Genomic DNA, 144,179 nt, shown 5'->3' on the forward strand with positions numbered 1-144,179 from the left:
AGAAGAAATAGTACCATTACAGAGATGATTCAAGCATGTCAGAATGTGGTATCAGGCACTTTTCAAGCAAATTTACTCGCTGCTGCGGTAACAGGTAGAAGTAAGAGGTGTTATAAGTGTGGAAAAACAGGACATTTCCAAAAGGAATGTAGGCAACCGAGAAGGACACAAGGTAACACTCTAGGAAGAGGCGTGAACACTCCACCTCAAGATTTAAGCATTTCTCGGTGTCCTAGATGTCAGAAAGGGAACCACCGGGCCAGTTCTTGTAAATCAAAATTTCATAGAAATGGGCAGCTGCTAGATCCAGATAGATGGCATGGTCTGTTGCCGGGAAATGGCCAAAGGGGTACCCCCAGCCCCCTCATCAATAGGGGAAATCTGCTCTCCAAGGCCCACAGTGGATTCTCTCATCCGAGCAACTCCAGGAAGCACAGGCCTGGATCTTAACAGCACTATAGCAAGCACTTTGATCCCCGATATGGCTCTGCAAGCTGTTCCTACAGGAATTTGAGGACCTTGCGCCTGGAACCACACCATGCAGCTGCTCCTTTGTGTGTGAAAATTAAATAGAGGTTTCTGGCTTGCACCAAAGTAGAGGAATATCACTACTTGCTCCTGGGAGAGGTGCAGAGAATGTACAGTTTGAATTTGAATTGCCATTGGCTTAGAGCAAAGAATATCCTTACATGGTATTTTTCCTGGTTTGTATGCTTAAAGAATGTGGTTTCTTGTTCAAATTAAAATCTTAGTTTGTATTTGGAATTTAAAATCTGTAATAAGAAATGAAACTCCACTCATGAAACAGCCTCTGGTGTGGAGAAATTCAATGGTGACAGGAGAGGGCAAAGCTATCTGCTCTCCTGCAATGAGATTACTTAAAGTTTTCTTTAAAAATTATAAAAGAATTTGCAGGGAAATTCTGATCTTGGCCAAATTGGATGCTAGCTATTACTTCAGAAAGCAAAAAAGAGAAAAAATTTGAGATCTGTCTTTATCTATTAAGCATGAAAAAATGTGTGGCCAGATCTGTTGCGGAAACTTCCCCTAAAGTAAGCAGGATGTGGGGGAAGGGAGAGACACTTGGCGATCCAATATGGACACCACTCCCCAAGAAAGCCACCATAAGAGGCCTCATATTCGCCATCTTTCCTTTTTCCAGCTAATGACTTAAAGCTTTTACAAATTCATGATGCATCGGGGATTTCTGTGCTCATATAAAGTGAAAAGGCCAGTTTAAAAATGAGTGCGCATAGTTTTTGAGCTGGGCTTGACACTTTTCTGTGTGCAGAATAAAAACCCTAGAGATGTTTAGCTTTAAAGATGACAAAGATGAACCAGGAGACAAATGAAAGCTAGTTTCCAAGGCATTTTAAGCAGCCCCTTTTTGAAATTCCCGCCCTAAGGCAAATAACCAGCAGGAAGTAGATAACAAGTTTGCATATGAATGGCCGATGTAAATCATTTATGGATATAAATATTTGTTTGATGGCTGTTAAAATTTCAAGGCCTTAACAGAGATGATTCTTGTAAAACTCTAAGGGCCCAGAGTAATACAAGAAAATTATTCTCTCTTCTTAAAGGAAATCCTTTTAAAACAGATCTAATATACTTGAAATTGCATGGTATTATTCTACAATGTCATTATAATTTTTGATATTTTACAACAGCATATTGTACAATTAATCCAAACAAACTTAAAAATCTAATTTTTTTTTTTATGTTTGGCAGCAATTTAAAAGGACATGAAAGGATTTAGTCCCTTCCACTGTGTGGAAAGCCTCACTGGGAAGGCACTTGAGCATCCTATATTGGCCTTTCTTGCCTTATTTGCAAAGAGGGACCCTCTCCTCACAATCCAATTGCCCATAGCTGTTGCTTGAGTTTTCTGTTCATGCTGAAGTTGAAGCCTCATGGTGGCTGGCACCATGGATCTGTCTCTCGCACCATGGCGTGAGCTGGGCCTTCCCTGGAGAAAAAACCTGGGTTCCCCAAGATATGTGATCTATGCCAGGGCCCCGCCAGTAGGCGAGGGTATCCCAAGGCAGGTGCTGGGCATGGAGGCCATAGGGGCATAGGCTACCAAGGAGACAGAACTGAACCTCACATCACCCTGCTCAGCCCCGGAGGATGACTGGTTAGTCAATGACGGGTAAGATTCCTCAAGGGAGGGGCAAACTAAGACAGGCACAGTCGTAGGGGGGCCATCAAGAGAGAACTTGGGGGTCAACAGAGGTGGGACCCAGATCCCCAACCCCCCAACGTTGCAGGGGCTTGAACACTTGCCCCTTCTGAAGGAGGTCTCCTGCCCCATGGCTGCTTCACACTTCCCATGCCCAGCTCAGATTGAGATCCAGCTACAAACAAGAGACTTGGCCCAACTCATATTGAGACCCAAGCAACAGAGAAGTGGCTGATGGTGATTGCCCTATATCTAAATCTAACCTAAATCTAGGCGTGCTCAGGGCTTTCTCAAGGATGCATATAATCCTTTCCATTAATTTTTACAGAGTAAACTAAAATTGTTGTTAAAGTATTAAATTTGACAGTAAAATAGTCAAGTTATCAGATTAATTTAAATTGGCTAAATGAAATAAGTTAATAATGAAGAAAATTTAATTGTACAAGAGGCTGTTCCTAAAGTATTAACCAAAATTTCTATTGGTAATTCAAAAAATTAAAATTTAAAAGCTATCAAAACTGCATTATAAAAAATTTTCCAAAAGCCTCCTAATAATTAAATAAGAAAAAGGGGGATAGTGGAAAAAAACCATGTAAGAAAAAATGTCCTGTAAGTAAATTATACCTAGAAAAAATTTTTTCTTTTGAAAACCAATTTTCATTTGTAATGCTCCAGCCATGAAGACAAGAGGAGAAACAGTCCAGACATGGAAGACTCTGACGATGTCTTGCCATGCCAGCAGTCAGCAGCTGTGTGTCGCTGCAGGTTGCCCAGGACCAAACCAGAGACGTTCGGACCTGCATCGCCACCATTTGTCCACCATCCAGATATCATTGCCAACATGAACACATGAAGAACTTTTGGACTCAGAACTTTTGGACATTGAAACTTAGACTTAGAACTCTTGGACTTTGAAATTGGGTGTTTATTTCTGATCTGCAGATGCAAGATTTTTTAGAAGAAAGAAACAGGGGAGATGCCAGAAACCAATCATTATCTCACTAATAGAAAGAGGCTGGTCAACCTTGAAGCTCTGAGAGGTCAGAGCCAACCACTCCCTATCTAATTGAGACAATGGTAACTGAGGCAACTTCCCCATCTTGTAATCATGTAAATCCTCACTGATATGATAATCCGCTTATTACCTGCTTAAGGGCTATGGGTGTTTCCCAAAGCTGCTTAAGGGTAATGGGTGTATCCCATAGCCTCAATAAAAGGGATAGCAAGGCCAGAGCCTAGCGGTACTCTTCCCACTAGAGGTTGACTCCCACCTGGCCCCCCATTTTCCCAAATTAACTCTTTTCTAGTCTCTCTCTCTTCATTTTAGTGTGCGGCCTCCTCCAGAAACCGGACCCTGAGTGGGCCCTGAACCACGCGGGTCGTGTTAAGGGATCCCACAGGCAAATTCTCAGTACAGCAAATGTCAGTAAATAGTTACAGACTTCTGGGAAGCCATGAAAGGTTGCTCTTATTCTGCTGACAACTGGAAATCGCCATCCAAATGCGTCAGGGAACACTGTGTGGGCAGGGGACTGAATCTTATCAGTCCCTTTAGGTGCAAGGACTCTGTCAGCTTACACCCGGTCTCCAACAGCCTGTGGACTGAAGGGTCCCGGGTTCGATTTCGGTCAAGGCCACATGCACAGGTTGTGAGCTCGATCCCCAGTAGGAGGCATGCAGGAGGCAGCCGATCGATAATTCCCTCTCATCATTGATGTTCTATCTCTCTCTCCCTCTCCCTTCCTCTCTGAAAATATATTTTAAAAAAACCCCAAAAGCAAAACACAAAAAGGCTATCTCTCAGTTCCCCTTGCTCTGGTTGTCTGGGACCAAACTCAGTGTTCCCTGTTATAGCCCTGAGTGGCATGGAACACCCCCTCCCGGAAGCTGTGTGTAATAAAGTATTTTTAAAATGACAATCCTGATCTGTTGGCCTCACTTTATCTGAATAAAAATAAAATCTAGATTTTAAAACATATCGAAAGAAAGAAATAAAGTTGAAGGACTGACAGTAGCTGAGTTCAAGACACTATAATGCTACAGTATCAAGATAGCATAGTATTGGTAAAACAATAAAGATATAGAAAAAAAAAGCTTTCCTGACCTAAAAGGACATTGAGAAACCTTATATCATATTGCTAAGTGAAAGAAGCCAGTTGAAAAGGGCTATATATTATACTAGAGGCCCGGTGCACAAGATTCAGGCACTCTTGGGGGGTGGGGGGGACCCTCAGCCCAGCCTGCACCCTCTCACAGTCCGGGAGCCCTCGGGAGATGTCCGACTGATGGCTTTCGCTCACTCCCTATGGGCAGTCGGACATCCTTAGCCAGCCGTGAGCCTGGCTCAGGGCTTCTCGCTGAGTGGTGCTCCCCCTGTGGGAGTGCACTGACTACCAGGGGGCAGCTCCTGCGTTGAGCATCTGCCCTCTGGTGGTCAGTGCACGTCATAGCGACCGGTTGTTCTGCTGTTCGGTCGATTTGCATATTAGCCTTTTATTATACAGGATGATTCCAACTACATGGCATTCTGGAAAAAGCAAAACTATAGAGACAGTAAAAAGATCAGTGGTTGCCAGTGGTTTATGGGAGGAAGAGGAAGGTGAGCAGGTAAATCTGAGGACATTTTTAGGGTGCTGAAACTTTTTGGTATGATATAATAGTGGATCTATGACATTACACATTTGTGAAAAACCATAGCACTGTATAATACAAAGAGTGAAGCCCAATGTAAACTATGGATTTTGGTTAATATTAGTGTATCAATATTGGTTTAATTGTGGCACAGCAATTCAAGATAGGGGATACTGTGGGAGGATACATATGGGAACACTGTATTTTCTGTGCAATTTTTCCATAAACCAAAAAAATGTCCTAAAATACAAAAGTTCTAAATAGCAAATTAAGAAACACCATCCAATTCTCATAGACATGATATGTCTAGAAACAAGACGGAACAACACGATTTTATTTGTATAATGACCAAAAATAAAAAGGTCAGAACTGTGGTAATAGAACTTTAATGAACTAAGACTTTTTTTCTCAATAATCTCTGACGTTCTTAATATTACATACTTAACCCAGCAGAGAAATAGAATCATTTTGTATATAGAACCTGAAATGCTGTCACAAGTACTTGGGTGGGGAGAGGTATTTTTGTACCTGACATTCCTAGAGTTAGTAGTCCTTAAACTTATTGTATAAACTTTCAGACAATGTGTCTGACCTGTAAAATATGTGCAGTATAAATGTTAGCCATCTCTTAAAAGTGAACCTATAAACAGTGTGTAACACTTTTTAGTCAGAAACATTTGAACAAAGTAGTGCCACTTGGGTCAGAATTTTTTTTAGTTCCCCTTAGCAAACCACTGTCTTTAGTCTTTGCAATTAGCAAAACTGTGTGTAATGCAACAGAATACAGCTGTCACACTTTAAATGTCAAATGAGGGGTTACTCACTACTATTCTGGAATCCAGTCTAGCAAAACTAGAATAACAGGAGATTTATTTCTATTAAGAGGAATAACTCCCCCACCCCCACACTTGCCCCCAAGGCCCCCCTTTCTTTGACTTTTCGGTGAGCCTAGGTTCTCCTCTTGGGTCTTCTATGCTAAACAACTCCTCCTTCCTCTGCCCCCAGCTTTCGTAAACATACCCTCACATTCACCTGGACTCATGGTCTGAACTGTTTCCTGCATGTAGTCAAGAAGCCATACACTACTGGCTGGTCCTAGGCGGACCCACTCAGGGCTAGGCCCCCGCCCAGCTACAGTTGGATAAGGTTGGACAGCTAAAATGTTCAGTCCCGTGTGCCTCCTAAATAAAAAGAGCGAGTTTGAAATTACTTACAGACACAAAGTAGCAAGCATCCTGCATGGTTTTTGTTTTCCTCTTTTGTAAATGGGAGGGATTTCCCATGCAGGCACTTTCCATTCAGTTTTCTGGTGTTGAGTCCACGTGGTATAAAGCAGCAAAACGGAAGCAGGGCTTGATGGTTGCATACCCTTTGAATTGCTTTGCATGCTCTCATTGGAGATCATTGGTGTAAGGATCTTTACTTTTTATTTTTTATTTTTATTTTTTAATATATTTTATTGATTTTTTGCAGAGAGGAAGGGAGAGGGAGAGAGAGTTAGAAACATCCATGAGAGAGAAACATCAATCAGCTGCCTCCTGCACGCCCCCTACTGGGGATGTGCCCACAACTAAGGTACATGCCCTTGACCAGAATCGAACCCCAGACCATTCAGTCCACAGGCCAACGCTCTACCCCTGAGCCAAACCGGTTAGGGCAGAATCTTTACTTTTTAAATATTTGGAAACATCGAAAAAAATTGAAATGAAAAAAAACAACAACAACCTAAGGTGATAGAAGTCAGGATAGAGGTTATGTTTTAGAAAATAATACCTGGGAAGAGACAAAATGGAATCTTATGGTATTCTCATAATATTCAATTTATCTGGTATGTTCAATTTGTAAAAATTTATTATGCTATACGCTTTTATTTGTGTACTTTTCATTATGTATATTATCCATAAATTGAAACATTTAATTTTATCTTTTGGGAATGGTGGATTAGAAAATTTGGATCAACTCACTCACCAGGTACAACTGGCAAACCTACTTTACAGTATTGGAAAAAAATGGTTTGAAGACATCAGGATCCTAACAAAGGATTAGGGTCCAGGAATAACAAAAATCATGGAGAGGTTGGTCTGGTATTTGAGGAGCACTTACCTCCCTAGGCAAATCTGGCGATCTGGAAGAGAACACGGAAAAGTCAAAGGCTGAGACGCATGCAGCTAGAGGGCAAAATTACAGTTCTTGGACCATCAGAGACATGTGGGCTAGTGAACTTTGAGTTGAGACCCCAAAAGAAATGTAATAAAAATAACATTAAAGAAGACATTGGCCAACCAGACTATACAGGGACTGAGTTCAGTTTCAAATAACCTCAAACCCCGGGAGGCTTGAGATAAGACTCCATCTACTATCTGACCTCTATAGGTCCCTACTTTGATCAGTAAGTCATTTTGGATCTCATTAGGTCGGCATAAGTTTATAGACCGTACCTAATACTTCCCAAGAAGTTTAGATATTTTGTTTATGCAGTGCGCAGGGACTTAGGTAAATGCCAATGGTCCTTCTGGGGAAATATTGAATCAAGATTCTCAGGATATACTATTGGCCATGTTGCAATGTCTTTCCTCAAAATTATGCATCTTCTTCCACAGTAGAGGAATTTCAGGTTTGGGAACTGGTCCAGGTCTGAAAATTGGGTAAGAGGCGTTGTATTGCCACACTGGTAACTCACATAGCTATTCATCAGACATAAACTACATTAGTTGGCTTCTCATCTCTTCCATTGCTAGAAACATCTTGACCAATTAGCCATTTCCACAGATCTCTGCAGCTTAAAACACTGATCGTTACCCCAAACTTCAATTTATATTAATTATTGCCCCCATCTTATCTCTGATCATTTTGTGTGAACTCCTGGCCTCTATCCTACATTATACTATTACTCTAATGTGTGTCAGTGAACTAAATTCCTCTGTAGTGTTCACACTCTCATCTCTGGTCTGCTGATGGTGATTATCATAGAACTCTTTAAGGGTGTTTCTATTCCTATCACCAATATATTTTACAAATGCATCAGGTCCCCTGGGCAATGATGGCTAGGGGCTGAGGAGGTTGTCTATAGTTTTTTTCATTCCAACACATTCATTTCCCAGAGTCTTTGGGTTAATTTCTTTATGGTGTGTTTCAAAAACTGTGGCATTTCCAAATTATTGACCATGGGTCAATGTTAATTTAAGTTTAGTCTTTAATTACTCACTCTAGCAGACTATCAATCCCATTTCTGGACACATGAGCCAATATATTAAATTCTGAATCCCAGGGGAATACTCCTACATCAATGAATTTTACTAGATTGAGATCTATGTGTCTTCACTCTTGGCCTAAGATCTTTATAATTCTCTCACATATATAGCCCCCAACTCCCAATGATAAAAATTGTCAGGGTTTTGGGTGGTGTGTGTGTGTGTGTGTGTGTGTGTGTGTGTGTGTGTGTGTGTGTGTGTGTGTTTAAGCTGTCTCAGAACACCCCTTGTACCTCTTTATCCAGGGTACATTGCCATCTATTTCCTGTTGTAGGCCTAGAAATAAAGTCAGGTGATGGAAAAATTGCCCCAGGTGTAACCACTGAGCCTTTTATGCAGAAGACGGTTGATTTCCTTAGATGTATAAATGCAGGAGGGGTGGTATCTTCTTCAACAAAAACAGGTGGTTTAAGGGAATTGGAGAATCAAACTCAACTTCAGTTAGATCAGTTAAAATGCATCATTCTATTGTCTCAAGAGTTCATTTCTTATTTAACATGAGTGCTCTGGGAAGGGACATGTTACTTAGCCTCCATGTGTTGGTCTGTTTTTCAATTATTTCATTGAATTGATTCCTAGTTTCATATTATTGTGTTTGGAGAAGATGCTTGATGTAATTTCAGTCTTCTTGAATTTATTGAGACGTGAGTCATGTCTTAAACTGTGGTCTAGTCTAGAGAATGTTCCTTGTGCTCCTGAAAAAATGTGTATGCTGTTTTGGGAAAAAATGCTTAAAAACTATCAATTAAGCCTGACCAGCATGGCTCAGTGATTGAGCATCTACTTATGAACCAGGAGGTCATGGTTTGATTCCTGGTTGGGACGCATGCCCAGGTTGTGGGCTCCATCCCCACTGGGGCGTGTGCTGGAGGCATTTGATCAATGATTCTCTCTCATCATTGATGTTCCTCTATCTCTCTCCCCTTCTCCCTTCTTCTCTGAAATCAATAAAAAATATATTTAAAAATATATCAATGAATTCCATCTGGTCTCTGTGTGTTGTTTAAGGCCACTTTGTTGTTGTTTTTCTGAAAGATTTATCCATTGATGTCAACGGAGTGTTAAATTCCCCTACTGTGACAGTGTTATACTCTGATAACTATTTTTAATGTCCAGCATAAGGCCCTGAGATTTGACACTGCCTGTCAGCTCCTCCGTGCATGTGAAGAGGACCCTGTGCACTGAGGCTGGCTTTTACTAGCCCCGTGTCTTGGTGCAGGTCAGCAAAAATCTCCAAGTACCCAGAGATCTGCCTCTCCATGCAGCCTGTTAGGCTTAGTCACTGAAAGAGCCTCCAGCAGTACTCCTCAGCAAGGTGTAAGCTCTTCAGGGTGGAGTGAGAGGGATTCCTGTGGAGGGGCTATTACTTCCCTTCAGGCAGATGCCACTTGGAGGGACGTGCTCTGCCCTAGAAAGATGGCTTCTGCAGTATGGGGGAATGACTCAGCACAGGGATCCTGGTGGCTGACCATCCTGCTCTTTCTTTCCCCAGAACCACCCACCCCAGACTCTCCTTACACAGCTCTAGTCCGCTCTGTCCTCCCTCTGCCAGAGCCCAGGGTGAATTGTTGCACACAAAATTTTGAGCATTGGCCCTTTAAGAGGTGCTTGCATCTCTGGCTGTCTCACACTGGTGGACAGAGACCCTGCAGCTTTCCACAGCTGGATGTGATGTGGATGCCTTTCCTGGTTTTCCAGTCTCAATGTGGCTCCTTCTGTAAGCCCTTGGTTAGAAGGCTTCTCTCCAGCGAGCCTTCAGTTGGTTATTCAGGATGATTTTTCTACAATTTAGTTCAAATTACAGTTTTTTTCCTGGGAGGACATTAGTGTAGCTTCCACCTAATTCCCACCATCTTGGATTATATGTTTTTGGTTGTGTTGTTTTTAATTTTTAAAAAATTTAAACTTACCATTGACATGCAATATTACATATTTTAGTCCCGACCCACAGGTTGAGAACCGCTGCTGTAGAGCCTAAGACCATCAGAAAACATATATATTTACATTACAATTCATTAACAGTAGCAAAATTAGTTATGAAGTAGCAACAAAAATAATTTTATGGTTGGGGGTCACCACAACATGAGGAACTGTATTAAAGGGTCGCGGCATTAGAAAGGTTGAGAACCACTGCTCTAGGTCCATCCATGTTGCCACAAATGGCAACATTTCATTCTTTTTTAAGTCTGAGTAATATTCCATTATATATATGTACCACATCTTTATCCACTCACCTATTATAGACACTTAAGTTGTTTCTATATCTTGCATATTACAAATGATGCTACAATGAACATATGGGTGCATATATTCTTTCGAATTAGTGTTTTGGGTTTCTTGAGATATACTGTATATCCAGAAGTGGAATTACTGGGTCATAAGGCAGTTCCATTTTTAATATTTTGAGGACCCTCCATACTGTTTTTCATAGTGGCTGCACCAATCTGCATTCCCACCAACAGTGCACAAGGGTTCCCTTTTCTCCACATCCTTGCTAACACTTGCTACTTGTTTATTTATTGACTAGAGGCCTGGTGCATGAAATTCATACACTCGGGCGGGGGGGGGGGGTTCCCTAGCCTGGCCTGTGCCCTCTCACAGTGCAGGAGCCCCACAATTGATCTCCCCAAAGAGGTAGGCCCCTCCCACCCATCCGGGGCTCCTCGATGGATTGCCCCAAAGAGCTAGGTCAGAGCCGTGGGACCTGCCTCCATGCAGCACATGTAGCGTCAAGTCCCCGCCCACCCGTGTGCACCTCCCCACACACGCAGCCCTGCCCACCCGCGGGTGCCCACTGCCCACGCAGCCTCCTGGGATGGATTGTTACTACATGAGGGCATCCCGGCGTGAGGGCATGATGACCACATAGGCTTTTATTAGTATAGATAATAGCTATTCTGACAGGTGTGAGGTAAAATCTCATTGTGATTTCAATTGCATTTTTCTGACAATTAATGATGAGCATCTTTTTATATGTCTATTGACCATTTCCTCTTTGGAGAAGTGTCTATTTAGGTTTTTCTGCCTGTTTTTTTTTTTAACCAAACTGTTTGTTTTGGGGGCAAGTTGTATGAGATCCTTATATATGTTGGATATTAAACCCCTATCAGATATATGACTGGTAAATATCTTCTATTTAATATATGCACCCCTATGTTCATAGCAGCACAATTTACAATAGCTAAGATTTGGAAACAGCCTAAGTGCCCATCAGCAGATGAGTGGATTAAAAAACTGTGGAACATCTACACAATGGAATACTACACTGCTGTAAAAAGGAAGGAACTCCTATCATTCACAACAGCATGGATGGAGCTGGAGAGCATTATGCTAAGTGAAATAAGTCAGTCGAAGAAAGATAAATATCACATGATCTCACTCATTTGTGGAATATAATGGACAACATAAACTGATGAACAAAAACAGACCCAGAGAGAGAGAGAAGCATCGTTCAGATGCTCAAACCTCAGAGGGAATGTAGGGGAGGGTGGGGGTAAGGGAGAGATCAACCAAAGGACATGTATGCATGCATATAAGCATAACCAATGGACGCAGACAACAGGGGGTGAGGGTGAGGGTATGATTGGGGGGGTGGGGGGCAATGAGGGGATAAGGACACATATGTAATACCTTAATCAATAAAGAAAAAATATCTTCTATTCAGTAGGTTGTTCAAGAAAATACTTTATTTTTCGATCAAGCCGTTCTGTACTTGTTCTCGGTGACACCTGCTGATTGTGACCTCCCACTGCATACGATGGGAGAACCAGCCCAGATGTGTACCAACAGTGTGGCGAATCGCGCATCCATTCTCTTTTTGAAGTGGCGCACTTTTGTGGTTAGAGTCATGTTGTTTTTATTGGCAGCAATGGCTCCTATGATGTTTCTAAGTAGGTGGAGAACAAATGCTTTTGAGGCTTTAAAAATCAGTCATCCATCTTTTTCACCCAGCCCTACAACCCCTCCCCTCTGACAGCAGTCAGTCTGTTCTCTATGAGTCTGTTTCTATTTTGTTTGTTAGTTTAATTTGTTCATTAGATTCCACACATAAATGAAATCATATGGTACTTGTCTCTCTCTGACTGGCTTATTTTACTTAGCATAATACTCCCCAGGTCCATCCATGCTGTTTTAGAGGTGAAGTGATTAAGCAAAAAAACAAGGAAAAACAAACAAATAAATTGCATCTCATAGATACAGACAACAGTATGGTAATTACCAGAGGGAAGGGAGAGGTGGGGGGAAGTAAAAGAGGTTTTGGGGGTATAAATGGTGATGAAAGGAGACTTGAACTGGGGTGGTGAATACATAATACAATCCACAGATGATGTGTATAGAATTTTATTAACCAATGTCACCCCAATACATTCAATAAAAATTTTTTAAAACTCAATCATTCAGAAATTCCAAAACATATGCTGATCCATGGATTTTCTATCAAAACGGAAAAGATTGATAAAGATTGATAGAGAGGAAGATATTTCTTTAGAAAGCAACATGCAATTTTATGCCTTTGAGTGCCCTTTAGAAAAACCAATTTGCAAGGCTGGTATTTACTCTTTCATGTGAATTAGCTGTGGCATTTACATAGTAATGATTTCCGTTTAACTTGGGAATGTTATTTTAAATCCTATATCTGCTGCATATAAAGTGTTTAAACGAATTATCTTAGGTGTTTTCTGTTTCTCAGTGTTTGTGTGCCTGTGAAACTATGTTTGCCAATCACAGCCTTTATTCCAATACACTGTCAGCTGGGTTCCCTAACAGATATTTGTTTCTCAGGGAACGCTAGGAACAAATTCCCATATTTCAAGGTTACACCAAATTCCATACTAACCCAAGCTATTTCTTTTAGCAAGTATCCAGGTTAGTGGTTTTCACATATGGGGTCTTAGTTTCCTGGTCTTAGAAACGGCACACGGCACTTGGTAGGCCTGAGGGGATGTGTCATACATGTGAAGGTCATTTGTCATTTGTGTAGGAGCAGAAAAGACATGGGATATGTCTGATTTTGTGACAACAGATGTAGTGCATAAGTATTTTGTAATTTACCCAGATGTACAAACCAGAACAGTTTTGCTATAATAACTTAATTTCCAACTTCATGAGATGTAATAGAAAAACGGTTGAAAATTTATTCTTTTGCCCTCTGAACTTAACTTCAACTGATGCAATTAGTCTTCTTCAGTCATCATTTCTTTGTCATACATTTGTTACCCTACAAGAAATTTAGCTATTGCTTTAATAAGACTCATAATCAGAACATATGCTGATTTAACTAAAAAATTTTAAACCTCAGTTACTCAAACCTCAGGGCTGATGCAGAAATATGCATTTAATTTACAAATAAGAATGTTATAAAATTCCCCAGAGATCATTTTTCTGTAAATAAGCCATTTACATTTATTTAGTGGTTTATGCCTGAATATCTTAAGCTGTATAAGTTAGAGATGAGTTTCTATCAATAACAACAATAAAATATCACCTTAAAATAGCTTTCTTATGAAAGCACACTCTGTCCTCTACTTTTTAAAAAACCAACCAATCAACAGAATAACATATTGCTCTCTCTGTTTTTTTCTCAGTTATTGCTCCATTTCTCTGCTTCCGTTCGCGACAACATTTTTCAAATCAACTGTGTGTTTTTTTCCTGCGTCTATTTCTTCATTTTCATTGGCTCCCAAACCAATTTCAATTTATCTTCCATTCTCACTGCTGACTAATCTCGTCAAGTGCATGAGACCCTCCTTGCTGCAAATCTGATGGTCACCAAGCATCTTACTCAACTATCAGCAGACTGGTACCCTCTCTGTAATACAGTCCCCTCTTCGCTTTTCTAGTTTTCCCTGCCTCATAGCCACTCTACCTCAGTCCTTATTACTGTTCTCTTTTCTTTCCTGGATTACATTCACGTTGGAGTATCCAAGTCAGACCTAAGTTCTCATCTCTTCACCAACTCCATTTTCTCCCTAGAATATATGCCTCACCATGCCCCATGCCCGTAACTACCATCTACATGTCAATGCCACCTTAAGTTTTATCTCTATATTTGACCTCACCAGTAAGCTCCAGATCCATTTATCTAACATGCTCTATGGATTTCTAATGGTTATCATAAACCCAGCATGGCCGAAACACAAATCTTGCTTCCCTTTTAAACCTTTCCCTATTCCAGTCTCACCTATGTCAAACACTCACATCAAATTGCAGCCAGTGCTTAAGCCACATATCAAGAAGTAATGTTTTTTCTTTTATTCCAAACTCATTTTTTAAAACAAATATTTAATTACAGTGTATTTAATATTATATTAGTTTCAGGTGTGCAACATAGTGGTTAGACATTTACAGAAATTATGGAGTAATCCCCCTGATGGCCTAGTACCCCCTGATACCACACATATTTATTAAAAACTTTATTCCCTATGCTGCACTACATCCTCAGGATTATTTTCTAACTCCCAATTTGTACTTCCTAACTGTTCACCCTTTCACCCATGCCCCCAAGCCCTCGCCCACCTAGCAACCATACATTTGTTCTCTGTGTTTATGTGTCTGTTTCCACGAATAAGTAAACTCATATGGTATTTGTCTTTCTCTGTCTGACTTCTTTCACTAAGCCTAGTACCGTCTAGATCAGCCGTGGGCAAACTATGGCCCGCGGGCCGGATCCGGCCCGTTCGGCTGCTCTATCCAGCCCGCGGAGCCGAAAGAGCGGAGGGTTCTCTTGCTCTCCCCTCCGCTCCTTTACTTTGAATTTATATTAGTTCACACAAACACTCCATCCGTGCTTTTGTTCCGGCCCTCTGGTCCAGTTTAAGAATACATTGTGGCCCTCGAGTCAAAAAGTTTGCCCACCCCTGTCCTAGATCCATTCATGGAGTCACAAGTGGCAAGAATGTAATCTTTTTTATGGCTGAGAAATATCTCACTGTATATATGTACAACAACTCTTTTATCCATTTGCCAATCAATGAACACTTAGGTTGCTTCCATATATTGGCTACCTATATATATAAAAGCCTAAGCAACTGGCTGACTGGCTGGTCAGTAGCTATGATGCGCAATGACCACCAGGGGGCAGACGCTCAACACAGGAGCTGCTGAGCGACAGCAACTTTGCAGAGCGCCCTCTTGCATTCCAGGACCCCTCGGGGGATGTTGGACTGCAGGTTTCTGCCTGATCCCTGAGGCCAGGCAGAGGGACCCCACCTGCCAGAGGGACCTCACTCACTCCCGCAGATGCCCTTTGAGTCCCGGCACCGCCCCAGGTGCAGCCGGCCGGGGAGGGACTGTGGGAGGTTGGGTCCAGGGTGTGCCCAGCCCCCCTTGCCCAGTCCTGCTCTTACTGGCCACCTTCTAATTAATTTCTTTTTAATGTGCATGAATCTGTGCACCAGGCCTCTAGTTGTAAATAATACTGCAATGAACATAGGGAAGTATATGTCTTTTTAAATTCATATTTTGAATTTTTTGAATAAATACCCATAAGTGGAATTGTTGGGTCATATGATAGCTCTATTTTGGATCTGTGAGTAGTTTTTATACTGTTTTCTACAGTGGCTGTGCCAAGTTGCCATACTACCGACAATGCACGAGGGTTCCCATTGCCACATCCTTACCAACACTGTGTTTGTTAATTTATTGATGACACCCATTCTGATTGCTATGAGTTATTATCTCATTGTGGTTTTAATTTGCACTTCTCTGATGATTGGTGATGACACTAAGCATATTTCCACATGTTTATTGGTCAACTCTATGTCCTCTTTGGAGATATGTCTACTAAGATCCACTGACCATTTTGGATGGTTTCATTTATTCCAAGATGTTTATTTATTGATGCAATTGTAAGTTGGATTGTTTTTTTAATTTCTCTTACTGATAGTTTGTTATTCATTAATAAAAATGTAACCAGTTTCTGAATATTATTTTTGTACCTTGTTACTTTACTGAACTTATCTGTTAAATTAGTTTTTTGATGAAATCTTTAGGATTCTCTATATGTAGTATTATGTCATTTGAAAATAATGATAGTTTTATTTCTTCCTTTCCAATTTGGATGTATTTTACTTGTTTTTTTCTTGTCTGATTGCTGTGGCTAGAGCTACCAATACTATGTTGAACAAAAGTGAAGAAGGTGGACATCCTTGTCTTGTTCCTTCCTGATGTTAAAGGAAATATTGTTAGTTTTCCATCACTGAGTATTTTAGCTATAGGTTTGTCATATATTGTCTTTATTATGTTTAGCTAGGTTCCTTCTATTACCACTTTGCTAAGAGTTTTCATTACAAATAGATTATGTCAAATGCTTTTTCTGAATGTAGTGATATGCTCATATACATTTTATCTTTGTGTACATGGTGTATCACATTAATTGATTTCCAAATGCTGAAGCAATCTTGCACCCAGGAATAAATTACGCTTTGTCATGATGGATTATCTTTTCTTATATAGTGGTGAATCCAGTTTGTTTTGCTGAGGATTTTTGTGTCTATGTTCATCAGAAATGTTCGCCTATAATTTTCTTTTTGTGTCATGTCTTCGTCTGGTTTTGGAATCAGGGGAATGCAGGTTTCATACAGTAAGCCTGGGAGCCTCCCTTCCTCTTAGATTTTTGGACTAGTTTAAAAAGGATGGGTGTCAGTTCTTCCTGAACGTTTAGTAAAATGTACCTATGAAGCCATCTGGGAGAGGACTTTTGTTTGTTGAAGGTGTTTTCATTACTGATTCAATATTATTATCAGTTATTGATTTGTTAATATTTTCTGTTTCTTCTTGATTCATTCTTAGAAGACGTATATTTATAAAAATGTATCTTTTTTCTTTTAGGTTTACCAATTTGTTGGCATATATTGCTCATAGTATTTTCTTATAATCATTTGTGTTTCTGTAGTGTCAGTTGTCACACTCTCTCATTTCTAATTTTATTTATTTGGGTCTTCTCTTTTTTTTTTTGATGTGTCTAATTAAATGTTTATCAATGTGGGGGATTTTTGCAAAGAACCAACTCTTGGTTGCATTAATCTTTTGCATTTTTTATGGGCAACGGACCTAAATAGATACTTTTTGAAAGAATACAGAAGGAAGACCAAGAGACATATGAAAACATGCTCAAAGTCACTAATTATCTGAGAGATGCATATCAAAATGACAATGCAGTACCATCTCACACCTGTCAGAATGGCAATCATCAACAAATCAACAAACGACAAGTGCTGGTGAGGACTTGGAGAAAAAGGAACCCTCATGCACTGCTGGTGGGAATGCAGACTGGTGCAGCCACTGTAGAGAACAGTATGGAGTTTCCTCAAAAAACTAAAAATGGAATTCCCATTTGACCCAGTAATACCACCTCTAGGAATATATCCCAAGAAACTAGAAACACCAATCAGAAAGGATATATGCACCCCTATGTTCGCAGCAGCACAATTTACAATAGCTAAGATTTGGAAACAGCCTAAGTGCCCATCAGCAGATGAGTGGATTAGAAAACTATGGTACATCTACACAATGGAATACTACGCTGCCATAAAAAGAAGGAATTCCTATCATTTGCAGCAGCATGGATGGAACTGGAAAGCATTATGCTAAGTGAAATAAGCCAGGCAATGAAAGAAAAATACTGCATGATCTCACTCATTTATGGAAAATAAAGAACATTATAACCTGATAAACAAAAAGATAGATACAGAGGCAGTAAAGCATCAAACAGACTGTCAAATTACAGCGGGAAGGCTGGGGAGTGTTGGGGAGGGAGGGCAATAGATCAACCAAAGGACTTGTATGCATGCATATAAGCACACCAATGGACACAAGACACTGGGCGGGGGGTGGGATGAGAGCATGCGACAGGGGGTTGGGGAGGCTGGGTGAAGGTCAATGGGGAAAAAAATGGAGATATATGTACTACTATATGTAATACTTTAAACAATAAAATTAAAAAAAAGAAAAATACCACATGATCTCACTCACTTATGGAAAATAAAGAACATTATAACCTGATGAACAAAAAGATAGATACAGAGGCAGTAAAGCACCGAACAGACTGTCAAATTACAGCAGGAAGGCTGGGGAGTGTTGGGGTGGGGCGGAAGAAAAAAATTTTTTTTGCATTTTTTAGATTATTTTGTTTGTTTCTGCTCTAATATTTAACATTTACTTAATTTTACTCACTTTACATAGCATGTGTTCTTTTTTAGATCTTGTAGGTGTAAGCTTAGATTGTTGATGTGAGATTTTTCTTGTTTCTTGACGTAGGCCTGTATGTCAATGAATTTTCTCCTTAGCACTGCTTTGGATGTGTTAAGTAGAATTTGGATTATTATGTTTTCATTTTTACTTGTTTCAAGATATATTTTGATTTTTTTAATGTCATTGTTAATCTATTTATTTTTTAGCAGCAGGTTATTTAGCCACTGCATATTTGTGTGTTTTTCAGTTTTCTGTTTGTAATTGATTTCTAGTTTCACAGTGTGATCAGAAAATATGATTGATATGATCTTAAACTTCATAAATTTATTGGGACTTGTTTTGTGGCCCAACATGTTGTCTATCCTGGAAAATGATCCATGTGCACTTGTGTAAAAGGAATATTCTGCTGCTTTTGGTTGAAATGTTCTAAAAATATCAATTAAATTCATATATTTTAATGTGATTTTTAAGGCTGCTATTTGCTTGTTGATTTTCTGTCTGAATGAACTACACATTGAGGTCAATAGGATGTTAAAGTCTCTTACAATTATTCAACTACTGTAAATATCTCCCTTTATGTCCATCAATATTTGTTTTATATACTGAGGTTCTCCTAGGTTGGGTGCATAAATTTTTACAAGTGTTATATTCTCTTATTGGATCAATCCTTTCATTATTATGAAATGACCTTTCTCTCTTGCTATAGTATTTTTACCACAGCTTTTCTTTGTTTTGTTTCCACTTGCATGAAATAATTGTCCATCTCTTTCCTTTCAATCTCTGTGTGTTTTTTATCAGAGTGCAACTCTTATAGGCAGCATTTGTGTCTTGTTTTCTTATCCAGTTTGCCACATTTTACCCTTTGTTTGGAGTATTTAATCCATTAACATTGAAAGTAATTATTGATCGGTATGTAGTTATTACCATTTTATTATTCATATTTTTCTTCTTTTTTTCTCCTTTAGCATTTCTTGTCTTGTCTGGGAAGCTTAAAATATGGCTATTTTAATCTTAAAATACGGTGATCTTAAGATATGGCTATTTTAGCACAGTAGGTAAGAATTGTGACTTTGAAACATTTTTGCTTAGGAGCAGATCCCAGTACACCCCTTTTCCAATTATTTCAAGAAGGTGTATTCTAAAGTTTAGAGGAGAACAAATATTAGAAGTTTAAGGAAGGCATTTTGTAAATGAAACTGCTACAGAAGAGCAGAAGTTCTGAATCAGCGTCTTATCTCTTCCAAAGCCCTGACTGATTACAAGGTTTCAGCGAAAGAAAACACATGCACAAATGAAAGCAAAACTTACTCTGGGAGACTGGATGGCTCACGGTAAGATCTGTAAGTTTCATGTGCTTTTCAATGACTATATTCTCCCTGGCTATTGCAGTGATTTGTGAGCTAAAGTTGGACTCCTTACTGCCCCGAGTTGTCAGATAGCAGTAATCCGGAATGGCAAAGCAAGCAGAATTTTGGAGAAGAGTCTCAAGATCCAAAAGTAAATGCTGCACAAATATTTGCTGACAGCTAAGCTATGTATGCAAAGTGCTTAGGAACCGACTTTTAAAAAACAGCAGCATCTGGAAGCCAAACACAGTCTGAGCAGAAACATCAACTGCTACAAAAAAATAGGTGAGAAATACTTTGAATTTTTAGTTCAGAGAAGTTAACTGCCTGCTAGAAATAAAAGCACATATTTCAAAAAACAAAAAACCAAACCCCACAATAAAACAAAAACAAAATTTACAGAGTTACTGCTGTGTCTTACCTAAAATGTGTTTTTTCAAAGAAAATGATTATTTTAACAAAAAATTAGTAAAGTGTAATGCACACACAAAAAATAACCCAGCTAATAGAAATTGATTCCAAGTGAATCCACAATTTGGATTTTTCAACATTCATGTTAGGTATTATAATTGTGTTCAAGAGATTTTTAAAAAGCATTAAAAAGTGAACAGATGAGAAGTATTAGCAGACAAATGGAAGTTATAAAAAGCAACTGGAAATCTAGCAATTAAAGTTATAATAGCTAAGATAAAATTTATGAAATGGGCTCAGTAGTATTTTGGAGATGATCAAAGAAAGGATCAGTAAATTTGAAGATAAATACATAGAAATTATCTGCTCTGAATAGGAAAAGATAGAGAGAAGTGAACAAATTCTTTGAGATTTTGAGACAATATCAAGTGGTCCAACATATGTGTAATTGGAATATCCAAAGGAAATTAAAAGATAAAGAAGAAACTATTTAAAGAAATAATAGCTAAAACTTTCCAAACTGATGGAAGACTTACAAATTCGGGATGTTCAATAAAACCAAAAGTAAAAAAAAAATAAAATAAAAAAAGCACATGTAAGCACATTATAATAAAATTGCTGATAGCTGAGGGTAAAAAGAAAATATTGAAGCAGCAAATGAAATTTGACATACTACATACAGTAGAGTGGTGAAGCAATTAATGGTAGCATTCTCATCACAAACTATAGAGAATAAAGACATTAAAAATGGCATATTAAAAAATGAAAAAATACCCTGTCAATCAGGAATTTTATGTCCAGAAAAAAATACACCCTACATAAAATGACATTTTCAGATAAACAAAAATTAAGATCGTTTGTTGCTAGCAAAAGTTCACTATTAGAAATACTACAGGAAGTTTTTCAGGCTAATAAAAAAGGAAACCCATGGTAACTTGGATCTGCAGGAAAGAATGAAGAACACTGAAAATGGAAAATGTATTAAATATAAAAGATTCTATACACACATATAATTTTTCTATTAATTTCTTTTAAAAAGTGTATGCCTGTCTAAAAGTTTTAACAATAATTATTGGATTTCAGTTAATGGAACTATGCCACTGTAAATTTTCTATTTTTAATGGAAGTAACTTAATATTAAGTTTAAGTACATTGTATTAAAACACATACTTCACTCTAGACCAACAAATAAAACAATGCTACAAGGAAAATAGCTATAAAGTCAACAGTTATGCTGGTCTCCACATCTTATTCATCTTTTGGATCCTCCTAATTGGCGCAGAATACCAGGAATAGTATGGTAGTTAAGAGAATGAGTTCTTGATCCCATTTGCCACTGTGTGTATTTTGATTAAGTTGGCTCTATCTTGAATAAATTATTTAATTTTTCCATGCCTCAGTTTTCCCATCTAAAATCATGAGGGCAATACTAATAATCATGTCAAAAACCAAACTCTGAATACTGAATAAAATCAGCAAATTTATTACAAGGGTTTTCACTTGCGAGCTGGGAAACTCAAGGCTACAGAAAGCGTGGGTGCTGAGTTGCTTACAGACTAAGGAGTTCTTAGGGGACAAACACAGAAGTTTATATATCTCAGCTTATTGGTTGCCTAGTGTTCTTTTTTCTTATTTGGATCAGGGTAGCTGAGTCAAGGGAGCAAGGAAGTTTAGCGATGTAAATATACTGGCTGGTGTCTTCTGCTGATTCCTGAGAAGAGCTGTACATTCCTGTAAGGTTAGGTTAAGTTTTCTTTAAAGCACATTCATTGAACTATCTTATTTGATTCCTGACATAAGTGATTCCATTTTAGTTGGATTCTGCAATCCTTCAATATTGTAATTCTAAATTCATATAATAATACCACCAAAATGTCAGGTATTGAACACATGTTAATAATTATCATTATTTCCATTGAATCAGTGAATGGGCAAAACTGTATATTGGAGATGCAAATATTCACACCACTTGTGTATTAGAGAAAAAATACATGTTGAGAGTAAAGAGATAAATGATTAACCTTGATGAGCTTTCTGAACATTTTCAGGTTTTAGGACAATCTGAGTGATCAAAAGTAGGTTAGAAATGTGGGTGCAGACATTATCCTATTGTAGGAAGAAGAAAAAAGATAAAAAATAAGGTAAAGTTTCTTTTAAAGTAAAGATGTGTTTGAGAGAAGTGGAGTAGATAGACCAGGCCACAGGAAGAAATTGAATCTATGAGAAATCAGCATACTTTTCAATATGTGAATATGGACATGTATGTGACTTTGAAACTGGAAACAAATCACTGCAAGCTCTTAAAACAACAGCATGGAAACAGTGAATTCTATGCATCTTACAGTGTCAACTTAGAAGTATAAATCTTGAATTCTGTTATTTTGGACTGGTCACTTAAACTCTATCAGGCTCAGTTTTCCCCTATATAAAATGCAATTATTAATTTATTGCTAAATAATTATAAGTTTTAAAAGAGATTTAACATGTGAAATTATTAATATAATATTTAGCATTATATATGCATGCTAGAGGCCGGTGCATGAAATTCGTGCACTGGGGGTGGGGTGGTGTCCCTCAGCCCAGACTGCACCCTCTCCAATCTGGGACCCCTCGGGGATGTCCAACTGCCGGTTTAGGCCCGATCCCACAGGGACTGCTGGCTCCCAACCGCTTGCCTGCCTGCCAGCCTGATCACTCCCCTGCCAGCCTGATCGATGCTTAACTGCTCCCCTGCCGGCCTGATTGCCCCAACTGCCCTCCCTTGCTGGCGTGATTGCCCACAACTACCCTCCCTTGTGGGCCATCTTGTGGTGGCCGTCTTTGACCACATGTGGGCAGCCATCTTGTGTGAGGGTGTAAGGGTCAATTAGCATATTCCCTCTTTATTAGATAGGATATGTATGTATGTATGTATTATGGTTTGAATCATGATCCTAGCATGTTTTTGTTCATGTTCTTTTCTGATTTCCCCCCAAAGCATTCCCAGCTAATGACAAACACAATTAGATGTGCTTCCTGAAACAGCACCCATTGGGACTGGGGAACCCTCAGAGAGAGAAGTTGTTTTGACAGAAATAGATATGATTCACCACCTGGGGGTAGGGGTGTAAAAGGAGATTTCCTAGTATTACTTGGGAACATCACGCTTTGTTCAGAATAAGAGCTTCTGAGATGGATTTCAGGTTCCCTCTGCTGCAGGCAGGCCTAATGGGGGGCAGTTGGTGATCGCAGCTGAAAAGCAGGACTGTCTCACTGCGAGCCTCTGCAGGTGAGTGGAGACTCTTTCCTTGCTCAGTCTTTCCCATGCCTTGGTTCACAGAAGGTTTTCTGAGTCAGTGGAGCCTTGTGGCTGATCTTTGGGCTGAGGGTACACAACTTGCCCTGAGCCCTGATTCTTCCTTCGGTGATTAGCACAGACTCCCATGTGAAAGGCTTGGGGTAGGGAAGGTATAGAGACAAGAGATTATTGTGGAGCAAGATGCTTCTTATGCTGTATTCATGTTAGTGAGCATCCCCTAGTGTCTGAGAAGAGTCATCAAGTTTGAGGAAAATAATGTTAGATGAGAACAAAAGACACGTTTCCTCCAGTCTTGCCTCTGTGTGAATTTGAGAAAGTCACTTCACTGTATTGGCTTTGTTGCCTGATCTCTAAAATTACATTTATCAAGCCACCCCACCTTAAATTCTAACAGGCGATGTGGAAGCGTCCATATGTGTATTCTTATGTGGCAGCTAATGCCTGATGTTGGTATGAATAAATGTGTGGTGCATCTGTATATATATATATATGTATATGCTATCTGAATATATATGCATTTGCATGACTGACATATTTGTGGATATTGTCATGAATGGTACATGTGCAATGCATAGTTTTGAATGTGTGGTGTGTGCATAATAATGTGTGAGTGTTTTGTATGTGGTATGCATGTATATTTGTGCCAGCATATGTGTAGTGATGTATGTGTTTGCATGCATGTGTGTGCATATTGTGCATCTTTGTATGTCTGTATGCACAGATGTGCCTGTGAGAATGGATCCATAAATCTGTGTATCTAACGTAACAAATACCTTTCTGAAGTTAGTTGCTGTCTAAATCAGTACTTCATTTTCAAGTTACAACAGGCACAGGAAAATAACAATCCAAGTCACCCTCCTTCAAAAGAAACTGGGCATCAACTGGCAAGGTGAAACGAATCAGCACAGCTATCCAGGATGTCACTCAGCATGGGGCAGCCCAATGCCACCTCCTGGAGGGGCTTTGTCTTCCTAGGCTTCTCCAGCTTCGGGGAGCTGCAACTCTTGCTCTTTGTGCTATTCCTCTGCCTGTATCTTGTCACTCTAACCAGCAATGTCTTCATTATCATAGTCATCAGGCTGGACAGCCATCTTCACACTCCCATGTACCTATTCCTTTCTTTCCTGTCTTTTTCTGAGACCTGCTACACCTTGGGCATCGTCCCCAGAATGCTCTCCGGCCTGGTCATGGGAGACCAACACATCTCTTATGTGGGCTGCGCTGCCCAGATGTTCTTCTCCGCCTCGTGGGCTTGTACCAATTGCTTCCTTCTGGCTGTCATGGGCTTTGACAGATACGCGGCCATCTGCGCCCCACTGCACTATGACAGCCGCATGAATCCCACCCTCTGTGCCCAGCTGATTGGCATTTCCTTCCTCAATGGTTACCTCTTTGGGCTGGGAATGACAGTGGTCATTTTCCACCTCCCATTTTGCAGCTCCCATGAGATCCAGCACTTTTTCTGTGACACGCCACCAGTGCTAAGCCTGGCCTGCGGGAATACACGCCTGAGTGAGCTGGGGATCCTCATCCTCAGCTTGCTGGTCCTCCTGGTGTCCTTTCTCCTCATCACCATCTCCTACATCTTCATCCTGGCCGCAATACTAAGGATCCCCTCGGTTCAGGGGCGGAAGAAGGCCTTCTCCACCTGTGCCTCACACCTCACAGTGGTCATAGTTCACTATGGCTGTGCCTCCTTCATGTACTTGAGGCCCAAAGCCAGTTACTCTCTTGAGCGGGATCAGCTTATTGCTGTCACCTATACTGTGGTGACTCCTCTCCTCAACCCCATTGTTTATAGTCTGAGGAATCGGGCTGTGCAGACAGCTCTGAAAAATGTTTTCCAACGTAGATTGCTGGGGAAAGGATGAAGACTACAGCAATGGGACCATCTCCCCTGCATAGGCTGGCGTATACCGGGACCCGAGGCCTATGGGCCAGGTATTCAGGACCTCATGCCAAAGCTGCCCTACGGGAGAGCTCCCCCTGCCTCCTGAACTTGCCCCAGGCCTGCAGGACCATGAGCTCAGAATCTGAATTTTCACTTTCAGCCTCAGAGATCCCACCTTTAGTTACGGAAACCCAGTGCTGTGCACCTGAAACCAGTTCAAAATATTATTCAATGTGAAGTGTAAATAAAAAATTTGAAAGATAGAGATGTAAAAGTAAAACCACACACGAGAAAGCATTTTATACCTGATCTGAGCAAGATGAGGGAAGTTTGGAGTGCTCAAGTTCACAGCGGAGCTGGCTGGAGCCCTATCGGCGATTCTGAAGCGAGTCCTAACATAATTACACGATTAGTCTATTAGATCTTCAATGGTCTTCCAAGACCTGAAACTCAGTGAATATCAGTGTGAATGCTTGGCTAAATGAAAAGGGAGGTTGTTTTCTCTTCCTGTCATTGGGAGTCCTTCATCTTTGTATAGTGTGCCCTCTCTGTCCTTGGCTCATATTACTTTACCTTCTTTCTTTTAACTGGCTCTTCTACTTGGGTAGATTCTATTTCAGGAACATATATTTATCTCCTATTTCTCTTGATAACTGCTGTTGCTCTGTAATGACCTCATAATTGTGGGTGACAAAGACCCCCTTATTTGGGTCGCTCTCTAGCATGTATACTGTCCTTTGGAATCTGTGGTGGAACCCTATATTGTGTCTGTTTCCCTTCCACCTACCACATGTCATGCATAGCGCCAGACATTCTTAGGGACAGGTAAAGGTGTAATTAATTCGCGCTGCTATCAGGTAAGAGTTTGCATACAGGTTCTGCAACTTACTGTGTGACCCTGGATAAAGGATTTAACTTTTCTCAGCTTCAGTCTCCTCGTATGTAAAATGGTTACAACTTAATAGTCTTGCTTTGCTGACTAAACAGGATCACACGTGTAAAGAATTTAGCATAAAACCTGGATAATAATAATTCCCCAATAAATGTCAGCTGCTGCAATTGATAATGTGCTAAGCAAAGGTAATAGTGGCTTTTAGTTTAGAAAGAGGTTATTCTCAGTGGAGAATCAGAGACTTTATGACTAAGGTAGTACTTAAATGCACTCCTAAAGGATGGGTACATGTTGAATGCAGTGAGTGAGAAAAAAGTATATGCTTAGAAGAGAGAACAGAGCAACTAAAGTGTCAGTGGCAAGATAATATAGGCCTGTCTCAGAGAGTCCAGGAACTAAAAATGTCTCACAGATGGTGCTGAGAAGTTGGCTTGGGTTAAGATTCCTTTGCAGACAGCAGTCTGAATATGTTGTTTCAGACTTGATCCTCTTGGCAGTGGGTGATAGGACACAGTAACACTGTGAGCAAAGGATAGAATGGCCTCTGGAGGATGATTTAGGATGTTTAATTCAGCAGCAGAGTAGATCACAGACCTCAGTAGGGAGAAAATGAAGGAGATCAGTAAGAAATTTATTGACATCATCCTAAAGAAAGGCAAAAAGACCTGAACATTGAGAATGGTGTTGGAAACTGAAGAAAATTACAGATGTAAGGGATTTGAAAATGATATCAACATGATTCATGTTGGAAACAGAGTAATACTTGAGAGATAGGGAAGGACATATTGGGAAGACATTTTTCAGATAGAAATTCATAATTTTCCTTGCTCTCAGGGAGGAAATACTTCCCCAGGTGAGAATTGGTGTAAACCAAATTTGGAAAGAAAAAAGATAGGTCCCAGAGAAGAGAACAGTCTGCAGAGAAGTAGAAAAGTTAGTCAGATGGCACAAAGGGCCATGGTCAGGGGAGAAAGGTCATGCACTCTAGGGTCTTTCCACTATAAGCTGGCAGAAATCCTAATTGCCCTGAGGCTATCTGAGCACGTTTATTTCCGAAATCTATCCAGTTATCTAGCATAACATCCACTAAATGCACACTGAGCAAGGGTGAGTAAAGATATTCCAAGATTGCTAAGTAATACTCAAAGGTCCATCTAACTTTCAAAAGCAATGGTCTTAAGGATGAAAGGGTATAAAAATCACATGGGGGTATTTTTCAGAAAAGATGTTTCTAGGAGTTATCTCTATAGACTTTGTCACAATTGATCTGGGGTGGAGACAGGCAAAAATAGTTTACAAAATTTCTGTGGGTGCTTAAAACTCCCTCCCCTGATTAAGAATGTGACAATGTGGCCTGGCCAGTGTGGCTCAGTTGTTGAGCATCAACCTACGAACCAGGAGGTCATAGGTCAGGGCACATGCCCTGGTCAGGCCACATGCCCTGGTTGCGGGCCCGATCCCCAATGTGGGACGTGCAGGAGGCAGCCGATGAATGATTCTCTCTCCTCATTGATGTTTCTATCTCTCTCTCCCCCTCCCTTCCTCTCTGATATCAATAAAAATATATCTTAAAAAATAATGTGACAATGTGCTTAAAAAGGACAAATCCTTCTTTCATGCACATGCACACACATGCATACACAGCAAAAGAGAAATTCCTTTGATGTGAACATGGCCACATACACCCAACTCATAGCTCTTTAAAGAGCCAATTAAGACCAGAGGCTCTGTAGTCAGGTTTCTGTGATTAGAGTCTAATTTTGCCACTTTTTAGATGTATGACCTAGATTCTAGAACAACTTTCTTCACATTACCGTGCCTCCATTTTCTCAACTAAAAAATATGAAATGATAGCAGCAGCTATTTATAGGGCTTTTTTTTAGTGAAGATTAATATAAAGTCTTTAGATGCGAGCCTGCCATACGTGAGGCACTCATTTAACCATATATTATTATTTAGAGTTCCTAGACAGCATCACTGTAGGCTGCCATATTTGTTGCCTCGCTGATGTTGGCAGAAGCCAGAGCCAGCGGTGTCCAGACACATATATGTTATAATACAACCACACAAAGAAGAGTCACGTGTGGTTCCCTGGCACAGTGTCTGACTACAGAAGATAGCGATATGGACCTAGAGTCAGTGACTTGAGAGGATTAAGTACTGGGGAATGGTCAATTTCCAGGAAACAAAAATAAGATGGTTCCCAGGCAAATGTTTTACATCAAACAGGTTCATACCAAGCAAAAGGCATTGTTCCGTTAAAAGTGGACGAGTTTTGAAGTCCCAACCAAGCGATAGGAATCATGAAAGAAAAGCACAGATATAGCCATATGGCTGGGGCCCAGAGGCCGGCTCCAAACTATGGGCTGCACAGAAGATAATTAGTAAGAATAGTCAGAGATTCCATCTTACGGTAAGTAAGTAGAAGGTCAAGAAAGATGAGTATAAATTATAAGGAACCTAACACTAAAGTGAAGAGGTAATTTGATCCAAGTTCCAATTGTTATAATATTATGTTAGATATTTATAAATTATGTATGCTGATTCCAATATTACCATTTTTTTTTTTTTTTTTTTTTTTTGCTTGGGTGCACAAGTGGCCAAAATTGACTTCAGAAGAAGCTGTATTAACTCTGACAATGCCATCTTCTTATGGCATTTTGTTGATTCTTCGGATAAATATTAACTTCTCTAGCCTTTATATTACCCACTCTCTTTTGTAAGATGGTGCTAATGGTCCCTGTCTAAAAGAACATTTCTTGACCCATCATTTTCCTAATAATCTGATTTGGGCCTTGGCAGCTGTTGGGAGGGGAATGGGACCTGCTCACCTTTGGCTTTGGTTATTACAAGCACACCTTTTAAAAAATATTCTCCATACTTGGTAAGGGTGACAATAAATAATACTGATTTTGATGGCCTGTTGGGTTCTGCTTCTTTTTAACTGTAACTATTTTTGGTAACTAATAATTAGGCAATTTAGACATTTAAGAACAGTTTTGCCATATACTGTACTTTTTCATTGTTATATTCTACTAGAGGCCCAGTGCACAAAATTCGTGCATGGGGCGGGGGTCCCTCAGCCCAGCCTGCACCCTCTCTAATCTGGGATCCCCAGTGGGATCAGGCCTAAATAGGCAGTCGGACATCCCTCTCACAATCCAGGACTGCTGGCTCCCAACTGCTCGCCTGCTTGCCTTCCTGATTGCCCCTAACCACTTCTGCCTGCCAGCCTGATCACCCCCTAACCACCCCCCTGCCAGCCTGATTGATGCCTAACTGCTCCCCTGCCAGCCTGTTTGCCCCTAACTGCCTTCCCCTGCAGGCCTGGTACCCCCCAACTGCTCTCCCCTACAGGCCTGGGTCCCCCCCAACTGCCCTTCCCTGCAGACCCAGTCACCCCCATCTTTCCTCCTCTGTTGGCCGGGTCACCCCTAACTGCCCTCCCCATCAGGCTTGATCGCCCCCAACTGCCCTCCCTTGCAGGCCTGGTTCCTCCCAATGGCCATCTTGTGGTGGCCATCTTGTGTCCACATGGGGGCAGGATCTTTGACCAGTGGGGGCAGCCATCTTGTGTGTTGGAGTGATGGTCAATCTGCATATTACTCTTTTATTAGATAGGATAGAGGCCTGGTGCATGGGTGGGGGCCAGCTGGTTTGCCCTGAAGGGTGTCTCAGATCAGGGTGGGGGTTCCCTAGGGGTGTGGGGCAGCCTGGGTGAGGGGCCTGTGGTGGTTTGCAGGCCGGCCACGCCCCCTGGCAACCCAAGCAGAGGCCCTGGTATCTGGGATCTATTTATCTTCTACAATTGAAACTTTGTAGCCTGGAGTGGAGCCAAGCTTTCTGCTTGCTCCATGGTGGCAGCCATTTCTGTTGGGATTTATGTATCTTCTATAATTGAAACTTTGTAGCCTTAAGCGGAGGCCAAAGCAGGCCAGGGCTGTAGAAGCTTGGCTTCATCCATCGCCATGGGCAACCCTAGCCTCCTGCTCTCTCCAGCTCTGTGGCTGCCGCCATTTCTGTTGGGATTTATCTTCTATAATTGAAACTTTGTAGCATTGAGTGGAGGCCTGGGCCTGCAAGGGCAGGTGGAAAGCTTGGCTTCTTCCATTGCCAGGGAAACCCAAGCCTCCCTCCTGCTCTCTGTGGCTGCAGCCATCTTGGTTGTGTTTATTTGCATATTCCCTCCTGATTGGCTGGTGGGCGTGGCTGGTTGGCATGGCTTGTGGGTGTAGCGGAGGTACGGTCAATTTGCATATTACTCTTTTATTAGATAGGATGATTCCAAATGTTTAAACAAAGGTCAGTAACACTTTTCCTAAAAAGATGTACAAATGGCCAACATATGTATGAAAAGATGCTCAACTTCACTAGCTATTATGAGAATGCAAATGAAAATGGCAATTAGATACCATCTCACACCTGTTATCAACAAGGCAAATAATAACAAATGTTGGAGAGGTTGTGAAGAAAAGAAAAATACACTCATTCACTACAGATGGGAATGTAAATTGGTACAGCCAATAACAGTACGGAGGCTCCTCAAAATATTAAGAATATAGTTATCATATGATCCAACAATCCCTTTTCTGGGTATCTATCTGAAAAATTTGAGAACATTTATTCACAAAGATATATGTACCCCTGTGTTCACTGCAGCATGCTTCATGGTGGCCAAGACATAGAAACCACTGCAGTGTCCTTTGCTAGATGATTGAATAAAGAAGAGGTGGTACATCTATACAGTGGAATACAACTCAGCCATAAGGAAAGATGCAATACTGCCATTTGCAACAACATGCCTGGATCTTGAGAATATTATGCTAAGAGAAAAAAGTCAGACAGAAAAGGCCAAGAACCATATGATTTCACTCATATCTATATATACAAAAGCCTAAGTGACCACACGACCAGTCACTATGATGTGCACTGACCACCAGGGGGCAGACACTCAATGCACAGGTTCAGGCTTCCTCCTGTCTGGATTGGGCCTGCAGGGATCAGGCTCCCTACTGTCTGGATTGGGCCTGCAGGAATCGGGCAGAAACCCACTCTTCGACATCCCCTGAGGGGTCCCCCATTGCGAAAGGGCACAGGCCAGGCTCAGGGACCCCACCAGTGCATAAATCCATGCACCGGGTCTCTAGTGTGAAATAAAACTGAAAGCAACAAATAAACAAACAAAAAAAGCAAACAAAAACTTGTAGACACAGACAACAGTATGGTGGTTATCAGAGGGAAGTGGGTAGGGTAAAGGGGGTCCAATATATGGTGATGGAAGAAGACTTGATTTTTGGTGGTGGGCACACAATGATTATGTATCATAGAACTGTGCCCTTGAAACCTATGTAATCTTATTAACCTTGTCACCTCAATACATTAATTTAAATAAATAAAATAATAACATGGTATTTTACAAGTCAGTAAAAACATTTAAACATTATCAGCAAAGATAGCTTTTAAGTTTTAACCAAAATTCATTTCAACAGTCTCCACGAGAGGATTTATTCCTAAGGAAATATTAATTTTTATAGAGAGGGCGAAATTGAGACTTTAAGATGGTTTCAAGTGGCAATGTACATAGTGAGGCAGCTGGAGACGGTGCATGCAGGATGCTGGAAGTTTCACACAAGACAAAAAAATAATAAAAAAAAAAGACCTAAGAATTCTCACCAGCAAATGATACCATCAACTTTTACAAGTCAGTATAGAATATCATCATTTGAGCCTGTTCAGACCAAAACTGGCTGATAATTCTTGGATGTATTACCACCTCTCTTGTTTTTTAAATTATTAATTTTATAAACAATCTACTGACTCTTGCACTGATAGGAAATGGAAATAAACAAAAACAAATATTCTTTTCATCACATTAAAATTGAAGAGGAAATTTGGGTCCACGGAGGACCAAGGGAATTCCTTTTATGCTGGAATTTTGCCATTCTGGGAGGAATAACATGCATTCTAATGCAGAGTATGAAAAAAAAGGGAAAATTAAAAAAAATAGGTGCAATGCTGGTCTTCCCTGTGCAGTTCCATTTTATGGACTAAACCATTGGGGTTCCTCAGTCTATCAGATATCTTCATTGTAAGAATTTAAACACATTCCTAAATTCAAGAGAAACCATCTGTATGTCACCTTGGGTTTTATTTACTTACTCTAGCATGGTCCTTATTTACAGTGTAATTAGCTATCCTAAGTACAATTCTCAGTAATACAGAAACCCAGATGAGTCAGTAACATTTACTTCACATTGCTCTAATAAAATACCTAAAAATTTTTATTTTATTTATTTTTTAAAAAAATATATTTTATTTATTTTTTACAGAGAGGAAGAGAGAGGGATAGAGAGTTAGAAACATCGATGAGAGAGAAACATCGATCAGCTGCCTCCTGCACACTCCCTAGTGGGTATGTGCCCGCAACCAAGGTACATGCCCTTGACTGGAATCGAACCTGGGACCCTTGAGTATGCAGGCCGACACTCTATCCACTGAGCCAAACCAGTTAGGGCAAAATACCTAAAATTTTTTTAATAGAAATAGTTTATTTTATAATCAGGACAAAACAAAATAATAAAGATATATGTGGGTGTGGATCCAGAGGGTGGCAGAGTAGATGGATGCTACACTCACCTGCTCCCAGGACCAAACTGGAATTAAAATATAGAAAAATCCATCTAAGTAACCAACTGAAGACTAGCTGAACAGAAGTCTTTCAACCAAAGATTCACAAAGGAAGCCACAATGAGATTTTAGGAAGGGCTGAGGTGTGAAAGGGCTTGTCCTGCTCCCGCGGGTGGCAGCTGAGATTCCAGAGAGATATCTCAGCCGCAAAGGTTTCCTCTGAGGAGCGTGAGGTCTCAACCCCATGCTGGCCGCCCACGCCCAGAGCAACAGAGCCAGCGAGAGACACCTGTATACCACCTGTTTGGAAGGTCAGCACAGATTCTGTCCACCAGAGAGAGAAGAAGATCTGCCAGAGACATAGCTGCCCCTTTAAAGGGCCACACATAAAACCTCATTCATAGCCACTCACCCTGGGCTCTGGAGGAGGGAGGGCAGAGTGGAGTAGAATCAGGTGAGGAGAGACTAGGGTTTGTGGCTCTGGGGAAAAAGATGAAGAGATAGCCATCAGGATCCCTGTACTTCTTTCTCCTAGGGCCAGGGAAACAAGGAGAAAACAAACCAATGGGACTACATCAAAAGAAAAAGCTTCTGCACAGCAAAAGAAACCATCAACAAAATGAAAAGAGAGCCCACTGCATGGGAGAACATATTTGCCAATGATACATCTGATAAGGGGTTTATTTCCATAATATATAAGGAACTCATACAACTTAACAAAAGGAAGACAAACAATCCAATTTAAAAATGGGCAAAGGATCTAAATAGACACTTCTCCAAGGGTGGCCAAGAGACATATGAAATGATGTCCAAAGTCACTAATCATCCAAGAGATGCAAATTAATATGACAATGAGGTGTCACCTCACACCTGTCAAAATGGCTACCATCAACAAATCAACAAATGACAAGTGCTGACAAAGATGTGGAGAAAGGGAACCCTAGTGCACTGCTGGTGGGAATGCAGACTGGTGGGTGCAGCCACTAGGGAAAACATTATGGAATTTCCTCCAAAAATAAAAAATGGAACTGCCTTTTGACCCAGTGATCCCACTTCTAGGAATATTTACTAAGAAATCAGAAACACCAATCAGAAAGAATATATGCCCTCTGTTTATAGTGGCACACTTTAAATAGCTAAGACCTGGAAACAACCCTAGTACCCATCAGTAGATGAGTGGATGAAAAAGCTGTGGTACATTTACACCAGGGAATACTACACAGCTGTGAAAAAGAAGGATCTCTTATCCTTTTGCACCAACATGGAGGGACCTGGAGATTATTATGCTAAGTGAAATAAGTCAGAGAAAAGATAAATGCCACATGATCTCACTTATATGTGGAATCTAATGAGCAAAATAAACTGATGAACAAAATAGATCCAGACACATAGAAGCATGGAACAAACTGAAGAGTCTCAGAAGGAAGATGGGGGTAAGAGGGTAGGTGGAGAGAAATTAACCTGGGAACTTATGTGAATACTAGAGGCCCGTTGCAGGAAGATTCCTGCAATAGGGCTTCCTGAAGTGGTCTGCTTCCCTCCCTTCTCCCCCGCCCTGCCTGCTTCCCTCCCTTCTCCCCCACCCTGCTTGCTTGCTTCTCTGTAGCTTCGCTCCCTTCTGCAGCGCTTGGCTTCCTTCTACGCTGTCTTCAGTCTTTGCTCTGCACCTGGATATGCAAGTTAACCTCCATCTTGGTTGGGTTAATTTGCATACTCACTCCTGATTGGCTGGTGGGCATGGTTTGTGGGCATAGTGGAGGTATGGTCAATTTGCATGTTTCTCTTTTATTAGATAGGATATGCTTAGCCCATGGACACAGACAATAGTGTGGTGAAGGCCTGGGAGGGGCGAGTGCAGGGTGGAGGGGGTCAATGGGGGGAATAAAGAACACATCTGTAATGCTTTAAATAATGAAGATGCATTTTAAAAAGGTACAGAAAGAAAGAAATGAACAAACATGAAAATGAAACAAAAATTCATAGATACAGACAACAGTATTGTGGTTACCAGAAGGAAGTGGGAGGGAATTTGTAAACGGTAAAAGGGGTTCATGTTTGGTGATGCAAGATTTTACTTTGGGTAGTGGGCTTACAATGCAATATACAAATGATGTCTCATAGAATTGTATACTTGAAATTTATATGATTTTATTAACCAATGTCCAATTTTATTAACCAATTTAATTTATTTTCTTTTAGAAAAGAGAGAACTTGGTACCCATCAGTTGGTTTAATTAGTTTCATGCAAAATAAGTCCCTGGTCTCCTCTTCTCCAACTCTACTAATGCCTTATATCTCCCAAGGTTATTTCTCTTTCAGGTCCTGCAATAAATGTAATACACACACACTACTATCTTTCTTCCTTCTGCATTCGCCTCTTTCATTCCCCAATAATTCCACAACCAAGATTTTATATGATCTAGTAAGAGTCGCTTATCAGTTGCCAAAGAAGGAATTGGTGAAGCCAACATAGTCATAGCCAGCAGGGTGGCTTCGGCCGCGTGGGTCCACGTATTGCTGCATATGTGAGGCACAGAAGGACACTTGTTCTGGTGTGAGAGCCTGAAACATAAGAGGAAAAAGATGCAGTAATAAGAATTCAAAATAGCTGGTTCCTTGGGATGCCAATATTCCCTAAACTCAGGGAGAGGAGGAACTTTAGAAGAAAAAACCAGCACTGTTCATAGCACATACCTTTCACAGTAATTCATATTTTCTAATGAATAAAATGAACAATCTCTTCAAGTCAACTGTTACTTGAAGAGTTCCATGTCACTTTGACTATGCTTCTTATCCCATTCTCTAAATTTGGCTTGTTAAATAAATTGGATAAAAAGCATTCTTGAAAACGAGTTTCAGGTTTGGGATTGACCCTGATAGTCATTAGAGGTTGACTCTGCATTTTGATCACAACATAAAATGGTGATCAAAGCAGATGATATCTACAGAAAAACAAAGAGGTGGGGGATAGTAGGCAAGTAGGCCTGAGATGAGCAAAATCTAGATTGTTATGAGAGCACAATGAGGGTAGATGCAATTGGAATTGTACCTGCTTCATGTCCTCTTTGGTAATATAGGTCTTGCCCTCTGCCAAGGCTTGGAAAGCATTCTCTATTTCATCGCTGGTCTTGATGTTCTCTGATTCCTTGTCAATCAGGAATGAGGTATATTCTTCCAGTGAGACATAGCCCTTCCTGTCAGATAAATGGATCAGCAACTGTGCCCCCTCAACACAGAGAAGAAACAGGACCCGTTCTCATTCTACTTGGTGTCACAGAGACAGAGGGAAACTGGATTTTCCAAGTGCCTTTCCAACTCAGCTCTCTAAGACTATGACCTATGTGACCCTCGTTCTCATCCACTTACAGCCAAATAAGCCGTTTCCCAAGTTCCAGCCTCTGTTTCTATATGGGCCTAACACACTATATAGAATTTCAGAATTTCCCATCAGCACCAGTACTCTGTATCCAGTACCTCAAGCTCTTCACTTTGATTTGAGGACCTCTATTTCTGGTCTTCTTTGGTTTTGGTATTAGAAAGAATTAGTCCCTAACAATAATGTGGTACCTCTATGATTCTATGTCACCCTCACAAGCATACAACAACCCCACTCCCACATGTTAGTGACTTCTCCTAAGACATTATACACATGAAGGGACTCTTCTGTCAAGTTCCATGCTCAGAACTAACTGAAATTCATGTCAAACATAAGACAGGGATTAATCAAATTGCAGGACTGGTGCCTGAGTTGCAGTTAGTGCCATGAACTTCTGAGCTAGTCCTGGAAGGGCACCAAAAGCTGTTCATTTATTGTGGTCTGCATGTTCCTATTCTCAAGGTGAGTTAATGCCTATGGATTACTTTACTCTTTGTGCTTATCCTGCAAAGCCCCATTCCCTGGTATGGTCTGGCCTTGGTCTTCCTCCTACCTCCCTGGATCGACGACATCCAGGAATTTCTCGAACTTGGGCTCAGGTTCACCCTCCTCCACCATGGGCAAGTAGTAATTGAGTCCTCTCAGGCAGGACCGGAAATCTTTGTGACTCAAGCGCCCTGTCAAATTCTCATCAAAGTGTCTATAGAATAAAAACATTTTATCAAGGTCACTAGAGAAGCATATTAACAATGGAAAAGAACAGTTTTGTTGCACCAGCTGGGGCTTTATTAACATGGCATAATATTTTTTAAAATATATATTGATTGATTTCAGAGAGGAAGGGGGGGGAGAGAGAGAGAGAGAGAAAGAGAGAGAGAGAGAGAGAGAGAGAGAGAGAGAGAGGAAGAGAAACATCAATGATGAGAGAGAATCATTGGTTGGCTGCCTCCTGCATGCCCCACACTGGGGATCAAGCCTACAACCCGGGCATGTGTCCCGCCCAGGAATCAAACTGTGACCTCCTGGTTCATAGGTCATTACGCTCAACCACTGAGCCACACCAGCTAGGCAGCATAGCATAATCTTATCAAAGAAATGAATGGACAGTTGCCTGTGTTTCTACACTTTTTTTTAACCTAATGGTTGGAGGAAAAAGGATAAAATGTTGAACATAAAATAGGTATTTCTAAAATCTAGGAATTTCAAGGACATATTACAAACTACAACTTAAAGCTAAATAACATATCTAAATCGCCATTTAAAATCCTAATAAGCCACATTGAAGGGAAAAAATGTATTTGAGATTTATTTTGAATGGTCTGAAAAACAAAGAACCAATCAATTATAAAGTTACTAGAGGCTCGGTGCATGAAAATTGTGTACTCGGGAGGGGGGTGAGAGAGAGGAGATCAGCCTGGATTGCAAGAGGGCACAGGCCAGGCCGAGGGACCCCACTGGTGCACAGTCAGGGATTGGGGCAAGGAAGGGATGCGGGAGGTTGGCCAGTCGGGGAAGGACCAAGGGAGGGCTCCAGGGCGTATCTGCTCTGTTTCACTCAGTCCCCATCTGCCAGACCCCAGCAGCAAGCTAACCTACTGGTCAGAGCATCTGCCCCCTGGTGGTCAGTGCATGTCATAGCAAGCAGTTGAGAGGCCTTAGCATATCATTAGCATATTATGCTTTGATTGGTTGAATGACCAACTAAACAACCGGACACTTACCATATTAGCCTTTTATTATATAGGATACTCACTTATAGGTTGTGCTAAACTCCTTCAGTGTCTCCTCACTCACACCTATAGTATCTCTGAAAGGAAAAAAAGACTTAATTACCTCATGAGACAAAAACAGAGAAAAGCAGAAGCTAAGTCACATGCAATAGAAACTTTAGTGACTGTTTCACTATTTGAGTCATCTACTTTAGGGCCAAATCCAGTCTGGATTTGCTTTTGTACAGTCAATGAGCTAAGAATGTTTTTTATATTTTTAAATTGAAATTGGTTAATAAGTTTATATAGGTTTCAAGTGTACAATTCTATGATACATCATCTGTGTATTGCATTGTGTGAAACTGTGTTCATTGCATCATTATTCATGGTTTTTATATTTTTACATGGTTGAAATAATAAAAAAGAAGAATGCTTTATTAAGCATACATAAAATTTAAATTTAAATGTCCATAAATAATACTTTATTATATTAGGTTCATGCTCATTCATTTATGGATTATCAATAGCTGGTTTCTCTCCACAACAGCAGAGTTGAGTAGTTACAACTGAGACTATATGACTCACAAAATTTAATTTTTAAAATTGATTTGAGAGAGAAAGAGAGAGAGACTTATGCATTCATTGGTTGATACTTGTAAGTGTCCCTGGCTGGGGATCAAAACCCATAAACTTGGTGTATCAGGACAGTGCTCAAACCAAATAAGCTACCCAGCCAGGGTCTGGCTCACAGAGTTTAAAATGTTTATTCTGAAACTCTTTACAGAAATCTATGATTGAGATAATAACACTGCCAAGAAAGCTATGGAGACCAAAATCTTCTTTAAGACAATTAATTTGTTTAGGGAAAAAATGAATTCTGCTCTTCTCCATATCTTGATTATTTCTTGCATTTTAGACATTTTAGAGAAAAATTTACAAAAGGGAATGCTCTCTGAAGAGATTACATAAGATGATGAAGGAATTCGAGAATTGGCGGATGAGTATTTTCAGGACAATGAGAGCACTGTCTCCTATTGCATAATAGAATAAAGAGAAACCGTCGTTCAGTGGGCAGTAAAGAGAATATTGTTTCTGAGTACAGTGAGTGTACTAGCTCTTAAGGAGTATTTTTAACCAGTACCCCCAATTCTAGCCCTTGGAGTTAACTACCTAAAACTAGTATCATCCACACCCTTCCCTAGCCCTGCCCATAGGTTCCCAGTACTTGGCTTGGATCTGTTGTTCCAGGTTGTGTTGCATTCGCATCCCAAGCTGATAGAGCTGGTCCCACTGCTGTGCCAACCCAATGGTGCTGTATTTGATGTCCAGAACCAGAGCCTCTTCTAGGTTGTCTCCCAGATCCTCAATCTTGGTCAGCTGGCGCTTCATCAGCTGGATCTCCTTCTGCTTCCTCTGGAAATTGAGAAGACAGAGAGTCACCCAGGGCACCACTCCAAACCTAGGGAGGGGAGTGAAAATAAGAAATAGATGAGTTGGGGTTTTCTCTAACTGCTTCCATTCAATTATTTTCAGGAATTTTCCTGTCCTCCATGATAAATAAACTACTCAGAAAAACTATTGGTATCTTGATAGGAATTGCATTGAATCTGTAGATTGCTTTGGGTAGTATGGACGTTTTAATGATGGTCTTTCTTCCAATCCATGAACATGGTAGATGCTGGGATTCCCTTTGCTCCTCAGTGGGGACTTCTGAAGCTGAGATATCCCTCCAGATTCTTAACTGGAACACATGGGTGTGGATCCAGCCTGCTTTAATTCTTCCCCTCTTCCTATCAGTCTGGATGGTGGCTTCTTCTTTGTATCCTTAGTAATAACACTTCTGTTCAGCTAGTATTCAAATGGTTCTGCAGGTTGATCATGCTATAATTTAATTGCAATTTTGATGTGGTCATGGCAAAGGGCCAGCACACCAATTACCTACTCATCTTCTTGATGAGAACGAGAACTCCCTATCTGACAATGTCTTATTCTTTAGTATTTAACTTCTCTCATTAGGAAGAAATAAAATATAATTAGTTAACATTTTCTCCCATTGCTAAGAGATCATCTAGATTCAATTGCATTATCAAATAATTGTCATTATCAAATTACAAAATTGTCAATGTTTCTAGTTGTAAGCTTGCAGCCTTGCATTTTTTCTCTTAATCAATAACAGTAACTCAATAATATAAATATCATTAACATTATTACATAGATACAGAAATTGCAGATTAGAGAGTTCAGCAAACTGATGTCCATAAAGCAGTGGCCAATGATTAGAATAACATTTTGGCAAAGTTGGCACAAGAGCCATAGACTCTTCACTTTCAGGCCAGAGAATTTGCATAAAAGTGTTTATTTAAGAGTTTCCTTTAAGTAGTTTTTCTTGCACTCCTTGTAATGCTGGCAACATCTTGACCTAATGAATAAACATTACTTACTTTATTTGCTTCCAATTGGGATTCCAGAGTTCCTGTTTCTTTGAGCAAAGATCTAGTTAAGATCCAGATTAAAAAAGTTACTTATAATATCAGAGGTCCATATTTCACAAAGACAGACAAACTCAGAGCTTCTACATTTCTCTACTGCTACTTCTTCCAAGTCACTTGGTCTCCCTAAAATAAATTTACACAACACCAGATTTTCATGAAACCAACCCTTCTGCCTATTGGCAACCTTGCCAGACATATGAGAAGGAACTCAGGCCCCTTCTAGTTCTTCTCTGCCTATGAGAGGGATTCCAGGTCTTTCTCCTAGTTCTTATTCTCAAACACTCTCTTACCTTAATGTAAGCAAGACTCCACCTAATGGGGTATTGAGCCAGAATAGTATACACTATGCTTCTCCTTCTCACCCCACATTTTTATTTGGGCATCATCAGATTGAGATGAGACGAGATGCCCCAGTACTAAGGTCTCCTTGTTTAATCATTCCTGAATGCTAGAACAAAACAAACAAGGTAACATAAAATACTGACCCATCCAGAAAATAAGCCCTGGACGTGAAGGTCCGGAACAGGAATCAGAAGAAAGAAAGGGAAATCATATGTTAATATGGTTTACTTTAACGATCTTTTTTACTTCAGATTTATGAAACATCCTAAATTCTTTTGTAGCCAAAAACGTATGAACATGTTCCATCCACTGTTTCCAAAGTTTCTTTCACACTGAGAAGCTAACAGCCTTCCTTGCAGCTACTTGCTGTAGCAGAGAGCACAGGTGGTCAGGTGATATGCTCAGTGTGGGGCACATGAGGCCAGAGGAGGAGGGACCAAAACCAGAGGAAGAGAAAGAAGAGCTATGTTGCTTATGCCTTCTCTCAGGGTTTTCTGGCCACGAGACTGATTTTCCTTTTGTTAATTGTGTGATTTATCCTGGTCAGTGGTGTGTAGAAACATGGATTGTCTAAACCAGTGGTTCTCAACCTTTCTAATGTCGTGACCCTTTAATACAGTTCCTCGTGTTGTGGTGACCCCAACCATAAAATTATTTTCGTTGCTACTTCATAACTGTAATTTTGCTACTGTTAATGAATCGTAATGTAAATATCTGTGTTTTCCTATGGTCTTAGGCTCTACAGCAGCGGTTCTCAACCTGTGGGTCACGACCTGTGGGTTGAGAACCGCTAGCAGGGTTGCTTAAGACCATCGGAAAACATAGATATTTACATTACAATTCATAACAGTAGCAAAATTACAGTTATGAAGTAGCAATGAAAATAATTTTATGGTTGGGGGTCACCACAACACGAGGCACTGTATTAAAGGGTAGTGGTGTTAGGAAGGTTGAGAACCACTGGACTCTAAACCAATTCTTTAACTCTCAAAATTCCACAGATCTGACCTAATTACTGAATACAGTCTACCAACTTAGAGCATTTATTCTAATGTGTATTACACCTTCTAAGTCTCCTCCTTTTCAAGGTCATTTGCCCAGAAGATGTGACAAATGTTATTTTCACGTACAGAACACTTTGGATTCAATAAAAGCAATTAGCATATACTGTCTCACTTGATTCCCATCACAGCTTTAGTCAGGCAACATATCAACTTCATACTAGATGTTTACAATATGCTCTATTTCTGCTGTGTCAATAAATACACATGTGGCCCTGAGCCCATCAATGTATCTATTAAACTTCTTTCCACTCAGAGGTAATAAGGTCTCTGTATACTTTTCCAGGGTGCTCTAAAAGTTAAGTGAGTTAATGGACAGAGAAATACTTTGTAAAATGCAAAGATAATTTCAACATTAAACATTTTAAATAAAAAGAACTGTTATTATTTTTGAACTGTAATTATAGGCAACAGAAAAAAATTGAGAGTATCAAGAAGAGAATATTGAAGGGTCCACAATGGGTAGAAGGCTGAAACTCTCACTTCTCGGTTTTGCAAGGATTGATTCAGAAAGTAACCAATTACCAATAGAAAGCACATGGTAAATTAGGACAGCATAAATGCTGTAGGAGTCCCTCCCCTTCCCCTCCTTTATGAACTTTATCCTCCCCTTCCCCTCCTTTATGAACTTTATCCTCATGGGAAATGGAGTGTGTGGCATAGGGATCATAACTTTTGAGGTAACATAGCACACCTGGTTTCCAGGATCCACTGAAGGAAGGCACTGGCATTCTGTTCAAACTCCTGGCACATCTCAAAGTTCTTGACCTGTCTTTCCTCTTCCTTTTGCAGCTCTTGCTCCCGTTCCTAGAAACCCAAATCACAGACAGTGAATTGCACATTGAAAACCTTTCTTTGCAGGAAAATAATTGGTTCCCAGGCTCAGCCATACCTCAGCTCTCCCAAACTTACATTCCGGAGGCATGTGCTTATGTGCTCATATTGCTTCCAGCCTACCTCTTCTCACCTCGGAAAGGTGAGGAAAACTCATGTCACTTCCCATAAGTATTTGCAGATGTTTCAAAGGCAAAACTCAGTAAAAATAATAAGATAATGAAGGCAAATCTTTCTGCTTATTTTTTTCCAGATGAAATTTCATTTAAATGAACATAAAAACAGCCTTAAAGGGAAAGGTAGTTATAAGAGTTGCCATCTAAAATTGGTGATTTTATGGTAAAATTTTTCTTTGTTAAACTTTTAAGTATTTTCCATAGCTTCTATAATGAACATCATTAGCGACAGACAAAAGTTAAATGCAAACACATTTAAAAGGCACTTTTGGAGGTGTGTATAAAATAGAGAATGCTTTGGATGAAGGCATATATAGACTTTAAAGATATCTGTAAGCCTCATGAACTTTCTATAACTCATTTTCAGAGTCATGTCCTGGAGCTTGTGTTTGCTGCCTTACATCACTGCTCAACACCCTGAAGCACAAAACTGTTCAAACTATGTTACCCAGGGCTATCCTTATTGTGAACATATTTTCAAATATTTCTTAGACTATCCAATTTAAGACTGCTTTCCCAATTAAAAATGTTCCGTTCTTTCTCAAAAGTCCCCCAACTTGGATACGTGTCATGATCACTATAGCCAAAGGAAGTCCCTGCTGTGCCTCAGTCTACCTTGATGATGTCAGGTAGGTGCTTCCACGTCCTTTCTAGCACCTCTATGGTTAACCAGGTGTAAGGGCTGGAGGGCACATTTAAGGACTTAATCTGCTGGTCTAGCTCTCGCAAATAGTTCAAATCTTCCTGGGCCTTGGCCAAGGAGGCCAAGAAAGCCTCGTGGTCCTTCTGTAGCTGGCGAATCTCATTCAGGGAGACACAGTGCACATTTTCTGACAGGTCCTCCTCAGCATTCTCACACCAGTGGTTGAAAGCTGAAGCCTTGTGTGCAAATTCCATGAATAGCTCTTCAGCCTACAGAGAGAGAAAAAAAAGACACCTCATCTTTCCCAATAGAAAGAGAAGAGAAAAGGAGGAGAGAAGAGAAGACTCAGAATAAAAAATAAAAAAGTAATTGTCTTCAATATTTTCAGGGCAAACCCTTTAAAAGAACAGAACTAAAACCAATGGGAACCACACAATCAGATGGATAGACAAGTGAGTTAGAAATATAAGTCCTGATCCTGGCATCTCATTGTGAAATTGGTCAAGTTTTCTATCATCTGCAAATGAGCAAGTTGAATGATTTCTAGAGACATTTTAGCTCTAAGATTCCAAAAGTGACGAAGGTTGTTTTCAATGAGAAGATTTTATGATTTCTTATTCTGAAATCTGTTTCAATTCTATTTGGCACATAGTAGACATGCAAAAATAGATGTTAAATGAATGATTAAATGAACGAATCATTCATGAAATAGGCAAATCTATCCTATCCTTTATCCACTTCCTCTTTCTTCTGATCGTCTACAGACCACACCTCTCTAATGTCTTTTTGAAGACTGAGTTCTTTTCCTATCATCCTTCTAAAACTTGTTCAGGGCTCATCTCATGCTTGCAGTTCCTCTTTAAATCCCTTTCCTACACTCTAACCTTTATCCTTATTCCTGCAATACTCTCTGGAGTTATCCGTATGTTCTGAATGACTGAACTTCCGAATGAGAGCAATAACATGGATTGTTCCAAACAGCATGTCATAAAAAATATTTAAAATTTAAAATCATCATAGATTTGAGGTCAGCAGACAGTATTTCCACGGATATTTGTTATGCAAATTCGTTTTCATCCCAAAACATAGGCATTAAAGAGGTTGTGCACTATTATATCTTCCCGGTACTAATTGCTGCAATCTATATGCTAAAATAGACCAATACAGAGAAAACTCATATGAAGAATATAAAAACTATAAAGTACTTCTTATTATTTTCAAAATAGTATGGATCAACTGAATATTTTACAAATATTTTATAATTAGAAAGTAAAATAATAGAATCAGATTGTGAAATATCTTTCATATCTCTCTCCATATATATTTCATTAATTGATTTATTTTTTCATTAAAATTATGTCTCATGTCTTTCAATAGAGTAAGCATTAACTAAGGGTCCAGACTAACTATTTTTTTTTTCAAACTGACTGGTTTTTATTTGTATGTTTGTTTTCCAATTTCCCTAACTCCCTAGCTTATATGGTATAATACTTATGGTCTAGGAGTGCTCAGTAATTTACTGACCATCCAACTTCCTTTCATTATTGATTTTTTATTATCAACATCTAATACCTTAGCAACCAATTAGAAAGGACATTTTAATCACTTATATCCATATAGAACTTAGTGGTTATACTGAATTTTTCAGACCCATTATCCTTTTTAATAGTAATAACAGAGACCAGTCAGAGGTGGTGGTAATATTATCCTATTTCATAAATGGAAGAATCAAGGTTCAGAGATGTTAAGTGACATGTAAGAACACAATATTTACTTGTTGAGTTCTTTTATTTGAACTGGAGAAAAGCAGTTGTAGGTCTGCTATACGGTAAGATCGTTCACCCTGCTGTGCCACCTACCTCTTCTATTACCTGTGCCGAGCTTTCCTCTCAAGTCAGTTGGATAACTGACTAAAGTCTAAAAAGACCTCCCTAGCAGTCTAAAGTCTTTTTGCTCAATAAGAATGTCTTTCTGGTCCTTCCCAAAGTACACACTCAAATATATCCAAACAGGGTTTCCACTATTTGTCTCTAGATTCCATGGCTAATACAGAATCAAGGTCTTATCATGCCTCACCATGTTTTAACCTTTACCTTCTGGAGGGGCAGCTGTTTCTCTAGCAATTTCTGCCTGTGGGCTGCACAGGCTTCCAGCAGCTGTTCCCAGCGCCTCAGCAGGGCGGCATGGCGCTCCTCGATGGCTTTGGATTGGCTGTGCTGAGCAGCCACCAGCTGGTCCTTGAGCTCAGTTATCTTACCCAGTCTCTCTTGCTGAAAGCTCTGCACACTGGCACCCAGTGTGTCCTGAGAGAGACCAGAGAGAAGCAGTGAACAGAGAATGAATGCCGATTCCGAAGGGTCATTTACACCTGGGTTCCACCCTATTTTTATCATGAACAAGATAAGGACTAGAAAAGAGTTAGAATGATGACCAAGGAAAAGGAAATATGACTTAGAGACTTAAGTAAACACTTGGGATTGGGGTTATGGCTGCATTCCGATGTATGTTTTGAAATTAGATTTGAGCTCACATTCTTTCTAAGACTCTTTTGTATCACTTATTAGATTTTGTGTTCTAATCACCAGCAGTGCGCTACTGGGGATCTTGAAAGTATGGAAATTTAAAAAAGACCTACAGATACTATATTACACAAATGATATTTTTGGGAGCTGTTGGTATCAGAATCACAAAATTAGGGATGTTCCACTTCCAGCTTTAATAGAGTAGCTTGTATTGGACCAATTGTCTCTTTGAGAACAGCTTTAACCGCTGGGTAAAAGTTCAAAAACATCAGCTGTTTGAAAAAGATCAGAATGAAGCTCAGGTGGCGGTTATTCAAGAGTTAAAATCCTGGAGAGGAGGGATTGGTAGCAGAGTAAGAGTAATAGTCTCTGTTACTTTTGCTTTTGAAGTATACACTGAACAGGGTAAGAGGGGAAAGCAGCTGAAGAGAGCTTCAGACGGAGCTAAAAGACAAAAACTGGAGTTCTGGGGAACTGGGGCAGCCAGGGTTGGAGGAGCCGTGAAGAGGGAACTGCAGAAAAGCCGGTTCACTATTCCCACTGCACTTTCCTCTCAAGACATTTATAGAGTCCTGACCTGTGTAGGACACAAGTCTTAGAAGCCAAGCAGAAAACAGCGGCTGTGGATCTAAAACGCAACATGCAGTTCTCTGGTCACACAGTGCTGATTTCAGGACACAGGAAGCATGAGCAGCCCCCGCGAAAGAGATTTAGGTGATACCCCTGAAAGGTCCCAGGTGTAAAAGCAAACTGAAAAGGGACTAGTCCTCAGATTAATAAATAGATAGAGAGATAAATAAAACTAAAAGCATGCTTTGAAGCAATTCAATGCCTAGCTAAAAAGTAGGGGTTGGATGGGGAATTGGGAGGTGTTAGATTACAGTTTTAAGTAAAACCTTATCAATGAATTAGTTTAAATGTAAATGATCTCACTATTCCAATAAAATGATCAAATTAGATTGACAAAGCCATACTCATTATATGGTATCTATAAAATGTTAGAAAATTTAAAGGCACTCTGCATTTCTATGTTCACTGCAGCATTATTCACAATAGCTGAAATATAGAAACAACCTAAGTGTTCAGCAACAGATAAGCAGGCAAAGAAGATGCAATAAAGCCCTGGCTAGGTGGCACAGGTGGTTGGAGCATTGTCCCATACATCAGTAAGGTTTTGGGTTCAATTCCTAGTCAGGGCACATACTTAGGTTGTGGTTCGATCCCTAGTCAGGGCATGTAGGGTAGTCAACCAATTGATGTTTCTCTCACATCGATGTTTCTCTCTCTTTCTCTCTCTCTCTCTTTCCCTTCCTCTCTCTAAATCAATAAAACATATCTCAGGTGAGAATTAAAGAAAAAGAAGATGTAATATAGAGAGGTAGATATATAGACACATACATACATACATGCATACATACATACAATGGAATATTATTCAGTCATGAGAAAGAAGGATACCCTGCCATTTGCAACAACTTGGATGAAATTTGAGAGCACTGCGCTAAGTGAAATAAGTCAGAGAAAGACAAACACTGTATGATGCACTTATATGTGAATCTCAAATAGTGGTTACCAAGAACTGGGGGCCAGGGAGGGGTACAAAGGGTATAAACTTCCTTTTAACAAGTTCTGGGATCTAATATATAGCAAGGTTATTTTAGCAAATAATACTATATTATATACTTATATACTTGAAGTTGTTAAGAGAGTAAATATTAAATTTTCTTACTAAACACAAATGGTAATTATATGACAGAATGAAAGTATTGTTTAATTCTATGGTGGTAATCATTTTGCAGTTTGTAAATGTATCAACAAGAAAAATAAAATCTATAATAATAAAAGCATAATATGCTAATTAGACTGGACGTCCTTCCGGACATCCTTCCTCCCGGACAAAGCCACAGTGGGCGGGGGCCGCGGCAGAGGTGGCAGAGGCCCCTGGCTGCAGCAGTGGTGGGTGGGGGCTGTGGCCAAGGCCCTTGCACGAATTTTGTGCATCGGGCCCATAGTAAAATATAAAGACACAGAAACATAAAAACTACAACAGAAGATGAAAACAGATATATATGATAAACAAACAAAAAATAAATTGGTGTAGTATTCTAGTATGCGTAAAAGACTTCAAATTAAGAAATATTATTAGAAAGATGACCATTTCATAATTTAAAAGTGTCAATTCATCAAGATGATTGAATTATTCTAAATGTCAAACAACTTTTAACCTAGCCTCAAAATATATAAAAACTGGAGGCCCGATGCACGAAATTCATGCAAGGGGCTCGGCCCTTGCAGCCACAGCAGCTGCCTCGGCCCTTGCAGCCGCAGCACAGCCCCAGCTTCATCCAGAAGGACGTCCGGAAGGTTGTTTGGCTGTCCGGTCTAATTAGCACATTACACTTTTATTATTATAGATAGTAAGTATTTAAACAACATGATTAACACCACTGAAAAAATACACATTCTTTCAATTGTACAAAAACTATTCACCAAAACAGAATAATTAGTGGGTCAAATAAGAAATTAAGTTAGATGGAACATATTTAAGTGAATAACAAAAACATAAAATTTCTGAGATGCAGTTAAGCTTTACTTAGAAATTTATATCCTTAAATCAATATATTATAAAACAATAGCTAAATACTTGAAATCTCAATATCTATCTTAAAAAATTTTTAAATCAAGTAATCAGAAGAAAGTTAAAGAAAATGGTAAAAATATAAAGATATAAAAAGTTATTAATGGGATATACTATAAAGATAGAACAGAAAAAAATTAAAAAGCCAAATGTTGATTCTCTAGTAAAAGTGATAAATACCTGTTGCAAAATTAATTAGAGAGAGTGGACAGGGAGAGGCAAAGAGGGAGAAAAAACTAGCAAATTATCAATATCAGGAAGAATAAAAGGAACAATAGTACAGGTCCCACAGACAATAAAACCACACAGCCTAGCAGTGGATAATCCTATGTGCTCAGCTTCTGTGCGATATGGTCTTGGCCCTCCCGGGCATCTATCACAAAGGCAACCCTGCTCTCACCTGCTTTGCCAGGAGAGTGAGGAAGGCAGTGAGGTCTGCACCGTTGCCATTGATCTTCAGGCTTCTTTCCTTCTCAGCTAAAGAGCGAAGATCATTAATAGGTTGAGAAAGATAGTTGATCTTGGATCAGACTTGGTAAGGAGAAAAGGAATATGTCCTATAGTTCACAAGAGAGCCTCCTAACTCTTTGAGTCGGCGATTCCTTGGGCTGTGAGTAAATATTAAATTGGGGATGAATGGATTGTTCTATAGACTTATTCAGGATAAAATGATGGAAACTAAGCTAGCACCAAGGGAACATCTGAGTGTTTCATAGAACACAAAAATTTCATATTAGACATAAATTTTAATTAAATCAAACACACATTTATTTCCTAGAAGTTTGGGCCATAGCTCTCTCTTTCTGCATATCACATGCGAAATAACCAATTCTCAAAAAAATGTTCTCTGATACTTCAGCATGTGTGTGTGTGTGTGTGTGTGTGTGTGTGTGTGTGTTGAACACATGTGAGTGTCATTGTAATTGCATCCCAGAAGGACAGGAATGGGTGATGAAGGGAGCACCTCTCTTCACAAGGTATGTGAGAAAGCCCCACGAACCATTGTATTAGAAAATACAATGCATTTTCATTATATTTCTCAAGCCCCAGCACCCTGGCCTTCACCCATCATACCTATCCAGGCCTCTGCCACATCAGCCTTCCAGTTGAACTCCTGAAAGGCATGATCATCTTCCAACTGCAGCTTCCAGGAAGCGATCGCCTGGGCCAGAGACGGTGTCTTTGCATTCAAAGCCTCTATCTTGGCGGAAATCTTCTCCTTGTGCCGACTCTCCTCCTGCAACGCCAATGGTGAAAGGAGGAAGAGAGAGGCCAAGGCCAAAAATCTGAGTTCTTTGGTACTGTTAAAAATCCCTCCTCTCCCTCTTTCAAAATATTCAACGACTCTCCTCCAGGTCTAGTGAATTTATTCTATGTTTTCTTTATGTCCCAGATGGTTATTTCCACCCCAGCACTGGGATGACCTTCTCATGCTTGTTCACACAACTGTGATCTGCGTGGGTGTAAGCATCTAGAAAGAATGAAGTCATCTCTGTTTTGGGTTCTTCGGGTAGCGCTTAGACCAGTGAGGCTTTGTGAAAACAAGCGTTCAAACTAAAGAACGATACTCAAGTTACAAATAAGTTTCCAACTGGTCCTCCTCCTTAGAGGCTTACAAAAAATTTTTTTTTCCCATTCTTACAAATATTCTATGATCAAAGCAAGTCATTTATAAAAGCTTCATAAATGCCATGTTGTGCATAGGACAAGAGTAAGTGTGTCAACAGCTAATTTAAAGAATCTCAAAGGTGTATTTATAAGAGCTTGAAAAAAGAGCTTTCAGAAAACAGAAATTAAATAACTATTTGCAAACAACAACAAGAAGAAAAAAAATGGCAGCTTCAAGAGATGGATTCAATTGGGCCACCGTGGGAAAATTTATTCCACAGAAATAATCAATTGTGGCATTTATTTTTTTGGGAGCAGTAGCTGGCTGTTAAATAATTACCAGCACATCACCTCTAAATAACTACTGTGGCTAGTAGCTACCATATTGGACAGTCATCCCTAGATAATAAAAATAAGTATATATTTGTTAATGTTAAAAATAGATTATTAAAATTCTGTGTATGATTTTAGCACTGCTCATGAGTCTATATTTGGGCCAATCCCTTTTGAAAATGAAAGTTTGACCGGGAATTCCTGGAGCCTCTCACCTTACTCAGAATGCCTTCCCCCTGGGCACACACATTTTGCACCCGGGCCTCGTGGACAGCAAAGTCATTATCCAAGGCTTCATGCTTCTTTAGCAAACTCTGCATAAATAAGTCAGTGAGAATCAAAACATCTGGACAACATATCCCACCCACATTCTGCTCCCCAAATTCTTCACTTGCCAAAAAAGGGCAAACTTACCAGAAAAAGGGTCAAAGGTATATAAGTGATATTGAGTCTATCTCACCATATGACCTTACAGTTTTCTGGATTTTGGAATAAGAGTGTTGGTCAAGGATTTCTCCATATTGAAATTTAAACATTTCTAAGCAACACTGCATTTACCAGAAAAATATTAAGTATCAAGAACATCCTATATTAAGGCTGATCTTAAATTTGTTTTTCCCCACCAGGAGGGAGATTCTAATTTTAAGGTGAACACTGAGTATTTAAGAAGAGATTCATTTAAAGAGAAGAAAATGGATTCATTCAGTCTATTGCTCACCTGAGTAGCAGCCAATGTGTCTCCAGAATCTCCTCGGGCAACCATTGCTTCCTTTTCATTGATCCAAGCTTCTTCTTCTTCAGCATTCTCCATAAATTGCAAGTATTCTAGGGACTCTTCCAACTGAAGCCCTCTACAACAGGCCAGTGAGCCCCAGTAAGAACAAGAGAAAACCAGCAAGTGTGGGAATGGAGCCAGAAGGCACAACTCTATGAGGCAGCCACCGTTGAACTGGGCCACAAAAGAATTGAGCATGTGTCTACTACTCAGCTGTGGCGATCTCCTCTGAAAAGGGGGAGACCCTTGACCCACACGTTCCGTTTTGTGGGATCATCTACTCTCCAGGAATGTTTGTTGGGGAAAGAAAACCTTGTCCAAACAAAAGTGCTAAGACTTTGGAGGTGGAGAATAATGGCAGTGAATCAGAACACGGTTGTTCATCTTAAGTGTTTTTACTCCTCAGGAAGAAATGTCTTCCTATGCCAACAGGCATGAAATTATAGCGGGAATTATTTTATTTGGCTATATGACTATATGATTCTAAATGGCTATGTGGCAATAAGGGAGAAAAAAACATTTCTCTCACTACAAACTGTTGCATACAAGGCTAAAACTGGGGCGACATACAAACAGACATGTGGCAAATAACCTTGTACAAAGAGCAGCAATGATATAAGACAGTTGCGAGTCAGTACAGGAGTAGAGGCAGCAATCACGTCTGCCTGGGGCAAATGGGGGAATGTTTCATGGAAGACTGTGCTTGAGGAGGGACTTAGAAGACAGAGAGATGGGTGGCGCGGGAGACATGCTAAGCAAGCACTTGGGTGTCCTCCCCAGCACCAGTCCAATACCTGCCACACAGGCGGAGAGCTGGGCCTCCGTCCCCCACTCACCGCGCCTTGGTCAGCTCTTTGAGCTGCTCCCAGTGTTGAACAAACTGCGCCAGCCGCTCCTGGATCTCCTCTCGCCCCACCTCGGCCTTGTCTCCCAGCCCCTCGGCCATATCCAGCACATTCTGAAAAACACACCCCCTCCATGTTGTGTCACCTCACACCCTCTCCCGATTGAGGCACAGTTCCCTGGCAAAGTATCTAGGCAGATTATTTCTTAACTTCATGGTACTTGGGGTGGTCTTAAAAGTCCTGGGAGGATGACGAAAGCTGTAGTAATAGATGATGTTAATTTTACCCAAGTATTTGAGCAGACACATTGGCATGTGTACCAGGCCATGCACTCCATGACCTGGTTTATGGATTAGTCACACGCATAGGGTGACCCTACTGCCAATCCAGAACCAGAGTTGTCCTTTTTTCCATATGGCTCGGCTCAAGCACAGCTTCTCCGAATGTCCCAACCTGCATCCTAATTGATAACAACTGTGCCCTGGCGTGTTCAAGTGCTCCTTGAACATGAGCATGAGTCCCTGTGCAGGATTCTTCTAGTCACAGGATACAAAGTGTGGAGGAGGAAAGAACGCTTTTGAATTCTATGACTATGTGATTGTGGCATGCCACCTTCACATTTTACAGAATCATCCTAGTTAAACCATACAGGAGGGCCTACTATTAGATTATCTGTGCCTTTCCAGGCCTCAGATTCTAGTGTTCCTACCTGGATGGCAGGTTCATGTGCCATCAGCTCCCCTTCTAGGCGTCTGTGCTTCTTCAGTAAGTTCTGAACCCCCTGTAGATCCCTCCCCTGGTCCTGGGAGCGCACTCGAACCAACTTCTCTCTGCAAACAAGGAAGAACACAGTTTAGGCTCTGAGGTCATCCTAGAGTAACAGTTTTCTGAGTGTGTGTGTGGCTGGGGGTGAGGTGCTGATAACGCTCTGGAATCAGTAATCACAAAGATAATTAGTACCAAAAGCTTTCAGCTAAATTTCTGGCTTACGCTAACGCAGTTAAAATAACAACTGATCTCCACCAGGTGGACAGCAGCGCCAGCCTTCCCTTAGGTCCCTGCCTGTCTCATGACGCATCTTCTCTTCTTTGCTCAAGAACGTAACTAGTGTCCCTCTTTCAATAAAAGTGAAAATTATATGCATACACACACCCACAAACATATTTACATATATGGCTTCATGGCATTTGTCATTTTTGTCTACCAATACATTTAGTTAGAATGAGTTATAAAGAGCTGATATTATAGAAGTAATGACAGAAATGGTTCAGAGTGTAAAATATTTGAATATCACTATGAAGCACAGTAAAAGACTACAAAGACAAGATTATATTATCTCACTGTTTCTAAAAGCGTTTCTAAAATGCCCTACTTGTTGTCCTGTGCACAATGTTTTTCTCTAATTCATTATTGATTACTATGAAGAATCAGCAGATGTGTTGAAGACAAACATGATGAGGCAGGTTAAACAGAAAATAAAGCGAATAATTTGATTTGCTAATATATTCCTAATCATATTTTTCCAAATAAATATAAACATTTTTTGTCTTATTTTTAAAATCTAATTAAATTTATTGAGGTGACATGGTTAATAAAATTATGTACGTTTCAAGTGTACAATTCTATGTTGCATGATCTGTATATTGCACTGTGTCTTCCCCACCCAGTCAATCTTCTTCCCTCATCATATATTTCACTTCCTGTACCCTTCCACTTCCCATCCCCTTCCCTCTGGTAACCACATGCTGTTGTATTTATCTGTGAGTTTTGTTTGTTTGTTATTCTTATTTGTTTATTTGTTGCTTTCAATATTATACCCCACATATGAGTGAAATCATATGGTTCTTGCCAATTGTATGTTTTGGCAACAAAGGTAGAATTAATTAGTAATAAAACCATGGTAGGTAATGTGTAACATTCCCTGACCAGTGTCCAGTTTAGTGTCATATTAGATACAGAGGATACAGAAAAAAGAAAGACAATGATTTCATCAGTTGGGTAAGTTGTAAATGTCCAGCTATTTCATTTTGAAGGAGCATTACACATTCTATGAACTATCTAGAACTATGGTTTCTTAACTTGTTTCCCAGACTACATGTGAACTATTCCCCACTCCCTCTTTTCTTATCTCCCTCTGCATATATACAGTGAGGGAATTTGGGACAAGAAAGTAAGTGTTAACTTTAAACTAAGGCAAACATGAATCAGAAGTAATACCAACTGTAAGAAACATTACATATTTCATTTCAGCATCAAATAGAAACATATTGTGTGGGTTATCTATTATATTGAATTACCAACGCAATGTAGATTGGCAGTACATACTCTATCCAGGCCTCCTCATCATCCAGGTCCTGGAAGAACTGGAACAAGGCATAGGTCTCTTTCAGTTTCTCATGGTGTGCAGCTGCTAGATTCTGGACGTCCAGGAAGCGTTTGTTGACATTGTCTCTTTTCTCCACAATCTGGTCAGCATTGAAAGTCCCGCTGGAGAGCAGTTCAGCAGCCAACTCATTCAGGTCCTTCAGTGCATCCTAGAACACCCAAGCGTGTTCAATGAATAGTACAGTACAGGCATTAAGCTAGATAGTGGGCTCGATCCCCAGTAGGGGGCATGTAGGAGGCAGCTGATCAATGATTCTCTCTCATCATTGATGTTTCTGTCTTCCTCTCCTTCTCCTTTCCTCTTTGAAACATACACACACACACATATATATATATATATATATATATATATATATATATCTCCACACACATATACATATATATTTTTAAAAGATGTGGCACATTTACACAATGGAATACTACACAGCTATTAAAAAGATGGAACTCTTACCCTTCACGTCAGCATAGATGGACCTGGAGATTATTGTGCTAAGTGAAACAAGCCAGTCAGAGAATGACAAATATCATAGCATCTCACTTATAATGGGGAATCTAATGAGCAAAATAAACTGACAAACAAAATAAGACCAGAAGCATGGGTACATGGAACAGACTGACAGATCTCAGAGGGGAGGGGGATGGCGAGGACCGAAAGAGATTAACCAAAGACCACGTGTGCGTATATGCATAGGCCATGCACACTGACAATAATGTGGCAGGGGTCTAGGGGTGGGGAGCGAGGGTTGGGTGGAGGGAGACAAAAAGAGGGAAATGAGACATTTGTAACAGTGTCAACAGTAAAAAAATAAAAAAGATAATTACAAAAAAGACTGTTGCAACCTCTCTTTGCAGCCCATGGATATGACTTAATGATAATGACTAGTGGCCAAGAACATTAAGGTCAGTTTTGCAAGATTATATTCTCAAATGACCTCCTACGATGCGAAACATTTCCATTCTTGGAATGCAAGTCCCAGAGAAGTGGGATTCCAACACACTTACCTCACGGGCCAACATCTCTGTTTCCAACAGCTGGTGCTTCTTGAGCAGGTTTCCTGCAGAAGCCAAGTCCCTGGCCTGATCTTTCATGGCCAGCAGTGTCTCCGCCTGGGAACAGAATAAGCAAGAAAGCTGCCAGTGAAAACCATCTTTAGAAGGAACAAGATTGGCAACGGTGTCCCCAAGCTTTTCCCAAGAAGAGTGAAGGAGGTTATTCATGCATAAATCTGATTACCTGATAAGCATTTCTTAAGCTCCCATACCCTCACCCCCCCCCCCAACTCCACCCCCACTCCAGGTGCCATTACCTCTGAGAGCCAGAACTCAAAATCCCGGATGCCTGTGTTGAATCTCTGTTGGCGACTAGCCTCATTGAGCTTCTGCCCTTTGTCAATTGTTCTCTCAAGCAGGTAGTCCCAGTGTTTCTCCAGCTCTTCCAGTTGACCCTAACCCAGAGAAATTGAGAAGGTCATTACGATCTTTAGAATCCTGGGTCCTATAACAACTTGAATGGATAATATAGGAAGGCTATGAAGGTAGGGTGCCAGAAGCCAGTTCCAGTATGTCAGTAGGGCTGAATCATCTTGGATGGCTGAAGGGCATTTCTCCAAACATGAATAGTATCATTGCTTGCTGCCAGACAGCTCAGAGCATCTTAATCTGCATGTTATTGCCTCCTATTGGCCAGACACCTGAACAGCTGTAGGCTATTCCCCACTCTGACAATGCCTCTGTAAACCCTACCCTTTGAAGTGTATGTCTCCACCTTGCCTTAGGACAAATTGTGTTAGTAAAAGCAGGGTCCTGAGTCAAGGGGTAGTCTTTTAGCTCCTTTAGCTGAAGCTCCTCTGACCCCCAATGCCTTTCAAAACTATCTTTCATCCTTGGACTCCTTCTTAATCATCTACACGCAGCCCCTTTCTCCAGATTGCTGAACCCTTTGTCATGCTGGGACAAGAACCCCGGCAGTAGGGACTAACCAAAATTTTCCAATACTTGAATATCATAGGTTTTTATTTATTTCAGAGAAAGGAAGGGAGAGAGAGAGAGAGAGACAGAAACATCAATGATGAGAAAATCTTCGATTGGCTGCCTCCTACTGGGGATCGAGTCTGCAACCCAGTCATGTGCCTGACCAAGAATGGAACTGTGACCTTCTTGGTTCATGGATTGATGCTCAACCACTGAGTCACACTAGCTGGGCTGAATATCATGTGTTAAACCAGTATGCTTAATCTGGGAAAAAGAACAGAAGGTATGAGAAGAAAGTTTGAAGAAAGGGTGCTGGGCTGCTTAGAGGGACTGATGCCTGAATGGCAATGACTCTTGGCAGTAGGGATAGATGATGTAAAACAAGTATGATGATGCTTAGTAATTAAGTCTAAAGCTTTCTTGGAGTTTTAGGTACTAAGTGTGGTAGGAGCAATCAGGTCCCAGCATCACTGTTTTCCTCCTTCCTTATGCAACAATCAGAGGAAAGGCCACTAAGCAGAAAACATATTCCATATCCCTACACATGGAAACAATAAAAGAGTAAAAAAAAATATCTTCGTGTGACTCTATAGCCCAAAACCCATGCTGGGCAGAACCCCTACCTTCATGGTCTCTTCATTGCCATCGCATGCCCTTTGCTCAATCAGAGAGTTCCCCAAGTTGATGACTCCTTCTACTTGCTCAGCTCTGCCGTTCACCTCATTTTCAAAGGTCTGGTGTTTCAGGTACTTCCTCTGCAGGAAAAGCAAAAATGAAGTCACCTTCTCACTTAGGGAAGCAAGAAAAGGTAACTTCTGTTGACAGGAAGAGGTAACATTTCCATCATAGCCAATGTGATGATGGCTTCTGAAGAACCCACTCCACATTAGATGCAAAAGTCTCTGAGGACAGCAGGAGTGATCACAACAGTAAGAAAATGTTCACTATAGGGAGGTGACCATTCATCTGACAATCTCCGTATGCTGAATTTTACCACGGTTTTTATTCTGAGCTTGCCTGAATGTTGGTAGGGTCTTTGTAGGACTCATCACAGGCGGTGGGCAGCATCTCACTGATCCATTCTTCCAGGTCCTCGAGGTCACGGTAGAATTGTTTTAGGTCAGCATAGTTCCCCAGTTTTGTCCGCTCAGCAATTAGCTGTGCTTTAAGAGCCTTCCATCTGGAAGAGGGGGCTGGATCATTTTCTGCTCTCTACCCTTCCCTCAAGATCAAATGGCACAGCCATGACTCTTGCCATTTCCCAACCTGTCCCTTCCCCTCTCATTATTTATATACTAGTGGCCCGATGCACTAATGAAGATTCGTGCAAGAATGGGCCTTCGTTCCCCTGGCTCCTGGCACCACCTTTGCTCTGGCCGGAGCAGCCTTTCCACTCCGGCCTGAAGCCGCCTTTCTGCCTTCCCATGCTGCCCAGAGGCCCAGAGTGGCTGGGGTGGTGCAGAACACCTGCGTCCTGCTCCATCCCTGGCCGCTCGGCGCCTGCGTATGCAAATTAACCCGCCATCTTTGTTGGGTTAATTTGCATACTCACTCCTGATTGGCTGGTGGGCGTCACAAAGGTATAGTCAATTAGCATGTTACTCTTTTATTAGGTAGATTTATGAGTTATGTATAACAGAGTTAAAATTATTTAGTCTCATATCATATTATTATATGTCATCTTATTATATATACACACCATATTTCTATGTTATATATAACATAGTCTCATAATTTTTAGATATAAAATACAGTGGTTAAGTCAAGTAATTGCTAAAGTAACATCTATGTCTTTTGTTCTGTGAATGTAGATCACAAAGTTTCCCAAAGTGTCAAGGTAGTTTTAGGCATCTAGAAATGAGAAAAGCTCAGTGTTACCCCCATGCTCAATGCTACATCTTCCTGTCGCTCAAAAACAGTTGCTCAGGCCTGACCTGTCTAGCACCCGTTGGAGCCGAGTGGCAATCTCTTCCTTGGCATAGTGGTCATCATCTATGAGCCGCTCAGCAAAATGTTCTAGCTCGGTGATCTTCTTTTCCTAGTACCAGAGGGGAGAGAGAGAGAGAGAGAGAGAGAGAGAGAGAGAGAGAGAGAGAGAGAGAGAGAGAAAGAGGATTAGCCCATGGTACAATCTCAGACTCTCTCCTAGAACAGAGATATCCTTTGTGACTTCATGAAGGGAAACCAAAGCAGGACCAAAGGGAGGTGGATTTTAAATAAACAAAATGAGAAATATTACTAAGAATACTTAGATGGGCTACTTGTGTGGTACCGAATTCCTTTCTTTGTTACTTCCCATGGCCATATGGAGGGTAATTTCTGGGTGGAATGGGATACTGGAATAGACAGTATAAAAAATCTCTTCCAACTCTAAAATTCTGGTTGGCTTTTAAAAAAATCCTCAACTGAGGATATTTTTCCATTGATTTTTAGAGAGGGTGGAAGAGAGAGGGAAAGAGAGAAACATCAATGTGAGAGAAATGCATTGATTAGTTGCAAGGACCCTGCAACCAAGGTATGGGCCCTTGACTGGAATTGAACCCGCGACCCTTCAATCTGCAGGCTGATGCTCTATTCACTGAGCCAAAGTGGCTAGGGCTAAAATTCAGGTTTTGAAAGGTTGGACATAAAGTAAGAAAGGTCATTGCCATGTGTGTCTTGAGTTAAAATAAGCCGAAGTGTCAAACTACCTCGGAGTTTCCTATAGAAGCAAATGGGAATACTTTTAAATCATAAACACAAACATATGTAGAGTTTCTGTTATTACTAATAGTTATTTTTTGAATTCTTATATTATTACCTGGGCAGTGATTGCTTTGTCCAAATCATCCCGTTTCTTCATCAAGGCCTCCAGACTGTCTAAGGAACCCTTATCATCTGACCTCAGGAGATTCTCCCGAGCCACCATCCAGCTCTCTGCCTGGTCACAGTTGCCTTGGAACAACTATGGGAAGTCAAGTTAGAGGTACATGAGTCATCATCAGTCCTCCCTCATCCACAGTTTCATTTTCTGTAGTTTCAGCTAGCCAAGGTCAACCACGTTCAGAAAATATTACATGGAAATGCCAGAGGTCAACAATTCATACATTTTAAATAATGTGCCTTTCTGAGCAGAGTGAGAAGTCTCCAGTCATCTTGCTCTGTTACACCTTGCTCAGGGCATCCACATTTTTATACAGTCCCCAACTGTTAGTCACTTAGCTGTCTTGGTTGTTAGACCTGCTGTATCAATGTGGTTGTGTTCAAGTAGCCCCAATTTTACGTTATAATGGGCCCCAAACCATTCACATAACTTGTATTATAGTATATTGTTATAATAGTTGTATTTTATTATATAGGTATTGTTGTTAATCCCTTACTATCCCTAATATATTAATTTGCAAACGTTACCATCCTATATAATAAAGAGATAATATGCAAATTGACCATCACTCCAACACACACGATGGCTGTCCCCATGTGGACACAAGATGGCTACCACAAGATGGCCAGCTGGGGAGAGCAGTTGTGGGCAATCAGGCCAGCAGGGGAGGGCAGTTGGGGGAAACCAGGCCTGCAGGGGAGGGCAGTTGGGGGTGAACAGGCCTGTAAGGGAGGGCAATTGGGGGAGACCAGGCCTGCAGGGGAGGGCAGTTAGGGGTGACTAGGCCAGCAGGGGAGAGCAGTTAGGGGTGACCAGGCCTGCAGGGGAGGGGAGTTGGGAGGGACAAGGCCTGCAGGGGAAGGCAGTTGGGGGGAACCAGGCCTGCAGGGGAGTGCTGTTTGGGATGACCAGGCCAGCAGGGGAGGGCAGTTAGGGGCAATCGGGCTGGCAGGGGAGCAGTTAGGCGTTGATCAGGCTGGCAGGGGAGTGGTTAGGGGGTGATCAGGCTGGCAGGCAAAAGCAGTTAGGGGCAATCAGGCAGGCAGGCAGGCAGGCAGGCGAGTGGTTGGGAGCCAGCAGTCCTGGATTGTGAGATCGGGTGGGATCGGGCCTAAAAGGGCAGTTGGACATCCCTCAAGGAGTCCCAGATTGGAGAGGGTGCAGGCTGGGCTGAGGGACACCCCCACACCCCATGCAGGAATTTCGTGTACCGGGCCTCTAGTAGGTATATATGTACAGGAAAAGAAAAAAAAGATTGTATATGTAGGGTTCAGTATTATCTGTGATTTTAGGTATTTCAAACACTCTCCTAGAAGAGTCTTGGAACATATCTCCCACAAACAAATGGGGGACAACTGTATTGGACCTCTTACATTTCCGTGTAAACACATTTATGTTTTTACATAAGCTATATTTCATTCTTGGGGTGCTATTTTCCACATCTACCCCTGGTGAATACTGGCTGCTTATTTAAGGTGGGTGAACGTTCTCCCTTCAGGGTAACCTGTAATACTCACTCTTTTCCCTCAAAACTGTTAATCACTTCCTCTCTTTAACCTCAAATTTAACCTCAAAACATTCATACGTCTTGTTTCATTAACAAGTACTAGAATGATCTGTCTACTTGTCTATTTTCACTCCTTAAGAAAAGGGATGCTATCTTACTAAACTTTATGTTGCCAGGGCTCTGCACACAGTAGGCTCTCAATAAAAACCAATAAACCAAAAGGTCATTGAATAAATAAATTATAATCACCCCATTTCATGCTGAGAAATGACCCCCATTTTGTTTGACTCTTTTATCAGGAATAAGGGCCACGAAAACAACAGTGATCAGTCTACAAAGCAGAGAATACAGTCTCAGATAACCAAGAGATGCCCCGGTGCTTTCAGCATGGGAAGACCAGTGAAATGAGCATCCGTACTTCACCATGTAAAACTCCATAGAAGGAACAGACAGAGGCCAATATGCTCAACGACTGTAGATTTGCTGTACCTGATACTCTAGACACTGATTTAGCATCTTCTTGCGTTGCTCCCAAGCTTTCTCCAAATCATCTCTCTCTTGTCTGACAGCTTGAAGCTTTTTTTCAATTTCAGGGCTGTCTCGGTGCCCGCTGCCTATAAGTTCTGCACCAAAGTTTTCTAAGGCCTGGAAGGTAGGAGCCTCGGCCTCCATGTCAGCACGATGTTCCTGTGGGGAAGAAGGAAAAGAAACTGGTGAGGCCAATGACATCACAGCCAAGTCAAGTGAACGGAAGTTATGGTTTTTGTAGCCATACCTGGTGTCGCTCTATCAATATCTCAGTGCCAGTTAAGTCCTCAGCCATCTCCTGTGATGATACCATGCCATCCATGCCGCTGATCCAATTCTGTAGGTCCCTAGAGAAAAAGGCATATTGGGATTGACAAGAACACCTTGCAACTTGCTACAGGGCTGTCTGTCTGTCTTTGGGCTTTTTCCTCTCTTGATATGTTTCCAGATTAATTCCTTGGATCTGACTTTATATGCCTCACAGATCTTAGGTTTTTGTTTCCACTGCATGACTAATAAGAGCAATCTCTTGCATTTGAAAATCTCTTCACATATATTGTTTTCTTCAATTCTTGTAATAATCCTGTACAGAATTCTGGGAGTTCTTTTGTTTTCATTTTGGAGATGGGAAAGTCAGCTCAGAGATAATAAGTGATTTGTCCATGTTATATAACTAAAAGAAGCAGGCATCTAGACTGGAATCCAGACACTGGAGTCCTGAAACAGTACATATTCCATCACTTCTAAGGGTTCATGTTCCTTTATAGTAGATTATTTTTTATCATTAATAATACTATAGTGCATATTCAAAAGTTTCTAAAAGTAAATCTTTTTATTTTTTTATTAAAATTTTTATTGATATTAGAGAGAAAGGAAGGAAGAGGGAAAGAGAGATGGAAACATGGATGAGAGAGAAACATCAGTTGGCTGCCTCCTGCATGCCCTCTGCTGGGGATCAAGCCAAAAAGCTGGGCATGTGCCCTGACAGGGAGTCAAACCAGTGACCTCTTGGTTCATGGGTTGATGCTCAATCACTGAGCCACACCAGCCAAGCTAGATTTAATTAAAAATGTATCTTATTATGGAATCTCAAGGAAGGCATATATAAGACAAAACAGTCTCTTCTTTTGTAAACTCATTTATTCAATTATTCAAACAATTAAAATTTGTTGGGTGCTTACTAAATTCCAAATATTGTGAAAAAAAATCTGTGCATTCTAGGAAGTCACCTATTAAAAGAAATAAACAACCTTAAAAGCAAAAGTGTCATAAAGAGGTAAAATAAGGTATTAAATTTGCTCTAAGGCTGGGAATATTCCTTCCCCAGCACTGAAAAGTAAGATTTTTATAAAGGGAAAGGGGTAATATTTGACTTCAAATCTGACATCCAGGTAGAATCTATCTATCATCTACCTACCATCTATCTATCTATCTGTCTACCTACCTATCATCTAGGAGCAAAAAGTTATTTGGAGAAATGAGTATGGAAGCTATTTATTTTTACTGTATAAAAAAACTATAGCTTTACAGAGGTGCTGAATTGGGGTGGGTGCCCCCAACAGCAACTGCATCATTTGCCCAAAGTCCCACCCTTTTTTCTTCAAAAGTATTACATTGTGAGTTAGTACTTCCTGGACCCTCATCTAAGTGCTCCTCCCAGCAGACTGATATGCTGGGAAAGAGTGTGGAAATTGCTCCACAGACAAAGTGTACATTTGCTAAATTGTAATAATGTCTACACTCTTCAATAAGGCAATGATAATTCTCTAGCATTTGATCTCAACGTTTTTAAGCTTCTTTCTTGCTACTTCTCCCTACCCCTCTGAGATACAAAGCCAGTGCTCTAGCTATCCCTGCCTGTTCCATGATCTTGCTTCCCCTTTCTTAGCCTCGTGCCTTTGTTTGTATACTAGTATAGTTTCATTTACCTCTTAAGATGAGAGTTTGGGGCTGTATTGCGTTCTACCATGGTTATCTGTACTCCTCTGTGCCTTCTCAGTACAATGAAAATATCCATATCCTACAACTCCTCACGTAGCACCTTATGTATGTAGAGCATACACTCTGTTGAAGTTTATCTAATTTGCTTAGATAGCCTCACATTCCTTCAAACTTCAACATTTTCTGGCTCAACGTATTGAACTATAGATTTTTGTGCCTGATCAGAAATACTACCTGGACATTGAGGTACCCTCCAGACCCGCGGTGAAGAGCACCTGTACCCAGACTGCTCCTCAGGGTCTGGGCAGGAACTCGCCCACCCACCTGGCCGATGGATCTTTACCTGGCCTTGCTGAGGAACAGGTAGAATTTCTGGGCCTCACTTAGATTCTCCTTTCGGTCCTTTGTAAGTCCAAGCAGGTCATCCCAGGCCTCATTCAGCTCCGTTCGCTGCTTCTGCAGGTCATCAGTGGCGTCTGGGTGGGACTTGCTGAGCTGCTCTGCTGTCTCACCCAGTTTGGTCACCTGAGGAGGTACAAGAGCTCTGATCATCATCCTAGACCTAGAGTCATACCTAGATCCTCGCAAAAGAAAAACCCGCAGTCCTGAGTGTCCTGGCTCCTCAAACAGACATCAACAAGGTACAAGAACATCTTGCTGCTTTCTTTACTAAAATGGAAGCTCTATTGGTGACTCCCTGAAGTAGGCCACATTGACATGACCATACATCTTTTTTAAAAATATATTTTTTTATTGATTTCAGAGAGGAAGGGGGAGAAAGAGAAAGAGATAGAAACATCAGTGATGAGAGAATCATTGATTGGATGCCTCCTGCATGCCCCTACTGAGGATTGGGCAGCAAGCTGGGCATGTGCCCTGACTGGTAATTAAACCGTGACCTCCTGGTTCATAGGTTGATGCTCAGCCACTGAGCCATGGTGGCTGGGCCATAGTCTTTTTAAGATTAGAAGGCATTCGGGGAGGGTGCTTAAGTAAAAGCTGGTGAGTGACAGCATCATTAGGGAACCAAGGATCCTGATTTTTATTGTGAAGATCTTCCCAATATCAACATTTCTGGGCTTCTTTTTGCTCTGCATGATAATGCCATGCTGTATGATGACTCTGATTTATCCCAGAGTGTATCAGGCAAGCTCCAAGGTTCACTTTTTTTTTTTTAAATATACTTTATTGATATTTTACAGAGAGGAAGGGAGAGGGATAGAGAGTTAGAAACATCGATGAGAGAGAAACATCGATCAGCTGCCTCCTGCACACCTCCCACTGGGGATGTGCCCGCAACCAAGGTACGTGCCCTTGACCGGAATCGAACCCGGGACCCTTCAGTCCGCAGGCCGACGCTCTATCCACTGAGCCAAACCGGTTTCGGCCAAGGTTCACTTTTTGGTTGGAATAGGATTAAAGTCATTCAATTACTTGTGAAGGAAATGATGCACCATGCTCAGGCACAGGCCTGGCCATCTTGGCTGTGACCATTTCCTACTTATTTTAGGCTACTGGCTTCCAAATAGCTTCTGTGCGTTCTGCTCAATTGTAGCCCATTAAATAGGCCTGGGACCGGAGGTTCATTTCCAATATATTTTCCTTCCCTGTTAATGGGCCTGGGGCATGTCTTTCCAGTGGTCTTGCTTTAAGGACAGGATACAAGGACGAGTATGGAGTAATAGAAAGATAAATGTAAGAATACGGGCTGGAAAATAAAACCACAGGAGAGGGCATTGATAGGCAAAGAAGAAAGTGTTAGAAAAGCTTGGAAGCTCCTGTCTCACCTTGTCTCCCAGGGGTGTGAGGTCTCTCTCAAACCCCTCGTGCTGTCGCTGAAGGGCCTGAACACTGAACAGGTCGGAGCCAGGATCCGCAGCACTGAGGGCCTGGCACTTCTTCTCAATCTGCTCCTTCACGTCATCTGCTTCTCTTTTCAGGAGAAGAAAGAGTTTAGGAGTAAGAATGTGCACCAGAGGATGGCTAGCTGGCCTCACATGGAAGTCATGCCTACCACCACATCATTATCATCATCATCACCACCACTATCATCATCATCACCACATCATCATCACTACCACTATCATTATCATCATCACCACATCATCATCACTACCACTATCATTATCATCATCACTATCACCATCACCATCACCAACACCATCACCATCACCATCACCATCACCATCACCATCACCATCACCATCACCATCACCATCATCATTACACCACCATCATCACCATCACTATCATTATCATCATCATCCTCACTGCCATCATCATCACCACCACCATCCTCCTCCTCACCACCATCATCATCATCCTCCTCCTCACCACAATCATCACATCACCACCACCACAATCATCATCATCATCATCATCATCATCATCATCATCACTACCACCACCACCATCATCCTTTTTAATGTGCTGGAACATGCTCATTTCATCTTCACAACTACTTGAGGTATAGTTACTACTACCATTCCTACTTCATTTATGAGAAAACTGAATTTTAAAGATGCTAAGTATATGTTTTCAAAGTTGCACTACTGCTAAATGACAGCCTATGTTTGAACCAGGTGGCCTGCCTATGGAGCTGCATGCTTAACTGTTATACTTCACAGCATTCCACCTGAAGCCATTCTGAACAAACACAACCATCTGTGCTTCACTGTTCCCTTCTCTGGATATTCAAAAATACGTTTATGCACAGAGAAGGTGTTTGGTTTTCTACTTGTTTGTTTGCTTGCTTAGTTACATATGTGTGTTTCTTAGTATAGAAACAGAACTGGAAATCATAAATAAATTGTTGAAGCAACAGTTAATGGCACTGTGACATCTGTTGTTCTCTACTGTCTACATCTAGTTCAGAAATATAGTTACTTAAACCTCTTGCTTCTACTTCAAGTTTTATTCACTGACATGACAGCACACATGGACTGCTGTAATGTACCAGGGCCCAAGCCTAGGCATTAGAAAACTGACATTGGTTGTCTGGGAGTAGGCTATGTGCCAAGTGAGGAATATACTACTGAAACACCTGACCTACCATCTCTATCTTAGGGAGAAGAGCTATACTAATAGCTATGGTTCTACTATAATAATTAGACGTGGGGGCTTTTGAGTAGCTTCTAGAACAAGGCTGCTTCTTAGGGTTCAAGTGCTTACCTGTGGAACATTTGGACAGCATGGGCACTGCCCAGCAGTTGGCGCTGCTCCTCTGCAAGCCTCTGCAAGGAGCCCCAGCGGGTGTTCAACTCCTAGAAGAGGCGGACATGTCAGACATGAGCCAGGGAACTGACTCAGGCAGCTCCATGGTGTGTGAACACTAAACAGGGTTTAAATCATGTTTGTTTTCATGTTATCGCCTTCGAAAATTGGATAGGTTCATATCTTTGTTGGATATTTCGAGTTTGCGCCTGATTTATGCCAGTGCAGTTAAGAAGGGGATCACTTTCCTTCCCAAACTGATGTTTCAGGGTGAAGCCATCAACCCTGGAGTGGCAATCGGTGTTTGCTGCCACAGAGGCTATGTTGTGTCCTCTGAAAAATGGGTGGAAAGCATTGCCTTAGCAATTAGAAGCTATTGCATTTCTCTAGGAGAAATGTGTGCCTTTCTTCATCCTGCATTTATGAAACAAAGTGGTCTCTTAGAGTCCTGCTTTCTGTAGATGGCAAGTAAATTGTTCCTGTGAACATTCCTTTTCCCTTTATTCCATATCCACCACCACAAAAAGCGGAAGAGTACTCATCCTCATTAGTTCATTACAGCCCAGAGAGCTGGACGAGACATTCCATTAATGTTCATTAGATATTTCATGAAACCATAGGTCCAAATTTGAGTCAGCTCTAGAATGCTCCCTTCCCCATCTCTACTGACCTATATTCTTTTCCTTTTTTTCATCAGATTTTATTATGTCCTATCTCTTCCAATACATCTTTCTTGATGTATCCCTTCCATTATCATTAACTCCTTTATCTGCATTTTCATTGTATTCATATTCGAGCACTGAATTTCTGTGTCTGTGATGATAGGGGGAAGGTGAGTATATGTTGCAATGTATGGACTTCAGATCAGTTCAAATGGCTGAACAATTTGGTCTGTTGTTTTTAACCTTTTCGGTGGCCAGCTCCATACTGCCATGACCTTCTGCATGTCCTAGCTGAACTGCGGGATCTGAAGTTGAGTATGTTTAAGGAATGAGGACTCCCCAAGCTCAGCCTGGTAGAGAGGAGAAATGGAAGGAGTCTTCGTTACCTGCCGTATTTGAGTTCCTTCTGGTGTTAGAAGCCCTTCAAATAGCAGGTCATCAGCTACCTTGTTGATATCTCTCAGTCGAGGCTCATTGGTCTTCAAATCCTAGATGGGAAAATGTATGCAAAGCAGTGTAGATCCCTTCTGATGAAGCTTTCATACTTGCCTGCTTATCTTTGCCCTGACATGGCTAAATATTAAAACATATTGCTAACCTTACATTCAATACAAAACAAGCTGCTTTCCTCCAAATTGGCACTTAGTAGAGTACCTTTAATCTCCCTGACATCCCATGACTATCAGAAACTTGGTAAGAGAGTTGCTATTTATCTGAAGTATGGAGCACATCCATTTTCCTAGATTTCTCTTTATTTTTCATTTTCCAATATAATTCTTTAATTGCCTATTCTTATTGTTTAACAGTTTTTATCCCCCCCCCCAATTTTTTAGATACTTACATACAGGCATATTGGCCCTTTATCTATAAGATATCTTGTGGATATTTTCCCCCAGTTTGTTGATTGTATTCTGATTTGTTTTATGGTGATATTTGCTATGCTAAAGTTTATCAATCTTTTCTTTTAGTGCATTCAGTGAACCTGAATTTTGAGTCATAGTTAGAAAGCCTTTCCTTACAAGGTTTTAAAACATAATATAGAAATTCTGTAATTAAAACAGTGTGGTGTTAACGAATGAACATAGAGGCTACCATGGTTTATCAAATCTATCATAGAAAAAAACAAATAATTTACAGTAATAACTTCAAACACATATGGAACTTTGCTATATGATAAAGGTAGTAACTCAAATCACTAGGGTAAAAATGGACTTTTCAGTAAATGATGCTGCAAAACTTGGTTAACCATTTGGGAAAAAGATACGATGTAGCTATCCCTAATAAACTCCAAATGACCAGGATCTTAATGTAAACTGAATGCATATACGTATTAAGAGAAAACTGGGTGAATTTCTTTTTTCTAGCTTTCTTACAAATCTCTCCCTGGGTTAAATAGCTCCGTCAGGGGGATCTATACCTGGCCGTGTAATATTTCTTTCTGCCAACACAAACTCTTCCACCTTCTATAGAATTTCGTGAACTGAATTGCAATCTGCTTCTGCTAAGGTATGTTGTAAGAAACAGCCGTAGGGGGCTCATTACACGTCCACAGTGACAATATTGTTCATTACGTTATAGTATTGTATAACGGTTATACAATAGTCTTTCAAGGAGTTTTCCTATGGAAGTCTAATTTTTGGTGTTATTTTGTAATTTTATTTTTGTTTTCCTTTCTTTCACTTTTCTCTTTACATGTTCCTAAAGAAACAAAATATAATCTTGGTAGCTATCTATCCATCTATCAATCATCTACCACTTTGAATTTCACTGGAATCCATCATAAAAAAGAAAGGCCTGGCCGGTGTAGCTCAGTGGTTGAGAGTCAACCTATGAACCAGAGGTCACGGTTCTATTCCTGGTGAGGGCACATGCTGGGTTGCAGGCTTGATCCCCAGTGTGGGGCATGCAGGAGGCAGCTGATCAATGATTCTCTATCTCTCTCTCCCTCTCCTTCCCTCCCTCTTTGAAATCATAAAAAAATATATTTAAAAGAAAAGAAAGGAAGAAAGGGATTTATATTCACTGCTAGTTAAAATAATAAAATGAGGCTGAAAGAATAACGGAGAATGGAAGGGTTTTAAGTAGGTGGGAAATTAGAAATTGTCTAGCTTTAAAGTCAGGTGCCCACCCAACCTCAATCTCTGGCCATGTATCTATGCATCAGGAGCACAGCACAGAAGTAGGGGTCCTCAAACCTTTTAAACAGGGGGCCAGTTCACTGTCCCTCAGACTGTTGGAGGGCCGGACTATAGTTTTTAAAAAAAACTATGAACAAATTCCTATGCACACTGCGGGCCCGGGACGAGTTGGCTGCTAAGCAGGACAGGCAGCAGCATCCGGCGGGCTGGATAAATGTCCTCAGTGGGCTGCATGTGGCCCGCGGGCTGTAGTTTGAGGACCCCTGGTATAAGGTAAATTTTGAAGAATTCAGGGAGAACCAAGCCCTGTAGGACTTGGGAACAGCAGGAACCGCAGGCTGCAAAGTTGGGGTGACTACTTTCCTCTGCATTTTCCTTGCATCCACAATACCCAGAGAAAGATTTAAAATGTGGAACTCTCAGCAGGTTTGAAATTTGAAATTAAAGAGATACTCAAGCCGAAACCGGTTTGGCTCAGTGGATAGAGCGTCGGCCTGCGGACTGAAAGGTCCCGGGTTCGATTCCGGTCAAGGGCATGTACCTTGGTTGCGGGCACGTCCTCAGTGGGAGGTGTGCAGGAGGCAGCTGATCAATGTTTCTCTCTCATCGATGTTTCTAGCTCTCTATCCCTCTCCCTTCCTCTCTGTGAAATATCAATAAAATATATTTAAAAAAAAAAAAGACATACTCAGGAGGAAATCTACACTAATAAATGAGAAGCCTGCAAATTGACCATACCTCCACTACTCCCACAAGCCACGCCCACCAGCCAATCAGGAGTAAGTATGTAAATTAACCCAACCAAGATGGCTGTAGCCACGATGCAAGCAGGAGGCTTGGGTTTCCCTGGCAATGGAGGAAGCCAAGCTTCCCGCCTGCCCTGGCCAGCCCTGGCCTCTGCTCAAGGCTACAAAGTTTCAATTATAGAAGATAAATAAATCCTAGATATTCCAGCCAGCCCTGGCCTCTGCTTGAGTCACCAGGGGGCGTGGCCGGCCTGCAAACCACCACAGGCCCCTTGCCCAGGCCACTCCATGCCCCAAGGGAACCCCCACCCTGATCCAGGACACCCTGCAGGGCAAACCAGCTGGCCCCCACCCGTGCACCAGGCCTCTATCCTATCTAATAAAAGAGTAATATGCAAATTTACCATCACTGCAACACACAAGATGGCTGTCCCTATGTGGTCAAAGATGTATGCCCCCCATGTGGACACAAGATGGCCAGCAGGGGAGGGCAGTTGGTAGGGACCAGGTCTGCAAGGGAGGGCAGTTGTGGGCTATCAGGCCAGCAGGGGAGGGCAGTTGGGGGGGACCAGGCCTGCAGGGGAGGGCATTTAGGGGTGACCAGGCCTGCAGTGAAGGGCAGTTAGGCGTGACCAGGCTTGCAGGGGAGGGCAGTTAGGGGCAATCAGGCTGGCAGGGGAGCAGTTAGGCATCAATCAGGCTGGCAGGGGAGTGGTTAGGGGGTGATCAGGCTGGCAGGCAGAAGTGGTTAGGGGCAATCAGGAAGGCAGGCAGGCGAGCAGTTGGGAGCCAGCAGTCCTGGATTGTGAGAGGGATGTCCAACTGCCTATTTTGGCCAAATACTACCGGGATCAGGCCTGAATGGGCAGTCGGACATCCCTCGAGGGGTCCCAGATTGGAGAGGATGCAGGGTGGGCTGAGGGACACACTCCCCCATGCACGAATTTCGTGCACCGGGCCTCTAGTATGGGATTAAAAGGAAATAATAATAACCCTCAAAAAACTGTCTAGGAGAAATAGCTCCTCTTTCTCACCGTTTGGAACTCATCGAACTTTTTCTGCAGCTCCCACACGTCATCTAGTTCTATGCCAGTGTTTTCTGCCTTTTTCTCTCGGATCCAGTCCAGCATATCGCCTGCCTCATAGGCCAGCAAAAACTCATTGTAACGTTGCAACAGACCACGTCTGCGTTGTTCTGCCCGGTCGAGGAGAGAGTGATACCTAGGTGTATAAATGGAGAGAATGGAAAAGGTGAAATATAAGATGGAGAAAACAGAAGGATGAGGCAGGGTGAGAGAGGGAGAGGACGAGAGGGACAAAAAAGAGAGAGAAAATCAAAAGAAAAACAGTAAAGAAGTGAAGAAAATACAGATAGAAGGAAAATAGCATTGAGAGCAGAGAAACAAACACATGGTGTTCCATTTAAAAATAATAAAAATGTCAATGTTCCAATGGTGACTGGCGACATCCAATATAAGTGAAATTTTGAAATTCCTGCTGACAACTGGATATGAAATAGCCTGGCAGAGTGAACAAAATTCACATGGAAGCCAGCAAACCTTTTTATAACCTTGAAAGAATGCTAGGCAGGGAGTCAGAAGACGTGACTCTATTAGGCATCTAACATCAGGCTTAATGGTACTGGGGTTCTCTGGCTTCATTGAAAAAATGAAGTATTTCAGCCCTAGCTGGTTTGCCTCAGTGGACAGAGCTTCGGCCTACAGACTGAAGGGTCCCAGTTTCGATTCTAGTCAAGGACACATGCCTGGGGTTGGGGGCTTGATCCTCAGTAGGGGGGTGTGCAGGAGGCAGCTGATCAATGACTCTCTCTCACCATTGATGTTTCTATCTCTCTCTCCCTCTCCCTGCCTCTCTGAAGTCAATAAAAATATATTTTATAAATAAATAAATACACACATAAGTGAATAAATACATGAAGTGTTTGAAAGACCCTAAGTTTACGTTTAGCTCGTATGCAGTCGTGAGAAGTGCCTTTGGCCAGTAGGAAAAGTTTGGCCAAACACCTGTGCAGCCTCCAGAACTCACTGGTTCTCAATCTGCTGCTGGCGCTGGGTGATGCTGCCTGGTTCTTCTCGCCACCGCTGTGGGAGCGTAGGAAACTCATCGTGGGCCAGTTTCCTCACGTAGACAGCTGGCACGAAGCCCTGGTGATCCTCATGCTCCACCTTCCACCAGTCCTGAAGGGAGAGCAGATCCCCACTCCTGCTTTAGTTCTCGAAAAGGCCACAAATAGGAAACAGTGCAACTAAGCCCCTAAGCACAGACACAAGCTGATAGCCAAGAGAAGCGAACCATCACTTATGGGAGGAGCATTATAATTTTCACTTAAAACCAAAGAACGTATATGCTTACACGCATGGCCCCTGGACATGGGCAATGGGGTAGCGAAGACCTTGAGGGGAGGTAGGGGCTGGGAAGAGGAGGTCAATGGGGAGGGGGGAAACCTGTAATACTATTAATAATAAAATATATTATAAAAAATAAAGGCTATTAATTTTCTATACAAAAAGGAAAAAAAAGAATGTAAATGATTAGTTGCAGGGATTGCAGAAATAATCTTCTGAAATCAAGAAATATGGCATTTGATAGACCTTTAACTTTGATAAGGTTTTTAAAAACCAAAGAGAGCTCTTTTTAAAAAAGTTGTTTTATTTGGGAAAAGGGATTCTTACAAAAGTCAGCTGTAAAGCACAGAGACCTCTGTAACAGGACTTGGTTTTTCTTAAAGGGAAAGGATGGGTGAGATCCAGGCAACCAAGGCAGCAGATGGGACAACTCAGGAGCATTCCAAGTTATTTTCAGGAAACAGCAATAAAACGCAAGCTAACTTTTCCAATCAAGGAACCCTTTTAACAGCTTAGCTTGTCTCGTGGATTACCAACCCCTCCCCCATTTAGTGGGAAAGCAAAACTTATTGCTGCAAACCAATGACTCCACGACACGAAACACCTTCGAACACAGTTTTGAATCACATCTGTCTCCCTGCAAAGCGCAGGGATAGAATGAGGCAAATACCTACAAAAATAAGCATGAAGACCCACAACAAAACCCCTCAAACCAGGGTGAAGGCTTGCCCAAAGGTGCCTGAACTGGAGAGGATAAGAAATCCTTAAGCATTAAATACAACCGTGTGTCCAAGATGCAGTTTGCATTCAGATATGGGATCGCCAGCTAGTTTTACCTCTATGGCTAAGCCCACTTACTTCTACAGCCGGACAAAGCCAGCTCTGCTCCAGTAACAGCCACCACCGTACGGCTGTGCCCTGGGAGACCTGTCTGCCACCCTGGGCTTAGAACACTGCATCCATGCAGGGATGAGAAGCTTCCCGCACGCTCCCCCTCCCACAGGCCAAGACTATCAGCTCTTGGGAGTCAACCTCAATTCTGCATTTTTTTTTATGCCAGTAAACCTTTCCTATGTATTCTTTCAGAATTTTCCTGTCATAATGAACACAGCAAAAATCTTAACATGTTCACACCTGGTGATGGTTACCCAGTAGTTATTACTTGTGAGTAAGGAAATAAGAGACCAAAACCATAGAACAGGTGCACGGGGTGGGGACTGGAGTAGGGAACAGAGATGAAGACACAGGTGAGCAGATTTCACCAGGAGCCTGAAGTATCGGCCTCTATGGCTGTGGCACCGGCTACTTGCCACAGTTCGGATCCTTCACCCATCATCACCCTATTCTCAGACCCCAGTACAGGGCCAATGCTGCTACTTTTGAACCGGGGTCCTCAGAACGAGGGCGGCCAGTCCATGAACAACACCTTCCAACTGTGTGAATCTGGTGGAAACCAGATGATGCGACAAACCTGACAGCTAAGTTTGTGTTAGAGAAAAAAACAACCTTAAGGTTTATTTTTGTAACTTTTTTTAACCAGGGAAAGCAACACCAGAAAAAATGTTGACTGACTGAAATATGGATATCTGGCGGGACTGTGGAGGATCCCCTCTGTTGCTGGGAAGAAGGTCGGAAGGAATATGCACCTTGTTGATGGAACTGAGCAGAGTTAAGACATCATCTTTCTTCATGGTGACTTCTCGGTTGCTGCGGGCCTGGAAGTCATATAAAGCCAGGACCCTCTCCTCTCGAGCTGCGCCCTCCACGGGGGCAGCCTGTTGCTGCTAAACAAAACCAGAAAAAGTACATGTAAGTTACCCATTGGGAACATCTCTCTGTAGAACCTGACAAAGGGCCGGGGATGGGACGGGGGGAGGGGGAGGCATGCAGGGGGCTCTCCCTGGGCCTGACAAGAGAAAGGAACCTCTGGTTGGAACCTCTTCCATGGCTGACAGTAACAAAGAGATCTCAACATGGCATTTTCAGAGATATTGCTCCATCCTAACACTTCTCAGGGGACAGGGAGGCTGGCAATGTGGACACATAGTGAGCAAGCAAGTATGTATGGTGTTGGAAATATATTAAATGCTCTAAGCCATCAGTTCTTAAAGCAGATATTAAATCATTATACACATAATGTTTCAGAATATTATTTGAGAAATTTAAAGACCCATTACCTGTCTCTCATCACCTTTTTCATTCCCTGGGCCTCCACTAGCAATCCTCTAAGCCAGGGGTCCTCAAACTTTTTAAACAGGGGGCCAGTTCACTGTCCCTCAGACCGTTGGAGGGCTGGACTATAGTTTTTTTAAAAAAAACTATGAACAAATTCCTATGCGCACTGCGGGCCCGGGACGAGTCAGCTGCTAAGCAGGACAGGCAGCGGCACCCGGCGGGCCGATAAATGCCCTCGGCGGGCCGCATGTGGCCCGAGGGCCGTAGTTTGAGGATGCCTGCTAACCCTTTGACCTTTAAATCATTAGATTCCCCGGCCCTGGTCTGACACAACCAATTGATGTGTCTCTATCACATCGATGTTTCTCTCTGTGTGTCTTTCCTCCCTCCTTCCACTCTCTCTAAAAGTCAATGGAAATATATCCTCAGGGGATAATTAACAACAACAACAAAGACTACAATTTTCCTGCAAATTTGGATTATTTTTTATTCATGTTTGCTTATGGTAGACATTTAATAAGTGTTGGTACAGGAAAAAACGAATAAAGAAAGGAAAGGAATCAAGAAGAAATGTATGAGGAAGAGATGCAAACAAAAGAGATAATAAAAAAAGAATAGTGAAATATACACAAAAGGAAAGAGGAAAGTGAAAAATAACACTTATCTAAAAATCCTTATGGACTAAATCTTTGTAGATGCTATGAAGATGCTACAATTTTTGTACATGAGGATCATAGAACTTGCTATTTTCTTTGCAACTATTTCCTGGATTATAGAAAATAAAACCCAGTAACTAAGAGAATTCCTTTCTCTTTGTTGTGGGCATTGTGATTCTTGTCATCCCTAACTTTTTCTTACCTGACAGGCTTCTGCCTGATCCCGTAGAGCTTGCATACTGTTTCCAAACGCATTAAGATCCACTAGGAAGGCTTCGTGCTTCTTTAGAAGAACCTGGATTTGTTGATGAGAAGATCATGAGAAGCAATCCAGAAAGGTCAGTAAGCGTCCCTGGGGGGTGTTTCAAGCATTACTCTGGGTTATTCTGATTGACCTAATTCCTGGCAAAAGACATTTAATATAAATGTTTTAACCCTAAATTAGCAAGTACAAGAAAATAGAAATTAAAAAATAAATAATTCCAAAGAGGACACACAGATGGCCAAGAGACATATGAAAAGATGCTCAAAGTCACTGATCATCAGAGAGATGCAAATTAAAATGACAAAGAGATATCACCTCAAATCTGCTACCATCAATAAAACAACAAACAAGTGTTGGTGAGGATGTGGAGAAAAGGGAACCCTCATGCACTGCTGGTGGAAATGCAGACTGGTGCAGCCACTATGGAAAACAGTATGGAATTTACTAAAAAAATTAAAAATGGAACTACAGTTTGACCCAGTGATCCTACTTCTAGGAATATATTCTAAGAAGCCTGAAATACCAATCACATCAGTAAGAACACATGCACCCCTATATTCATAGCCCCGCTATTTACAATATCTAAGATATGGAAATAGCCTAAGTGCCTATCAGTAGATGAGTAGATAAAAAAGCTGTGGTGCATTTACACCACGGAATACTATGCAGCTGTAAAAAAGAAGGATTTCTTACCCTTTGCAACAGCACGGAGGGACCTGGAGAGTATTAAGCTGACTGAAATAACCCAGTCAAAAAAGCCAAATATCACATGATCTCACTTATAAGTGGAATCTAGTGAAGATAATAAACTGATGAACAAAAGAGGTCCAGAGACATGAAGACATAGAACAGACAACTTCTGACATGTCTCAGAGGGTAGGGAGGGAAGATAGGAAGAGATTAACCGAAGAACTCATATACATACAGTATATGCATAACCAATGGACACAGACAATAATGTGGTGAAGGCCTGGGGTGGAGCAGGGCCTGGGAGGAGGGGGTAAAAGTGGGAGGGAAATTGGAGGACAACTGTAATACTGTCAAAAATAAATAAGTAAGTAAATAAATAACAATTTCAATGTATTTGCTTCAATCGTCATGAAGTCAAAAGTGCACAAGCATTTTATCAACACACATCATAGCTAAAAGATGCTGCTGCTGATACTGCTACTTTGTAGGATTAAACATTCGTATAAGTTTAGATGCTCATTTTAATTACTTCTTGCACTAAACATTTATGAAATACTATGTTGTATTCCCACAGGACAATGAGCAAAACAAAGAAATGGATATAAAAGGTAACATGATCTTTGATTTCTTTTTCTTGTCCCGAGATGTCTGTCTGATTGAATTTCAAAAAACTATTTAAGGTGACTAATTCTTAAAACTAAAACTATGGTTGAGCCCTAGCTGGTTTTGCTCAGTGGATAGAGCATCAGCCTGTAGACTGAAGGATCCTGGGTTTGATTCCAGTCAAGGGCACATGCCTGGGTTGCAGGCTCAATCCCCAGTAGGGGATGTGCAGGAGGCAGCCGATCAATGATTCTCTCTCATCATTGATGTTTCTATCTCTCTCTCCATCTCCCTTCCTCGCTGAAATCAATAAAGAAATATATTTAAAAATAAATAAATAAATAAATAAATAAATAAACAAATAAATAAATAAATAAATCTATGGTTGACTTAAGAAATCTGAAGGTTTCTCTGGGAAATTTAAGCTGGGACCAAGACAGGCAGGGATCTCTAGTCATGCCTTTTTGACTTTAAATTATCTCTAGGGAATTTATAGATTTCTGTGGGATTGGGAAAATGTAATGTATCTTTTGGGATCTCTGCCAACTTGGAGGGTATCAGGTGATATCCAAAAGCTATCATATCACTCTGAAATACCCGAATAACCTAACAAAACCTGTAAATGTCCCAAATTAATTTGGTGAACACTAGCCAACGTCCATCCCCATGTCTGCCTTACCCCAGCTGCTTCTTCATCAGCCCCATAGTTAGTGTTGTCTACAATGGGCTCCTTCTCTCTAATCCATGCCTCTGCTTCATGCAGGTCGGCCAGGTACTGCTGGAACTGGACATTGGCCTCAAGATCATTCTGCCGCCTAGCAGCTCGGCCTTGGAGAGACTCCATATTCTCATTCAAGCTCTTGACCCTGGAGGCCACATCTTCTGCAGCAAAGTGTCCTATGGAGCAGATAGAAAAGGTTAGTGTGACCCTCATTATCATTCACTACAATTCAATCCTTTTGGTGATCTTGGGGAGAAAGGAAGGTGTGAGGATGATGCTTGATGTACTCAATCTGCCATTTTACCTAGATTTCTGGAAATTAGGATGCTGGATGCTAATGAGGGATAGATGTGTATGTGTGGTGGTGTAAGTGTGTCTATATGGTGATTAATTAAGTGCTATGTTCTGTTACACAGACCTGAAAACAAAATGCCCATGTGTGGGTGTTACTCGGTGTTCCAAACACATGTATTCTCTAGACTAAACAGAAAATTCAACATATTCCCATTTCTGTCTATAAAGGGCATATTACTACAGGAATTATTCTGCACCTAAACAATTAGAAAACAGGACAGAAAACTATCAAATACAATGATTTTCAAACAATAGGCAGAGGATTGTGACTCCTGAGAGAAGGGGAAGAAATGAGGCAGGACCTGTGACTGCCATAGTGTATGCCTGGATCAGTTTCTAATCTAGACTGTAGTGTGTGGAGAGGGGGCGCTGGAGCGGGGAGGGGTAACCCAGACAGAACTAGCGATCACACTGAGTGGAGGAAACAGAAATGAGTTATGGGAAGACAAGACAGGCAGAGCCTGTGGAACCCGGTGCTGAGAGAAAAGTGCTGCCCAGAGATGGAGCTTCAGAGATATGCAGAGAGGTCCCTCAGGGCCGGGCCGGGAACCTTTTCTCTGCCAAGGACCATTTGGACATTTCTAACATCACTCTTGGGCCATACAAAACTGTCACCTTAAACATTAGCCTGCTTCTAAAAATCAAGTAAATAAAAAAATCTGATGAACAGAATAAACTGCTGAATATAATAGAATCAGGGGCATAGAAAGAGAGTGGACTGACAATTCTCGGGGGGAAAGGGGTGTGGGGGGTGAGGGAAGAGACTGGACAAAAATCATACACCTATGGATGAGGACAGTGCGGGGGGGGGGGGCGGGGTAAGGGCAGAGGGTGGGGTGGGAACCGGGTGGAGGGGAGCTATGGGGGAAAAAAGAGGAACAATTGTAATAATCTGAACAATAAAGATTTATTAAATTAAAAATTAAAAAAATAAAATAAATAAATAAAAATTAGCCTGCTATATGTATTTGGTCAAACATTTAATTAACTCACCCCTAATGCCTTGGCAGGGCCAGACCAAATGATTTCTTGGTCCTTATATGGCCTGCGGGCCAGATGTTCCCGACCCCTGCTCTAGAGGATTAAATTGATTAGTCTTAAAATTTTACTTCCAGGATTCCTTTATAATTTTAAAGATTATTGGGGACCACTTTAAGCTTTTTTATATATGGTTATATCTATGGGTAAATGCCATATCAGAAATCAAATAAAAAATATTTAAATGTATACACAAATATATATTCCATTAGCCATTAGACCCCCAGAAATCTTCACTGTACACATAGGAAAGAATGAGTGTGAAAAAGGCAAATGTCTTAGCATCATGATGAAAACCATAAAACAAACTTAGAGAATCGCTGCCCTAGAATAAAGCACATGCACGCGCATGCATACACACACCACAGGACTATAGCTAATAAACAAATAGAGACAGTAGATAAAATTATAATAAATACACTGCTAATCCAAAGAAAGCAGAAACGGATGGACAAAGGAAAAAATATCAAAATGTTACATTTAAATTTATCCATATTGATAATTGCTTTAAATGTAAGGGTCTAACTGTTCCAATTAAAAGGAAAGATGAGCAGATTGCATAAAATAAAAGCAAAACCTAAGTCTATGCTGCCTATAAGAAATCTGCTTTATTCTTGCACGGGAGCCATGCTAATCTTCTCTGCATTGTTCTGATTTTAGTGTATGTGCTGCTGAAGCAAGCGCGATAAAATATCTGCTGTAATATAAAGAAACAGAGCTCAAGCAAAAGGATGGAGAAATCCATATTATGCAAACAGGAGCCAAAGACACTTAGAGTGGCTATGCTGAAGTTGTCCTAAGTAGCCTTTAGGGTGACACCAGGGATAAGAAGGGCTATACCACAGTGTTATAAATTTAAATTCATCAAGAAGACATAACAAGCCTATATACATGAATCTAATAACAGGGCTTCAAAATACATGTAACTAAACGAAATAGAAATAGATAAAATTCACAATTACAGCTAGAGATTAAAAATAATAATAAGACAAGTCACTACAGTAAAATAGGAATACCAAACAAATATTTTTAGGTTTGAATCACTCAACTGAGCTCTGAAATTTTGTTCAGCACTCTTTTAAAGTATACTTTTGATAGCTGGACACTGGCAGCAATTTATTTTTGAGTCAATAGAGGGAGAATCCTAATTTAGTCTGCATTGGTTATACCACACCTGGTGTTTGATATTTGGTTCTGAACAACATTTAACCAGTAGGGGTTTGTGAAGATGGGAGACCAGGAAGAGGAAAGACATTGAGACAATTAAAGCAAAAAATGTGAAGAAGTGGTGCTACTTACTTACCATGACTATAAGACAGTGGGAACCTCAGACATGTCTTTACAGACTTGGAAGTTCCCATAGGGGAAAACTATTTGATTTGTTTTATGGGATTTGGACCTTAAATTCTGAATTTTATAACTCCTACAGAAAATTATATTGATTATTAGGGTAATGTACTTTATTTTAATAACTAGAAGCCTGATGCATGAAGATTTGTGCCAGAATGGGCCTTCCTTTCCCTGGCTGCCGGCACCGCCTTCAATACGGCTGGAGCCACCTTTCCACCTTTCTATGCTGCTCAGAGGCCCGGAGCTGCCGCGGGTGGGGCTGAACACCTGCATCCCACCCCGCCCCCGGCCACTCAGCGCCCATGTATGCAAATTAACCCGCCATCTTTGTTGGGTTAATTTGCATGCTCATTCCTGATTGGCTGGTGGGCGTCGCAAAGGTATGGTAAATTAGCATGTTACTCTTTTATTAGGTAGATACAAACATTGTATCTGTCAGAAATGCCCAAAGGGAATTTCTGTATTAGATGGTAAGGTGGATCTCAAATCCCTAGAGTTTGGCATAGGGATGATTGTTCAACTCAATCTGAATCATACATACCTTCCTCCACCATCTTGTTTCCCCTCTCTGTTATCACTCGGATGCGTGGCTCATGGCTGGCAATGTCAGCCTGGATGACCTGGTGTCTATTCAGAAGATTCTTTGATGTAATCAGGTCCTTGCCTACAGAGGAAAAATAAGTTTAAGGTCTGGTGTTGTTGTAGTGTACGCAATAAGAAGAGGCTACTCTACTCTTGAATCTACCAGTTCTTTCCTTTGAGGTTCTAGACACTGAGTGGGCTTGCTGAAATCTATCCCATTTGTCTGAGTTAACTCTGCTCAGTTTTCTTATTTCCCTTGCCTCTCTGTACTAAGAAAATTCTATTCTTTCCCTAACAAAAACAAATAAATAAATAAATCACTATTCTCTTTGGAAGATAGTAGAAAGGTAAGTAACTTTCCAGATCAACTTCCAATATTATGCAACCGATTTTCTTTCAGAATATTGTGGTACAAAAGTCAGGGTCTTCCACTTCTAATTTCTATAGGTGTCAAGGAGTTATTAAATCCTCTAAATTTAGTTATTTTCATCATAAAATTGGCACAATGTTAGTTGTTTTAAATTCTTGTTTGTAAGGATTAAATATAACATGAAAAGTGCCTCACTCATTGCTTAACATCAATCAGATTTTTTAAAATATGTTTTTATTGAATTCAGAGAGAGGAAGGGAGAGGGAGAAAGAGATAGAAACATCAATGATGACAGAGAATCATCGATTGGCTGCCTTCTGCATGCCCCCTACTTGAGATTGAGCCTGCAAACTGGGTATGTGCCCTGAGTGGGAATTGAACCATGACCTCCTGGTTCATAGGTCAAACTCAACCACTGAGCCACACTGGCTGGGCTCATTGCTTATCATTAAAAAGTATATAATAAATACTATGTATTATTAATTTCCTCCATCTTCCTAGATCCCTAGTGAATCCCATCTGTCTCCCATCCATGTTTCACCTCTTTTTCCTTCAAAATTTCCTTCCCTATACTTCACACTAAATGCCTCTCTAGAAACGTTCTATGCTGTCCACCTTTCAAAGAGATCTTTCTCTTCTCGGAAGTTTTCCAAGAATAGCCTTCCATTGTCTAGACCAGGGGTGGGCAAACTTTTTGACTCGAGGGCCACAATGGGTTCTTAAACTGGACCAGAGGGCCGGAACAAAAGCATGGATGGAGTGTTTGTGTGAACTAATATAAATTCAAAGTAAAGGAGCGGAGGGGAGAGCAAGAGAACCAGATAGAACAGCTGGATCCGGCCCGCGGGCCGTAGTTTGCCCACGGCTGGGACCCTTATAGATGTTCCCAATACGTGCATACTAAGTTTACATTATATTTATGTCCACTTTTTTCTCTATTTCAATGCAAGTGTCCTGGCACTGACAATGGTAAACTGATAGCTTCCAAGAAAAAGAAAATGTGTCCTTTATCTGCTACTTCACCCCTTTTATATTTGTAATAGCTCATTTGGTTATAAAAGGGATTCATCAACAATATAGACAAAAACTCTTGGTACCTCAAACACTAACCATGACTGCTCAGCCAAGAACCTTGGCAATAACCTAAGTTAGAGCAAGTAGCCAAGAGCAGAGCACTCTAGCTCTTCCAAAAGACCTTAAGTTCATGTCGATTTTAGGACATAAACTTTTAAGTTCCAATTTTTAAAACAATTTCTTATGGAAGATTGGAAGGAGCTGAGAGCAAACTTTGCCCCACCCTGCTATTGTATCCCAGATCCTTCAAACCATCTGCAGACCTTGGGGCTCGCCTTACGGCTACACTCGCTCTGTCTGTACTAACCAAGGAGGGTGGAAGCTGCTGAAGGTTCGGTCTCTTGGATCCAGGCCTCCTCATCCTCAGTGTCTCTGCAAATCTGCTGCAGGCGAAGAATGTCAATGAGCTTCTTCTTCCTGGTTGCCAGTGGTTCTTTCAGGGCTTCAAACCGGGAAACCAGGGACTCCTGCCTTGCCCGTATGTCCCCAGCATCGGGATGACCAGTTTCTTCAAAATACGTCGCCAGGTCTGTGATGGTGTCAACTTGTTCCTAAGGAAGACATTGAATGTGTGTCAGGAAATCCTGCCATTTAGTAGAAAGGGATGAGGGTTTGGTGAGAGGCCATAGGGAGAATCAGCCCCATTATGTACTGTGTTAGGACTTCTAATCAAATCAGTGAACTTGAGTGGAAGGGGTTGCTACTTTGAGGACCATTTCATCAATCTAAAAGAGCGATTTGTGGGAAAGTGTTATATTGTAAATCAGAAGACGCCTTAACCAATAAGCCAAATTTATTTGGAGCCTTTTTCATTTCGCTAGTGCTAACGGGCCCAGAGAAAATATTGCTTCTCAAATTCTGGGGCCCAATATGGTGGAAGTCTTTCCTATTTATATGTTTTTTCAGCTCTTTGTCTTCCAAATTTGGAACGAGACTTCCGGACCTTCTGAGAAAAAGTCCTCTGTGCTGGGACAGGGCAGTGAGACCATATCTCAAGGCCTGTCCTGGTGCTGTTAGAGAGTGGGGATTTTTGAGCATGCTTACTACTCCCATTCCAGAGAGGCCATGGACTATGCCCCAGATAGAGTTGTCAGTGCTGACACCAGGCCAGGCCTTGAGATACGGTCTCATGGCCCCTTCCCAGCACGTAGGCCTTCTTTCATAGAACACTGTCAGCTTTTTGAAGAACAGGATGACCCTGTAAATAACATGGTCGTCAATGGCATGATCCTGATGTTGCTTAGGAAAAACTGTTTTGTCCTGGGTTGCTTGCTCTGGTAAATGTGCTTGAAAGTGGTCCTGCACAAAGGGTCAGGGCTGCTCTCTGGACTCCCTGCATGGAGAAAGGCAGAGTAGTCGCCGGCTGGCCGGTTGGCTAATAAAGGCTCCCTAAATTTTAATTTGGTCTGGACTCCAGTGGTCATTCACTTGTGCTTGTTCCACAACAGTGCCAACACTGACAACTCTGTCTGGGGCATAGTTTATGGCCTCTCTGGAATGGGAGTAGTGTTATTTTTCCCTATTATTTAAGCAAGCAAACATTTACAGAAGCCAGAATAGCAGGGTTAAAATTTTAAATAGCAGTTTTTACCCAAGATGGAGGTTACTATGCTTCAAAAGTAACTTTCAAACCCCATTTCAGAAAGGACTAAATATTTATGATGTGTGCCAAGAAAAGCAGAGATACCAGAGCTATAGAACCTTAACTGTGTGGGACTATTGATAAATTTGGTCCCAAGGAAAATGGTGCCGGGCTTTTTCAATCTCAGTTCCCCTTTCATCCTCTTCATCTCCCTTTAAAATGAGCTATAATTGTAAATAACATAGACACCTCTGAGGCTGAAGTCTGTTGCATAGCAGGAATGATTCCTATGAGATTACACGTGATGCCACAAAACAAATGTCAAAACTTCAGAAAAAGAAATGTAAAGGCACGCCTTGGTCAATACCCAGTTGTGTGAAATGGAATAAATCACAGTCCTCATTTGAGCTGTTATCTAAGAAAGGAGAAATACAGAAACCGGGTTCCAAAAGATCTCCCTGGAAAGAAAACTTTAGCTGTATTCTATACTCTAAAATAGATACACAGATGTGTTCCTTCTTATTAGTGAGGTCAACTATAAATGGCCTGGCAGAAGCAAGCAGATAGGATTTTTGTTTGTCTGCTTGTTTTGCCTTTTTGCTGGGGTAGGGGAAAGAGGTACATAAGGAAACTTCTTCTGGTGGTTGATGGAGACTTCACTTGGGGTGGCGAGTGCACAGTACAGTGTACAGATGGTGCGTTGTGGAATTGTGCACCTGAAATCTGTATGGTTCAGTTAACCAGTGTCACCCCAATGAATTCATTAAAACATAAATTAAAATAAAAAATTACAAAAGTGCACCAAAAAAGTTCTTCAAGAGGTAAATGAACAGTAAGTGCTGATTTTACTTATTCTATTTGATATCCAATTCTCAACCTATAAAGGTTTTGATATATCTTGTCTCAATTTGGAACAAACCATTAACCATCAATACCTTCTTAAGACATATACACACTTATCCATAAAATAGTAAATGCTCCTTAAAGAATTAAAATTAGTATCTCTCACTAGCCAACTCTTCTCATCTCCTAGGATACTCTAACTTTGAAAACATCATAGTGTACTAGAGTGATTTTGAAACATCATCATTATCATCATCATTATGGATCTACTGCATTATTTGAAAACCTCTAGTGTTGTGGAAGGTGCCAAGACTAAGAAGATAGAAGACGTGACTTCTATTCTTGGCTACCAGTTAGTTGCCACTTGATCTTGGAAAAGCTCTTTTACCTATTTTAATTTTAGTGTCCTCATCTATATAATGAGGACTTTGGGCTAGAGGGCATTTAAGATCCTTCCTAACTATAATATCCCATATTTGAAATTTCTTTTGCAAGCACATATCTTAGCCTCTTTTCCAACCAGGAGAACCAATTCCTGGTGATTAGATGCCTTAAATTTCCCCAAAGGGTCACATATTTATTATGTATTTACACATGCTGTCCTTCCTCTTTGTATGTTTTTGTTTATCTTTCATCAAATCCTTTGAAAATCTGTTCCAAACTCTCTCCCTCCATGTTAGATTTCAAGCCATCATCACAGTTTGTGTTTTTCTATCCCTAGCCTATTTCAAGCTCCATCAAGCTATTCTTAGAGCCGTATAAACGATTGCATTTGTTGGCTCTGTTTTCTGTAGATTGTTCTTTCTTTCCCATTTCACCCAAAGTGACCAAAAAGTAAATATCATAAAAGTGTATTTTAACAAGACAGATTAGTGAGACCTTCTAGGAAACAGCAGAATCATTTTAAAACACAAGCTAAGATTCCCAAGGTTGAAAAATTGAGTCAACTGGAATTGAATTTCCATTAAGGTTTCTGGAAACTCATATGTACAGTGTCTATAGTCTAGAAACTTACTAGATACATGCATTTTAAATAACAGTCTGGGGGGACTCCAGGGGGCGTAACTTGAAATTAAGAGCCTAGACATCTGTGTCACTGTCCTGGCCCTGGTATTAATGTTCTCTATGAAGTCATGTTACTTGTACAGGTTTCAACTTTCTAAACTAAACCAAACAAACAAAACCGGTAGGATGAAAGATATGTTCAAGCTTTGAACTGCAGAATGCTCAAACAAGAAGAGTCAATTTTATCCAAACCCTTATTTTATAGGTGAGGATATGGAGGTGTGAAAAGTTGAAAAGACACACCCAAGATCACATAACTAGTAATTGGCAGGCTATATATAAAATCCATGGTTCTGGATTGAGTATGCAGTATTATATCAAGAAGAGTCAATAAAGCCTTATCTCAGCCATGGTGTTCTGACAAGAGACACCAGACAACCAGGAGAATGGCTGTATAAAAGGAAATATTGGGGAGACACTGTTTACCAACTAAAATCTTTGAATTTTTACCTTTAATTTCTTGACCTCTTTCTCTTAATAATAATTACTTGGGATGAGTTTGCTCAGAGGATATGCAGGTGCTTTGGCCTACAACTGGTGAAGAGCTAGCAACAAACCTGACGAGCAGCTACTCCAGACTCCAAGAAGTTGTGTTTCCTGAGTAGATTCTGTACATCAGCCAGGCCTTTCCCATAATCCTCCGAGGTGGCCTGCCATTCCACCTCCTCTAGCCAGCGCTTCAGGTCTTCGGCATTATTTTCAAATTGCAGCTGCTGGTTAGCTTCAAACAACTGGGTCCCTGGGAAAGGACATCAAGTATAGGACAGGTACTGTAACTGCTTCTCATGACAAATAATAATACCTCCCACCAACTTAAGCAGAAATATATTTTGATAATCCAATGAAAAAAATAACTAGCATATGACATCATACAAGAAATCACTTTAAATTTGTAGAACTTCTTGGTATTTGTCTTCAAATAAAGTGTTCTCAAAATGAAGAAAAATGGTAAGTTAATCCCCAGTGAGGTACAGGGCTGCTGTTAGATTTTAAACAGCTTGGGTGTTTTCGTATGTCATTTCTTGCTCTCCGTTGAGACCTCCTTTTCAAGGGGATTTAAACCCAAACACTGCATTTTCCAAGAGAAGTATAACTCTTGGGGTTGGCTCCGTTTACAATTTTGAAGCGTCTTCTTATAAATGTCTTTCTCAGAACTTTGTTAGCCCCTCTTAGTGCCTGTCCCTCATCAAAAACCAGGCACCACAACTTTCTCTTCCAAAAACAGTCTTAATTATGCACACTGTTCCTTGATAAAATTTTAATTATATGAACTTATAGCAATTATTTACATTATTTCTGTGTAGCAATTACTGTATGGCGATTTCTTATTGTTACAGTCAAGTTGGATTTGCCCCCTACTTTTCAGAATGACATCAAACAAAATCAGTATGACCCCTTCTCTACCCAGGACAGAGCCATGTCCACAGAGCATGTTCAGAACAAGGAGAATATTAATAAGAGAACCTCATTATTTGTGTTAATTATAACTGATTATAATTAACCTAGAGAAAACTGGCCTAGAGGTCACCAGGTAAATTCAAATTAGTAGAAACATTCAAGCAGATACTTGGGAGTTTTTAAAAGAGCTTACTGCGCAGCCTGAGCACTTCAAGACAGATAAAAAACAAACAACAACAAAGTCATCAAGCCCTTTTTATAAAAATAAAACATTGTGGAAATATCACATTTGGCACTGACAATCTTTTAATGTTAAATTTACCTAGGTTATAATATCTTGTCTTGTCTATGGAACCAAAACCTTAATTTAGGGACACTAGTGTTAGGTGCATAGACAATATAGAATTCATAGTTGCTGAATATTTATCAAGAAAAATTTTAGAGTGTCGGCCTGCAGACTGAAAGGTCCAGGTTTGTTTCCGGTCAAGGGCACATGCCCCAGTTGTGGGCTCCATCCCCAGTGCGGGGATGTGAGGGAGGCAGCCGATCAATGATTCTCTCTCATCATTGATGTCTTTCTCTCTCTCTTTCTCTCTCTCTCTCTCTCTCTCCCTTCCTCTCTGAAATCAATCAATAAAATATATATTTAAAAAAAGAAAAATTTTTAAGAATGAAAAAAAGTGAAGAAAACAAAAGAAGTTTCAGTAAAAAAAACTACGTGCATGAAGAAAACATAAAATTTGTAAGTGTATAGTGTGATAAACTTAGGTTGGACTTTGAAAACTTCTTGACTAATGGAGGAAGACACAGGGAAGCAGATGAGTAGCATCTTTCTCATAGAGGTCACCAGGCAAATTCAAGGAGGTGAAGGTGAAGATGAATGTGGTAGGTTTCAGAATTTAAGAATTAGCCTTTCAACGAAACCTCTGCTCCTCACCTTTCTGCGCTGTGGCCTCCAGCAATTGCTCCCACAGGCTGGCGACTTCCGCCAGCCGAGCAGCCACACTGTCAGCGGCGTAGTGGCCACCCTCAATCATCTCCTGGCCAGTCTTCTCTAGGTTACTGAGTAGGGTCTTATTAGCTGCCAATTCCTCTTCAAAGACTTGCTGCTTTTGAACCCGGCTCTTCAAGTTCTGTGTATCCTGAGACAAGGCAAAAAAAAAAAAAAAAAGGGAAAAGAAAATCATTACTTGAAAAATGAGGGGGAAACATTATTTTGAGGACAGGGGCTACTTCTCACTATGTCCTAGAGAGAAGAGAGAAGACAGAACTGTCCTTGTCCTAGTACAGAGTCAGAGACTGCTTAGGAAACTCATGTGACTAATTTTTCCTTCTATACATGTGGCTAATCAATCCCTAAAATTATTTCTACTGAACCTGGAATTGTTTTGGACACGACACCTCACACAAGAAATAACAATCAATCAGAGCTGTCATGAAGGATGAAAATGATGGTCCATTCTGTCCTAGTATATCTACACCCATCCTTTTGCTCCATGTAGAAGAGATGTTGACCCTAAAAGCACCAGAACCATAACTCCTGTAGAGAACACAAGCAGATGGTGCTGAGTTTTCCAGAAAGAGTAAAAGGTTCAGATAAGAGAGTAGTTCTAATAGTTCTATACAGATATATGAACAAAAGGACCTGAGGTATACATTTAAGAATAAATGACAATATAGGAATTTCCCAAAGAAGCCCAAGTTCACCTTCTCCAACATTCATGCCTCTAACCCCCTTATTTTAAATTGCCTTCTGAATAATTGGGTAACTTTGGGCAACTGACTTCACAACTTATGCCCCTGGTTTTCTCATCTATAAAATTAGGGGTTGTTCCCTTCAAGCTACAAAACTCTGTCTATATTATACCAACCCCAAGTAGCTTCCAGGAAATGTGAGTGTCCATTAGGATTAAACACAATGTCTTTCTACTGTAAGGGTGCAGAGGGGAGCAGTAGAGGTGACAAAAGGTCAACAAAGAGCTCAGTAAGGAGCAGTGCCTCCTTTGCACCATTCCATTAAGGCCCTTTGGAAATTTTGTGCCAGAAAAGAAGGGTGATGGGCAGCAGGGTATACGAAAACCAGAAACTAGATTCTCAGCTCTTCCTTATCTGTAGAGCCTTAGGGGAACCATTGCCCTTCTCCGATACTCTGTCTCCTCTCTGTGAGGTGAGGCTTACTAACTGAATACTGTGGTCCTTTCAGCTTTAAGACTGTAATTCCATGAAACTAACAAATCCTGATGAATATGTCCAGGGCTGGGAAACCCTGCCTACCTTATAATCTTCATCATCTGCCAGCTTTTTCTTCTTGTTGATCCAGTTCTTCAGGTCATCTGAGTCCTGATACAGTTGCTGCAAAAGCAGGGAGTCCTCCAGCAACCTGCGCCGAGTGGCAGCCCTTTCACGCAGGGCATCTCGGCGAGCCAGCAGCTGCAAAACCAGGAGCAAACTCATTGTCAGCTCAACCAAAGGTGGACACGGGAGATTCACTGCTCACATCGGTCACCCAGCCCCAGCACTTTCCCTGACCTAGTGCACAGACACGCACAGATGAGCCCTTGAACATACCCCATCCCGGATAGAAGCGATGTTCTCTGAATCGTAATGATCATTGTCAATCAGTTTGGTTGCAGTCTTGTCTAATGTCTGAAAAACAAAACAAAAGAACACAGGGTTGTTTTAACTCAGTGACCATCCATGAGTATGTGGCCACAGTTTGGGTAGCTATTTAAAGAAGGAATCATGGTAACATGGAAAGCGGTCCTAATTCTAATTTCTGTTATAAATTATATTTTAAAATGTAGACCTTAGTTCTATTATAAATTTTCTGAAGAACCTCCATGCCGTTTTCCATAGTGGCTGCACCAATCTGCATTCCCATTAACAGTGCAGGAGTTCCCTTTTCTCCACATTCTCTCCAACACTTGTTTGTTGATTTATTGATGATAACCATCTGATAGGTGTGAAGTGATATCTCATTGTGGTTTTAATTTGCATATCTCTGATGATTAGTGAGGATGAACATCTTTTTATATGTGTGTTGGTCATCTCGATATTGGAGAAGTGTCTATTCAGGTCCTCTGCCATTTTTTAATTGGATTGTGTGTGTGTGTGTGTGTGTGTGTCTGGTGTTTTTGTCTTGTTTTCTTTTGTGTGTTTTTATCTTTTTTAAAAAATTTCTTTATTGATTAAGGTGTTACATATGTGTCCTTATCCCCCCATTACCCCCCATCCCCCCCACTCATGCCCTCACCCCCCTGTTTTCTGTGTCCATTGGTTAGGTTTATATGCATGCATACAAGTCCTTTGGTTGATCTCTCCCCCTTACCCCCACCCTCCCCTACCTTCCCTCTGAGGTTTGATGGTCTGATCGATGTTTCTCTGTCTCTGGATCTGTTTTTGTTCATCAGTTTATGTTGTTCATTATATTCCACAAATGAGTGAGACCATGTGATATTTATCTTTGCCTGATTGCTCTGACTGGGACTTTCAGTATTATTTTGAATTAAGAGTTGGTGAGAATGGCTATTTTTTCTTGATCCAAGCATTTAATTCATTTACATTTGGAATGAATATTGATAGAATGTAGTTATTGTCATTTTATTATTCATATTTATCTTCCTTTTCTCTTTCTTCTCCTCCTTCTTCTCCTTCTTTTCTCTTTCTAGATGTCCCTTAACATTGCCTGTAATACTAGTTTGGTGGTGATAAACTCATTTAGCTTTTCTTGCCTGAGAAACTTTTTATTTCTTCTTTAATTTTAAATAATAGTCTTGCTGGATAGACTGGTCTTGGTTGTAGGTTCTTGGTTTTCATCATTTTGTATATTTCATGATAATCCCTTCTGGCCTGAAAAGTTCTGTTAGAAATCAGCGGAAAGATTTATGGGAGCTTCCTTGTAGGTAACTAAATGCTTTTTTCTTGCTGCTTTTAAGATTTTCTCTTTGTTTTAACTTTTGCCATTTTAATTATGGTGTGTTTTGGAGTGAGCCACTTTAGGTTTATCTTGTTTGAAACAGGCTATGTTTCCTGGAAATGAATATCTTTTTCTTCACCAAGTTAGAAAAGTTTTCAGTCATTATTTTCCCAAGCAGATTCTAATGAATGTCTTGCTCATTCTCCTTTTTCTCATGATGACCCTGTGATGTGGATACTGTTGTGCTTGATGTGTTTGTTTTTGGGTTTTTTTTGGTCTCTTAAATAATCCTCATTTTTTTGTTTTGTTTGTTTGTTCTTCTGATTGGGTGTTTTCTGTTACCTTGTCTTCCAAATCATTGATTTAATGCTGTGCTTCATCTAATTTTCTGTTGATTTCTTCTAGTGTATTCTCCATTTCAGTTACTGTATTCTTTGTATCTGACTAGTTCTTTTTTGTGGTTTCTATGTCCTTTTTTATGCTATCACTTTGTTGATGTTCTCACTGAATTGACATATTTTTCCTCTCAGTTCCTTGACCATCCTTATAATCAGCATTTCGAATTCTGTATCTGATAGAGTACTTGCATCCATTTCATTTGGTACCTTTTCTGGAGATTTTTTTCTGTTCTTTCATTTGGGATATGTTTCTTTATCTCCCCATTTTATCTGTCTCTGTGTGTTTGTTTCTATGTATTCGGTAAATCTGCTATGTCTCTCAGTCTTGCTGGGTGGCCTGTGTATTTGGGATTCTTTGGAGCCTAGTGATACATCCTCCTCAATCACCTGGGCCAGGTACTCCAGGTTGTCCCTTGTGTGGGTTGTGTGTGCCCTTTTGTTGTAGTTGAGCCTTAGTTGCTATTGGTATATCAGTGATTCAGAATGACCCTTAGACTGGCTAGCTGTTGAGAATGGCTCCTATGCACAGCTGACCCCATGGAGCAAGATTTGCCCCCGTGGAATTTGGTGTCTATAAAGATCTCCTTTCAGTGTACCACTTGTAGAGCTAATTGGTGGTCTTACACTGGTCACTGAGTGTGTTGTTTCTGTGATTTCTTTGAAGGAACTTCAGTGCAGATCAGTGTTAGATGCTGCTGGTAACTGTCCCAGGGCTCCCTGTTAGGAGGTACAAAGTGATCTGCAGTTGAAGGCTGCCTGTGCTTGGCCTGGATGCATATGGAGGGAGCACACTGCAAAGTGAGGACAGCTTCCCCCAGCATCAAGCCTGAGGCAGGTCAGCCAAAGGTTCAGGGCACCAAGCCTGCTGCCAACAGCCAGTTGCCCATACGTCTGTAGAGGTAAATTTTTACTTATATTTATTTATGGAGCCCCCAAAAACTGCTGGAGTGAAAGATAGATTAATTAATTCATACTAGGAAAATAATCTAAAATAAATGATAACACTTTATAACTAAAAAAATTATTTGATACTATTTGCTTTTACCAATGAGAATAAACCAAAGAATTATATGTCTGATGATTAACAGGAAAGACTTAGAATTTGATTGTTATTTTAGTTATTGCAATGATGGTGGCATGTGTGCCTATGTGTGACTTTCAACCAGTACCATCCTAGGAGACAGCCAAAGATACAATATATTGGACCCACAAAATTTTCTTACATTTCTCTGGGCTCTGCTTATATATTGACCAGTTTTCCTAGACATTGTAACTTACAGTTAACAGGAAAATTGTAGTAGCATTAGATGAGAAATACAAAGATGAAGATATGCTTATAAAGAAAAATAACGACATTATTTAGTTGTTGTTTTTTTCCCCTCTCTATTACTAGAAAGGAAAAAATAATACATGTCAAACTATGGATATAATAGTTTCTATTTATACTGAAGAAAAAAAAACAATCATTTACTTGATCAAAAATATAAATGTCATAAATACTTTAAAAATTATAATTATTTTTTTGTGGAACAAATACTGCATTGGTAGAAATTAGTATAATTATTTTTCTGGATGTTTTCTCATAAGAATAATTCTCATGCTATATCTAATAGTTACAAGAGTGATTCTCCCTAAGGATAAGTGTTGGAGGTTATGATATACTAGAGGCCCAGTGCACGAAATTCTTGCCTGTGCCCTCTCACACTATGGGAGCCCCACGATCGATCACCTCAAAGAGGTAGGCCCCACCACCCATCTGGGGCTTCTCGCTGGATTGCCCCAAAGAGATAGGCCGGAACCGGGGGTCTCGCCTCTGCGGCTGGCATGGGGCCACGGGAACCCTGCCTCCACTGTGCATGCAGCCATCTTGTGATGGTGTGAGGGCATCATGGTGTGACAACATGAGGACCACCTAAGCTTTTATTAGTAAGATACACTAGTAAACATGAAGCCAATACCCAAACCAGGGCCCATTTCTTACTGTGATCTTTTCTTCCTGGGCAGTGAAGGCTTCTTCAAAGTCATCATGCTTCTGAAGAAGGGTTTCTACAGCACCCAGAGAGTTTCCCAGGTCCTCATTTTCCAGAAAAGCCTGTAGAAGACAGAAAGACACACCTGTGCTATACCTCACTGGTGAAAAACATGCCTTTGGAATATCTCTGAGACAAGGACTAAGGAAGGAGGTGAGGGAGTTGGAGAGCACGATGGGAACTAACATGAAAAGTTTAGTAGTTAGAGATGAACCTCAAACAGCAGGAGCTTCAGACTTCCTTCCCAGGCCTCTCATAGAACTAATCACCTTTGTCTCTAGGTCTGTTCACATAGACTTCTCCCAACCAATGTACGCACTATTCTGAGCTCTTGAAGCTGCCTCACGAGGACCACTCACATCCCCCAGAAAATCTCTGGTTAATCCTGCCCGACTCGTCACAATTTTCATAACCCCTTTATAATTTGATATTATTTTTTTCTTATGTTCATTTGAGATCAAACTCTCTGCTATGTATTTAGGTATTTATTTCTATACATTTGTTCATGAGGGACTAGTAAGAGCCTTGTATACTAGTAGAGGGGGGTCAATCTTTCCTTTGTGGTTCACTCTTCAGTTCCCAGGACAAGCTTAGGACCAAGAAAATGGTTGTGAGATTGTAGATACTCCTCATGGTGGTAAAAAAGGGGTGAAAAACTGCTTCTGGACACTTGCTGAATCCTTCCTGTTACCTCTTGTCTACTCATCCAACTGTCCACTTGCTCACTGTCACGGTAGAATAGGTGCAAGTCCAAGCACTGCTCATACTGATGCTGACGCTTGTCCCATAGATCCAGCAGGGCAGCCCAGTTGTTGGCAAGTTTTGTCATCTTTGGAAAGGAAAAGATAATGTATCAGGAAGGTCTTTAATTAATTTATCTCAGTCTACTAAACAGGAAGTCTACTTTATTGAGCATCTAATAAATGCAAGATATTTTGAAGGATACAAAAATGAACAGTAAATGGGCTTTTCTCTATAGGCTCCAACAGCTAAGTGAATAAATGTATCTTAGAAGAAAATGGGATAAATACCATAAAAGAGGTACAGCACATTCAATATGCATAAATAAACAAGAAAAGATTAATTCTGATTGGAAGACCCAAGGAGTAGAAATATGGGAGGTATATTACTAATTGGATATTTAAAGGGTGGGGAGGAGAATCAGGATTGTAGGAGAACATAATGCCACAAATAAGTAATTATTCCAAGTAATTGTTAGGTTATACAAAGCGCTCCAGAGAAATTAATGTGCCTTTAAAAAGTGGACACTTGATGAATTTCAAGTTCATAGAGCACTTAAGTTACCAGACTGAGAAGTTTGCATCCTATTCTGAAAGCAAATAAGAACCATCAAAAAAAAGAGAAAAGTGACATTACCAAACACATAAAAAAGCCCATGTTTGCCCAAGCATCTACCCAGGAAACTCCAGTTTATAACCACAGCTGCTGTGAGCTCCACCAAAAGGGCAGCACAAATTCTCAAAATCCCAGGATAACAGGTAGGTTTTTAAAAACGTAGGGTTCTATCATTCCTTTGGTAGAAAATGGTTAATAATAAAAGCCACATTATAATGTGTCCATAAATTACTGGGGAAATTCAAGTTATGGTTATCTCAACGTCATCCATCACACAGCACTGGAGGCTGTGCTTAGAATGTAAAGAAATGCAAAAAAACTACAGGTATTATTTTGAGTATCATCCCAAAGAGTTCCTGGGACTTGGTGACTGGAGCAAAATGTCTCTTAGGGGTCAGATAGTTGAGATGAGCCCCTGCGATCCAGGAGGTTAGGATGATGGCAAACCTAGTTCTTTACTTAGTGGAATTCTGAATGTTCAAAGCTTTTGGGTTAATGTGAATTTGAAAAACACAGAAAAAGGAGAATCTGTTGATTTGAAATTGTATTGAGGAGAAAAGAGAAAGTACATGCGCCAGGCACCCTGGGGAACCCAAAGATCAATGAGGTGCAGTCCTCACAGAATTCAAAATCTAGAGATGATCATGGGAAAGTAACAAAGCAGATTATATGTGACAAGGAAAAATGGCATGGAGGCTTCAAATTAGGCTGTATGTAGGTTGGTGAAATTAAATAGGTTGATGATACAAAGATTCAGAGGTAAGCACACATCTTGTCCTGAGAATTTCAAATTGCTCAATTTAGCTATAGCAATATGTGAAGGAAGCAGTGCATCTTTATATGATGTCTATCCTCTTTCCATTCAGAGATTATTATATTATTATGAGATCTAGTGAGAGCTAAATATGCATCAAAATTTCACAAATTCTGGTAAACAAATTACCTTTTCTAAAATTTCACTGGAGGCTTCATGGTTGACATCCAGCAGGGCTTGACCAGTCTCATCAGCAGATTGGAATCGGTCATCATAAGAATCAATCTCATGCTGTGGCCACAAGACAAAATGTCTTAAAATGCAGCAAGGAACTTTATGGCATTCTTGACACCTCTCTTTTCCTCCTATTGAGGAAGATTTTTCTCTTTACCTTATGCTGCTGATGCCTGTCCAGTAGGGCTTCCCCGCCAGCCACATCTGTGGGCAGCTCATCAGCATTAATTAGTGCAGTCTTCTCTGTCATCCAGCCTGAGAGTTCATCATAGTCAGATAAGAAACGCTGGTACCTGTGGGAGAGGTAAGGTCAAGGTCAAGAAGGAGAAACCAGATGTAAAGTGACTTTGTCGAAGGATTAGGGTTGAGTTGAGCTAAAGGTGCAATATGCTCCTTGCCCTGATTCTACCCCTCCCCTTCCCCTGATGGACTCTCTGTTCCTTTAATGGTTCAAGTTGTAAGTCCTTTACTCCAGGTTGTGTATTTCTTGGGTAGACATGTCATCATGTGATGAGGCACATAGGCATTACATCTCAAACATCACAAGGTCACACCTACCCCAGAGGCACTTGAAGTAAAGTATTCCCAATGAGGCCGATAAATTAGCACATAATATAGAAACAAAACAAAAAAGCACCTTGTGAGAAGGGGGACTAGAGTTAGGGTGAGGAGGCCTCATGTATCTGAGTTCACCCTTAACCCTATTAATAAAAAAACTCACTAAAACAGTTCAAAATAATTAAATGCTCACCATTTAATTTTAGATCATAACATTAAGATAAGCAGTATTTTCTGATGATTTAATGACTCATCAAAACTAACTACTGAAATGATACCCATGTTTTTGACAAGCCAACCCACATTCAGGAAATAATTCTAGATTTATGATTAATATGCTCATCAGATTGGAAATTCCTTTCAGTTCCTTAGTTAGAACCAAGATTTTGATATTTCTTGAGCTGCTTTCCCAGCTTCATGGGCCACTTCATAGCATCTTACAACTAAACAAACAGAGGAAGGGGAAAGGTGTGCAGGTGAGCAGAGGTGTCATGCTAAGTATTGTATAGGCCTGTAAAAGACTTCTCTTGGCAACTTAACACTTCTTTTTGCCTCTACTGAGTGGGCAGGGAGTTTGAGTCCCTCGTTGTTTTACTGCTTTTGCTCTTTCATTTCTGTTTTGAGGATTATGCCTGAATTCTGTAGAGACAAATATAATAATAGAAAGAAAGAATTCTGTACCAAAAAGAAGCCTGCAGCTTTGCATATCTGATGGTAGCCAAGCCACGGATGTGCTCCCAGTTGGAGACCAAATCCTCTTTCATCTGTTGGATCTGAGGTGCGTCTGCAGGATGGGAAAGCTTCAGCTTGTCTGCTTTGGCACATAACTCCTTCACCTTTAGGATAAAAAAGACACCTAGTGGGAAAAGCACTCTGGGTTCTCCTGGAAGACTTATATTGGAGTGATGCAACTAAATGATCATATAAATAATAATAATTTATTAATACATATTAATTGACATATTAATATGCTAATGAGCTATATTAATAATAATTTACTAAGCACTTTTTGTCTCTCGTGCTAAGCACTTCACATGTGCTTTCTTGATTTATAGTTTTTATTTAATAAAAATATAAAGTACATACTATTCCTAGTCCCTTTATGTGATAACTGAGAGTTAAACATTTTATTTGCTCAAGATCACTCAGCTAGTAACTGACAGAAGCAAGGTTTAGACTTAAGTCTGTTCTTCACCAGCCTGTATACTGTTTCCATAAATATTAGTGTGGGAATCAGAAAGGCAGTTATGCTTAAGAGGACAAGAAATGCCAGTAATGCTAGCTCATTTTGAGCACAATTCCTGAGGAGCAGGGTTAGCAGGCAAAACTATGGATATGGGTGACTTTCCACATGTTACCATTAGTCCTTTATTAAAACTAACTAAAATCAGGTATTGTCTAGGGCAGTGATTTTCAACCATGTATCGCAGGGATTTTTAAAACATACAATACCTGACTATTTAGTTAGGGGTACTGACCTCTTTTCCTTTAGATTGCCAAATAGAAAAATGACGATAGCCAACACAACAGCAGCCACCTGGTGTGACTGCCCTGTCTTGAACCATGAATATATAGGTCATATAATAGAGTTGCATCTTATTGGTCATGTCACATAAAAAGGTTGTGTCTCATTGGCTAATTCTTGGTACCAGAAAACCTTAAGTACAAATATAGGCAACTAATTTTTTAAAAGTTACTTGGAGCAAAATATATAAAATGGAGGATATCCAATATTCAAATACAAGTTATGAACTTAAATGAGGAAACACGCTCAAGGACCACAGAATTTCTACTTTATTGAAATAATACATTTACTGTGTTCTCTGGAGGCAAGACGATCAATAAATACCTCTTCTAGCTCAAGGGGTCAGCCACTCCTCCAATAATGGCTTACCTTGTCATCCATGACTGCAAGGTTCCGCTCAAGTCCCTTGTGACTGTGAAACAGTGCCTCGGAGCTAACGAGGTCTTTGCCATAGTCCTCAGAGGTGAGTTGGGGTTCCTTCTCCTTGATCCACTGGATGGCTTCAGTCACATCCCTGTCAGACATCCACATGAGCTCCAACAGAAGAAGATAGCAGGCATTCCAGAGCAAAGAGAGCACACAGCAGGTCCAACCTAACTTACCCGGCTAGAAATTACTGTCTTCCTACACTCCAGCAAAAAGCAATGTGAAGAGTTCTTGCTTTGAATGGTTTCCTTTGAGGAGCAGAGACCTGCTCAACCTGACCATTGAGCCTCCAGATAATTCTCATGTCATGGCCAACACTTCATGAATGTCTTTCTTCTAAGCTCCACCTTCCTCCCCCATCCAATTCTTAACCTGCTTTCCTTGCCTTTCCAGAGCTTCCATCACTAATTCCTGGTGCTATTTTCATTGCTTTGGGCTCCAGCCACCACAAGCTTGGCTATAGAGTGGATTACAGTTTTCTTAAAACTACTTTCTCCCTCATTGTCTTAAAGGCAACCCATGGTTTTCTTTGCCATATTGGCCACTAATTGCTAACAGTAGGACATGGTGCTAATACAGTGTCTGGATTTATACCTTTTGAATCGCTGGAGGTCTGCAGCGTTGGACAGTGTTTTCCGTCGCTGGAGAGCAAGACCGTGGAGACGCTCCCAGGCGGCATTCACCTCGTCCTGCTTTGCCTTAATCAAAGGCAGTTCCGGGTGGTTCTCCTTTGAGAGGAAACAAATGCTGGAGTTATGCAAAGGGAAATTATTCCATCACTCAAACACTTTCCATTTCACACCGGCTCATACGTTCTCAGAAGTGAAGAACGGCTATAGGGACAGATACTGTTATAATTCACATTATATAATGCACATTAGCCAGGCTTCCTAGCGCTAATCTGAACTACATTACAAAATCTAGAAAACTAACCTGCCAGATGTTGTATCTTTTCTCACAGCACTGGTCTAGCCTACTAACATAGTTGCCCCATCATGATGTTATTTTCAGAGCTCCACCTTGTTCATGCCAGCTACACCCCCTGAACATCATTGATACAAAGAAAAAGAAGAAAAAATTCGCCTTGGGAAGCATGACTTAATTTTCCAAACTTAACACTGTAGTTCTTAAAACTTTTGGGGTCTAACACCTTCAAAAATCAAATGAGAACTATTTTTCTCTATCCAGAATTATATACAAATTCACACACATTTAATTTTGCTGAAAATTAATACTGGCTTCCCAGTTTTCTTGCATATTATTATATTTATTTACATACATTTTTGCAAATCATCTGAAGTGATGAGATTTATGAATACAACATGAATCAAGCAGCGTTAGCCTGTTTTGACACTTGGAAATTTTGAGTAGTTCCTCTATGGCCATCTCCCTAGTCCTCTTGTCTCTATTTCTTCCCATTTCCATTTCCATTCCAAAGCATCTCCAGACAGAATTTTCCACATTCTTCTTTCTGAGTGTATGGCCCTCTTTATTGCAGCTGTGTGAGCCCCACGTCAAAAGAGCAGGGGATAAACTCTGTATTGGATTAGTCCTTATTATGGTAGATTAGAAAAAGTAGCCATGATATGTCAAGAGACAGACTCTATTTCCTCATTCATTGGCTATGGATTGGCCTGGGAGTTGCTTACTAATAGTATGTGGCAGCAATGATATTCTATTAGCTCCAGCACTTAGGCCTCAAGAGGCATTTCAGCGTCTGTTCTCACCTGTTGAAACACTGACACACAAAAACACAGAGCTACTGAAATATGAGACCGTATAGAGAAAGTTTCCATTATCCTTGCCAAGACCCCAGACACTGGGACAAAGCCATCTTAGATCTTCCACTTTAACTGAACCATCAAATAACTACAGCAACTTAAAAATACCAGGTGAGATGTGGAGAACTGCCCAGTTGAACAACTGAATCACTGAATCATGAATCAGTGAATCTGACTTACTAAATCATGAAAAAATAATTTTAATTTTCAGCAAAATCATGTTTGCTGTTTTAAATTTTGTGGCAGTTGGTAATAACAACAGATAAAAGTTTCTAAAACAGGAGAGATATGGTAAATTTAGGAACTGTTGGAAAGGTAGCCTGGAAAAAATTTGAGAAATGTGTCATTTTTTTCTGCTCCATCATTTATTCATCCTGAAATCTTAATTCTATTAACTCAGAAAAAATAATTGCCATTATAAAACTGTAGGGATAACAAAACCATAAATGGAAAAGCATAAGAGCCAACTGTTAGAGTCTCTACTTTTTTATATACATATAAAATCATACTGGCTTCCCAGTTTTTTTGCATATTATTCTATTTATTTGCTCAGATATTGAAAATGTATTTAAGCATTTTCTTAACTACAGTTAAATCTGCCTCCTTTCCCTCTGCCCCTGCATAGAAGTGATCTATAATGATATCATTCTATATAATAAAGGGCTATGACTTGCACTGACCACCAGGGGGCAGACGCTCAATGCAGGAGCTGCCTCCTGGTGGTCAGTGCGCTCCCACAGGGGGAGTGCCGCTCAGCTAGAAGCTGGGCTCATGGCTGGCGAGCACAGCGGCAATGGCAGGAGCCTCTCCCACCTCCGCAGCAGTGCTAAAGATGTCTGACTGCTGGCTTAGGCCCTTGGGGAGCGGGCCTAAGCAGGCAGTCAGACATCCCCTGAGGGCTCCCAGACTGCGAGAGGGCACAGGCCAGGCTGAGGGGCCCCCTACCTCCCTGAGTGCATAAATTTCATGCACTGGGCCTCTAGTATATATTATAGTAGCCCACCATTATTTTATATTCTTTGTTATTTTATTCTGATACTTCTTTATGAGGAAAGAGTGTTGCATAAACATGAGTAATTAGTATAGTGCACAATGCAGTAGCTACCTCATTGTATATTTCATTTCTCTATATGCATTCACTCACTCACACCTCCTTTCCCATGGACTGGCAAGGGATGGATCCAGAGAGGAGAAGAAACTGATTTAGGCATGCCACTCCAGGGACAGGCATCTCTATTTTACCACAATGCCCTATGTACCCCATGTCACAGCTGCTAATGACACAAGTTCTTCTTGAAGATCAGGACCCTATTTCTGGGTTGACCCTTTTGCTCTCTACCTCACCTCAGCACACTTATTAGCGTATTCGTTCACTCCATCCACTCTCCCCTTCCGAGCTGCCAGGTCTACTTGGAACTCTTCAAACTTCTTATGCAGAACTTCTGTGCGTTCCCAGTCTTCACCCAGATCTACGGATGTCACTATGGCCTCCTGTAGACACAGAAAAGTCTATTGAATCACCAGCAATCTTTAGGAATTCCTCTAGGTAAAATGCCTCAACTCCCTGCCTTCTTCCTAGGATAACTCAAGAGATACAGGTGGAGCCTGGGAGAACCATTTTTAGAAAGAGCCAGAAGCAGAAGTATATTTCCTAAGGTGGCACTCAGGCCCAGGGGACAGTGCTCTGTGGGCTAATACTTTAGAGCAATTGGGTATTAATGGCCAGAGACTGTGGAAGCTCCCTTTATGTTTTGAATCATAAAATGTAAATTTGGAACATAAAAATAAATTCATCCTTGTTCTATTCAGCTCAACATACTTAATATCTCCAAAGTCATTAACCTTTAAGTGTTTTGTTTTTTTTTAAAAAGAAACCTTCATAATTCTAGGCCCTGAGAGACAAGGGACTAGGAAAGATCTGGCAATACTGTCAGCCTAGACCTAGAGTAAGAGTGAAATTCTAGAAAAAGGAGTGAAATATCATGGAAGGTAGAAGGAGGACAAGCCTAGATTATCTTCCAGTGCATATTTTTTGTGTAAGTCATGTCTTCCTCATAGCCAGAGTCATAATTTAGACTTACCCTCTCTCCTACTGTGTTAACAATCTCCAGAATATCTCTAAACCTTTGCCCAAATGTCTCCTTCTTTCAAGGAACAAGTCCAGGAACAGACACCCGGCCTTCTTTATGAATAGCCTATATTAAATTGCTTTGGGTGTTTGGGATAGAGGGTGGTGAGTCCTAAAGGCATACTGTTTAGCCTTATACCTTGTCTCCAATCCACTCCAGGATGTCGGCACACTCCTGTAAGTACTGCTGGAGCCTCAGGGCCTGCAGAAGGAAGGCGCCCTTCTCCTGAGTCAGCTCTATCAGCAGGTCCCACAGGCGGCGCAGTTCCTCCAGATGGACCTTTGGGGAAAAGAGGCAAAACTGCTGAGGCACAGAGGCTGTGGATCAGGTGCAGACGCAGAGACTTGTGCAGAGAGGGGCCTAGGTAGAAATGTCTCCTCCCACTCACTTGTGCATCAATTGCTCAACAAATATTTTAAAGGGAAGATGGGATATATGTGGGAATAGCTATTAAACTAAGCCATATATTATCTTTCATAAGACAAAATTGTTAGAAATGCTTTGGGGTTTTAAACCATAAAATGATTACAAACACTAAGATGGGTAGAGCAAAGGATTCATGGAAGAGTGCTCATTGGAACTGGACTTTAAGAAACAGAACTTCGACAGATAGATAATAGGCAGAGGGTGTCCTAAGCAGTGACAAAGTCAGAGAAGAAACGTAGCATGAGCTGCTTGGCAGAAAATATCAGAACTACAATTTTGCTAGCTTACAAAAAATAAAGTGAATGGCACCAAAGCAATAGAATTTTGAGAACATATAGTTGAGGGCTTTGATGGCAGGTTAGCTTGCATATTATGTAATACATACCTTATAAAAATGAAGTTATCGTCTTTGTCATGTCTTAAAGAATCTTGTATCTTACAATTACTCCATTGTTCAAGGTAATAGGTAGACCACATTTCTCTCTAAATCTAGCATGATACAATCTGACATAGCCCTAGTGATTCTGATGGAAGTGAAGACGTTTTAAACGCTTCTCAAACATTTTAATTAATGTAGGAACTTGGTGGCAGCAAAACTGTGATTCATAAAAAATGATTTCTATTTTATATCAATAAATTTTTGAAATTGTCTTGTTACAGATTCTTTCCTAATATAGTTATATTTTATTACCTGCCTATATTTTATTGACAGTAAAATGGGGTCGAGTTTGCTAAATATGGGAAGACAAGCTCCAATTTTTAAATATGTGACACAAATGTATTAACAATTTTAAAAGTACATAAACAGTACAAACTCCACTTATAGAAAAAACATCCTGAATTGACTATATAATCTATGTTGTAACAGTACATAGATTAAATTAGAAGAGAGCTGATACATTAATAGCGGGTTCCAAAGTGGTGTGATCTTCAGTATTCAGTGTGCAAGAAGAATTTCCTGAAGAAAGGGGTTTGTAGGATTTTTTAAAAAATGATTAGGAGGGTTTGGAGGTCTACAGTAGTGATCATACCATGTAGGCTGTGAAGAGAAAGAGTTATTATGGACAAAGGGATAAAGATTTCAGAGAAGATTCAAAGGGAGAGCATCCCTTGTTCGAAAAGTTTAAGGGACAAGGACTCTGAGGTCTGAAGAAATAATTGGGATATTTGGGAAAGCCATTTCATCTGGGAAATGTGGAACCAGATTGAAGTAGGCTTGATCTTGAGTCCATTTATTCTGCAGTGGCATAAGGAGGAATGTGATGCCATCAACGACAGCTTTTGGATCATAGCTCTTCTCCCCACCCCAACGAACACAAGGACATCCCATCGTTTTTCTTACCCCAACCCCAGTAGAAGATAAGAGACAGCCAGCTGCATCAAAGCTCATATTCGGCATAATCAATTAAAGCCCTGATAAAGTAATCAACAATTAGAAGTTTAACTTTGAGAGCCCTACCACATCTTTACCTTGGTGTCCTCGTGGGCAAAATGCCCCTCAGCAAACCGGACTTTCCTGATCTCTTCCAGCTCAGGAATGACCCTCGATTTTGCTTGTACCTCTGCTTCAAAGGATTCATGCTTCTGATATTTCCCCTGAAGTTTAGAAATCACAGTTTATAGTTAATGAAGTTTTGTCTCCTTGGACCACAAAGAGGTCCCTTTGTTCCTCTTCTTACGTTTAGTAAGAACTACTTGTTGCCCAACCTAGATTAAGTGATAACCTATGACCATCGCTGGAGCAGTCACACCCTAAAAAAAAAAAAAAAAGGGACCTCTCATTTGGACTTAACAAGGGGTATGTATTTTGTAGAAAAAAAGGAAAGCTCTGGTTAACTCATTCTTCCTGAGGAAATCAGTTGTTTCAGACGCATTGATGTCTCTTCACCTCAGTTCCATCCTTAACTACACAAAATATTAAAATCACACGAATAAATTCCTTAGACTCTCAGCTACGGTTTTGCCCATAGTTTATATTCATAGAATGTTATCTAGAATGACACTCCTTTGTAAATAAGGCACTGGGGCTTAAAAAGTTGAAGGCATGGGCTTCTTACAGGCAAAATTACTGCCCCTAACAGATAGTCTAATCTTTCTATTACATCCTCCTCCTGCAGTTAACCAAATACACACTTATTACAAGAATATTTCCTTTTCTAGAGATCTTGTGGTCTGTTCTGGGGAAGTTTGTAAAATGGAGTGACCTGTATGTTAGTTGGGTCTTCATAGCTCTTATCTCCTGCAATCTTGAGTTTCTCCAAGATCCACTTCTCCAGGTCATCCGCATCCCGTCTGAAAACCTGGTAGTAATAGGACTCTTCAAGCTTCTGGCCCCTCTCAGCAACCAGGTCCTTGAACCTCGCGTAGCGGGCCAACACCTCCTGACGCCGCTCCTGGATCTCCTCTGCTGTTTCCAGCACCTTGGGCCCACCGCTTTCCATAGCCTGCAAGTTAAAAAGCTCTGTCCATTGCTGGCTCTCAAGTTCCTAGTACGCTGTCACTTTTATGTGTCCCAAGGCATTTGCTCACGTTCAAATTTACTTACATTCATGTATCTTTAAGCCTGTACTAGTAAAAAGCCTGTTGTTAGTACATTTATATAATTTTAACCATATATGGCTAAGACTAGGCTAAGAACTCTTGATCAGCCAAAACACTTTGCTAACTTTTCACATAAGCCTGGGCTATTTATTAAGTTATATAAATAGAATTAATTTGGACTAATAATAAATATTATGTTTAAGTTAGCAAAATCACTGTTTCACGATGGATAAAAATATAATTTTATTGCTTCCAAAGGCTAATAAGGTTGACAAGTACTAATCATTCTGAACTCAATGTAATGAATGATTTAAAATAGCTTGCAATTAACTTTACTAATGATATACACAAAAGTTGTAAAATGTTTTCTTCTTACTAAAAAATGTAGCTCATAGATTCTTTACTCTTTTTATTTGCTTAATTCATAAGCACTACAAATTGAAAGTTCAGTCCTTCTTCTCTCCAAATTTTTACAAATGTCAAATTATTAGTATTTTTGGAATTAGCTTTTGAAATATAAAACATTGTACTCTCAAGCAACATAAAATATTACCTTTCTATAGTGGGAGCTAACTTATTTGTGATGATATCTTACCAATTCCCACCGTGTCCATCTTCATTCATCTGGATAAAGGTACAGTCTCCCCTAGTTTATCTCAGCCAGAACATTCAATAAAAGTTCGAATTTCCGTCTCTTTCTTTCTAAATATAATTACTACCCTGTGGATGTCCTTTACGTGTCTGGCAGAGAACCAAATCATTCTATGGAAACCTAAATCAGTATTGTGTATTATTTTGTCCCAAGTTACTCAGTCGTTCTCTCTGGGGGCCCATGGAAGCAGGTCATGCTGGATTTTAGTGCTGTATAGCCACAAGTTCAAGGTAACTGTTCAAAGGGAGACATTCACCCCCCCAAAAAAGAGAATTAGAATTTAACTTTTCTACTTCATAAGAGTCAAGGACAATTTTTAAACCTCCTGTCAAGGACAGTGCCAAAAGTTCAAAGGATAGATAGCTTTTCTAATTCTACTAGGGACAAATTGCACTGCGAAGAATTCTGGCCCGGCCAGCATGGCTCGGTGGTTGCACATGGACCTATGAACCAGGAGGTTACGGTTCGATTCCCGGTCAGGGCACATGCCTGGGTTGTGGGCTCATCCCCAGTGTGGGGCGTGCAGGAGGCAGCTGATCAATGATTCTCTCTCTTCATTGATGTTTCAATCTTTCTCTCCCTCTCCCTTCCTCTCTGAAATATATAAAAATATATTTAAAAAGAAAAGAAAAGAATTCTTTACTCACCGTTTCCTTTGGAAAGTGTTCTAGTTTTCCTAAAGGTCTAGAAACTGGGAAGATAAAATGTATCCAAAAGAGAGAGGCAAAGAGGCAGAGAAAGACAATTCACGTGAAATTGTCTAGTCTAAATCAGATAGTGACTAGAGAAACGTTACATATGTGTCAGAGAAAGAAAAAAAAAAAAAAGGCTTTTACTCAGGCTCAGAATCCCGCCAGCTACCACCTACATTATCTTCAGGAGACAGAGTGAGCTTGAGGCAGCTGCAAACTTTCACAGATGCTGAGTGACTCAGCAGTTTTGGAGGGGACAGTGGCTCTTAAAGTTTCTCAGTAGGACTTCATAAAAAATAAAAGCCAGGTTTTTAGAGGGAAAATTAGGAAAAAACACAATTACAGATGTAAGATAAAGAGGCTGTGTTAAGATTGTGTTTTGTTTCTTTAATTAATTTCAGAGTTTATGTCTGAGAACCATAAATTAAGAAATAATTTCATGTTGCCCATTCTTCAGACTGTGCAGAATTACAAGAACCCAGGGCATACATAGGTTCCTGTTCCAACTGGTCCCTAGGAAATACAACTCAATAACATCATCCAGACCCCACTGCAGATCTCTAACAGACTTTAATTCAACAAGGTATCCTAATTCTTGCTGTAAAACCGTTGCCTAAATAGGAAGAAAATTTTATTTCTGGCCTCACAGATTGAGTTTTAAAAATCTGATTTGGCTCCAAAGGAAATAAGATGTGTATGTTTATTTGCACTTCATGAAGCAAAATTTAAGATACCTCATTTGACAAACGAAGTCACAAAGCATTTAAAAATGGGACAGAAATCTAAAATGTGAGATAAAGTCATCCTATTTTAAGTTTAAATGCATTTTATTTTATTACTAGTGGCCCAGTGCATGAAATTCATGCATGGGGGGGGGGGTCCCTCAGCCCAGCCTGCACCCTCTCCAATCTGGATGAGGGATGTCTGACTGCCCGTTTAGGACTGCTGGCTCCCAACCGCTCGCCTGCCTGCCTGCCTGATCGCCCCTAACTGCTTCTGCCTGCCAGCCTGATCACCCCCTAACCACTCCCCTGCCAGCCTGATCGATGCCTAACTGGTCCTCTGCTGGCCCGATTGCCCCTAACTGCCCTCCCCTGCTGGCCTCGTTGCCCCTAACTGCCCTCCCCTGCAGGCCTGATCACCCCCAACTGCCCTCCCCTGCTGGCCATCTTGTGGTGGCCATCTTGTGTCCACATGGGGGCGGCCATCTTGTGTGTTGGTCAATTTGCATATTACCTCTTTATTATATAGGATTTTTAAAAAATATATTTTATTGATTGTTTACAGAGAGGAAGGGAGAGGGATAGAGAGTTAGAAACATCAATGGGAGAGAAACATCGATCAGCTGCCTCCTGCACACCCCCTACTGGGGATGTGCCTGCAACCAAGGTACATGCCCTTGACCAGAATCGAACCTGGGACCTTTCAGTCCACAGGCCGACACTCTACCCACTGAGCCAAACCAGTTAGGGCTATTATATAGGATTTTTAATGGAGAGAAAAGGAAGCAGAAATTCTTTCTCAAAGGCATAGTTGTTTTGTTTTGTTTTTTAAGGCAACTTTACAAAAATGAAACAAACCAAAGGATGATAGTGGAATGGTTCAGATCCTCCTATGAAGCAGTGGTGTTGCCAGTGGGAACGGGTTCTTTCACAGAGTCACAAGGAAAGCATTCCGAAGACCAGGTCTGGGAGGATGTGATGGTTTATTGAAGAAGGTGGAGCAAACACAAAGGACTCTCCTGGATGCAGCTCTGGTGTCTCGTTTCCATCTGCTCCACCATGCAAAAAGTCCAGCCTTGTCTCTATTAAGCCCAGAAATAGGGCCAATGTCCAGAGGATCTGTGCCATTGGTTTAGTCCATATCTGTCCCCATGAGGCAAACAAATGGGGACAGACATTGATCGGCCACCTCCTGTACGAGCCCACAACCCAGGCCTGTGCCTGAACCAGCGGCCTCTTGGTGCCTATTAGATTGAATCAAGGTTCTACATTTTCAGTTTTCCCTGTTCCTAGATCATGTCACCCAAAGAAAGAGAGCGAGCTTAAATTCTCTTCTTGAGAGTCTAGTACTACTTTACTTTGCCATATACTTTTATTATATTCAAATCAAATTTGAGTACTAAAGGCAGGGGCGTACATCTTTCTTAAAAAAATGCATTATATCACATACACCTAAGAAACTCTGACTGCACTTGAGGTGGAGAGGTAACATTTTTTGTCTTTATTCAAGAGATAAGATGGACCACCTTCAATTAGAATCTATCAAATCTTAATTTACATATCAATATGATTACTTTATATTATTTTCTAATCTTTAGAAGATTTTGCAAAACAGAGAAATCAGAGATAGTCCCTGAGAGGTAAGCTCATCCCATGGTTATTTGGTTTGTATGTTTTTAAACAGAGCCAAATCCATGTGAGTGTGCCCATCATGCCACTGTGCTCCTCCTCTGTGTTAGTCTGTTTCTCCCAGTCCATCAACATTTTTGAAGGACCTATTCCAGGACCTTCTCACCAAGAATGCCAACCATGTGATAACCTCTGACCAAAGAAATAACAGGAAACAATCAGCAGGATTGGCCATCAGGAAATAAAACAAATGTGGATAAGAACAATAGTCTTTAAAGCGTGTAGCAAGGTGGTTGTGCACAGGAGACAGTCCGGAAGGAGGTTTCATAGTGATGAAGAAATGTTTGTTCTTTGAATTTTTAGTCACTACAAAAAAAAAAAAAAAAGGCCCTAACCAGTTTGGCTCAGTGGATAGAGCTTCAGCCCGCGGAATGAAGGGTCCCAGGTTTGATTCCGGTCAAGAGCATCTACCTTGGTTGCAGGCTCAATTCCCAGTAGGGGGCATACAGGAAGCAGCTGATTGATGTTTCTCTCTCATTGATGTTTCTAATTCTCTATCCCTTTCCTTTCCTCTCTGTAAAATAAAAAATAAATAAATAAATAAATAAAAACAGTTGAAATTAAATTTTAAAAATGCATGGTAAAAGTTTCTCTGACAGCCCCCTGGCTGCGAGTTTGGCACTGGCTGACTTTGAAGTTAGTCCCACCTTATCTTCTAAAAGGCTGACAACGTTTTACCGGACTCCAAGCACTGTTCACCATTATTAGGATATCATGGTGCAACCTTGGGATTTATGGACGGGCACGATGAGAAAATCTTCAACCCTGGTGGCTTAACATTTGGACCTCTGACCTCTTGCCACTTTTATAGTTTTTTAAGAATGCCTGTTGGCTCTGATGACATAGAGACCTGGATAGAGAAGCTCGGGTAAAGAATGCAGGACAGATACTGTGGACGTTTAGATTCATGTCCATCTTTAAAACTGCATGTTGTTGCACTGTGCATACCTGAGTGCTGAGAAGTTACAGAGGGAGCTTGAGTTCACGGGACGTTTCATTAAAGAGACGTCTTCAATGAAAAGTGGGAGCGATTCGGAAGGCTGTTTTATTTGGTCATGGCTATCAGCCCTGAGCAGATACATTCTTCACACACTGCTTTAATCTGCCCTGCCCAGCATGCCTGAACTCTGCTCAGTTATCAGATATTCCTTTCCTGGGCTCAGTAACACCAAGAGATGCTTTATATACAAAATTTCTGAAGTCTTCTCAACCTGCATCACTACTTATTTACCAACAGGAAAAATGTGTTAATTTTAATGCAAAACATTTATTTTTTTTAGAGGTCATCACTATTTTATTATGTTTTAAAAATAATTTTTGTTTTTTCAGAATTAGTTCTCATTTAAAAATGTCTCCAATTTTTGGTTCCTAAATGGATTAGAATATTAGACAATATTATTCAGAAAAGTAAATAAAAATACTTTTTGCAGTTTATTGTATCCACATCAACTCTTATTGCTTCAGGTCTCCTAAAGATATTTATCCCTTAACTCTATTTGAAAAATCACATATTATTCAATTTTGCAATTCTATAATAAAAATAGAACTCTTTTTTCCCCATTGTTATCTTCTCTCACTCTACCATTTTTATTTTATTATTTTCTGTTTTATTTATTTGGTATTACTACAATGAATAAGAAAACCCATTATATTTTTACAATTAATTATGTAATCTATAATAATAAAAGCGTAATATGCTAATTAGACCAGACGAAGCCGAGGCTGTGAGGGAAGCCTGGGTCCCAGGTGCCAGAGGGAAGCCAGTGCCGGCAGCTGGGCAAGGAAGGCCTACTCTTGCACGAATTTCATGCGTTGGGCCTCTAGTTAAAACATAAAGAAAGCTCGGGGTAATGGAAAGTATACGGCTTTTGAAAAAGAAGCATGTAATTTGAGGACTTAATTCCACCATTTAATAATCAAGTGATCATTAGAAATTTTCTCCGATGTTATTAAGAGTATACGGGGAATGGTAATAACTAATCTATCTATTCCAGCCCTGGCCGCTGTGCTCAACGGTTGGAATGTTAGCCCAGGCCCCTGTCTGGGTGCAAGTGGGAGGCAACCAATAGATATATCTCTCTCACATCGATGGTTCTCTCTCTCTCTTGTTCTCCCTCACTCTCTCTCTCCCCTTACTCTTTCCTTTCCACTCTTTCTAAAAATCAATAAAAAATATACTCTCACTCCTCAGATGAGGCTTAAAATCATCATCATCATCATCATCATCATCATCATCATCATTAACCTATTTCAGAGAATTGTTATATGACTCAATTTAAATGGTTGATTAAAAAGCATTTTGTATTTTGCCCGGCCACCTACTTAGCTACATGACTATGAGAAAGATGCATAAGTCACTAAAACTTTAGTTTATTCATCTTTAAAGTGGGATATAACAATGGCTAATTTATGAGAATATTGAAAAGTTGAAGTGAGATGAAATATATTGCTTTAGAATATTTTTGGCACATACTTAGTAAATGGCAGTTATTATGTATTATCAGTCCTCTTTTTCTCCCATCCAACAATTGTGATTCCCCAGTCCCTTCTTATTCCCTACATTTTTGTTCAAGTATCTAGTGCTTCCTTGTAGTTCAATTATAATCTCTACTTAAATAACACATCTGTGTCCATAGATTTATATAAATTAGAACTCCAGTTCTACATTTTTAGTGGCAGCTGGAAATTTCTACTGAAAAGTTTTCTCACATACTCAAAATAACATACCTATAACTCATTTTATAATTGCTCCTCTACTATCTCTTATTTAGCTCTTCCAATATCTGTCAATAGTGGTATCTCACAAACTACCTCAAACTAAATGTCATCTTTAATGATCTTTCCAATGTGGCCTCCATGTTGTCAGTTGTCAAATCCTCTTAGTTATTCATATATACCCTCATTCCCTTTATCCTTTAGCTCCATTATTACAGAAAAGACAATTGCTGAAAAAGGTCTAATGCCTGAATAGTGTTCAAAAATTGCCAGTTAAATAAATTAATGGTACTTCCTACTCCCATCATTTTTTGGCTTACATGCATTCTACACACTATTAAGGTGCAATTTTGTGCATTAATCCCCACTCAAAATTATCTAATGACTTTGGATTGCTTGCAATATACATACAGGGTATCTCCAAAACATGTATGTACACTTTCACAGCTGATAGCTCAATTGGTGTTTCTTTCTTTTCAGCCAGACTAAGCTTTGAACAAAGGAAATTCATCCTAAAACATACTGGAAGTTTGAAAACACAGCTGAAGTACAAATACTGCATTTATAACTATTCAAAGTGTGTATACATGTGTACACATTTTAACAGCTGATAACTTGCTTTTTTTCCCACTCCTTTCCAGGTTTAACTGATTTTAAATAATGGGTGAAGCCAGATTAAGATTTGAACAAAGAACATTTATCCACTAGGCTTTTTTATGAGGATGCATAAAAGATAAAGCTTATGGCACAGAACTAGCCATAGTTGATAAATTGAGGGCACACAAATACCGAACGAAATGATTCTTGATGTTTGCCATTACATTACTTCGCGTTATCAGAAGTCCCTGGACCAGAAGGGTCATCAGTTTGAAAATAGGTGTTGACAAAAAAATTACTCATTTCTGTAGATTCTTTGAAATTTTGAACATGAACTGTATGTTAATAAACACTGGCTTTTTTTCCTTTATTGATTAAGGTATTACATATGTGTCCTTTTCCCCCTATTGCCCGCCCCTGCTCATGCCCTCACCCCCCTGGTGTCTGTATCCATTGGTCATGCTAATATGCATGCATACAAGTCCTTTGGTTGATCTCTCCCCCTTACCCCCACCCTCCCCTACCTTTCCTCTGAGGTTTGATGTTTTTATCGATGCTTCTCTGTCTCTGGATCTGTTGTTGTTCATCAGTTTATGTTGTTCATTATATTCCACAAATGAGTGAGATCATGTGATGTTTATCTTTCTCTGACTGGCTTATTTCGCTTAGCATAATGCTTTCCAGGTCCATCCATGCTGCTGCAAATGGTAGAAGTTCCTTCCTTTTTACAGCAGCGTAGTATTCCATTGTGTATGTACCACAGCTTTTTATCCACTCATCTGCTGATGGGCACTTAGGCTGTTTCCAAATCTTAGCTATTGTAAATTGTGCTGCTATGAACATAGGGGTGCATATATCCTTTCTGATTGGTGTTTCTAGTTTCTTTGGATATATTCCTAGAAGTGGGATTACTGGGTCAAATGGGAGTTCCATTTTTAACTTTTTGAGGAAACTCCATACTGTTCTCCACAGTGGCTGCACCAGTCTGCATTCCCACCAGCAGTGCACGAGGGTTCCTTTTTCTCCACATCCTTGGCAGCACTTGTCATTTGTTGATTTGTTGATGATAGCCATTCTGACAGGTGTGAGATGGTACCTCATTGTCATTTTGATTTGCATCTCTCTGATGATTATTGACTGTGAGCATGTTTTCATATGTCTCTTGGCCTTCCTTATGTCCTCTTTAAACACTGACTTTTTAATCACTCAAAGTGTGTATATATTTTTTGGAAGACCATATGTATTTTTTTCCATTTTATTGAATTATTGAGGTGACACTGGTTAACAAAATTACACAGGTTGCAGGTACACAATTCCATGACACATCATTTGTACACTGTATTGTGTGTTCACCACCCCAAGTCAAGTCTCAGTCCATCACCATTTATCTCCCCTACACCCTCCTTCGCCTCCCCGCCTCACCTCCTCTCCACAATCACCACACTGTTGTTCATGTACATTAGTTTTATTCTCTCTCTTTTTTTGCTCAATCCCTCCGCCCCCACTTAGCTCCCCAACTCCTTCCCCAGCAGCTGCCAGCTTGCTCTCTATCTATGAATCCGTCTCTATCTAGCTTACTATTTAATTATGTTTATTAGATTTCACATATGAGTGAAATCATATGGTACTTGTCCTTCTCACATGGCTTATTTAAATTAGCATAATGCTTTCCAGGTCCATCCATGTTGTCACAAAGGGCAAGTTTTCCTTCTTGCCAAATGTATTTTAAAAGTCTCGATGCCTGATATGTGAAGACCTCCACAATTCACCTAACCTTCCCCTTCAATTCTGTTTCTCCGTACTTTACTCTATAAGCCCTCTGATTAAAACCAGACATATTTAATATCCTACAAAGTTCTTGCATTTTGGTTAGGGGCAGAAATAAAACATTGGGGCCTAGATATAATCATAAGAAATATGAATCATGCTCTGTTAACCATGATTGTTTTGTTCTGATTAAAGAAAGCACATTCTAACCTGGCTGGGAGCTCACCTGGAAATGTGGTCCATCCTCCACATCCAGGAGCTGCCTATCATCATGGAAAGATTTACAACCTTGTTGCAGAAACCAGAAGTGCCAGCCCTTTGAAAACCCCGAGCCCTCTGCATACTTCCAGGCCTTTGTAATGCTCCAACCTGCATTACCTGTAAACTGCTCATTTTGCATCTACTTTCCCATGCCATCGTCATCCTTCTATCCAATATAAGCAGCTAGCTTATGGTGGGGGCAGAGCAGATTTTGGTGGATGACCTGCTGCTGGCATTATTGGAATAAACGCTCATATGACTCAACCTTTTCTCTGCCTAATTGGCTCAAGTAATGACAGGCAGCCCGGACCCATTGATTGTCTTACATTTTCAGATCTAGAGCTTAGTTTATCCTCTTTCAATAAACATACAATACTTGAGTTCCATGTGAGCCCCTGGTTCAAATATGAATAAATAATGATAATCATCAAAGTTCTTATAATCTGTACATATAACCAGATATATTCAACAGCATATGTATGCCTTAGATGCTTTAGGAGCACACACACACACACACACACACACACGTGCGCACGCGCGCGTGCACATACAAAACCCCACAAAAACCAAACCAGTCTGGGGATCAGGAAAGACTTCTTGAAAGAGGGGATACTATGCTTAACCTTAAAAGCACATGCATGTATTTGGGGAAAAAGACAGGCAGGGTTGGAATTTCAGGAAGAGGGATGAAACAAAAACAAAGAACAATGGATCAAACCACATTGTGAGAATACAGCTACAAGCAATTTGGTTGCTGAGACTTAGAGTGTAAGGCAAGGAGTAGAGTGGGAAATGGGGCTAGAGATAGAAGCAAAAGTTCAGGAATGTCCTTTATCTTCAGTTTTCTCTCTCTTAGACAAACCAAGTCCTATTAAATGGTACTGCAAGTTAAGTAAATGATCAAGATGAACATGTATATGGGAGTAACCAATCTACACTAATAAAAGAGAAACATGAAAATTGACCATCTCTCTGCTACACCCACCAGCCAATCAGGAGCAAGTATGCAAATTAACCCAACAAAGATGGTGGCAGCCACGGAGCTGGAGCGAGCAGGAGGCTTGGGTTGCCCCCAGTTATGGAGGAAGCCAAGCTTCCTGCCTGCCCTGGCTGGCCTTGGCCTCCGTTCAAGACTACAAAGTTTCAATTATAGAAGATAAATATTTTTATTTATTTTTTTAATTGATTTTTTACAGAGAGGAAGGGAGAGGGATAGAGAGTTAGAAACATCGATGAGAGAGAAACATCGATCAGCTGCCTCCTGCACAGCTCCTACTGGAGATGTGCCCGCAACCAAGGTACATGCCCTTGACTAAAATCGAACCTGGGACCCTTCAGTCCCCAGGCCAAATCCCAGATACCTGCTTCCAGCTGGCCCTGGCCTCTGCTCAAGGAGGAGCTGAAAAAAAAAAAGAAAAGAAAGAAAGGAGGGGCTGGGAGCTTGGGTCACCAGGGGGTGTGGCCAGCCTGCAAACAGCCATCAGCCCCTCACCCAGGCTGGCCAGGCACCCCAGTGGGGACCCCCACCCTGAAGGGGGTGTGGCCAGCCTGAAAACATCCCTCAGCCCCTCACCCAGGCTGGCCACACCCCCATGGCCCGATCCCTGTAAACGGGCAGTCAAACATCCCTCGAGGGGTCCCAGATTGGAGAGGGTGCAGGCTGGGCTGAGGGACATCTCCCCCCACCCCCCTTCACGAATTTTGTGCACCGGGCCTCTAGTAGAGTTATAATTAAAAGATAAAGTTAATGTTTAATGAAATTGGAGCTCAGAGGACCAATATGCAAATTCTTCGCTGTCTTGTGTTGCTTATGTGAACTGGGGCAAACCTTTAGCTTCTTTGATCTCTCTATCTGCAAAACAGAAATAAGTTTTCTTGTCTACTTCATACATATACAGTATAAAGCATATAACATAAAATTTACCATCTTAGCCATGTTAAGCATACAAATTATTTGAGTGACTAAAAAGTCAGTGTTTACAGAGGACATTTAAAGAATCAAATGAGGTAATGAATATTTTTAAATTTTGAAATACATTATTAGTAGTAGTAGTAACAATAGTATATCAGCAGAAGAAATGAAAAGCATAGTAAACAGTGAGTGAAAGGCTAAGAAGAAAGTGATGTGTACTGATTGTGTATTCCAGAGAAGCATGATCCTAACTGAAGTCTACTCTGATAACTACAGCCAGGTACCTACTCTCTTCACCCCCAGGTACACTCTCTATGAGAGACAAAGTTGTTGAGCTGCCTGGAAGTTTCTTCGATCTCACCCTGGGGAATGTCTAATTACTATGAGACACTTTTCCCCTAATTTGTCCCTTAGAGGGGAGAGAGAGGCACCATTTTCCTTTGATCTTGCATCATCTAAAGAGGAACTCCCAGGAAAGACAATCTTTCATTCGGGCTATTCCCTGACTATCCCTTAGAGGCATTTATATCTTCATTGACCAACTAGCAGAGGGGGGCATGTTGCTGCAGAGATTCTGAGGAGGATTCTTGTGGGCTCAGGCATGGTGAGTGCTAAGACTATTGAAGGGGCATTATCCAATCCAGATTGCTAACCTGCCTTTTACCTTTACTATTACCCAATACTTTCCTTAAATCCTAACTCTCTGGACCCTGATTTTCCCTAGTCTTTCAGGATAAAACTTTCTCAATATATGGGATAAAACTTCACAATTTTGGAACTTTATTATATGAATGAATAATTCTAGAAGGAACATTAGAAAGGATATAGTTCACTTAGCAGACAAAGATACTGATATTATCTAAGGTCTTCCCAACACTATTATTTTGTTGAATCTCAAAGAATTGTAGTTCCTTGGGGAGTAACAGAGAAACTCAGTGCTTTTGTTCCAAGACTAAATCTAATTCAAGTTTCTGTTTACTATACAAGGACTATTTGTAGGCTGAGCTCCATGGCACTGCGTATTATCCGTCTTTCTAGGAAATTTAAAATGCCCTTTCAGAAGCAAGAATAATGTTGTATTCCATTTTATATAGCCATTCATATAACCTGTGGCAGTTATTGGCACATAGCAGAGGATCCATCAGCATATGAATATCAATTAAATAAACATATGAATGATGAATAATGAATAATAATGCAGCCGTACTAGTGAGAAAGAAGGGCCTCACCCAGAGCCACAAAGTAGCCACTTTATTTGGCCTTTATGAGCAACATAGTGCTGAAATTTTCTTGCATTGTCTTATAGCCCCCATCGTCTCCTGCTTTGTTGACCTGTTTTCAATAATGACTACTTAGCATGGTCATTCTCTGGTACTTGAAGCCGAGAAAGACAACACAGTAAAGATACAGTAAAAGAAGTGGCTGGCTGCCTAGGTCAGAGAACCCTCATCTTTCACATCTTTCCCCATGCAGGCTCTACCATTCTGCTAAGCATTATTGCTTATTCCCTGCCAAAGCCCATCATTCCTATCTTTCTTCCTCAAGGCGTAAGGCATAAGACCAAGGGTATCCTCTATAAAGTAATTTTCGTAGTCTGCAATGCATTTATTTTCATCTATTTTTTACCTAAAAAACAAACAAGCAAACAAACAAAAACATACCAGCTCTCTCATTTCATACCTCGCATAGTTCTAATATATAGTGGTGTTTAGAGCAGGAAACAGACAGAATGTCTGAAAAATTCTGACCTAAATTTCCCACTGTGGAATGAAAAATAATAGTGGGCTTGCTTCTAAGACCTGCAGACCAGACTTTCAGTTTTTGTTCTGCATCCTCGCTGTGTGAATTTGGACAAGTTATCTCTCCCCTCTGGTTCTCAAATTCTCTACCTATAAAACAGTAATAATAATGTCTCTACCGTAGGCAGAAATAAATGAAATAAAATATGAAAATGCCTAGTCTCCTGACCAGTGCATGGGAACTATTCAATAACACTATTTTGTTTATCCTTTATGTTTCCTCCTGAGGAGGTTTCCTTCTACTTGCGGGAGATCATGCTGATTCACATGTAAATATCTAAAATGCAAGAAGGATGTGTCAGAAGTCATGAAAGAGGAAAATACAAAGCACTCTTAAGAGTCAGAGGAGAGAGTGTCTACTTCTGACAGTGAGGATGGATGAGACTTCCATGATAATGGGAACATTCAATGAACATTGGCAACTAGGATTCCAACAGAAAGAGATTTTTTAAAAAATGGAAGGAAAGAGTGACATGAGCAAAAAAATAGAAGTGCAAGAAAATGGTCCTATTTGATTGAGCTGATAAGTAGGTCGAAAAATATTTGCCTCTAAAGTTTAATTAGAACCAGATAAAAAAGACAAGGAATATCAGGCTAAAATCTTTGGGTTTTATCCATAAATGTATTTGAAAAGAAAAGAAACTGTTTTTTATCCACTTTTATGTTGATGGGAACTAAAGTGTAGTGATGGCCAGAAGGATGGGGGACTGGGGCTGGGTGGAGGTGTGCAAAGTAGGGGGATGGGGGCATCTGTAATGGTGTCAACAATAAAAATAAAGTTTAGCCCTAACCTGCTTGGCTCAGTGGATAGAGCATCAGCCTGCAGACGGGTGGTGGGGGGGGGGGGGGCTCCGGGTTCGATTCCGGTCAGGGGTGTGTGCCTTGGTTGTGGCACATCCCCAGTGGTGGGGTGTTCAGGAGGCAGCTGATCAATGTTTCTCTCTCGTTGATGTTTCTAACTCTCTATCCCTCTCCCTTTCTCTCTATAAAAAAATCAATAAAATACATTTTTTAAAAAGTTTTAAAAATGTAAAAACAGAATAAAGACAGTAAAAGTCATGCTTAGGAATATTTCTATCTGTAAAATGACTTATTGGAGGTAAGAAGACTAGTGGAAAAGATGCTTAAATAGTCAAGGTAAGCGGTAATGCATCCTGCTAACACTATAATTAGCCTTGCAAAAACTTTTGTTGCTCTTCCTCCCCAATAAGTAGATGCTGTTCTGATTTCTATTACAGTTGACTTTTGTGACACCTCCTTCCCAATATAGCCATAGTTACACTGAAGTAATTTTTTAAAAAATTCAGAATGATTTCCTTTTTGAGGTCTTAGGTGTGACCTTCCTAAGACAGATGGAATATGCAGGGGAGGAGTTATATGCTTGTCCAAAATTCAGCAGCCCTAAATAGGTTCAAGGTCATTCTGGAGAGGCTCTTGGTCTGAGGAACTATCAATATGAACCATTGAGAGAGGAGGAGAAAGGGGAATTATACAGAGAGAGAGAGTGAGAGAGAGAGAATGATAGGAAGAATATTTTCTGACAACTGGGTATTTATTATCCAATGAGAAACAGGCATGTTATTATTGATACCCTTGTAATTTATCTAGTCATAAATAATGAAAAAGGAGCAAAGGGAAGGCCAAAGATTATAGGCTTTGCCAGGAAGCTGCAGCTTAACACGTCCCAAGGAGCTACCAGTCTATTCCCCGTAGAGCACTGCGTGGAGGACTGAGCAGGGTGGAGAACAGATGCCTGCCCAGTAAAGTCTGCGTGGCATATGGAAGGCACTTGTCTGTCAGTCACACCTGAGAACAGGCCGTTGGCTAGAGTAGGCACGGCCAATGCAAGCGTGGGAAGATCTGAGATATTTAATCCCCCAAACAAAGGTGTTCATACTCCTGTCTCCTGGCTCTCTTGCTCACTCTCATGCCCCTGCATTCCTACATCCGCCCTCATGGCCCACAGCCATGTGGACACCACATTCAATGGACTAATGGACTTCAACTAGCCTAATGCTAACTGGACCCATTTTCAACATGGAATGGAAACTCTAGACCAGCCGTGGGCAAACTACGGCCCGCGGGCCAGATCCGGCTGTTCTATCCAGTTCTCTTGCTCTCCCCTCCGCTCCTTTACTTTGAATTTATATTAGTTCACACAAAAACTCCATCCATGCTTTTGTTCCAGCCCTCCGGTCCAGTTTAAGAACCCATTGTGGCCCTCGAATCAAAAAGTTTGCCCACCCCTGCTCTAGACACTGGCTTTGCTTTTAGCTCTGCTGACTCCCCAACTGTGCTTCGTCCAGGACTGGATTGAGATAAATGGGACTTTGAAAACCCAGGGATGTAATTCCACACAAATAAAAATCACTCATCCTCCCATGCGAGTCTCAGATATCTTAAGGACCCCACACTCAGCACCCAATGGGGAAAGGGATACTCCAATTCCATCAATAACACCACGAAATCAACAGAAAAAGGCAGAGACACAAAGATGAATGCTTTAGTCAACCTCAGATTAGATAACATGGCTAGAAAAGATGGGGAGAGCAGCATGAAGAACTGTTGAGAGAAGGGCTTCTGACAGGTCTTTAGATTTGTTTAAAACTTACTTTTCTGAAAAACAAAAGCAGAGACTAGCTGGAAAGATAGGTACATGTTTTCTAAAAATGATTGAATCTCCTGAAAATATTTCCAGAGAATTAAATTTGTTTGTCACTGTTTTTGTTTGTGTGTATGTTTGTTTTTTTTGTTTTTGTCTAAGTTGAAGATTCATTTAGGACTCCAAAAGCAAATATTTCAGCTTTTTCTATCACCTTAAGTACAACTGAGAGATATTTCTAACTGGCCTGTTTAGGTCCCAGGATCAGCTTAAGTAACTGATTACAGAAAAGAGTGAAGCACTTTGCAATGAATAATCACCATCCCATTTCCAGGAGTTTGTCCCCTTTCTCCCCTTCACAGATTACACAGTTTATGGCCAGTGGGAATCAGACCATGGTCACTGACTTTCTCTTCTCTATGTTCCTGAATCTACATGAAAGTGGTCTGTTATTCTTTATTCCATTGCTTCTCATCTACGGATTTATCATAACTGGGAACCTAGTGATATTCATTGTCATTCAGGTGGACACGGCCCTGCACACCCCCATGTATTTCTTCATCAGTGTCCTCTCCTTCCTGGAGATCTGGTATACCACAACCACCATCCCCAAGATGCTATGCAGCCTGGTCAGTGAGCAGAAGACCATTTCTCTGGCTGGCTGCCTCATGCAGATGTACTTCTTCCACTCTCTTGGTATCACAGAAGGCTGTGTCCTGACAGCGATGGCCATTGACAGGTACATAGCTATCTGCAATCCTCTCCATTACCCAACTATCATGACTTCCAATCTTTGCATCCAGCTGACAGTTGGCTCCTGCCTCTGTGGATTCCTCCTTGTACTCCCTGAGATTGCGTGGATTGCCACACTGCCTTTCTGTGGCTCCAATGAGATCCATCAGATCTTCTGTGACTTCACACCTGTACTGAGCTTGGCCTGCACGGATACATCCTTGGTGGTCATTGTGGATGCCATACATGCGGTGGAGATCCTGTCCTCCTTCCTGGTCATCGCCCTATCGTACATCCGGATCATCGTGGTGATTCTGCGGATACCCTCAGCCGAGGGCCGTCACAAGGCCTTCTCCACCTGTGCTGCCCACCTTGCAGTGTTCTTGCTATTCTTTGGCAGTGTGGCTGTCATGTATTTGCGCTTCTCAGCCACCTACTCAGTGTTTTGGGACACAGCTATTGCTGTCACCTTTGTTATCCTGGCTCCCTTCCTCAACCCCATTATCTATAGCTTGAGAAACAAGGACATAAAAATTGCTATCCAGAGGCTTTTCTGCTGTCAGAAGAAAGCAGGAAGGACTGGGAGCTAGATCTAGATCCTAGAGAGTTTGAAAAACCTTCTGGAACTTCAGCATTTCATGTTCCATAACTTGTTTATGATTATTGCCACAGATACTTGTTCTATTATTATAAATAAACATGAAAAACTGCTGTGTCCAGGCCATTGGTGGCATTGCATATAGCCTGTTTACGTCAGCGCCCCTACCATGCGTATGTTAGCTGAAGCAGTATATGTGGGTTTTTTTGTTTTGTTTTGTTTTGTTTTTAATATATTTTATTGATTTTTTACAGAGAGGAAGGGAGAGGGATAGAGAGTCAGAAACATCTATGAGAGAGAAACATCGATTGGCCGCCTCCTGCACACCCTCCACTGAGGATGTGCCCGCAACCAAGGCACATGCCCTTGACCGGAATCGAACCTGGGACCCTTCAGTCCGCAGGCCGACGCTCTATCCACTGAGCCAAACCGGCCAGGGCAGTATATGTGGTTTTCTTGCTTGTATAGCACAGGTTAGCTTCTTCCTAACACTCTCCCAGCGGGGCTTCTGCCTGCTCTTCTGTGATTCCACATGCTGGTGAGACTAGAGAACAGGATAGAGGAGATAATAAAGACATCATAGTTCTGAAAATTGCTAATGTTAACTTTCCCCCAGTCTTCTTTCCAGTAAGAAATCCCTGCTGTTCATCATGCCAAGGTAACAAACAACTTCCTGAGTCTAGAGAGGAACAATCTGAACTTTTACCTGATTTAGTCTATAAACTCAATTTACCAGCCATGGAATGGTGATGTACACCATGTGTTATAGCATTTTAGGTCCAATGAAGTGATATAAAGTTAATGACAATAATAGTACACTGTATTTCCCTAGCAATTTAATATTTTGAAGTTTCATATATATGAATCCTCTGGAAATTTATAATATTCTAAAGTAAGTAGGCCAGATGTCAGCTTTATTTAAATGTTGGAAATAAAGCTCAGAGATGATGAATGACTTGCTTTAGACCACGTAGATAGTTACTGACGGAAGAAGCTGCATAGCAACGGGTGAGAAGGGCGGAGACACAGAAAGGGAAAGCCTCCCACTCAGATGAGGAAGCAGCTGAGAAGCTGGAAAGATATTGCAGCTGCAAAACTCCCTCCTTGGAGGAGTGTGGAGTGTCAGTCTCACACAGGGATCCCCAATCCAGAGCAACAGACAGGGGAAGAGGAGACCACGTAGCATCTAGCAATGAAACTCAGTGGGGATTCAGTGCGCCAGGAGACCCAGACCATGTCCTCCCAGGGACCAGCACTCCTAGTGTTACAGCACCAGCCTGGGCAGTGCACAGTCCAGACTTCTGCTGGCAAGGCCACGCTACCATACATGGGTCCTGCAGAGGGGTCTGCTTGCTACTCCTAGCAGTGAGTTTAAGGGGCCTCTCTTTTCTGAGAAAGCTTTTGCCAGGGACCCAAACAGTGACTACCAGGGGTGGGCAAACTTTTTGACTCGAGGGCCACAATGGGTTGTGAAACTGGACCAGAGGGCTGGAACAAACGCATGGATGGAGTGTTTGTGTGAACTAATATAAATTCAGAGTAAAGGAGCGGAGGGGAGAGCAAGAGAACCGGATAGAACAGCCGGATCCGGCCCGCGGGCCGTAGTTTGCCCAAGGCTGGACTAGACTGTGCACTGGGAGAAAGAGCGGGTCTGCCCACCTCAAGTGCACAGCTGGTTCCCATCCCTCCACCTGTTGAATCACTTAAGCCAACCTTGTCCTGTTGAGCTCAGTGGCACAAGGAGATCCAGTGCAGTGCAGAGCTGGGACTTTCAACCTTGTCCTGTGGAGTTCAGGTGCACAGGGGACAAGCTTCCCAGAGATGGGATTTTCAGACTGTCTCTCAGAGAACCTTTGTCTGGGAACCAGACAGGTGGAGTGCTGGGCTGTGTGGCTACAGTGCAGGAAGGCAAATCCAATCTCCCCTGTGAGTTCAGCCTACACTACCCTGGGAAGGGGAAGAAGTGCCTGCCCCCCTCCTACAGGTTTGTGGGCACCACCCACAAAGGGAGACTGTTTGGATCATCCCTGCCTAGTCCTGGATACCCTGCCCCACTGCGTGCAGTTTCGTGGCGGGGAAGGTGGAGTGGCTCAGAGCTGAGACATTCCAAGTGTGAGACCCTCAGAGGCTACTGTCTGAAACTGGGATGAAGTGCTTAAGCCCCTCCCCCTGGGCTGGGCCAGCATCATCCCCAAATGGAGAGACTCTTGATATATCCCCTGAGCCCAGGGTGGCTGAGCTTCCCTCTAAAGGGGAAGAAGGCTGGCTGTGCCCAATCTCAACCTGCAGCGAGCCCCTCTAGAAGGAGCTAGAGTTTGAGATTCTAGAAGAGATTGAGTGGTTTGGCTGTGAAGCAGGGGCCATAGTACCCTCACTGAGTGCATGCCTGCATGATCCCAAAGAAGGGGATCAACTAGCCCTGTCCTCTGGACACTGATTGCCCCACCCTATCAAGCTTGCAACCTGTGAAAGGGCTGTGGATCCTGGCCAGCCTGGGCCCATTCTACAGTCTTTCTTCAGAAAGCTCTGGAAATAGACCAGGACACCTCAGGAGGAGATGGAGTAGCTGACAGGTGGATGCAAACCTCAGGGAGCCTCTGTCCTCTGACAGACCTGCCCACAGCTCTAAGCTGGAGAAAGCCAAGCCTTTTACACCGATTGGCCCCTTCCATGCACAACGAGGTACAGTAGATGCAGACACAAAACAGTGAAATGTGTGGCAGCTCAAGACAGCTAGCTCAATGCTAGTTACACACATCTGACAGTGACCTGTACCTGAACCCCGCACAAGTAAACCCAGAACCAACACAACCAATGGTGGGCTTCAGACCATACTAGAGCTTGACCCAACTTACCACACAAGCAGCACATCCAAAGGAAGATTTTGGCAGGAACCATACATTGCTGGGGACAATTCTGCCTTGGAGAGGAGGCCCTGCACAGCATCTCATACATAGTTATTGAGATTTATCCTTACAGTCACCCAGCCTAGAGTGTTAACTCCACCCATGAAAAGGCCAACAGCATTCAAGACTCAACTGCAACAGCTGGTGTATGCAACTCCCGAGAACCATTCCTTGAGCACAAAGCTCGGGTGATCTGGAGGATTGTGCATCTGAGCCCAACAAGACACCTTCATCACACTATTGTCTGTGACCATGGACTAGACATATTTGTTCTTTGTCTAATCTCATCACCTTCTTTTATCCATTCCCCCACACTCCCTTCCCTTCTGAGATCGGTCAGTCTGTTCTATGTATCCATGCCTCTGGTTCTGTTTTGTTCTTCAGTTTATTTTGTTCATTAGATTCTACATATAAGCAAGATCAGATGGTATATGTCTTTCTCTGACTGGCTTATTTCTCTCAGCATACAAATCTCCAGGGTCATCCATGCTGTCTCAAAGGGCATGGGTTCCTTCGTTTTTATAACCTGCATTGTCCTGCATTTCCAGAAAACCAATTATATAAATACAGATTAGAAATACATAGCTGGTTTAGTGATATTTCATAGGGAAAAAAAGTTTTGAACATTCTTTTCTTCTCAAGTACAAGGTAACACAGAAGCAAAAAGAAAAGAGATAAGAAAAGAACCATGTTAACAAAAAACATAAGCAATGTGACTTTAAATGCACAAATACAGTATACTAAGTGGACCCTGTAAACAAGGAGGACATAAAAGAATGAATAAGTAACTTTTTCCAGTGGAGGGCTTCACCACAGTGCTGACAGACTTTATAATGAGTCTGTCTTCCCTATCAATTGAGATGATCTTTGAGAGTAAATGTAGTTCTTCATTAATTATTGTGTATCCCCTACCAATGCCTAAAACAATGAAAATTGAATTCTGAACTCAATATTTTTTGAAAGTACTAAATTTTTCTGTAGTCAGAATTTGTTATATTTCTCAGATGCACCTAAACACATTCTTCCTGTTGGTCCTCTTAGTATCTCAAGCTCAACATCTCTAAATGAACTTAACATCTCATCTCTTGTTCTGCCTCCCTTCCCCTAATCCTGTTGAAGAACTCATAATTACTCTCACCCAGAGAAATTAAATTTAAAAACTCAGAGGAATTTAAGGCCTAGAGGTCTTCAAAGTGTTCCTGACACCATTCCAGGTTTGCAAGACCTTACTCAACCTACACGTGCAGTTGGCTTCCTCTCCTCTGGCTGAAGAGCCTTCCGCTGATCCGCATGTGTGCTGAAATACCTCAACATGCTGCTCATTCTTTCTCAGAGTGGCTTTAGTTTGTCCTTGTCTCACTCCTAAAAATGGCAACACGATTTCAAAATTTTCATATAAAAATAGAAATCAGCTACATTCTCTCAATATTTTTATCACACTCCCCTCTTCTTGGAACACTCCTAGAATAAAATCCTGTATTATACAACTATATCCAGGACTGCTTTCACCAAGGGACACATTCTTATTCTTCTGGTCTCCATTTTTATTCTTCTGGTCTCCCTTCTTCAAACAAGCCTGTTCTGACCACACACACACACACTATATATATATATATATATATATATATATATATATATATATATATATATATCCCTTTGTCCAACCCTTATTCTGCTCATCCTTGTCATTTCTTTCATAGCAAAATTTTTAATTATATATTTATAATTATACATTTATATATTTATTTATCTCTGCTCAAAAATAGGGTCAGTGAAGACAGAGATCAACTTTGTTTAATACTATTATTCAATGCCTAGCATTTTTCCTTGAACAAAGTAGAGACTCAATAACTATTTGCTAAATGAATTAAATGAGAAAGACTTTTCTGATACTACAAACACACACACACACATTTTATTTTAAATAACACTTCCCTGTTTCTAGTGTTTTGAAACAGCTCCCATTTGTAATGAGCCCTGAAAAGAGACAACTAAGAATTTCTGTTATAATGCTAAGTGAAGAAAGTAGGATTTCAAAAGAGTAAACCTTTTACAATATGATTGTTAATAGATGAAAAAAAAAGCTTGTTACAGGAAATGATTAGCAATAATAAATGAAAATCTGTTTCAAAATAATTTTATAAGTGATTTTTCATTTTTATCTAAATATTCGGTATTATAAAAGTATTTATATGTAATATTGTTTTTTCAAGAAAAAAAACATGTGACCCAAGAGTTAGAAAAGATGTTATCTAAAGTACCTTAACCAATATGAAGACAGGGGAAATCACAGCAATTCTGTTCTTTATTCATTAAATATAATTATTAAATGCTTTCTATTTCCCACACTTATACTATGGGAAGTATGAGATGCATAAAACATAGTCTCTATCTTCAAAATGCTCAATTTGGAGTGGGCGAGACACATCCCCAAATAGGTATTTATAAAGCCACAGAGAATCTTAAATATGTGAAAAGATATTCAACATAATTCATAATAAGATACATGCAACTTTAATTACATTGAGATACTTTCCTTGCCTTCAGATTCACAAAGACACAAAATTTTAAACACATTTTGTTGGCAAGTTTGCTGAGAAGCACACATTTTTATACAGTGCTTATAGGAGTCAAGATAGCATAGTAAGTTTGGAGGTAAATTTAGCTATACTTATGCACATTACACATTTACTTGTGCCTAGCAATCACACTTCTAAGAATTCATCTTGCAGATATGTATGTGTGCATATATGAAACAATATACATGCATCCTATATAATAAAGAGCTAATATGCAAATGGTTGTCACACCCTCGCACCCTCGCGCTGGGGCCAGGGGACCTGAGGCTGCACCCCCCACCCCGGCGCTGGACTGGGGAATCTGAGGCTGCACCGGGGGACCTGAGGCTGCACCCCCCACCCAGCTCGGGGCCAGGGTACCTGAGCCTGTGAACCCCCACCCAGCGGGGGGTGCAGCCTCAGGTCCCCCGGGAAAATCAAGGCCTTTTCTCAAATGGACATAATTTTTTATGGTAGTGATGGAATCCTTGTGCTTGATGCTGAATCTGTGTGCTTACCCCAGGTGGTTCACCCTGAGGTGACTCGGGGTCCTGCTGGCAACTCACAAAGACTCTATGGAATTTGTGTTGTTAGAGAGTGAGGATTTTTGAGCATGCTTACTACTCCCATTCCAGAGAGGCCATGGACTATGCCCCAGATAGAGTTGTCAGTGCTGACACCAGGCCAGGCCTTGAGATACGGTCTCATGGCCCCTTCCCAGCAGGTAGGCCTCCTTTCATAGAACACTGTCAGCTTTCTGAAGAGCAGGATGACCCTGTGAATAACATGGTCGTCAATGACATGACTCTGACATTGCTTGGGAAAAACTGTTTTGTCTTAAATTGCTTGCTCTGCAAAAACAGGATGTGGTTAATGTGCTTAAAAGTGGTCCTGCACAAAGGGTCCGGGCTGCTCTCTGGACTCCCTGCATGGAGAAAGGCAGAGCAGTCGCCAGCTGGGCGACTAATAAAGGCTCCCCAAATTTTAATTTGGTCTGGACTCCAGTGGTCATTCACTCGCGTTCGCTCCACAATGTTGTGTGTCCAGCTGGGAAGCTTTACCTGTCTATGGCTGACACGGGTACCACATGCCACAAAAACGGTCACATCTGTCTCAAAACCACTCACAACTTCCATGGAGCACCTGCCTTGTTTCGGGAAACTTTAAAGTACTGACCTCAAGCCTTCACACTTAGAGCAACTTGGCATCCTGGAAAACTGAGATGGCGGCTAGAAGTAGAAGGACACACTTTCAAAAGGAACTCAGAAAGAAAAATGTACCAATGAAAATATTCAGATGAATGATGTGTAGATGTGAGACACAAAAGTCAAAGAAATATCAAAAGAATTTGTTTATTCCACTAGGTTGATTTGCATCGAACCATCTGACTTTTATTTTTCTTTCTTGTACCTGTCAATTTACAATACAATATTGAACTGCTGTGTGTAATTAATTCATGATCAATTGTGGATATCTAACGCCCCATAAAAGTAGCACTGGTTGATACTAAAATGCCCCAAAGTTCTATGAGGTGTTTCCTTTATATCACTCAAAGCTGTGGGTTCTCTTTTCATTTTAATGCAAGTATGTCAGGCTTCAAAAAATATCTTTAGGTTTTAAAGGGACTTTGAAGTTGATTTGATTTTTCAATATGTAGTCAAAGGAATAAATTATGCAAAATCAACCATGCTTTCTTTATATATATGCAATGAGCAATAAAAATCAACCTACATTTCACACATACACTCTCGCGCATGCACACACGCGTGCATACACACACACACACACACACACACACACACACATACAAGTGGCAACACTGGGACTTGGATCAACTCCTTTTCCTCTCAGTTCTGGATATTCAAATTTTACCCATCTGGATCTAATCAAGTTCAAATCTTGCTTTCTTTCAGAAGTTTTGCAAGCATAGAATCAAAACTCCCTAAGCAAGAAGGGATGTGAGCAGTCATCCACCTCAGGCTCTCATTTGGCAGACAAAGAGAAAATGAGGCTGAGGAAGGCTAGCCAAGGTCACCGAACCACTGGATTGGATCTGGGGGTGAATCCATGCTCTAAATCCAGTAATCTTTCTATTTTTATTTATACAAAAACATGATTACAAATAATTTTATGAAGAGTTTTCATGACCCAAACAGTGTCTCTGCCATATTCCAGTTCTTAGTCACCCATGAGCTGTTCATCCTTGGCAGGTCATGTGACCCCCTTGGTCCTCAATTCACTCATCTGGGTAGTCAGAATCCTCAATTAAGTCATCTCAGCAGAGGAAGTAGTTTAAAAGCCTGGCAAACTCCTACTAATGGTAAGGGGCAGAGACAATGGCGAAATCAGAGCAGAGTCTGTCTGATACCCCTCATATCCCAATGAATCTCCTGGTTTTGCTAACAGAGAAACTGAGTACCTGATTGACTGAAAATGAGTCTCTTAGTAGATCCAGGTGCCACAGGCCTGTGAAGGTAACATCAGGGTAATGATGCGCTCTAACATTCTCTGATTCTATAATCTTTCATTGTGTCTCCCATTTATTCCCCCTGGCAAGCCTTCCTCTCCATCCATTCTGGACTGTTACTAATTCATGAATTCATCTCTCTACCTGTCCTGAGTTCTTCACCTAAATGTCCTTCTCCTCTTCCCCTCACCGAGGCATGAACATGGGAGCCATCATTTTTGCTGTGATCCTAGACTAGTCTGAGCCTCAGTTTTCTCATCTATTTATGTTTACACTCATTTCAGCGGGGGGCTCCAACAGTATTACTGCTATTAACATTAATTTCTTGGCAGTAAAAATATAGGTATCAAATTATTAATGGTTGATCTGAATGGACTAAAGATTGGTCAATTTTAAATGTCAGTTCACCTGATCTTAATAAATAAGGGCTCTGTTCTGGGTAAACCTCAGTCCTCTATTTGAAAAATAGAGAATAGTTGTATGTGTCCTGTTCTGCCTTGTCTCACTGGGGAGGCACTGTTCAAGTGTGAGAGTGCTTGGTGAATAGCAAAGAGTTGGACCAACATACAGGGCCTGTAGGCATTCTGTACATGGGGAAGGCATCCAGACGGCCTGGGTACCTCGGCTCAGAGGTCCAACAGCACAATATGATCCTGGCAATGTTTCAGCAGTGTGTGTGAAACCAGTCTTACATATCCATGCCCATTCTTCTCAGTTAGATCTCAGGCAATTGCATTTAACGTCTCCATGCTTAGCCAGTTCAGGTTTTTGCTTCGGCTTCTCTTTGATCAAGCAGAGGAGCCTGGCACCTGTTGCTGCATTATTACTGCCACACGTAGTGTGTTTGGAGGACCTGAGTTCCTAGACATTCCACAGGGAGGCAGGTGAGCCAGGCCTACCCGGCTCAGGAAATCCACAAAACTTTTCTTTTGAGTGACTCAGGGGAACAGAACAAACAAACTGCTAATGAGAAGGCAAACAAACTGCTTAAATTGAGCGGGGAAACCAAGGGTGAGGCAAGGGAGCTGTTCCCGGGAGGATGGGGGGTGGGGAGGAGCTGTGCTCCTTTAATGAAGCGCATCCTCAACTTCTGTAATTATCAGCATTTTCTCTGCAGAGACCAATTGCTACCTGAGCTGCGGAGCAGGGAGCTTTGAAGGGACCCCGGTTTCCTCCTCTGGCCCTCCTCAATTAATACTAATTAAGAACGTGTGAATGCAGACCCGGAAGGAAGCAGCCCCAGAATGCAGTTCTACTGGGAGTCCTCTCCACGGGCCTGATGAGGAGACACCCGTGTCCCAGCTTTCCCTGCACCACACACAGGAGCATCTATCTTCTGCATTCACAGAAGCATGTGGAGGTGCAGGCTGGGAATCAGGATGCCTGCGTTTTAATCTATGTTCTGCCACTAATTAATTCCAACTTAAAGTGGGTCATACACCTTCCCCTGACTCATATTTTTAAATATATAAAGCATGGAACCTGAACTTCATGAATTACATGGTTTCTTTACATTGTAATTTATAGACTATGAAAAGTGATGTGTTTTTCATTCTGATGCCCAGGTTTACAACATCAAGAATCAAGAGTAATAGTCGCACTTCTGCTTTAAAAACAAGTTTCTGAGTATGGTGATTGTGAAGGGAATAGTAGGGAATATGAAAGTAGGATAAATAGATACCCCAAGAAGCATTCCCCTCCCAAAAGGGGTGTGTACTATCGGAGGTCAAGCACAAGAAGGTATTGCCACTCTTATTCACTCTTTCAGAACATTTCTTAAACTTTCATTTCCTTTTTAGAAAAACAAACAAGCAAACAAACAAAGCAGTTCTGATCATCTGCCTGTCTGCATGTCTCTGCTTTTCTCCCACCTGTCTTCACACATATGGAACTCTGTCTCATGAATCTCAGATGCTACCAAAAAATCAGTATCACAGTTTCAAATTTCAGTAATAATACAGGGGTGGGCAAAAGTAGGGTTACCGTTGTGAGTACATGAAACAGTTATTTATTTAGTTATTATATTATTATCATACAAGTACTGTATTTTATTAACTGTAAACCTACTTTTGCCCACTGCTGTACAGAAAAATATGCACTCAGAAAGGTTTGGGCTTGAATTCCAAATTCACGAATCAGCAGTTGTAAAATTTAGTGCAATTTAGCTACCCCTTTTATTTCCTCATTTTCAAGACAGAAAAAGTAGCTTCAAAACCACTTTTAAGGTTGTTGGAAGAATAAAGATAATTTATGTTTGTGTATAGCAGGTGCTACAGTAATAAAATCTAATGTTGATTTCGATTATATTGTCCGCATTATAGTTAGACATCTAATACCTAATTGATTCCTGAATCAATGAGCATCAGTTAGCTGAGGAGTTCCACAAAGGGCTCTCATCCCAACAAATTTCAGTGTTTGTAGGGAGCACCTCTAGGGTCAAGCCTCAGGCTGACCTGTGGCAGGGTCACAAACAAGTCCCAGCCTGGAGAGCAGAGCTCTCCTAGCATAATTAAGCCTGACCTTGTAGCCCTCCCTAATTCCTTCCTAAGTAGCTAAGGGCTGTGGGAGGTGCAGCAAGTGTTGCCAAAACAAGAACATTTGTATACATGTTAATCTACCTTTGTTTTAATCAGACAATAAAATAAAGCATCGGCTTATAGGTTGGGTCTTTTGTGTCCTCATCCAGGCATGGGAGATCTACCAAGCCCCAGCTGTATTCTCTTGTCTGTCTTTTCTTCAGTCCTTCACTGGCCTTCCTCAGGTTCACCCTTGGCTGTGCTGGCATGGCACAAGTGTTGCAGAGTCACAGTGTCCCGTCAGAAGTCCTGCAACCACTATAACACCAAGCTGCATAGACAAGGGGCAAGCAGAATACTTTCTTAGTCATGACCTGAAAGAGATTCAGTCTAGAAACATGTGAGGTCTCCATTAACACATACCAGCTCTAATGAGTAATTGGGAGACATCAGAGGAAAGAGTGAGAAAGGGCCCTAATACAAATCTGGTACAGAGAAGAAGTTCAATTAATATGAAGTTTCTGTCTTCCTTTTAGAAGTCTTTTTAAACTAAATTTATTGGGGTGACAGGTTTGTAAAACCATGCTGTTTTCAAGTGTACAACTCAAGAAAATGTCACCTGCACACTGCATTGTGTACCCATTGCCCCAAGCAAAGTCTCTTTCTGTCCCCATGTCCTTCCCCCACTTTGTTCACCTCCACCTGGTTCCCACCCTTTCCCTCTGGCTATTGCCACACTGTTATTGGTATCTATGTGTTATGTATATTTATTTTTTTGGTTAATTCCTTCACCTTCTTTCAACCAGTCATCCAAACACCAAACCTCTGACAGCTGTATCCATGTATCCATGCCTCTGTTTCTATTTTGTTAGTTGGTTTATTTTGTTCAATAGATGCCACATCTAAGTATGGTATTTGTCTTTCTATGGCTGGCTTATTTCACTTAGTATAATAATCTCCAGGTCTATCCATGCTATTGCAAAAGGTAAGTTTTCCTTCTTTTTTTATGTATAGTATTCCATTGTGTAAATGTACCACAGCTTTTTTATCCACTCATCTACTGGGTAACAGGCAGTTTCATTTTTATTATTTTTTTAAATATATGTATATATATTATTTGTTTTTTAGAGATAGAGTAAGAGAGAGGGATAGAGAGATAGAAATATCGATGAGAGAGAAACACCATCAATCAGCTGTTTCCTGCACACACCCAATAGGGGATTGAGCCTGCAACCCGGACATGTGCCCTGATCGATAATCAAACCTGTGGCCTCTCGGTTCTGGCTTGAAGCTCAATCACTGAGTCACACCGGCTGGGCTCAGGCAGTTCCATTTTTAATTTTTTTGAGGAAAATCCATAGTGTTTTCCACCATGGCTGTACCAGTCTGCATTCCCACTAACAGTGTACTAGGGTTCCCTTTTTTCCGCATCCTTGCCAGCACTTGTTATTTTTTTATTTATTGATGATAGCCATTCTGGTAGGTGTGAGGGGATAGCTCATTGTGGTTTTAATTTGTGTCTCTCTGATGATTAGTGACATTGAGCATTTTTTTCATATATTTATTGACTGTATATCCTCTTTGGAGAAGTGTCTATTCAGATGCTTTGCCCATTTATTAATTGGGTTGTTTGTCTTCCTGGTGTTGACTTGTACAAGTTCTTTATATATTTTGGAAATTAATCTCTACCAGATATTTCATTGGCAAGTATGTCCTCCCATTCATTGGGCTCCCTTTTCTATTTGTTGTGCAAAATCTTTTAGTTTGATGTAGTGCCATTTCTTTTTTTTTTTTTAAATAAATCTTTATTCAGATTATTACAATTATTTCTCCTTTTCCCCCCCATAGCTCCCCTCCACCCCTTTCCCACCCCACCTTCTGCCCTTACCTCCCCCCCACTGTCCTCATCCATAGGTGTATGATTTTTGTCCATTCTCTTCATGAACCCCCCATACCCCTTTCCCCCTGAGAATTATCAGTCCACTCCCTTTCTATGCCCCTGATTCTATTATATTCATCAGATTATTCTGCTCCTCAGGTTTTTAATTCACTTGATTTTTAGGTTCGCTTGTTGATAGATATGTATTTGTTGTTCATAATTTTTATCTTTACTTTTTTCTTCTTCCTCTTCTTTAAGAATACCTTTCAGCATTTCATATAATACTGGTTTGGTGGTGATGAACTCCTTCAGCTTTTTCTTATCTGTGAAGCTCTTTATCTGCCCTTCAATTCTGAATGATAGCTTTGCTGGGTAGAGTAATCTTGGTTGTAGGTTCTTGCTATTCATCACATTGAAAATTTCTTGCCACTCCCGTCTGGCCTGCATAGTTTCTGTTGAGAAGTCAGCTGACAGTCGTATGGGTGCTCCCTTGTAGGTAATTAACTGTTTTTCTCTTGCTGCTTTTAATATTCTCTCTTTGTCTTTTGCTCTTGGCATTTTAATTATGATGTGTCTTGGTGTGGTCCTCTTTGGATTCCTTTTGTTTGGGGTTCTGTGGGCTTCCTGGACTTGTAAGTCTATTTCTTTCAGCAGGTGGGGGAAGTTTTCGGTCATTATTTCTTCAAATAGGTTTTCAGTATCTTGCTCTCTCTCTTCTTCTGGCACCCCCATAATTCTGATGTTGGTACGCTTGAAGTTGTCCCAGAGTCTTCTTACATTATCTTCAACTTTTTGGATTTTTTTTTTTGCTTTTTGCTTTTTCGGTTGAGTGTTTTTTGCTTCTTTGTATTTCAATTCTTTGACTTGATTCTTGTGTTCCTCTATTCTGTTTCTGGGTCTCTGTATAATATTTTTTATTTCAGTCAGTGTATGTTTAATTTCTAGTTGGTCCTTTTTCATATCTTCGAGGGTTTCGTTATATTTATCGGCCTTTTCTAGGATATTCTTAAAAAGTCTTATAACCGTGGTTTTGAATTCTATATCCAGTCGTTTGTTTTCCTCCATTTCTTTCGTTTGTGATCTGATTCTTTGACCCTGCATTTTCACTGATTCCCTGAGTTGGTAAGGTAGATATTTGTGCTAGGTTTCCAATATGGCCCAGTGGGTCTGCTTCCCCTAAGCCTGAGGTGGACACTCTTGGTGCACCCCTTTGTGGACTGTGTGTACAGCCTTGTTGTAATTAAGTCTTTATTGTTGTTGGTATCACTGGGAAGAATTGACCTCCGGGTCAGTTGGCTGTAAGGATCAGCTGTGTCTATGCTGGGAGAAGCCCGGTGCTGGAGACAGCCTTATAGGATTAGACTTGCCAAATTGCAATAGCCTCTGTGCTCAGCTTGGATGGGGTGGAGCCTCAGTCTTGGCTTCCTGTCAGCCCCGCCCCTGCGCGCACGTGCGCTTTCAGTCCTCCGCCTTCCCCAGCTCGAGTCTCCGCCTGAGAGTCCAGACTCCCCCCACAAGAGCGTGGGTCCCCAGGGGCTCGCCTGGAGCCGGGGTTCACTGCAGTCAGAACTGGGGCACAGTGCAGTCAGAATCCTCTGACTCCCCTCCACCAGGGAAAGCCCGCGGCAACTTCCGCAGCCCTTGTGCGCACCGGCGCGGGCCCGCTTTCAATCCTCCGCCTTCCCCGGCTCCCGAGTCTCCGCCCGAGAGTCCAGACTCCCCCCACAAGAGCGTGGGTCCCCAGGGGCTCGCCTGGAACTGGGGTTCACTGCAGTCAGAACTGGGGCTCAGTGCAGTCAGAATCCTCTGACTCCCCTCCACTAGGGAAAGCTTGTGGCAACCCCCGCAGCCTTTGTGCGCACCGGCGTGGGCGCGCGTGTGCACTTTCAGTCCTCCGCCTTCCCCAGCTCGAGTCTCCGCCTGAGAGTCCAGACTCCCCCCACAAGAGCGTGGGTCCCCAGGGGCTCGCCTGGAACCGGGGTTCACTGCAGTCAGAACTGGGGCTCAGTGAAGTCAGGATCCTCTGACTCCCTTCCACTAGGGAAAGCCTATGGCAACCTCCGCAGCCTTTGTGCACACTGGCCCGCGTGCGCCTTCAGACTTCTGCCTTTCCCAGCTCGAGTCTCCGCCCGAGAGTCCAGACTCCCCCCGTAAGAGCGTGGGTCGCCAGGGGTTCGCCCGGAACTGGGGTTCAGTGCAGTCAGAACTGGGGTTCAGTGCGGTCGGAGGCTTCCTTCCCCCTTCCACCAGAGGAAGTCAGCCAGGCTCTCAGCCGCCCTTCCTCTCTGCGCGCGCACAAAGCCCCTTTGCCGTACCTCCAATTCTCTGTGAGCTTTTCTCCTTCCTTCTAGTTGTAGAATTTTCACTCAGCCTGCTTTCCTGTGGTTCTGGATGGTGTCCGTTCTGTCTTTTAGTTGTAGTTTTGAAATTGTTGTGCGAGGCAGCAGTTTAGGTGTTTACCTATGCCGCCATCTTGGTTTCTCCCCATTTCTTTACTTTCTCTTTATTTCCCTTGTACAAGGAGATATATCAGCAAAAATATTGCTATGAGAGATGTCTGAGACTTTACTGCCTATGTTTTCTTCTAGGATTTTTATGGTTTTGTGATTTACATTTAAGTTTTTTATCCATTTTCAGTTTATTCTTGTGTGTGGTGTAAGTTGATGATCTAGTTTCACATTTTTGCAAGTACTTGCTCAATTTCCCCAATCACTTTTTATCTTATAGAGTTGCATCCAAGCTCTGATACTTCTGTGTATTCTATTGCAAAGAAATCTTCAGTTGCCTTTAAATACCTTAATACATTCTTTTAAAAAATACTTTTTTTAAAGAACAGTTTTAGTTCCACAGCAAAACTGAGCAGAAATTACAAAGCTCCCATACACCTCTTGCCTGGCCAGCATCAAGAGCATGGAAAACGACTGTCATTTATTAAGAGCTGGTCCTACCTCAGAGGAGCATTTATTGGGTGCCTCCCATGTGGTAGGCAAGGTGCCTGAATCCATCTACACTTGCCCCTGACCTCCCAGAGCTCCCCTCCGGGGCTGTGACTTACCCTGGACCTGGCTGGTACCATTTTTGTAGAAGAGGAAACTGAGGACAAAGAGAGGGAGAGTGGAAGCTCCATGGTGAAAAGGGAAGGGGAGAAACTGTGGGGGTTGGTCAACCCTTGGTCAGTCAACAGATGTGGAGCTAAAGCTTTATTTGAAATCTTTATTAAAAACCCTTCGTTTTAGTTATATCTATTTATTAGTTTTTGACAACTCTATGAGATTTAAAGTCAAGCTGGAAAAAGGAAGGTAAAATATTGATTTTAAAAAACTCACAACACTTTTCTTTCTTTAAATATATTTTTATTGATTTCAGAGGGAACGGGAGAGGGAGAGGGGATAGAAGCATCAGTGATGAGAAAGAATCATTGATCAGCTGCCTCCTATTGGGGATCGAGCTCGCAACCCAGGCATGTGTCCTGACCTGGAATCAAACTGTGACCTCCTGGTTCATGGGTCGACACTCAATCACTGAGCCACACTGGCTGGGAAATTTGTTTTTAACTCTGTTTTATCACCAGAACTTAAAATAGTTCTTGTTGCCTATTAGAAATTTTCAATGGATAATTACTGAAAAGATAAATAAATAAAAGAGTGGATAACATACTGGTGCCTCACCATTAACCATGTAATCTGGCTTTGGTTACACATGTCAATGGTCAAGTCATATTTTATCATGAAAAGCCAATGTACAGTCTTGGCTTTTAAAAGACCATGTAGCAAGGTGGCCATGCTCAATTATTTAAAGTCCTCTCAGGAAGATAAGGGGGTAAAAAAAATATTGGGTATTGTTTCGATAGACTATAAGCAGTTCTGAGCTAAGGAGAGAAGGCAATGCAATCACTCTGAATTTACTAGAAATAAGAATGATTTAGTGATTAAAGCTGTTTTTGAGTAGAATGAGCTATCTTATGAGGTACCTTTCAAAGAGCAGAAAATGGTTGGCTCTGTCAGGGATATTATAGAGGGCCCTCTGCTCCAGGAAAAATAAATGTACCTTCCAGTGGTAAGGTAGTTCCATGAAGCAAGTGTTTCAGAGAGGAACGCAGACAAAACCTCCCTTCTATGTTGCCTATATAATAGAAAAAAAAAACAGACTCAAGATATGGAATTACTATATTACTCTGCCACATCACATCACCATTTTTCATGTCACACATTGTGGTTTTATGGAAATATTTATGGATGAGTATATCTGCCTACCATGTATCTCTCATTCTCCTTAAAGATAAGGTGTAGATTTTTTTATTTATTATTTCATTCATCATTTTCAACTTTCTATTTAAATCTTACAGGATTTTTATAGATATTGATCATATTATCTTTCAGCTTCCTTTTTCTAGGTGTTAAGTACCCTCATATTTTTCTCTGTCTCTATATATAAAAGCCTAAGTGATCGAACGACTGAATGACCAAACGACCAGTGGACTGGTCGCTATGATGCACACTGACCACTAGGGGGCAGATGCTCAACGCAGGAGCTGCCCCATGGTGGTCAGTGTGCTCCCATAGCCAACCTCCTACGGCTGGCCAACCTCCCGTGGGCCCTCCCTTCAGCCATCTGGCCCTAATGGGCCCCAATGGGCCCTGATTGGGATTGGGCAAGACGGCCCCAATCAGCCCTGATCGCCAGCCAGGCCAAGGGACCCCACCTGTGCATGAATTCGTGCACTAAGCCACTAGTATTCCTATAAAAACCTATACCATTTGCTTATTATTGACTCTGTTCTTCATTCAATATTTTTCCAGGCATCCTCTACATACCATTAGGTAGGCCTGGAAATAGAACAGTGCATAGTACTTTGTGTGTAGATATACAATGGCTGTGCAGAAAGAACATTCAACAAAGAGTAATAGATGAAACCTAGAGAAAACAAAACAAAAAAATGGTTTCCTACCTGAGCATCTTTGGCCTGTATTTGTCAACCTATTTAGATTTCATGTCTCTTGTTCAAGATCAGAAAAACACCGGGCTGTTAATTACTTGAAGAAGCTGTGCATTACTGCCACCATGCGGCCATCTCTAAGAGCTACACCTGACTTCAAACAGTAACCGAAAATAAAATGCATAATATACTAGGTAGGCCTTTCTGTAAAGTGCCTTAAATACTACATAATACTTCATACCTGTATAGCACTATATCATCACTTACATGTTATAATTTATGTACCATAAAAATCACCTGTGAGAGACCATGTTATCCATGCTGTACACACACTCACTCACAGAAATCAAAAAGTAAAAGGTGTAATTTTTGCTTTTAGAGTTGTACCTAAAATGTTGTATTTAGAGACTCTCATGTGGAAGAGATGCTCCTTTGTTGGATCTTATTAGTCATTTAGATATAAAGCCAGGATGTATCAATTGTGAGGGAATAAAATCAGGAATGTAAACCAAATTCTGTTCAATAATGCAGTAATTTTTTTAAAGTCTTCGATGTGGGAAATTTATAGTGTCATCAGTGGTAGAAGATAGAAGATAGACTCCCTGAATTAAAAAGAGAGGATCTGCCCTGCCGACTTGTCTCAGTGGTTGAGCATTGACCTAGGAACTAGAAGGTCACTGATTCCATTCCAGGTCAGGGCACATGACCAGGTTGTAGGCTCAGTCCCCAGTGGGGAGCATGCGGGAGGCAGCCAATCAATGATTGATGTTTCTATCTTTCTCTCCCCCTCTCCCTTCTTCTCTGAAATAAATAAAAATATATTTAAATAAAAACAATAAAAAGAGAGGATCTGTGACCATCCGATGAAGAACATGTGGCAGGTGAGAACACTGGGGAATAGCCAGAGGAGGTTGGGGTGGCGCTGGCTGCGGAGGCTGTGGCAGGAGCGCATGGTGGGATCCTAGGGCTGAGATACACCACAGGGAGCAGTGCAAGCGTCCTGCCATCGCCCCGCCTGGGAAGTTTGTCCCAATCTCTGTCGGCAGGCGGGGCCATGCATAGAACCTGAGGCAGCAGAGGGGTCTGGCCAGTACAACCAGCTGTGACTCTGAGGGACCTTTTTTCCCTGGAATGAATAACGTTTGGTTGAGAGTAGGACAGAGGCTGGACAGGGTGCCCTGGGAAAGAGGATCAGTACTGCCCACCTCAAGCACAGGGGAGGTGCCCCTTCGCCTCCCATGTGAGGCCAGGGGGAATGCTCAGGGCTGGAAATCTGTGCTGTGCTGTACTGTGCAGCTGGGTCTGGCAGCGTGGGAACTTGGACATTTGGCCTGGTTGGAAGCTCTGTCCAGTGGAGGCAAGTTGCAACGAAAGATAGGAGTGCCAAGCGGGGCTGATTTTTTTTATCCCCTCCTGCTGGAGTGGCAGAGAAGGAGTGCCAGCAAGCCAGACAGAGCTGAGGCATTGGAAGGAGAGGAAGTAACCGCCCCCACTCCTATAAGCTAAGGGCACCACCCTCAAAGCAAGTCTGTTTAAACCATTCTGACCAGAACCTGGATACCCCTGCAGAGCCCAGGTCCATAGGGGAAGGGAGAGCAGCGCAGAGCAGGGATATTCAAGGTGCAATGCCTGTGGCAAACCCAGCCTTTGGGCTACAGAGACCCCCCCGCCCCGCCGCGCCCCGCCCCCCCCCTCCCGGTGTTGTGCTTCAGTCAGGTTGCCCAGGGAGAGGCAGGGACAATGACTCACATTGGCTTGCATTAGAGAACCTCTGTAGAGGCCTGGAACTGACACACCAAAGGGTCAGATTCAACAACATCAGAGCAAAATCCAGCGAGCTCCACAAATAGTAGATCCAAAGATTTTTTTTCTTTCTTCTCTTTTTTTCTTTCTGTCAGCTGATTACTCAACAGAATCATTTCAGACCAGATGGGATTGGCATGAAATAATCAAAGTGATTAAAAATCAAGGACCTACAACCAAGAGTACTCTACCCAGCAAGGCTAGATTCAAACTTAAAGGTGAAATAAAGAGCTTAATTACTACCAAACTAGTATTACAGAAAATGTTAAAGGTCCTCCTTAAAAAGAGGAAGAGAAAAAAGGTAGAGGAACATAGTTATAAAGAATAAAAAAGCAATAAATACATATTTATCAATAATCATGTTAAATATAAATGAATAAAATGCTCTAATCAAAGACATAGGGTAGCTAAATCGATAACAAGACCCATATATATGCTGCCTACAAGAGACCCACCTCAGAACAAAAATACACACAGACTCAAAGTAAAGGGCTGGAAAAGATATATTATGCAAATTGAAAAGGAAAAAAAAGCTGAGATAGCAATACTTACATCAGACAAAATACTGGTAGTCTTTAAAACAAAGCCTGTAATAAGAGCTAAAGAAGAACACTATACAACGATAAAAGGATCAATCTAACAAGACGATAAACTTTTATGTAAACATTTATGCACCCAACGTAGGAGCACCTAAATATACAAAGCAAATCTCTATGAACATAAAGGGAGAGTTCGACAGTAATACAGTCATAGTAGGGGATTTTAACTCCCCATTGACATCAATGGATAGACATTCCCGACAGAAAAACAACAAAGAAATGGTGGCCTTAAATGACACACTAGATCAGATGGATTTAATTGATATCTTCAGAGCACTTCAGCCCAAAGCAGCCAAATATACATTTTTTAAGTGCACATGGAAACTTTTGTAGGCTAGACCAAATGTTAAGATACAAAACATGTCTCAGTAAATTTAAGAAGACTGAAATTATTATCACGCATCTTCTCTGACTAAAACGGTATGAAAGTAGAAATCAATTACAAAAATGAAACTAAAAAACCCCACAAACAGAGGAGGCTAAATAACATGTTACTAAAAAATGAAAGAGTGAACAATGAGATCAAAGAAGAAATCAGAAGTTACCTTGAGGCAAATGAAAATGAGAATGCAACAACCCCAAGTCTATGAGACATAGCAAAAGCAAGAGGGAAATTCATATCATTACAGGCCTGATTTTTCAAGAAGCAAGAAAAATCTCAAATAATAATCTAATTTTACACTAAAGGAACTTGCAAAACAACAACAAAGTAAGTAGAAGAAAGAAAATAGTGATATATTTTTATTGATTTCAGAGAGGAAGAGAGAGATAGGAACATCAATGATGAGAGAGAATCATTGATTGGCTGCCTCCTGCACTCCCCCTACTGGGGATTGGAGCCATGTGCCCTGACCGGGATTCAAACTGTGACTTCCTGGTTCGTAGGTAGATACTCAATCACAGAGCCACCGCAGCTGGGCAAGGACTGAATCTTTATGGACACTTTATTCAGATGGCCAGGAATCCAAGAAGATGGCGGATTACTTACCCTAAAGACTGTCTTACATCTTATCTCAAGCAAACCTTTTTAATAGGGTCAAGAAAAGTGTAGATAAAGGGTTTGGAGTTCAGGGAAAAGTTCATCAGATGAAAGCTGCATCCGGTGATTTTCCTCGCATCCCTTCCTCTGCTGGAGAGTGATTCTCTATCTGCATCCTGGACAGCAGCCATTCCCCCTTGGAGCGCGATGGCTCCGATACCATCTTGATCACTTCAGTCCTCCTGGGGCACAAAGATCGAATTGCTTGCAGGTCTCCTGCAGTCCGGGTGAGTTTAGTCACACATTTCAGTTTCTGGAACAACCGCTTTCTACATGCATTAGTTACCAATCTATTAACTATATAACTATAGCTAAACATTTTTAACTTCTTGAGTTTTCCATCCCTCCCTACTGTTAGTACTTAAATATCTAATTTCTATGAGATTAGTGTCATATGGAAGTGACCGTTTTGCTGTTGAGCATGTACCTTAACATTTGAAAGTCTCATAGGGGGTTTAGGAATACACTTCATTACAGATCCACATCGGGGGGGCACACTGTGTGCAACAACAAGCTGTGACACTGAAAGAGGTGAAAAGGATGAAAACGACCAATGCCTCTCTAAGACCAGTAATGCTAGTCAGCCAGGAGGTTAGTTTAGACAAATCAATACCAAAGAATACCTTTCTGCATGTTATCTTAGACACTGTTTCTTTTACTTGCTTTACTTTATGTTCTGTGAGCTGTGAGTTATCAGTCAGGTTAAACAGCAAAGTCCTTTAAATTCTTCACATCCGTGATTATGTCTTAAAAGGAGGTCGTTGATAGCTGTGTGATTTTCCAATGCCACTTCTCTAACTTGTCCTCTTTCTTGACTGGTGGCACTAATGGCTTGAGAGGTGGCATTCAAAGCTTTTACCATCGTGCAAGCTGATCTACTTACTTTTATATCCAAAGAGACTACCATGACTGGCATTACACATATAGTCAGATATATACACCGAGTGGCCAGATTATTATGATCTCTGAACGCATAATAATCTGGCCACTCAGTATATATCCTATATAATAAAAAGCTAATATGCAAATTGTCCCCTCGACCAGGAGTTTGACCAGCAGGCAGGCAGGACAACTGCCCATGTCCCCTCCTGGCCAGACCCCACCCATGCACGAATTCATGCACTGGGCCTCCAATATATATATATACACACACACACACACACACTGAGTGGCCAGATTATTATGTGTTCAGAGATCATAATAATCTGGCCACTCAGTGCATATCCAGTGGGGCTACAAAGGTGCAAATCACTGTCACAATCAGGTGCAAGTGAGAGCTCCCATCGAGCCCAGATGGAGTGGAGCTCCTGAAGCATAACCACCATGAATCTTCCTAGAGAGCAGGGCCCCACACTGTTTACTGAACATAGGAAAACACAGTCCTTCCACAGGCAGAAACCATCCTGCAGGCCATGTGACACGAGACACATTAGTGGTGGTGCTGCAATACATCCCCACGTCTGCGGAGAGCATGGAACAGTTTTCAGTACAGTTGACAAAAGCG

The 144,179-nt window shown here is 41.1% G+C and overlaps 3 protein-coding genes across 3 annotated transcripts; 2 read left to right on the plus strand and 1 right to left on the minus strand.

Annotated features, from left to right (window-relative positions):
- Positions 1-24,227: 24,227 nt before the first annotated feature.
- LOC308237601 (olfactory receptor 10Z1) lies at positions 24,228-25,181 on the plus strand (the record flags this gene model as incomplete). The annotated part of the gene is made up of 1 exon (XM_080648400.1): positions 24,228-25,181. One exon carries the CDS (start codon positions 24,228-24,230, stop codon positions 25,179-25,181), a length of 954 nt encoding a protein of 317 aa, XP_080504526.1.
- A 9,975-nt stretch (positions 25,182-35,156) lies between these two features.
- On the minus strand, positions 35,157-105,134 carry SPTA1 (spectrin alpha, erythrocytic 1; the record flags this gene model as incomplete). The annotated part of the gene is made up of 51 exons (XM_080648422.1): positions 35,157-35,282; positions 35,770-35,914; positions 36,650-36,796; positions 37,850-37,903; positions 39,031-39,218; positions 40,247-40,298; positions 40,783-40,800; positions 42,395-42,507; positions 43,326-43,622; positions 45,447-45,656; positions 48,914-48,990; positions 49,588-49,750; positions 50,670-50,768; positions 51,173-51,305; positions 52,066-52,187; positions 52,784-52,904; positions 54,400-54,608; positions 55,462-55,566; positions 55,767-55,904; positions 57,054-57,185; positions 57,448-57,610; positions 58,365-58,468; positions 59,231-59,374; positions 61,290-61,487; positions 61,576-61,675; positions 63,613-63,794; positions 65,057-65,201; positions 66,441-66,532; positions 67,531-67,632; positions 71,063-71,249; positions 72,075-72,226; positions 74,041-74,178; positions 75,428-75,520; positions 77,463-77,680; positions 80,788-80,910; positions 82,580-82,823; positions 86,320-86,501; positions 88,098-88,302; positions 89,435-89,590; positions 89,729-89,806; positions 93,456-93,566; positions 94,196-94,333; positions 95,804-95,905; positions 96,006-96,141; positions 97,088-97,242; positions 98,301-98,445; positions 98,952-99,085; positions 101,483-101,629; positions 102,406-102,546; positions 104,164-104,289; positions 104,898-105,134. The coding sequence occupies 51 exons, from the start codon at positions 105,132-105,134 to the stop codon at positions 35,157-35,159; spliced, it is 7,227 nt and encodes a 2,408-aa protein (XP_080504548.1).
- A 15,879-nt stretch (positions 105,135-121,013) lies between these two features.
- OR6K6 (olfactory receptor family 6 subfamily K member 6) lies at positions 121,014-121,964 on the plus strand (the record flags this gene model as incomplete). The annotated part of the gene is made up of 1 exon (XM_080647780.1): positions 121,014-121,964. Exon 1 carries the CDS (start codon positions 121,017-121,019, stop codon positions 121,962-121,964), a length of 948 nt encoding a protein of 315 aa, XP_080503906.1. The 5' UTR covers positions 121,014-121,016.
- Between the last annotated feature and the right edge of the window lie 22,215 nt (positions 121,965-144,179).

This window comes from Plecotus auritus (genome assembly GCF_963455305.1).
Source record: "Plecotus auritus genome assembly, chromosome: 12".
In the NCBI taxonomy this organism is placed as follows: domain Eukaryota; kingdom Metazoa; phylum Chordata; class Mammalia; order Chiroptera; family Vespertilionidae; genus Plecotus; species Plecotus auritus.